Here is a 144,179-nt window from a genome sequence, read left to right as displayed (position 1 = left end):
TAACCCGAACCCGAACCCTAACCCTAACCCTAACCCGAACCCTAACCCTAACCCTAACCCGAACCCTAACCCGAACCCGAACCCTAACCCTAACTCTAACCCTAACCCAAACCTTAACATGAACCCTAACCCGAAACCTAACCCGAACCCGAACCCGTACCCTAACTCGAACCCTAACCCTAACACTAACCCGAACCCTAACCCTAAACCGAACCCTAACCCTAACCCTAACGCTAACCCGAACCCTAACCCGAACCCGAACCCTAATCCTAACCCGAACCCGAACCCGAACCCTAACCCGAACCTGAACCCTAACCCTAACCCGAACCCTAACCCGAAAACGAACCCTAACCCGAACCCTAACCCTAACCCTAACCCTAACCCTAACCCTAAACAGAACCCTAAACCTAACCCTAACCCTAAACCTAAGCTGAACCCGAACCCGAACCCGAACCCTAACCCGAACCCTAACCCTAACCCTAACCCGAACCCTAACCCTAACCCTAACCAAACTCACCCGAACCCTAACCCTAACCCTAACCCTAACCCAAACCCTAAACCTAACACGAAGCCAAACCCGAACACAAACCCAAAATCTAACCCTAACCCGAACCCTAACCCTAACCCTAACACTAACGCAAACCCGAACCCGAATCCAAACCCTAACCCTAACCCTAACCCTAACCTAACCCTAACCCTAACCCGAAACCTAACCCTAACCCGAACACGAACCCTACCCCTAACCCTAACCCGAACCTGAAGCCTAACACTAACGCTAACTCAAAGGTTACCCGAAACCAAATCCTAACCCAAAACCGAACCCTCACTCGAACCCTAACCCGAAACCTAACTCTAACCCTAACCATAACTGGAACCCTAACCCTGACTCGAACCCAAACCCGAACCCTAAACCTAACCCTAACCAACCCGAAAACTAACCCGAACCCTAACGCTAACCGGAACCCTAACCCTAACCCTAACCCGAGCCGGAACACAAACCCTAACCCTAAGCTTAACTTAACCCGAACCGTAACCCGAACCCTAACCCTACCTTTACCCTAACACTTTCCCTAACTTGAACACTAACCCTAACCCTAACCCTAACCCTAACCATAACCGGAACCCTGACTCGAACCCTAACGCTAACTCTATCCCTAACCTGAATCCTAAACCTAACCCTAACCCGAACCCTAACCCTAAACCTAACCGTAACCCTAACCCTAACCCTAACCCTAACCAGAACCCTAACCCTAACCCTAACCCTATTGCGAACCCGAACCCGAATCCAAACCCTAACCCTAACCAGAACCCTAACCCGAACTCTAACCCTAACCCTAACCTTAACCCGAACCCGACCCTAACATTAACCTGAACCCTAACACGAACCCTAACCCTAACCCTAACCCGAACCCTAACCCTAACTCTAACCCTTACCCTAACCCTAACCGGAACCCGAACCCTAACCCTAACCCTAACCCGAACACTAAACCTAACCCGAACCCTAACCCGAACCCGAACCCTAACCCTAACCCGAACCCGAACCCTAACCCTAACCCGAACCCTAACCCGAACCCGAACCCTAACCCTAACTCTAACCCTAACCCAAACCTTAACCCGAACCCTAACCCGAAACCTAAACCGAACCCGAACCCTAACCCGAACCCTAACCCTAACCTGAACCCTAATCCGAACCCTAACCCGAACCCGAACCCTAACCCGAACCCGTACCCTAACTCGAACCCTAACCCTAACACTAACCCGAACCCTAACCCTAAACCGAACCCTAACCCTAACCCTAACGCTAACCCGAACCCTAACCCGAACCCGAACCCTAATCCTAACCCGAACCCGAACCCGAACCCTAACCCGAACCTGAACCCTAACCCTAACCCGAACCCTAACCCGAAAACGAACCCTAACCCGAACCCTAACCCTAACCCTAACCCTAACCCTAACCCTAAACCGAACCCTAACCCTAACCCTAACCCTAACCCTAAGCTGAACCCTAACCCGAACCCGAACCCTAACCCGAACCTGAACCCAAACCCGAACCCTAATCCTAACCCGAACCCGAACCCGGACCCGAATCCATACTCGAAAGCGAAACCAATACCGAAACAGAACCCGAACCCGAACCCTAACCCCTAACCCGAACCCGAACCCGAATCCATAACTGAAAGCGAAACCGATACCGAACTCGAACCGAAACCAAAACCGAACCCTACCCGAACCCGAACCCGAACCCTACCCGAACCCGAACCTGAAACCTACCCGAACCAGAACCAGAACCAGAACCCAAACCCCTAACCCGAACCCGAACCCGAAACCCATAATTGTTTGTGCCAATGTAAAGAAAATGCCATACGCTTATCTGTAAGAAACAACAGTGCCCTGGAACAGTCTGAGCCTTAATATCAGCACTGTGCTTTTGGGAGCGGGAGTTAAAGCGGAGGCAAACAGCACTAAGACACATTTGGCAAAAATCGCGTTCCAATGAATAATATTTTCTTCCCTTTCAAACCCAAACGTAAGTGGTTGTGGCCAGATAAATAAATGCCACACACTTATCTGTAAGAAACAACAGTGCCCAGGAACGGGTTTCTACGTGAAGAAAATATTTCTCATTGGAACTCCGCTTTTTTACTTTACCTTCCACAACCCCTTGTGATAGGGTTTCCACGTTAAGAAAATAGTTTTCATTGGAAGCCGGTTTTTCCCAAATGTGTCTAAGTGCTGTATTCCTCGGGTTTCACTCATGCTACCAAAAGCACAGTGATGATGTTAGGGCTTAGACTGTTCCTGGGTAATGTTGTTTCTTACACATAAGGGTGTGGCATTTTCTTTACATTGCCACAACCACATATGATAGGGTTTCAACATGAACAAAATATTTTTCGTTGGAAGCGGTTTTTTGTCAAATGTGTCTCAATACCGTGTTGTTTGGGATTACTAATGCTACCAAAATCACTATGATGATGTGAGGGCTCAGACCGATCCTGGAAACTTCTGTTTCTTACAGATAAGCGTATGGCATTTTCTTTACATTGGCACAAACAATTATGATAGAGTTTGCAAAAGAGAAAATATATTTCATTGAAAGGCGGTTTTTGCCAAATTTTCTCAGCTGTTTGCCTCGGTTTTAACTCATGATACCAAAAGAACAGTGATGATCTTAGGGCTCAGACCGTCCATGGGACCTGTTATTTCTTACAAATAAGCATATGGCACATCCTTTACCTTGCCACAACAAATTAAGATAGAGTTTGCACATCAAGAAATATTTTTCATTTGAACCCGTTTCTGCCAAATATGTCTCAGTACTATGTCCTCAGCACTTGGGAGCATGTCTGCACGTGGAGAAAGACTTTTTCGTGAGAAGCCGGTTTTTGTCAAACGGGTCCCAGTGCTGTGCTCCTCTCTTTTCACTCCTGCTGCCAGAAGCCCAGGGAGGATGGGAGGGCTTAGAACATGGCTGGGCACTATGATTTCTTCCAGAGTCCTGGATAGCATTTGCTTTACCTTGCCACAACCACTTGTGAGAGGGTCTGCACCTCAGGAAAACTGTTTCCGTGGGAAGCCGGCTTTTGGCCAAACGGGTCTCAGGGCCGTGGGCCTCGGGTGTCCCTCCAGCTCCCCAAAGCAGAGGGAAGAGGTGAGGGGCTTAGACCATGCCTGGGCAATGTTGTTTCTTACACCTGGGTGTGTGGCATTTTGTTTACCTGGCTACCCCCTTGGGATAGGTTTTCCACAGCAAGAGCATAGTGCTCGTCGGAAGCCGTTTTTGCCCCTGGGGGTCTCCGGGCTGTGTTCGTTGGGGTTGAACTCCTGCTAGCAAAACTGCTGGGATGAGGGAAGGGCTCAGACTGTGCCTGGGCCCTGTGGTCTCTTACAGGTCAGTGTATGGCATTTCCTTCACCTTGCTACAGGCACGTGGGATGATTTCTGCACGTGGAGAGAGACTTTTTCGTGGGAAGCCGCTTTTTGTCAAACGGGTCCCAGTGCTGTGCTCCTCTCTATTCACTCCTGCTGCCAGAAGCCCAGTGAGGATGGGAGGGCTTAGAACATGGCTGGGCACTGTGGTTTCTTCCAGAGAAGTGGAGGGCATTTGCTTTACCTTGCCACAACCACTTGGGAGAGGGTCTGCACCTCAGGAAAACTGTTTCCGTGGGAAGCCGGCTTTTGACCAAACGGGTCTCAGGGCCGTGGTCCTCGGGTGTCCCTCCGGCTCCCAAAAGCACAGAGACGAGGTGAGGGTCTTAGACCATGCCTGGGCAATGTTGTTTCTTACACCTGGGTGTGTGGCATTTTGTTTACCTGGCTACCCCCCTTGGGATAGGTTTTCCACAGCAAGAGTATATTGCTCCTCGGAAGCCGTTTTTGCCCCAGGGGTCTCCGGGCTGTGTTCGTTGGGGTGGAATTCCTGCTAGCAAAACTGCCGGGATGAGGGAAGGGCTCAGACTGTGCCTGGGCCCTGTGGTCTCTTACAGGTCAGTGTATGGCATTTTCTTCACCTTGGCACAGGCAGCTGGGAGCATGTTTGCACGTGGAGAAGGACTTTTTCGTGGGAAGCCGGTTTTTGTCAACGGGTCCCAGTGCTGTGCTCCTCCTTTTCACTCCTGCTGCCAGACGCCCAGTGAGGATGGGAGGGCTTAGAACATGGCTGGGCACTGTGGTTTCTTCCAGAGAACTGGAGGGCATTTGCTTTACCTTGCCACAGCCACTTGGGAGAGGGTCTGCACCTCAGGAAAACTGTTTCCATGGGAAGCCGGTTTTGACCAAACGGGTCTCAGGGCCGTGGGCCTCGGGTGTCACTCCGGCTCCCAAAAGCACAGGGACGAGGTGAGGGGCTTAGACCATGCCTGGGCAATGTTGTTTCTTACACCTGGGTGTGTGGCATTTTGTTTACCTGGCTACCCCCACTTGGGATAGGTTTTCCACAGCAAGAGCATATTGCTCCTCTGAAGCCGTTTTTGCCCCAGGGGTCTCCGGTCTGTGTTCGTTGGGGTGGAACTCCTGCTAGCAAAACCGCCGGGATGAGGGAAGGGCTCAGACTGTGCCTGGGCCCTGTGGTGTCTTACAGGTCAGTGTATGGCATTTCCTTCACCTTGCCAAAGACACTTGGGAGCATGTCTGCAGGTGGAAAAAGACTTTCCCGTGTGAAACCGGTTTCTGTCAAACGGGTCCCAGTGCTGTGTTCCTCTCTTTTCACTCCTGCTGCCAGAAGCCCAGTGAGTATGGGAAGGCTTAGAACATGGCTTGGCACTGTGGTTTCTTCCAGAGAAGTGGATGGCATTTGCTTTACCTTGCCACAACCACTTGTGAGAGGGTCTGCACCTCAGGAAAACTGTTTCTGTGGGAAGCCGGCTTTTGGCCAAATGGGTTCCAGTGCTGTGCTCCTCTATTTTCACTCCTACTGCCAGAAGCCCAGTGAGGATGGGAGGGATTAGAACATGGCTGGGCACTGTGGTTTCTTCAGATGTGGATGGCATTTGCTTTACCTTGCCACAACCACTTGTGAGAGGGTCTGCACATTAGGAAAACTGTTTCCGTGGGAAGCCGGGTTTTTGCCAAACGGGTCTCAGGGCCGTGGGGCTCGGGTGTCCCTCGGGCTCCCCAAAGCACAGGGACGAGGTGAGGGTCTTAGACCATGCCTGGGCAATGTTGTTTTTACACCTGGGTGTGTGGCATTTTGTTTACCTGGCTACCCCCATTTGGGATAGGTTTTCCACAGCAAGAGCATAGTGCTCGTCGGAAGCCGTTTTTGCCCCAGGGGTCTCCGGGCTGTGTTCGTTGGGGTTGAACTCCTGCTAGCAAAACTGCCGGGATGAGGAAAGGGCTCAGACTGTGCCTGGGCCCTGTGGTCTCTTACAGGTCAGCATATGGCATTTCCTTCACCTTGCCACAGGTACTTGGGAGCATGTCTACACGTGGAGAAACACTTTTCCGTGGGAAGCCGGTTTTTGTCAAACGGGTCCCAGTACTCTGCTCCTCTCTTTTCACTCCTACTGCCAGAAACCCAGGGAGGATGGGAGGGCTTAGAACATGGCTGGGCACTGTGGTTTCTTCCAGAGAAGTGGATGGCATTTGCTTTACCTTGCCACAACCACTTGTGAGAGGGTCTGCACGTTAGGAAAACTGTTTCCGTGGGAAGCCATTTTTTGCGATACGGGTCTCAGGGCCGTGGCCCTCGGGTGTCACTCCGGCTCCCAAAAGCACAGGGACGAGGTGAGGGGCTTAGACCATGCCTGGGCAATGTTGTTTCTTACACCTGGGTGTGTGGCATTTTGTTTACCTGGCTACCCCCACTTGGGATAGGTTTTCCACAGCAAGAGCATATTGCTCCTCTGAAGCCGTTTTTGCCCCAGGGGTCTCCGGTCTGTGTTCGTTGGGGTGGAACTCCTGCTAGCAAAACCGCCGGGATGAGGGAAGGGCTCAGACTGTGCCTGGGCCCTGTGGTGTCTTACAGGTCAGTGTATGGCATTTCCTTCACCTTGCCAAAGACACTTGGGAGCATGTCTGCAGGTGGAAAAAGACTTTCCCGTGTGAAGCCGGTTTTTGTCAAACGGGTCCCAGTGCTGTGCTCCTCTCTTTTCACTCCTGCTGCCCGAAGCCCAGTGAGTATGGGAAGGCTTAGAACATGGCTTGGCACTGTGGTTTCTTCCAGAGAAGTGGATGGCATTTGCTTTACCTTGCCACAACCACTTGTGAGAGGGTCTGCACCTCAGGAAAACTGTTTCTGTGGGAAGCCGGCTTTTGGCCAAATGGGTCCCAGTGCTGTGCTCCTTTATTTTCACTCCTGCTGCCAGAAGCCCAGTGAGGATGGGAGGGCTTAGAACATGGCTGGGCACTGTGGTTTCTTCAGATGTGGATGGCATTTGCTTTACCTTGCCACAACCACTTGTGAGAGGGTCTGCACATTAGGAAAACTGTTTCCGTGGGAAGCCGGGTTTTTGCCAAACGGGTCTCAGGGCCGTGGGGCTCGGGTGTCCCTCGGACTCCCCAAAGCACAGGGACGAGGTGAGGGTCTTAGACCATGCCTGGGCAATGTTGTTTCTTACACCTGGGTGTGTGGCATTTTTTTTACCTGGCTACCCCCACTTGGGATAGGTTTTCCACAGCAAGAGCATAGTGCTCATCGGAAGCCGTTTTTGCCCCAGGGGTCTCCGGGCTGTGTTCGTTGGGGTGGAACTCCTGCTAGCAAAACTGCTGGGATGAGGGAAGGGCTCAGACTGTGCCTGGGCCCTGTGGTCTCTTACAGGTCAGTGTATGGCATTTCCTTCACCTTGGCACAGGCAGCTGGGAGCATGTTTGCACGTGGAGAAGGACTTTTTCGTGGGAAGCCGGTTTTTGTCAACGGGTCCCAGTGCTGTGCTCCTCCTTTTCACTCCTGCTGCCAGAAGCCCAGTGAGGATGGGAGGGCTTAGAACATGGCTGGGCACTGTGGTTTCTTCCAGAGAACTGGAGGGCATTTGCTTTACCTTGCCACAGCCACTTGGGAGAGGGTCTGCACCTCAGGAAAACTGTTTCCATGGGAAGCCGGTTTTGACCAAACGGGTCTCAGGGCCGTGGGCCTCGGGTGTCACTCCGGCCCCCAAAAGCACAGGGACGAGGTGAGGGGCTTAGACCATGCCTGGGCAATGTTGTTTCTTACACCTGGGTGTTTGGCATTTTGTTTACCTGGCTACCCCCACTTGGGATAGGTTTTCCACAGCAAGAGCATATTGCTCCTCTGAAGCCGTTTTTGCCCCAGGGGTCTCCGGTCTGTGTTCGTTGGGGTGGAACTCCTGCTAGCAAAACCGCCGGGATGAGGGAAGGGCTCAGACTGTGCCTGGGCCCTGTGGTGTCTTACAGGTCAGTGTACGGCATTTCCTTCACCTTGCCAAAGACACTTGGGAGCATGTCTGCAGGTGGAAAAAGACTTTCCCGTGTGAAGCCGGTTTTTGTCAAACGGGTCCCAGTGCTGTGCTCCTCTCTTTTCACTCCTGCTGCCCGAAGCCCAGTGAGTATGGGAAGGCTTAGAACATGGCTTGGCACTGTGGTTTCTTCCAGAGAAGTGGATGGCATTTGCTTTACCTTGCCACAACCACTTGTGAGAGGGTCTGCACCTCAGGAAAACTGTTTCTGTGGGAAGCCGGCTTTTGGCCAAATGGGTCCCAGTGCTGTGCTCCTTTATTTTCACTCCTGCTGCCAGAAGCCCAGTGAGGATGGGAGGGCTTAGAACATGGCTGGGCACTGTGGTTTCTTCAGATGTGGATGGCATTTGCTTTACCTTGCCACAACCACTTGTGAGAGGGTCTGCACATTAGGAAAACTGTTTCCGTGGGAAGCCGGGTTTTTGCCAAACGGGTCTCAGGGCCGTGGGGCTCGGGTGTCCCTCGGACTCCCCAAAGCACAGGGACGAGGTGAGGGTCTTAGACCATGCCTGGGCAATGTTGTTTCTTACACCTGGGTGTGTGGCATTTTGTTTACCTGGCTACCCCCACTTGGGATAGGTTTTCCACAGCAAGAGCATAGTGCTCGTCGGAAGCCGTTTTTGCCCCAGGGGTCTCCGGGCTGTGTTCGTTGGGGTTGAACTCCTGCTAGCAAAACTGCTGGGATGAGGGAAGGGCTCAGACTGTGCCTGGGCCCTGTGGTCTCTTACAGGTCAGTATTTCCTTCACCTTGGCACAGGCAGCTGGGAGCATGTTTGCACGTGGAGAAGGACTTTTTCGTGGGAAGCCGGTTTTTGTCAACGGGTCCCAGTGCTGTGCTCCTCCTTTTCACTCCTGCTGCCAGAAGCCCAGTGAAGATGGGAGGGCTTAGAACATGGCTGGGCACTGTGGTTTCTTCCAGAGAACTGGAGGGCATTTGCTTTACCTTGCCACAGCCACTTGGGAGAGGGTCTGCACCTCAGGAAAACTGTTTCCATGGGAAGCCGGTTTTGACCAAACGGGTCTCAGGGCCGTGGGCCTCGGGTGTCACTCCGACCCCCAAAAGCACAGGGACGAGGTGAGGGGCTTAGACCATGCCTGGGCAATGTTGTTTCTTACACCTGGGTGTTTGGCATTTTGTTTACCTGGCTACCCCCACTTGGGATAGGTTTTCCACAGCAAGAGCATATTGCTCCTCTGAAGCCGTTTTTGCCCCAGGGGTCTCCGGTCTGTGTTCGTTGGGGTGGAACTCCTGCTAGCAAAACCGCCGGGATGAGGGAAGGGCTCAGACTGTGCCTGGGCCCTGTGGTGTCTTACAGGTCAGTGTATGGCATTTCCTTCACCTTGCCAAAGACACTTGGGAGCATGTCTGCAGGTGGAAAAAGACTTTCCCGTGTGAAGCCGGTTTTTGTCAAACGGGTCCCAGTGCTGTGTTCCTCTCTTTTCACTCCTGCTGCCAGAAGCCCAGTGAGTATGGGAAGGCTTAGAACATGGCTTGGCACTGAGGTTTCTTCCAGAGAAGTGGATGGCATTTGCTTTACCTTGCCACAACCACTTGTGAGAGGGTCTGCACCTCAGGAAAACTGTTTCTGTGGGAAGCCGGCTTTTGGCCAAATGGGTCCCAGTGCTGTGCTCCTCTATTTTCACTCCTGCTGCCAGAAGCCCAGTGAGGATGGGAGGGCTTAGAACATGGCTGGGCACTTTGGTTTCTTCCAGATGTGGATGGCATATGCTTTACCTTGCCACAACCACTTGTGAGAGGGTCTGCACCTTAGGAAAACTGTTTCCGTGGGAAGCCGGGTTTTTGCCAAACGGGTCTCAGGGCCGTGGGGCTCGGGTGTCCCTCGGGCTCCCCAAAGCACAGGGACGAGGTGAGGGTCTTAGACCATGCCTGGGCAATGTTGTTTTTACACCTGGGTGTGTGGCATTTTTTTTACCTGGCTACCCCCATTTGGGATAGGTTTTCCACAGCAAGAGCATAGTGCTCGTCGGAAGCCGTTTTTGCCCCAGGGGTCTCCGGGCTGTGTTCGTTGGGGTTGAACTCCTGCTAGCAAAACTGCTGGGATGAGGGAAGGGCTCAGACTGTGCCTGGGCCCTGTGGTCTCTTCCAGGTCAGTGTATGGCATTTCCTTCACCTTGGCACAGGCAGCTGGGAGCATGTTTGCACGTGGAGAAGGACTTTTTCGTGGGAAGCCGGTTTTTGTCAACGGGTCCCAGTGCTGTGCTCCTCCTTTTCACTCCTGCTGCCAGACGCCCAGTGAGGATGGGAGGGCTTAGAACATGGCTGGGCACTGTGGTTTCTTCCAGAGAACTGGAGGGCATTTGCTTTACCTTGCCACAGCCACTTGGGAGAGGGTCTGCACCTCAGGAAAACTGTTTCCATGGGAAGCCGGTTTTGACCAAACGGGTCTCAGGGCCGTGGGCCTCGGGTGTCACTCCGGCTCCCAAAAGCACAGGGACGAGGTGAGGGGCTTAGACCATGCCTGGGCAATGTTGTTTCTTACACCTGGGTGTGTGGCATTTTGTTTACCTGGCTACCCCCACTTGGGATAGGTTTTCCACAGCAAGAGCATATTGCTCCTCTGAAGCCGTTTTTGCCCCAGGGGTCTCCGGTCTGTGTTCGTTGGGGTGGAACTCCTGCTAGCAAAACCGCCGGGATGAGGGAAGGGCTCAGACTGTGCCTGGGCCCTGTGGTGTCTTACAGGTCAGTGTATGGCATTTCCTTCACCTTGCCAAAGACACTTGGGAGCATGTCTGCAGGTGGAAAAAGACTTTCCCGTGTGAAACCGGTTTCTGTCAAACGGGTCCCAGTGCTCTGCTCCTCTCTTTTCACTCCTGCTGCCAGAAGCCCAGTGAGGATGGGAGGGCTTAGAACATGGCTGGGCACTGTGGTTTCTTCCAGATGTGGATGGCATATGCTTTACCTTGCCACAACCACTTGGGAGAGGGTCTGCACCTCAGGAAAACTGTTTCCGTGGGAAGCCGGCTTTTTGCCAGACGGGTCTCAGGGCCGAGGCCTCGTGTCTTCCACCGGATCCCCAAAGCAAGGGACGAGGTGAGGGGCTTAGACCATGCCTGGGCAATGTTGTTTCTTACACCTGGGTGTGTGGCATTTGTTTACCTGGCTACCCCCACTTTGGATAGGTTTTCCAAAGCAGGAGCATATTGCTCCTCAGAAGCCGTTTTTGCCCCAGGGGGTCTCCGGGCTGGGTTCGTTCGGTTTGAAATCCTGCTGCAAAACCGCCGGCATGAGGGAAGTGCTCAGACGGTACCTGGACACCGCGGTCTCTTCCCCGACACGTACCCTAACTGGAACTCAAACCCTATACCCTGACCCAGACCCTGTGCCTGATCCTGACCATTACCCTGACCCTAACCCTAACCCTAACCCTAACCATAAACCTAACCCAAACCCTAACCGTAACCCTAACCCGAACACTAACCCGAACCCTAATCCTAACCCTAACCCTAACCCTAACCCTAACCTGCACCCGAACCGGAATCCAAACCCTATCCCTAACGCAAACCCTAACCGTAACCCTAACCCTAACCCGAAACCTAATACTAACCCTAGCCCTAAACGTCACCCGAACCCTAACCCAAACCCGAACCCGAACTCTAACCCTAAACCGAACCCTAACCTAAACCCGAACCCGAACTCTAACCCTAAACCGAACCCTAACCTGAACCCGAACCCTAACCCGAACCCTAACCATAACATTAACCCGAACCCTAACCCTAACCCTAACCCGAAACCGAATCCAAACCCTAACCCTAACCCAAACCTAACCGTAACCCTAACCCTAAACCGAACCCTAAGAGGAACCCTAACCCAAACCCTAACCCTAACCCGAATCCGAACCGTAACCTAACCCTAACCCGAACCCTAACCCTAACCCTAAACCTAACCCGAACGCAAACCCTAAACCTCACCCTAACCCTAAACCTAACCCTAACCCTAACACTAACCCTAACCCGAACCCAAACCCGAGCCCTAACCCTAACCCTAACCCTAACCCTAACACGAACCCTAACCCAAAACTTTACCCTAACCCTAACCCTACTTCGAAACCGAACCCGAAACCTAACCCTACCCCGAACCCTAACGCGAACCCAAACCCTACCCCTAATCCGACCCCTAACCCTAAACCGAAAGCTAACCCTAACACGAACCCAAAACCGACCCCGAACCCAAAATCTAAGCCTAACCCGAACTCTAACCCTACCCCGAGCCCTAACCCTAGCTGGAAACCTAACCCTAATCCTAACCCTAACCCTAACCCTAACCATAACCCTAACCTGAACCCTAACCCTAACCGGACCCTAACCCTAACCATATCCCTAACCTGAACCCTAACCCTAACCCTAATTCGACCCGAACCCGAATCGTAACCCTAACCCTAACTGTAACCCTAACCCTAACCCTAACCATAATCAGAACCCGAACCCTAACCCTAACCCGAACCCTAACCCTAACCCTAACGCGAACCCGAACCCGAATCCAAACCCTAACCCTAACCCGAACCCTAATCCGAACTCTAACCCTAACCCTAACCCTAACCATAACCCTAACCCTGATCCGAACCCTAACCCTAACACGAACCCTAACTCTAAACCTAACCCGAACCCGAAGCCAAACACTAACCATAACCCAAACGATACCCGAACCCGAACCCTAACCGTAACCCCATCCATAACCCAAACCGGAACCCGACCCGAACCGTCAACCGAACACGAACCCTAACCCTGACACTGACACTGACCCTGATCCTGACCATGACCCTGACCCTAATCCTAACCCTAAACCCTAATACCTGACCCTGACCCCAACCCTAACCCTGACCCTGACCATGACCCTAAACCCTAAACCCTGACCCTGACCCTGACCCTACTTTAACCCGAACCCTGACCGGAACCCAAACCCTAACCCTGACATGAATCTGAACCCGAACCCTAACCCGAACACGAACCCGAATCCCTAACACGAACCCAAACCCGAACCCATAACCCGAACCCTAACCCTAACCCTATCCCAAACCTGAACCCTAACCCTAACCCTAACCCAACTCCGAAACCGAATCGTAACCCTAACCCTAACCGTAACCCTAACCCTAACCATAATCAGAACCCGAACCCTAACCCTAACCCGAACCCTAACCCTAACCCTAACGCGAACCCGAACCCAAATCCAAACCCTAACCCTAACCCGAACCCTAACCCGAACTCTAAATCTAACCCTAACCATAACCCTAACTGGATCCCTAACCCGAACCCGAACCCTACCCTTAACCCGACCCTAATCCTAACCCTATCCCTAACCGGAAACCTAACCCTAACCCTAACCCGAACCGTAACGATAACCCTAACCCTAACCTTAACCCGAAACCGAACACTAACCGAAACCTGACCCGAACCAGAACACTAAACCTGACGCGAATTTGAACCCAAAACCTAACCCGAACCCCGAACCCGAACCCGAACCCCTAACCCTAACTCTAACCCTACAAGAACCCTAACCCTAACCCTAAACCTAACCCGAACCCTAACCCGAACCCTAGCCCTAACTCAAACCCTAACCCGAACGCTAACCCTAACCCTAACTCAAACCCTAACCCGAACCCTACCCTAACCTGAACCCAAACCCTTCCCTAACCCTAACCCATACCCGAACCCTAACACTAACCCTACCCGAACACGAACCCTAACCCTAACACTAACCCTAACCCTATCCCTAAACCGAACCCGAACCTGACCCGAACCCTAACCCGAAACCTAACCCTGACCCTGACCATGACCCTGACCCTAACCCTCACTCTAAACCCTTAAACCTGACCCTGAACCTAACCTTAAACCTGACCCTGACCCTGACCCTAAACCCTAAACCCTGACACTGACCCTGACCCTCACCCTAACCTGAACTCTGACCCGAACCTGAACACTAACGCTGACGCAAACTTCAACCCTATCCCTAACCCGAACCATATCCCTAACCGGAACCCAAGCCCTAACGCGAACCCTAGCCCTAAACCGAACCCTAACCCAAACCCTAACCCTGACCCTAACCCTAACCCTAAACCTAACCCTAACCCGAACCCTAACCCTAACCCTAACCCTAACCCGAACCCTAACCCTAACCCTACCCGAAATATACCCCTAAACCTAACCCTAACCCGAACCCTAACCCTAACCCGTACCCTAACCCGAATCGTAACCCAAAACCTAACCCTAACAGTAACCCTAACCTGAACACTAACCCTAACCCAAACCCTAACCCTAACCCTAACCCTAATGCTCAGCCTAACCCGAACCCGAACCCTAACCCTACCCGAAACCTAACCCTAAACCAAACCCTAACCCTAACCCTAACCCGAAGCCTAACCCTAACCCTAACCCTCACCCGAACCCTAACACGAACACTAACCCTAACCCTGACTCTAACCCTAACATTAAACTTAACCCTAACCCGAATCTGAGCCCTAACTCTAACCCTAACCCTATCCAAACCCTAACCCTAACCAAAACCCTAACCGTAACCCTAACCCGAACACTAACTCGAACCCTAATCCTAACCCTAACCCTAACCATAACCCGAAACCGAACCCTAAACCTAAACCTAACCCGAACCCTTACGCGAACCCTAATCCTAAACCGAACCATTACCCGAACGCTAACCCTAACCATAACCCTAACCCTAACCCTAACCTGAACCCGACCTGAATCCAAACCCTAACCCTAACCCAAACCCTAAACCGAACTCTAACCCTAACCCGAACCCTAAACCGAACCCGAACCCTAACCCTAACCCGAACCCGAATCATAACCCTAACCCTAACTGTAACCCTAACCCTAACCCTAACCCTAACCCGACCCTAAACCTAACCCTATCCCTAACCGGAAACCTAACCCTAACCCTAACCCTAACCCTAACACGAACCCTCAGCCTAACCCGAACCCTAACCCTAACCGTAACCCTAACCCATCCCTAACCGGAAACCTAACCCAAACCCTAACCCTAACCCTAACCCTAACATGAACCCTCAGCCTAACCCGAACCCTAACCCTAACCCTAACCCTAACCCTAACCCTATTCCGAACCCTAACCCTAACCCTAACCCTAACCCAAAATCGAACCCTAACCCGAACCCTAACCCTAACCAAACCCAATCCCAAACCCGAACCCTAACCCGAACTCTAACCCTAACCCTAACCCTAACCTGAACCCGAACCCTAACCCTAACCCGATCCCTAACCCTAACCCTAACCGTAACGCTAACCCTAACCCTAACCATAACCCGAAACCGAACCCTAACCCTACCCCTAACCTGAACCCGAACCCGAATCCAAACCCTAACCCTAACCCAAACCCTAACCCGAACTCTAACCCTAAACCTAACCCTAACCCTATACCTAACCCGAACGCAAACCCTAAAACTCACCCTAACCCTAAACCGAACCCTAACCCTAACAATAACCCTAACCCGAACCCAAACCCGAGCCCTAACCCTAACCCTAACCCTAACCCGAACCCTAACCCGAACCCGAATCGTAACCGGAACGCTACCCTAACCCTAAGCCTACCCGAAATATAACCCTAAACCTAACACTAACCCGAACCCTAACCCTAACCCGTACCCTAACCCGAATCGTAACCCAAAACCTAACCCTAACAGTAACCCTAACCCGAACACTAACCTTAACCCAAACCCTAACCCTAACCCTAACCCTAATCCTCAGCCTAACCCGAACCCGAACCCTAACCCTGACCCTACCCGAAACCTAACCCTAAACCAAACCCTAACCCTAACACGAACCCTCAGCCTAACCCTAACCCGAACCCTAACCCTAACGCTAACCCTAACCTTATCCCTAACCGGAAACCTAACCCTAACCCTAACCCTAACCCTAGCCCGAAACCTAACTCTAACGATAACCCTAACCCTAACCCTAACCCTAACCCTAACCCTATCCAAACCCGAACCCTAACCCTAACCCTAACCCTAACCATAACCCTAAACCAGACAGTAACCCTCACCCTAACCCTAACGCTAACCCTAACCCTAACCCTAACCCTAACCCTAAACGAAACAGTAACCTAACCCTAACCCTAACCCTAACCCGAACGCTAACCATAACCCTAACCCTAACCTGACCCCTAACCCTAACCCGAACCCTAAACCTAACCCGAATCCTAACCCTAACCCTAACCGTAACCCTAACCCTAAACATAACCATAACCAGAACCCGAACTCTAACCCTACCCGAACCCTAACCCTAACCGTAACCTGAACCCGAACCCAAATCCAAACCCTAACCCTAACCTAAACCCTAACCCAAACTCTAACCCTAACCCTAACCCCAACCCGAACCCGAACCTGAACCCGAAACCGAACCCGAACCTGAACCCTAACCATAACCCGAAACCTAATCCTAACCCTAGCCCTAAACGTCACACGAACCCTAACCCAAACCCGAACCCGAACCCTAACCCTAAACCGAAGTCCAACCTGAACACGAACCCTAACCCGAACCCTCACCATAACACTAACCCGAACCGTAACCCTAACCCTAACCCGAACCCGAATCCTAACCCTAACCCTAACCCAAACCTAACCCTAACCCTAACCCTAAACCTAACCCTAACCCTAACCCTGATCCGAAACCTAACCCTAACCCTAACACGAACGCTAACTCTAAACCTAACCCGAACCCGAAGCCAAACACTAACCATAACCCAAACGATACCCGAACCCGAACCCTAAACCAAAACCGATCCCGCACCCTAACCCTAACCCGAAACCTAACCCTAACCCTAACCATAACCGGAACCCTAACCCTGACTCGAACCCTAACGCTAACCCTATCCCTAATCTGAAACCTAACCCTAACCTTATCCCGAACCCTAACCCTACCTAAACCTAACCCTAACCGGAAACCTAACCCTAACCCTAACCGTAACCCAAACCCGAACGCTAACTCTAACTCGACCGTAACCCTAACCCTATCCCTAACCTGAACCCTAAAAATAACCCTAACCCGACCCCGAACCCGAATCGTAACCCTAACCCTAACCCTAACCCTACCCTTAGCCTAACCTAACCCGAACCGTAACCCGAACCCTAACCCGACCCTTCACCAAACCTTATCCCTAACCTGAAACCTAACCCTAACCCTAACCCAAACCTGAACCCTAACACTAACCCTAAACGTATACCTAACCCGAACCCTAACCCTAACCCTAACCCTAACCCGAACCGTAACCCTAACCCTAACCAAACTCACCCGAACCCTAACCCTAACCCTAATCCAAACCCTAACCCTAACCCAAACCCTAACCCTAACACGAACCCAAACCTGAACCCAAACCCAAAATCTAACCATAACCCGAACCCTAACCCAAACCCGAACCCTAACCCAAACCCTAACCCTAAACTTAACCCTAAACTGAACCCGAACCCTAAACCGAACCCTAACCCTAACCCGAACCCTAAACCTAACCCTAACCCTAACCCGAACCCTAACCCTAACACTAACCCTAACCCTATACCTAACCTGAAACCTAACCCTAACCCTAACCCGAAACCGAAGCATAACCCTAACCCTAACCCTAACCCTAACCCTAACCCGAACCCGAACCCTAACCCTAAAACGAACCCGAACCCTAACCTGAACTCTAACCCTAACCGGATCCCTAACCCGAACCCGAACGCTAACCCTAACCCGACCCTAACCCTAACCCTATCCGTAACCGGAAACCTAACCCTAACCCTAACGCTAACCCGAACCCGAACCCTAACCCTAACGCTAACCGTAACCCTACCCCTAACCCGACCCTAACCCAAACCGGAACCCTAACAATAACCCTAACCCTAAACCTAAACCGAACCCAAACCCGAAACCTAAACCTAACCCTAACCCTAACCCGAACCCGAACCCTAACCCTAACCGTAACCTGAACCCTAACCCTAACACTAACCCTAACCCTATACCTAACCTGAAACCTAACCCTAACCCTAACCCTAACCCGAAACGGAAGCCTAACCCTAACCCTAACCGTAACCCTAACCCTAACCCTAACACTGACCCTCAGCCTAACCCGAACCCTACCCCTACCCCTAACCCTAACCCTAACCCTAACCCAAAATCGAACCCTAAACCGAACCCTAACCCAAACCCGAACCCTAACCCTAACCCTAACCCTAACTCTAAACCTAACCCGAACCCGAAGCCAAACACTAACCATAACACAAACGATACCCGAACCCGAACCCTAAACCAAAACCGATCCCGCACCCTAACCCTAACCCGAAACCTAACCCTAAACCTAACCATAACCGGAACCCTAACCCTGACTCGAACCCTAACGCTAACCCTAACCCTAACCTGAAACCTAACCCTAACCCTAACCCGAACCCTAACCCTAGCCCTAACCCTAACCCTAACCCTAACCCTAACCCTAACCCGACCGTAACCCTAACCCTATCCCTAACCTGAACCCTAACCCTAACCCTAAACTGAACCCGAATCCAAATCCAAACCCTAACCCTAACACAAACCCTAACCCTAACCCTAACCCTAATGCGAACCCGAACCTGAATCCAAACCCTAACCATAACCCAAACCCTAACCCGAACTCTAACGCTAACCCTAACCCTAACCCGAACCCGAACCCTAACCCTAACCATAACCCTAACCCGAACACTAAACCTAACCCGACCCTAACCCTAAACCTATCCCTAACCTGAAACCTAACCCTAACCCGAACCCGAACCCTAAACCTAACCCTAAAACATAACCCGAACCCTAACCCTAACCCGAACCCTAACCCTAACCCTAACCAAACTCACCCCAACCCTAACCCTAACCCTAACCCTAACCCTAACCCTAAACCTATCCCTAACCTGAAACCTAACCCTAACACTAACCCGAACCCGAACCCTAAACCTAACCCTAAAACATAACCCGAACCCTAACCCTAACCCGAACCCTAACCCTAACCCTAACCCTAACCCTAACCCGAACCCTAACCCTAACCCGAACCCGAACCCTAACCCGAAAATGAACCCTAACCCGAACCCTAACCCTAACACGAACTCTAACCCTAAACCGAACCCTAACCCTAACCCTAACCCTAACTCTAACCCGAACCCTAACCCGAACCCGAACCCTAACCCGAACCCGAACCCTAACCCTAACCCTAACCCTAACCCTAACCCTAAACCGAACCCTAACCCTAACCCTAACCCTAACCCTAACCCGAAACCTAACCCGAGCCCGAACCCAAACCCGAACCCTAACCCGAACCCGAACCCGAACCCTAACCCGAACCCTAATCCTACCCCGAACCCGAACCCGAACCCGAATCCATACTCGAAAGCGAAACCAATACCGAAACATAACCCGAACCCGAACCCTTACCCCTAACACGAACCCGAACCCGAATCCATAACTGAACGCGAAACCAATACCGAACTCCAACCGAAACCGAACCCGAACCCTACCCGAACCCGAACCAGAACCTGAAACCTACCCGAACCAGAACCAGAACCAGAACCCAAACCCCTAACCCGAACCCGAACCCGAAACCCATAATTGTTTGTGCCAATGTAAAGAAAATGCCGTACGCTTATCTGTAAGAAACAACAGTGCCCTGGATCAGTCTGAGCCTTAATATCAGCACTGTGCTTTTGGGAGCGGGAGTTAAAGCGGAGGCAAACAGCACTAAGACACATTTGGCAAAAATCGCGTTCCAATGAATAATATTTTCTTCCCTTTCAAACCCAAACGTAAGTGGTTGTGGCCAGATAAATAAATGCCACACACTTATCTGTAAGAAACAACAGTGCCCAGGAACGGGTTTCTACGTGAAGAAAATATTTCTCGTTGGAACTCCGCTTTTTTACTTTACCTTCCACAACCCCTTGTGATAGGGTTTCCACGTTAAGAAAATAGTTTTCATTGGAAGCCGGTTTTTCCCAAATGTGTCTAAGTGCTGTATTCCTCGGGTTTCACTCATGCTACCAAAAGCACAGTGATGATGTTAGGGCTTAGACTGTTCCTGGGTAATGTTGTTTCTTACACATAAGGGTGTGGCATTTTCTTTACATTGCCACAACCACATATGATAGGGTTTCAACATGAACAAAATATTTTTCGTTGGAAGCGGTTTTTTGTCAAATGTGTCTCAATACCGTGTTGTTTGGGATTAACTAATGCTACCAAAATCACATTGATGATGTGAGGGCTCAGACCGATCCTGGAAACTTCTGTTTCTTACAGATAAGCGTATGGCATTTTCTTTACATTGGCACAAACAATTATGATAGAGTTTGCAAAAGAGAAAATCTATTTCATTGAAAGGCGGTTTTTGCCAAATTTTCTCAGCTGTTTGCCTCGGTTTTAACTCATGATACCAAAAGAACAGTGATGATCTTAGGGCTCAGACCGTCCATGGGACCTGTTATTTCTTACAAATAAGCATATGGCACATCCTTTACCTTGCCACAACAAATTAAGATAGAGTTTGCACATCAAGAAATATTTTTCATTTGAACCCGTTTCTGCCAAATATGTCTCAGTACTATGTCCTCAGCACATGGGAGCATGTCTGCACGTGGAGAAAGACTTTTTCATGGGAAGCCGGTTTTTGTCAAACGGGTCCCAGTGCTGTGCTCCTCTCTTTTCACTCCTGCTGCCAGAAGCCCAGTGAGGATGGGAGGGCTTAGAACATGGCTGGGCACTATGGTTTCTTCCAGAGTCGTGGATAGCATTTGCTTTACCTTGCCACAACCACTTGTGAGAGGGTCTGCACCTCAGGAAAACTGTTTCCGTGGGAAGCCGGCTTTTGGCCAAACGGGTCTCAGGGCCGTGGGCCTCAGGTGTCCCTCCAGCTCCCCAAAGCACAGGGAAGAGGTGAGGGGCTTAGACGATGCCTGGGCAATGTTGTTTCATACACCTGGGTGTGTGGCATTTTGTTTACCTGGCTACCCCCACTTGGGATAGGTTTTCCACAGCAAGAGCATATTGCTCGTCGGAAGTCGTTTTTGCCCCAGGGGTCTCCGGGCTGGGTTCGTTGGGGTTGAACTCCTGCTATCAAAAACGCCGGGATGAGGGAAGGGCTCAGACTGTGCCTGGGCCCTGTGGTCTCTTACAGGTCAGTGTATGGCATTTCCTTCACCTTGCCACAGGCACATGGGAGCATGTTTGCATGTGGAGAAAGACTTTCCCGTGGGAAGCCAGTTTTTGTCAAACAGGTCCCAGTGCTGTGCTCCTCTCTCTTCACTCCTGCTGCAAGAAGCCCAGTGAGTATCGGAGGGTTTGGAACATGGCTGGGCACTGTGGTTTCTTCCAGAGAAGTGGATGGCATTTGCTTTACCTTGCCACAACCACTTGTGAGAGGGTCTGCACCTCAAGAAAACTGTTTCCATGGAAAGCCGGCTTTTGGCCAAACGGGTCTAGGGCCGTGGGCCTCGGGTGTCCCTCCGGCTCCCCAAAGCACAGGGACGAGGTGAGGGGATTAGACCATGCCTGGGCAATGTTGTTTCTTACACATGGGTGTTGGCATTTTGTTTACCTGGCTACCCCCACTTGGGATAGGTTTTCCACAGCAAGAGCATATTGCTTCTCGGAAGCCGTTTTTGCCCCAGGGGTCTCCAGGGTGTGTTCGTTGGGGTTGAACTCCTTCTAGCAAAACCGCCGGGATGAGGGAAGGGCTCAGACTGTGCCTGGGCCCTGTGGTCTCTTACAGGTCAGTGTATGGCATTTCCTTCACATTCTGACAGGAACTGGGGAGCATGTTTGCACGTGGAGAAAGACTTTCCCGTGGGAAGCCGCTTTTTGTCTAACGGGTTCCATGCTGTGCTCCTCTCTTTTCACTCCTGCTGCCAGAAGCCCAGTGAGGATGGGAGGGCTTAGAATATGGCTGGGTACTGTGGTTCCTTCCAGAGAAGTGGATGGCATTTGCTTTACCTTGCCACAACCACTTGTGAGAGGGTCTGCACATCAGGAAAACTATTTCCGTGGGAAGCCGCCTTTTTGCCAAACGGGTCTCAGGGCCGTGGGCCTCGGGTGTCCCTCCGGCTCCCAAAAGCAAAGAGATGAGGTGAGGGGCTTAGACCATGCCTGGGCAATGTTCTTTCTTACACTTGGGTGTGTTCCATTTTGTTTATCTGGCTACCCCCACTTGGGTAGGTATTCCACAGCAAGAGCATATTGCTCGTCGGAAGCCGTATTTGCCCCACGGGTCTCCGGGCTGGGTTCGTTGGGGTTGAACTCCTGCTAGCAAAACCACCGGGATGAGGGATAGGCTCAGACTGTGCCTGGGCCCTGTGGTCTCTTACAGGTTAGTGTATGGCATTTCCTTCACCTTGCCACAGGCACTTGGGTGCATGTCCGCATGTGGAGAAACACTTTCCTGTGGGAAGCCAGTTTTTGTCAAACGGGTCCCATTGCTGTGCTTTCTTTTCACTCCTGCTGCCAGAAGCCCAGTGAGTATGGGAGGGTTTAGAACATGGCTGGGCACTGTGGTTTCTTCCAGAGAAGCGGATGGCATTTGCTTTACCCTGCCACAACCACTTGTGAGAGGGTCTGCATCTCAGGAAAACTGTTTTCCTGGGAAGCCGGCTTTTGGCCAAACGGGTCTCAGGGCCATGGGCCTCGGGTGTCCCTCGGGCTCCCCACAGCACAGGGACAAGGAGAGGGCCTTAGACCATGCCTGGGCAATGTTGTTTCTTACACCTGGGTGTGTGGCATTTTGTTTACCTGGCTACCCCCACTTGGGATAGGTTTTCCACAGCAAGAGCATATTGCTCGTCAGAAGCCGTTTTGGCCCCAGGGGTCTAAGGGCTGGGTTCGTTCGGGTACAACTCCTGCTAGCAAAACCGCCGGGATGATGGAAGGGCTCAGACTCTGCCTGGGCCCTGTGGTCTCCTACAGGTCAGTGTATGGCATTTTCTTCACCTTGCTACAGGCACTTGGGATCATTTCTGCACGTGGAGAGAGACTTTTTCGTGGGAAGCCGCTTTTTGTCAAACGGGTCCCAGTGCTGTGCTCCTCTCTATTCACTCCTGCAGCCACAAGCCCAGGGAGGATGGGAGGGCTTAGAACATGGCTGGGCACAGTGGTTTCTTCTAGAGAAGTGGATGGCATTTGCTTTAACCTGCCACAACCACTTGTGAGAGGGTCTGCACCTCAGGAAAACTGTTTCCGTGGGAAGCCGGCTTTTGACCAAACGGGTCTCAGGGCCGTGGGCCTCGGGTGTCACTCCGGCTCCCAAAAGCACAGGGAGGAGGTGAGGGGCTTAGACCATGCCTGGGCAATGTTGTTTCTTACACCTGGGTGTTTGGCATTTTGTTTACCTGGCTACCCCCACTTGGGATAGGTTTTCCACAGCAAGAGCATATTGCTCGTCGGAAGCCGTTTTTGCCCCAGGGGTCTCCGGGCTGTGTTCGTTGGGGTGCAACTCCTGCTAGCAAAACCGCCGGGATGAGGGAAGGGCTCAGACTGTGCCTGGGCCCTGTGGTGTCTTACAGGTCATTGTATGGCATTTCCTTCACCTTGCCAAAGACACTTGGGAGCATGTCTGCATGTGGAGAAAGACTTTCCCGTGAGAAGCCGGTTTTTGTCAATGGGTCCCAGTGCTGTGCTCCTCTCTTTTCACTCCTGCGGCGAGAAGCCCAGTGAGTATGGGAGGGCTTAGAACATGGCTGGGCACTGTGGTTTCTTCCAGAGAAGTGGATGGCATTTGCTTTAACCTGCCACAACCACTTGTGAGAGGGTCTGCACCTCAGGAAAACTGTTTCCGTGGGAAGCCGACTTTTGGCCAAATGGGTCCCAGTGCTGTGCTCCTCTCTTTTCACTCCTGCTGCCAGAAGCCCAGGGAGGATGGGAGGGCTTAGAACATGGCTGGGCACTGTGGTTTCTTACAGAGAAGTGGATGGCATTTGCTTTACCTTGCCACAACCACTTGTAAGAGGGTCTGCACCTCAGGAAAACTGTTTCCGTGGGAAGCCGACTTTTGGCCAAATGGGTCCCAGTGCTGTGCTCCTCTCTTTTCACTCCTGCTGCCAGAAGCCCAGGGAGGATGGGAGGGCTTAGAACATGGCTGGGCACTGTGGTTTCTTACAGAGAAGTGGATGGCATTTGCTTTACCTTGCCACAACCACTTGTAAGAGGGTCTGCACCTCAGGAAAACTGTTTCCGTGGGAAGCCATTTTTTGCAATACGTGTCTCAGGGCCGTGGGCCTCGGGCGTCCCTCCGGCTCCCCAAAGCAAGGGACTAGGTGAGAGGCTTAGACCATGCATGGGCAATGTTGTTTCTTACACTTGGGGGTGTGGCATTTTGTTTACCTGGCTACCCCCACTTGGGATAGGTTTTCCACAGCAAGAGCATATTGCTCGTCAGAAGCCGTTTTGGCCCCAGGGGTCTAAGGGCTGGGTTCGTTCGGGTACAACTCCTGCTAGCAAAACCGCCGGGATGATGGAAGGGCTCAGACTCTGCCTGGGCCCTGTGGTCTCCTACAGGTCAGTGTATGGCATTTTCTTCACCTTGCTACAGGCACTTGGGATCATTTCTGCACGTGGAGAGAGACTTTTTCGTGGGAAGCCGCTTTTTGTCAAACGGGTCCCAGTGCTGTGCTCCTCTCTATTCACTCCTGCAGCCACAAGCCCAGGGAGGATGGGAGGGCTTAGAACATGGCTGGGCACAGTGGTTTCTTCTAGAGAAGTGGATGGCATTTGCTTTAACCTGCCACAACCACTTGTGAGAGGGTCTGCACCTCAGGAAAACTGTTTCCGTGGGAAGCCGGCTTTTGACCAAACGGGTCTCAGGGCCGTGGGCCTCGGGTGTCACTCCGGCTCCCAAAAGCACAGGGAGGAGGTGAGGGGCTTAGACCATGCCTGGGCAATGTTGTTTCTTACACCTGGGTGTTTGGCATTTTGTTTACCTGGCTACCCCCACTTGGGATAGGTTTTCCACAGCAAGAGCATATTGCTCGTCGGAAGCCGTTTTTGCCCCAGGGGTCTCCGGGCTGTGTTCGTTGGGGTGCAACTCCTGCTAGCAAAACCGCCGGGATGAGGGAAGGGCTCAGACTGTGCCTGGGCCCTGTGGTGTCTTACAGGTCATTGTATGGCATTTCCTTCACCTTGCCAAAGACACTTGGGAGCATGTCTGCATGTGGAGAAAGACTTTCCCGTGAGAAGCCGGTTTTTGTCAATGGGTCCCAGTGCTGTGCTCCTCTCTTTTCACTCCTGCGGCGAGAAGCCCAGTGAGTATGGGAGGGCTTAGAACATGGCTGGGCACTGTGGTTTCTTCCAGAGAAGTGGATGGCATTTGCTTTAACCTGCCACAACCACTTGTGAGAGGGTCTGCACCTCAGGAAAACTGTTTCCGTGGGAAGCCGACTTTTGGCCAAATGGGTCCCAGTGCTGTGCTCCTCTCTTTTCACTCCTGCTGCCAGAAGCCCAGGGAGGATGGGAGGGCTTAGAACATGGCTGGGCACTGTGGTTTCTTACAGAGAAGTGGATGGCATTTGCTTTACCTTGCCACAACCACTTGTAAGAGGGTCTGCACCTCAGGAAAACTGTTTCCGTGGGAAGCCGACTTTTGGCCAAATGGGTCCCAGTGCTGTGCTCCTCTCTTTTCACTCCTGCTGCCAGAAGCCCAGGGAGGATGGGAGGGCTTAGAACATGGCTGGGCACTGTGGTTTCTTACAGAGAAGTGGATGGCATTTGCTTTACCTTGCCACAACCACTTGTAAGAGGGTCTGCACCTCAGGAAAACTGTTTCCGTGGGAAGCCATTTTTTGCAATACGTGTCTCAGGGCCGTGGGCCTCGGGCGTCCCTCCGGCTCCCCAAAGCAAGGGACTAGGTGAGAGGCTTAGACCATGCATGGGCAATGTTGTTTCTTACACTTGGGGGTGTGGCATTTTGTTTACCTGGCTACCCCCACTTGGGATAGGTTTTCCACAGCAAGAGCATATTGCTCGTCGGAAGCCGTTTTTGCCCCAGGGGTCTCCGGGCTGGGTTCGTTGGGGTTGAACTCCTGCTAGCAAAACCGCTAGGTTTAGGGAAGGCCTCACACTATGCCTGGGCCCTGTGGTCTCTTACAGGTCAGTGTATGGCATTTCCTTCACCTTCCCACAGGAACTGGGGAGCATGTTTGCACGTGGAGAAAGACTTTCCCGTGGGAAGCCGGTTTTTGTCAAACGGGTCCCATGCTGTGCTCCTCTCTTTTCACTCCCGCTGCCAGAAGGCCAGTGAGGATGGGAGGGCTTAGAACATGGCTGGGTACTGTGGTTCCTTCCAGAGAAGTGGATGGCATTTGCTTTACCTTGCCACAACCACTTGTGAAAGGGTCTGCACCTCAGGAAAACTATTTCCGTAGGAAGCCGGCTTTTTGCCAAACGGGTCTCAGGGCCGTGAGCCTCGGGTGACCCTCCAGCTCCCAAAAGCACAGGGATGAGGTGAGGGGCTTAGACCATGCCTGGGCAATGTTCTTTCTTACACTTGGGTGTGTGGCATTTTGTTTACCTGGCTACCCCCACTTTTGATAGGTTTTCCACAGCAAGAGCATATTGCTCGTCCGAAGCCGTATTTGCCCTAGGGGTCTCCGGGCTGGGTTCGTTGGGGTTGAACTCCTGCTAGCAAAACCGCCGGGATGAAGGAAGGGCTCAGACTGTGCCTGGGCCCTGTGGTCTCTTACAGGTCAGTGTATGGCATTTCCTTCACCTTGCCACAGGCACTGGGGCGCTTGTCTGCACGTGGAGACTTTCCCATGCAAAGCCGGTTTTGTCCTACTGTTCCCAGTGCTGTGCTCCTCTCTTTTCACTCCTGCTGCCAGAAGCCCAGTGAGGATGGGAGGGCTTTGAACATGGCTGGGCACTGTGGTTCTTCCACAGACGTGGGTGGCATTTGCTTTACCTTGCCACAACCACTTGTGAGAGGGTCTGCACCTCAGGAAAACTGTTTCCATGTGAAGCCGGCTTTTGGCCAAACTTGTCTCAGAGCCGTGGAACTCGGGTGTCGCTCCGGCTCCCCAAAGCACAGGGACGCGTTGAGATGCTTAGACAACGCCTGGGCAATGTTTTTTCTTACACTTAGGTGTGTTCCATTTTGTTTACCTGGCTACCCCCACTTGGGTAGGTTTTCCACAGCAAGAGCATATTGCTCGTCGGAAGCCGTATTTCCCCCACGGGTCTCCAGGCTGGGTTCGTTGGGGTTGAACTCCTGCTAGCAAAACCGCCGGGATGAGGGAAGGGCTCAGACTGTGCTTCGGCCCTGTGGTCTCTTACAAGTCAGTGTAAGGCATTTCCTTCACCTTGCCACAGGCACTTGGGAGCATGTCTGCACGTGGAGAAAAACTTTCCCGTGGGAAGCCGGTTTTTGTCAAACGGGTCCCAGTGCTGTGCTCCTCTCTTTTCACTCCTGCTGCCAGAAGCCCAGTGAGTATGGGAGGGCTTAGATCATGGCTGGGTACTGTGGTTTGTTCCAGAGAAGTGGATGGCATTTGCTTTATCTTGCAATAACCACTTGTGAGAGGGTCTGCACCTCAGGAAAACTGTTTCTGTCGGAAGCCGGCTTTTTGCCAAACGGGTCTCGGGGCTGTGGGCCTCGGGTGTCCCTCCGGCTCCCAAAAGCACAGGGACAAGGTGAGGGGCTTAGACTATGCCTGGGCAATGTTGTTTCTTACACCTCGGTGTGTGGCATTTTGTTTACCTGGCTACCCCCACTTTGGATAGTTTTTCCACAGCAAGAGCATATTGCTTGTCGGAAGCCTTTATTGCCCAGGGGTTTCCGGGCTGTGTTCTTTGGGGTTGAACTCCTGCTAGCAAAACCGCCGGGATGAGGGAAGGGCTCAGACTGTGCCTTGGCCCTGTGGTCTCTTACAGGTCAGTGTATGGCATTTCCTTCACCTTGCCACAGGCACTTGGGAGCATGTCTGCACGTGGAGAAAGACTTTCCCGTGGGAAGCCGGTTTTTGTCAAACAGGTCCCAGTGCTGTGCTCCTCTCTTTTCACTCCTGCTGCCAGAAGCCCAGTGAGTATGGGAGGGCTTAGAACATGGCTGGGTACTGTGGTTTGTTCAAGAGATGTGGATGGCATTTGCTTTACCTTGCCACAACCACTTGTGAGAGGGTCTGCACCTCAGGAAAACTGTTTCCGTGGGAAGCCGGCTTATTGCAAAACGGGTCTCATGGCGTGGGCCTCGGGTTTCCCTCTGACTCCCAAAAGCACAGGGATGAGGTGAGGGGCTTAGACCATGCCTGGGCAGTGTTGTTTCTTACACTTGGGTGTGTGGCATTTTGTTTACCTGACTACCCCCACTTGGGATAGGTTTTCCACAGCAAGAGCATATGATCGTCGGAAGCCGAATTTGCCCGAGGGGTCTCCGGGCTGTGTTCCTTGGGGTTTAACTCCTGGTAGCAAAACCTCTGGGATGAGGGAACGGCTCAGAGTGTGCCTGGGCCCTGTGGTCTCTTACAGGTCAGTGTATGGCATTTCCTTCACCTTGCCACAGGCACTTGGGGGCATGTCTGCACGTGGAGAAAGACTTTTTCGTGGGAAGCCGGTTTTTGTCAAAGGGTCCCAGTACTTTGATCCTCTATTTTCACTCCTGCTGCCAGAAGCCCAGTGAGGATGGGAGGGCTTAGAACATGGCTGGGCACTGCGGTTTCTTCCAGAATCGTGGATGGCATTTGCTTTACCTTGCCACAACCACTTGTGAGAGGGTCTGCACCTCAGGAAAGCTGTTTCCGTGGGAAGCCGGCTTATTGCCAAATGGGTCTCAGGGCCGTGGGCCTCGGGTGTCCCTCAATCTCCCAAAAGCACAGGGACGAGGTGAGGGGCTTAGACCATGCCTGGGCAATGTTGTTTCTTTCACTTGGGTGTGTGGCATTTTGTTTACCTGGCTACCCCCACTTGGGAGAGGTTGTCCACAGCAAGAGCATATTGCTTGTCGGAAGCCGTTTCTGCCCCAGGTATCTCCGTGCTGGGTTCGTTGGGGTTGACCTCCTGCTGGCAAAACCGCCGGGATGAGGGAAGGGCTCAGACTGTGCCTGGGCCCTGTGGTCTCTTACAGGTCAGTGTATGGCATTTCCTTCACCTTGCCACAGGCACTGGGGAGCATGTCTGCACGTGGAGAAAGACTTTCCCGTGGGAAGCCGATTTTGTTACCAGGTCCCAGTGCTGTGCTCCTCTCTTTCACTCCTGCTGCCAGAAGGCCAGTGAGGATGGGAGGGCTTAGAACATGGCTGGGCACTGTGGTTTCTTCCAGAGAAGTGGAGGGCATTTGCTTTACCTTGCCACAACCACTTGTGAGAGGGTCTGCACCTCAGGAAAACTGTTTCCGTGGGAAGCCGGCTTTATGCCAAACGGGTCTAAGATCCGTGGGTCTCGGGTGTCCCTCGGGCTACCAAAAGCACAGGGACGAGGTGAGGGGCTTAGACCATGCTTGGGCAATGTTGTCTCTTACACCTGGGTGTGTGGCATTTTAATTACCTGTCTACCCCCAATTGGGATAGGTTTTCCACAGCAAGAGCATATTGCTCGTCGGAAGCCGTTTTTGCCCCAGGGGGTCTCCGGGCTGGGTTCGTTCGGGTTGAAGTCCTGCTGCAAAACCCCCGGGATGAGTGAAGGGCTCAGACGGTGCCTGGGCACTGTGGTCTCTTACCCGACCCGTACCCTAACTGGAACCCAAACCCTATACGCTGACCCAGACCCTGAGCCTGATCCTGACCATTACCCTGACCCTAACCAGAACCCTAACCCTAACCCTAACCCGAACCCAAAACCTAACCCGAAACCAAACCCTTAACCTCACTCTAACTCAAACCGTAACCCTAACACTAACCCTAACCCTAACCCGAAACCTAACCCTATCCTGAACTCTAACCCTAACCCTAACCCGACCCTAACCCTAACCCTATCCCTAACCTGAACCCTAACCCTAACCCTAACCCGACCCGAACCCGAATCGCAACCCTAACCCTTACCGTAACTCTAACCGTAACCCTAACCCAAAACCTAACCCGAACCCAAACCCTAAACCTCACTCTAACCCTAACCTGAACCCTAACCCTAACACTAACCCGAACCCGAACCCGAACCCTAACCCTAACCCGAAAACTAACCCTAACCCTAACCCTAACCCGAACCCGAACCCTAGCCCTAACGCGAATCCCTAACCCGAAGCCAAACCCGAACACCTAACCCGAACCCTAACCCTAACCCGAACCCTAGCCCTAACCGAACCCTAACCCGAACCCAAATCCTAATCGGAACTCTAACCCTAACCCTAACCATACCCGAAATATAATCGTAAACATAACCCTAACCCAAAACCTAACCCTAACAGTAACCTTAACCCTAACCCGAACCCGAACCCTAACCCTACCCGAACCCTAACCCTAACCCTAACCTAAACCCGAACCTGAATCCAAACCCTAACCCTAACCCAAACTCTAACCCGAACTCTAACCGTAACCCTAACCCTAACCCAAACCCGAACACGAACCCTAACCCTAACCCGAACCCGAACCCTAACCCTAAACTGAACCCTAACCCTAACCCTAACCCTAAACGAAACAGTAACACTAACCCTAACGCTAACGCTAACCCGAACCCTAACCATAACCCTAACCCTAACCCTAACCGGAAACTGAACCCAATCCCAAACCCGAACCCTAACCCGAACCCGAACCTTAACCTGAACCCTAAACCTAACCCGAACCCTAACCCTAACCCTAACCGTAACCCTAACACTAACCCTAACCATAACCCGAACCCGAAACCTAACCCTACCTGAACCCTAACCCTAACCCTAAACTGAACCCGAATCCAAATCCAAACCCTAACCCTAACACAAACCCTAACCCGAACCCTAACCCTAACCCTAACCCGAACCCGAAACCGAACCCGAACCCCATCCCTAACCCTAACCCTAACCCTAACCCTAACCCTAAACGTAACACTAACCCTAACCCGAACCCGAACCCTAACCCGAACCGTAACCCTAACCCTAACCTGAACCCTAACCCGAACCCTAACCCGAACCCTAACCCTAACCCGAACCCGAACCCTAACCCGAAAACGAACCCTAACCCAAAAACGAACCCTAACCGAACCCTAACCCTAACCCGAACCCTAACCCGAACCCTAACCCGAACCCGAACCCTAACCCGAACCCTAACCCTCACCCGAACCCGAACCCTAACACGAAAACGAACCCTAACCCAAAAACGAACCCTAACCGAACCCTAACCCTAACCCGAACCCTAACCCTAAACCGAACCCTAACCCTAACCCTAACCCGAACCCGAACCCGAACCCGAACCCGAACCCTAACCCGAACCCGAACCCTAACCCGAAAACGAACCCTAACCCGAACCCTAACCCTAACCCGAACCCTAACCCTAACCCTAACCTGAAACCGAACCGTATCCCGAATCCAAACCCTAACCCTAACCCAAACCTAACCCTAAACCTAACCCTAAACCGAACCCTAAGAGGAACCCTAACACAAACCCTAACCCTAACCCGAACCTGAACCGTAACCCTAACCCTAACCCGAACCCAAACCCTACCCCTAATCCGACCCCTAACCCTAAACCGAACCCTAACCCTAACACAAACCCAAAACCGAACCCGAACCCAAAATCTAACCCTAACCCAAACTCTAACCCTACCCCGAACCCTAACCCTAGCCCGAAACCTAACCCTAATCCTAACGCTAACCCGAACCCTAACCGTAACCCCATCCATAACCCGAACCGGAACCCGACCCGAACCGTCAACCGAACACGAACCCTAACCCTGACACTGACCCTGACCCTGATCCTGACCATGACCCTGACCCTAATCCTAATCCTAAACCCTAATACCTGACCCTGACCCCAACCCTAACCCTGACCCTAAACCCTAAACCCTGACCCTGACCCTGACCCTACCATAACCCAAACCCTGACCAGAACCCGAACCCTAACCCTGACATGAATCTGAACCCGAACCCTAACCCGAACGCGAACCCGAATCCCTAACACGAACCCAAACCCGAACCCATAACCCGAACCCTAACCCTAACCCGAACCCTAGCCCTAACGCGAATCCCTAACCCGAAGCCAAACCCAAACCCCTAACCCGAACCCTAACCCTAACCCGAACCCTAGCCCTAACCCGAACCCTAACCCGAACCCGAATCCTAACCGGAACTCTAACCCTACCCTAACCATACCCGAAATATAACCGTAAACCTAACACTAACCCAAACCCTAAACCTAACCCTAACCCTAACCCGAACCCTAACCCTAACCCTAACCCGATCCCTAACCCTAAACCTAACCGTAACCCTAACCCTAACCATAACCCGAACCCAAACCCTAACCCTACCCGAATCCTAACCCTAACCCTAACCTGAACCCGAACCTGAATCCAAACCCTAACCCTAACCCAAACCCTAACCTGAACTCTAACCCTAAACCTAACCCTAACCCTAAACCTAACCCGAACGCAAACCCTAAACCTCACCCTAAATATAAACCGAGCCCTAACCCTAACACTAACCCTAACCGGAACCCAAACCCGAGCCCTAACCCTAACCCTAACCCTAACCCTAACACGAACCTTAACCCAAAATTTTACCCTAACCATAACCCTACTCCGAAACCGAACCCGAACCCTAACCCTACCCCGAACCCTAACCCGAACCCAAACCCTACCCCTAATCTGACCCCTAACACTAAACCGAAACCTAACCCTAACACAAACCCAAAACCGAACCCGAACCCAAAATCTACCCTAACCCGAACTCTAACCCTACCCAAACCCTAACCCTAGCCCAAAAACTAACCCTAATCCTAACCCTAAACCTAACCCTAACCATAACCCTAACCTGAACCCTAACCCTAACCCGACCCTAACCCTAACCCTATCCCTAACCTGAACCCTAACCCTAACCCTAACCCGACCCGAACCCGAATCGTAACCCTAACCCTACCCGTAACCCTAACCCTAACTCTAACCCAAAACCTAACCCGAAACCAAACCCTAAACCTCACTCTAACCCTAACCCGAACCCTAACCCTAACACTAACCCTAACCCTAACCCGAACCCTAACCCTAACCCTAACCCTAACCCTAACCCTAACCCTAACCCGAACCCTGACCATAACCCTAACCCTAACCCTAAACTGAAATCGAACCCAATCCCGAACCCTAACCCGAACCCGAACCCTAACCTGAACCCTAACCCTAAACCGAACACTAACCCTAACCCTAACCGTAACCCTAACCCTAACCCTAACCATAACCCGAACCCGAACCCTAACCCTACCCAAACCCTAACCCTAACCCTAACCTGAACCCGAACCCGAAACCAAACCCTAACCCTAACCCAAACCCTAACCCGAACTCTAACCGTAACCCTAACCCTAACCCTAACCCGAACCCGAACCCTAACCCTAACCAGAACCCGAACCCTAACACTAACGTGAACCCTAACCCTAACCCTAACCCTAAACCAAACAGTAACACTAACCCTAACCCTAACGCTACCCCGAACCCTAACCATAACCCTAACCCTAACCCTAACCGGAAACCGAACCCAATCCCAAACCCGAGCCCTAACCCGAACCCGAACCCGAACCTTAACCTGAACCCTAAACGTAACCCGAACCCTAACCCTAACCCTAACCGTAACCTAACCCTAACCCTAACCCGAACCCGAACCCTAACCCTAACCAGAACCCGAACCCTAACCCAAAAACGAACCCTAACCCGAACCCTAACCCTAACCCGAACCCTAACCCTAAACCGAACCCGAACCCGAAACCTAACCCGAACCCGAACCCGAACCCGAAACCGAACCCTAACCCGAACCCGAACCCGAACCCGAACCCAAACCCTAACCCGAAAACGAACCCTAACCCGAACCCTAACCCTAACCCTAACCCTAACCCTAACCCTAAACCGAACCCTAACCCTAACCCTAACCCGAACCCTAACCTTAAACCGAACCCTAACCCGAACCCGAACCCGAACCCGAACCCGAACCCTTACCCTAACCCTAACCCGAACCCTAACCCGAACCTGAACCCAAACCCGAACCCTAATCCTAACCCGAACCCGAATCCATACTCGAAAGCGAAACCAATACCGAAACAGAACCCGAACCCGAACCCTAACCCCTAACCCGAACCCGAACCCGAATCCATAACTGAAAGCGAAACCGATACCGAACCCGAACCGAAACCGAAACCGAACCCTACCCGAACCCGAACCAGAACCCTACCCGAACCCGAACCTGAAACCTACCCGAACCAGAACCAGAACCAGAACCCAAACCCCGAACCCGAACCCGAACCCGAAACCCATAATTGTTTGTGCCAATGTAAAGAAAATGCCATACGCTTATCTGTAAGAAACAACAGTGCCCTGGAACAGTCTGAGCCTTAATATCAGCACTGTGCTTTTGGGAGCGGGAGTTAAAGCGGAGGCAAACAGCACTAAGACACATTTGGCAAAAATCGCGTTCCAATGAATAATATTTTCTTCCCTTTCAAACCCAAACGTAAGTGGTTGTGGCCAGATAAATAAATGCCACACACTTATCTGTAAGAAACAACAGTGCCCAGGAACGGGTTTCTACGTGAAGAAAATATTTCTCGTTGGAACTCCGCTTTTTTACTTTACCTTCCACAACCCCTTGTGATAGGGTTTCCACGTTAAGAAAATAGTTTTCATTGGAAGCCGGTTTTTCCCAAATGTGTCTAAGTGCTGTATTCCTCGGGTTTCACTCATGCTACCAAAAGCACAGTGATGATGTTAGGGCTTAGACTGTTCCTGGGTAATGTTGTTTCTTACACATAAGGGTGTGGCATTTTCTTTACATTGCCACAACCACATATGATAGGGTTTCAACATGAACAAAATATTTTTCGTTGGAAGCGGTTTTTTGTCAAATGTGTCTCAATACCGTGTTGTTTGGGATTAACTAATGCTACCAAAATCACATTGATGATGTGAGGGCTCAGACCGATCCTGGAAACTTCTGTTTCTTACAGATAAGCGTATGGCATTTTCTTTACATTGGCACAAACAATTATGATAGAGTTTGCAAAAGAGAAAATCTATTTCATTGAAAGGCGGTTTTTGCCAAATTTTCTCAGCTGTTTGCCTCGGTTTTAACTCATGATACCAAAAGAACAGTGATGATCTTAGGGCTCAGACCGTCCATGGGACCTGTTATTTCTTACAAATAAGCATATGGCACATCCTTTACCTTGCCACAACAAATTAAGATAGAGTTTGCACATCAAGAAATATTTTTCATTTGAACCCGTTTCTGCCAAATATGTCTCAGTACTATGTCCTCAGCACTTGGGAGCATGTCTGCACGTGGAGAAAGACTTTTTCGTGGGAAGCCGGTTTTTGTCAAACGGGTCCCAGTGCTGTGCTCCTCTCTTTTCACTCCTGCTGCCAGAAGCCCAGTGAGGATGGGAGGGCTTAGAACATGGCTGGGCACTGTGGTTCCTTCCAGAGTCGTGGATGGCATTTGCTTTACCTTGCAACAACCACTTGTGAGAGGGTCTGCACCTCAGGAAAACTGTTTCCATGGGAAGCCGGGTTTTGGCCAAAGGGGTCTCAGGCCCGTGGGCCTCGGGTGTCCCTCCGGCTCCCCAAAGCACAGGGACGAGGTGAGGGGCTTAGACCATGCCTGGGCAATGTTGTTTCTTACACCTGGGTGTGTGGCATTTTGTTTACCTGGCTACCCCCACTTGCGATAGGTTTTCCACAGCAAGAGCATATTGCTCCTCGGAAGCCGTTTTTGCCCGAGGGGTCTCCGGGCTGTGTTCGTTGGGGTTGAACTCCTGCTACCAAAACCGCCGGGATGAGGGAAGGGCTCAGACTGTGCCTGGGGCCTGTGGTCTCTTACAGGTCAGTGTATGGCATTTCCTTCACCTTGCCACAGGCACTTGGGAGCATGTCTGCACGTGGAGAAAGACTTTCCCGTGGGAAGCCGGTTTTTGTCAAACGGGTCCTATTGCTGTGCTCCTCTCTTTTCACTCCTGCTGTCAGAAGCCCACTGAGGATGGGAGGGCTTAAAATATGGCTGGGCAGTGTGTTTTCTTCCAGGGACGTGGATGGCATTTGCTTTACCTTGCCACAACCACTTGGGAGAGGATCTGCACATCAGGAAAACTGTTTCCGTGGGAAGCAGGCTTATGGCCAAACGGGTCTCAGGCCCATGGGCCTCGGGTGTCCCTCCGGCTCCCCAAAGCACAGGGACGAGGTGAGGGGCTTAGACCATGCCTGGGCAATGTTGTTTCTTACACCTGGGTGTGTGGCATTTTGTTTACCTGGCTACCCCCACTGGGATAGGTTTTTACAGCAAGAGCATATTGCTCGTCGGAAGCCGTTTTTGCCCCAGGGGTCTCTGGGCTGTGTTCGTTGGGGTTGAACTCCTGCTAGCAAAACCGCCGTGATGAGGGAAGGGCTCAGACTGTGCCTGGGCCCTGTGGTCCCTTACAGGTCAGTGTATGGCATTTCCTTCACCTTGCCACAGGCACTTGGGAGCATGTCTGCATGTGGACAAAGACTTTTCCGTGGGAAGCCGGTTTTTGTCAAACGGGTCCCAGTGCTGTGCTCCTCTCTTTTCACTCCTGCTGCCAGAAGCCCAGGGAGGATGGGAGGGCTTAGAACATGGCTGGGCACTGTGGTTTCTTCCAGAGAAGTGGATGGCATTTGCTTTACCTTGCCACAACCACTTGTGAGAGGGTCTGCACCTCAGGAAAACTGTTTCCGTGGGAAGCCGGCTTTTGGCCAAACGGGTCTCAGGCCCGTGGGCCTCGGGTGTCCCTCTGGCTCCCCAAAGCACAGGGACGAGGTGAGGGGCTTAGACCATGCCTGGGCATTGTTGTTTCTTACACCTGGGTGTGGCGTTTTGTTTACCTGGCTACCCCCACTTGGGATAGGTTTTACACAGCAAGAGCATATTGCTCGTCGGAAGCCGTTTTTGCCCCAGGGGTCTCCGGGCAGTGTTCGTTGGGGTGGAACTCCTGCTAGCAATACCGCCGGGATGAGGGAAGGGCTCAGACTGTGCCTGGGCCCTGTGGTCTCTTACAGGTCAGTGTATGGCATTTCCTTCACCTTGCCACAGGCACTTGGGAGCATGTCTGCACGTGGAGAAAGACTTTTCCGTGGGAAGCCGTTTTTTGTCAAACGGGTCCCAGTGCTGTGCTCCTCTCTTTTCACTCCTGGTGTCAGAAGCCCAGTGAGGATGGGAGGGCTTAAAATATGTCTGGGCACTGTGGTTTCTTCCAGAGACGTGGATGGCATTTGCTTTACCTTGCCACAACCACTTCTGAGAGGGTCTGCACCTCAGGAACACTGTTTCCGTGGGAAGCCGGCTTTTGGCCAAACGGGTCTCAGGCCCCTGGGCCTCGGGTGTCCCTCTGGCTCCCCAAAGCACAGGGATGAGGTGAGGGGCTTAGACCATGCCTGGGCAATGTTGTTTCTTACACCTGGGTGTGTGGCATTTTGTTTACCTGGCTACCCCCACTTGCGATAGGTTTTCCACAGCAAGAGCATATTGTTTGTCGCAAGCCGTTTTGGCCCCAGCGGGTCTCCGGGCTGTGTTCCTTGGGGTTGAACTCCTGCTAGCAAAACCGCCGGGATGAGGGAAGGGCTCAGAGTGTGCCTGGGCCCTGTGGTCTCTTACAGGTCAGTGTATGGCATTTCCTTCACCTTGCCACAGGCACTTGGGAGCATGCTTGCACGTGAGGGAAGACTTTTTCGTTGGAAGCCGGTTTTTGCCAACGGGTCTCAATGCTGTGCTCCTCTCTTTTCACTTCTGCTGCCAGAAACCCAGTGAATGGGAGGGCTTAGAACATGGCTGGGCACTGTGGTTTCTTCTAGAGAAGTGGATGGCATTTGCTTTACCTTGCCACAACCACTTGTTTTTTTTTTTTAGGTTTTTTATTTTTAAAGATTTTATTTTTTTAGTTATTCGACAGAGATAGAGACAGCCAGCGAGAGAGGGAACACAAGGAGGTGGAGTGGGAGAGGAAGAAGCAGGCTCATAGTGGAGTAGCCTGCCCCAGGGCTCAATCCCGTAACGCTGGGATCACGCCCTGAGCCGAAGGCAGACGCTTAACCGCTGTGCCACTCAGGCGCCCCAGCCACAACCAGTTGTGATAGGGTCTGCACCTCAGGAAAACTGTTTCCGTTGGAGGCCGGCTTTTTGCCAAACGGGTCTCAGGGCCGTGGGCCTCAGGGGTCCCTCCGGCTACCAAAAGCACAGTGACGAGGTTAGGGGCTTAGACCATGCCTGGGCAACGTTGTTTCTTACACAGAGGTGTGTGGCATTTTGTTTACCTGGCTACCCCCACTTTGGATAGGTTTTCCACAGCAAGCACCTATTGTTCGTCGGAACCCGTTTTTGTCCCAGGGGTATCCGGGCTGTGTTCGTTCGGGTTGAACTCATGCTAGCAAAACCGCCGGGATGAGGTAAGGGCTCAGACTGTTCCTAGGCACTGTGGTCTCTTACAGATCAGTGTATGGCATTTACTTCACCTTGCCACAGGCACTTGTGAGCATGTTTGCACGTTATGAAAGATTTTTCCGTTGGAAGCTGGTTTTTCTCAAATGGGTCTCCGTGCTGTGCTCCTCTGTTTTCACTAATGCTGCCAGAAGCCCAGTGATGATGTTAGGGCTTAGAACATGGCTGGGCACTGTGGTTTCTTCCAGAGAAGTGGATGGCATTTGCTTTACCTTGCCACAACCACTTGTGATAGGGTCTGCACCTCAGGAAAACTGTTTCGTGGGAAGCCGGGTTTTGGCCAAAGGGGTCTCAGGCCCGTGGGCCTCGGGTGTCCCTCTGGCTCCCCAAAGCACAGGGACGAGGTGAGGGGCTTAGACCATGCCTGGGCAATGTTGTTTCTTACACCTGGGTGTGTGGCATTTTGTTTACCTGGCTACCCCCACTTGCGATAGGTTTTCCACAGCAAGAGCATATTGCTCCTCGGAAGCCGTTTTTGCCCGAGGGGTCTCCGGGCTGTGTTCGTTGGGGTTGAACTCCTGCTAGCAAAACCGCCGGGATGAGGGAAGGGCTCAGACTGTGCCTGGGCACTGTGGTCTCTTACAGGTCAGTGTATGGCATTTACTTCACCTTGGCACAGGCACTTGTGAGCATGTTTGCACGTTACGAAAGATTTTTCCGTTGGAAGCCGGTTTTTGTCAATCTCATAGGGAAGAAACAGAAACTCTTTGGCATAACCTGACTCACCCAGCATCAGGAAAGCAGTTCCAGAACTCAGCCCAGGGCCCTTGTCGCCTACCCAATTGAAGCCACCACCATGCCTCTATCGAAAGGAATTCCCAAAGACTCTCCTCTGACTCCACCACCAAAGAAACAGCAGATTGAATATGGCACTTCAAAATATCGAGATGATACATCTAGTATAGTTAGATACACAAGGTTTACCTTTATTTTTTTATTGTTTTTTATTACATAATGTTATAGTCTCCATACAGTAAATTTCGATGATACATTAGTTGCATATAACACCCAGTGCACCATGCAATATGTGCCCTCCTTACTACCCATCACCAGCCTATATTTTAAACAGGAAAATGCTGCTCTGAATAATTTTGAATTTTCCCTCGACCCCCATTGTAACTCTTGGGATGAAAAGACTAATCAGTGATGAAACATCACCTTTGACAATTGGAAAGACATCATCCATATTTGTATCTGACGACAAAAGGCCATCTAACACTAAATGGTGGCCACTCACCCATATCTTAGGCCCAACTGTATAAACACTGTCAAACGTATATCTTAAAAATAGACACATAGTAAACCTCACCTTCCCTTTCTAATGAAAGAGTGTTTCTAGGAAACAGCTGTTCAAAATACATTCATAAGCAGTCAATGAACAGAGAAAATGGGATCCCCTGCAAAGTGCTCCAAGCTCAGAAACTAAGTACCTCCTTCACCAAATTCAGAACGCTGACAACTATTACTTAAGTTTTACTTCATGGCTCAACTAGAGAAAAGAGAAAAACCCAGGAGATGGTGGGTTAATGAGAGGTTTTACTTCCAGTCCTGATGTGGATATGACATTTCTCCAAATGGACCTGCCGCTTTCTCTGAATGCTGGATCCCGTGTCAAGCTGCCTCACTGACTCAGATGCAGACGTTCAGAACGTCGGGTCTCGCGGAGCCAGAGCAGAGAAGTGTTGTCAGATGGGGAGAAGCAGCTCCTCGGACCTAAAGCCTGCACACCTGCTGTGGTTTCTGGGAGAAGGGGAAACATAGACTTGTCTTTTAGTAGTAATTATCTTCCAGCCCATTGCCACCATTCCCAGGAAACAGCTAGCACAATGCTGAAGTTGGGTAATGGCTCTGGGCCTTCCTAGCACCACACCTGTGCCTGAGGGAACAGGGAATACCCTGCTGAACTCGGGGAACTGCTCAAGGTCCATTACCTGCACTGTGTCGGGGGACAGGGGCACCGCACTGAAGTTGGGGACTGTGCGGTCCTTTCTCTTGCTCTTCCTGGGGAACACGGGAAACCCTGGAATGTCTGCGAACCATCCCACAAAAGCTTTGCTGAGCGGGTGGCCTGAAGTTCCTGGGTCTGGGGTGTATGGCCAGTTGACGGAGACTAGGCAGAAGAGACTTTCAAGGGAAAAAGGAAAGAAACCTGAGTCTCCATGATGAACTCTCTCAACATGCTCTTCCAGAACCCCGCCTCTTACCCGGGGTGCCCCTACTCCCAGAAAGCCCACCTATGGCCACACAGCATGCACTCACCCAGCCAGGAACTCCACAGGTCCACTCTCTCAAAACTCCACTTCCTTGGCTCCTGGTCTGCGTCCTTGGGCTGCTCCGGATCTGCACACAGAGACATAGCTCCACCCCCATGGGGTGATTGCTTGGGGAGTATGATGCTTCCAACTCCTTGAATGCCAGGCAACCAGCCCCATGACTCACAACTCTGGGAGTGCAGAGGTCCAGGAGGCACCTCCTTGGCTAAACGCCCTTAGCAGGCATGACGGGGATCATGGGCAGGGCTGCAATCACACACACACACACACACACACACACACACACACGGCCCCTTTCGCGGACCCCTCTAGCTGCAGACCACCCTCAGAGCCCTGCCCCTTCCCTTCTGCACCAACCCTTCCTGCAAGGGTGTGCCTGGTTCCTGGCAAGGTCAGCTGCTCTCAGACTGTTCCAGCCTTGGGCTTTAGGAAATGCAATGCTTTTATGCATATCCAAGGCAATTTTAAGCGCCAAAAGGAATGCTCCAAGCGGGAATAGCTTTGCCTTCTTGTCTCACCCATGGAGTGGATAGTGCTTCTCAGACCTTCAAAACATCCTTCTAGGGTGAGCCCATTTGTGCTGCAATCTATATACACATGCTTAGTTCTACAGGGAAGGAAGGAAAAGCCGGCCTTCTGTTCTGTCGCGGTTGTGAACCAGGAACATTTATTTTTCACTTGAAAACAGAGTGTTATTGTCGACACTAAATGAAGGACCCTTTTAAAACATTTTAGAGAGGAAGGAAGAGAGTTTTATTCAAACCCAAGTCAAGGACAGCTGCCTGGGAGACACAATCTTCACAAAGAAGGGAGTGCTCCAGGGAAGGAACATTTAGGGCAGGGTCATATATTTGTTCTGAGTTGTGCTACGTACAGTTATACATCATGATGAGGAAGAAGGTTCCAGAAAGTGACAGACTTTTTCTTATGTTTTCAGTATGTACAAATCAGTATGACTTTAATCTTATGGAAGCAAGAAAGGTTCTTTTGTGTTCTCACCTTGATGTTGGCAAAGGCATTTTTGGTTCTCTTTTTCTTTTTGATGCATATGGACAATAAGTGCTGGGGGCAGAAATAGGGCCCATGCTTTGAGGGTTTGCCCAGTCATTTTGAGCTGGGTAAAATGTTAAAGGAGAGCTTTCCTGGGAGGCCAAGATCAGGCCTCACAGATGGTATGACATAAAAATTACTCTTATCCTTATCATCACTACCAAATGGTGGAACGTGAGATGAAAGCACCTTTCCAATAGTAAAGAGACATCAAAGGACCCCTACAGAAGGTTACCTGCTCCATGGTCAACACAGGTAACAGAGGCGTTCATGGTCTCTGGACTCCTCCCCTTGTCCTGTCCAAATCTCTGAAACATAGAGATCATTTACAGTCAGAATTTTACACATCTTAGAGATGTCTGGCACCATTCCCTTGGACTACAGAATACAACAGAATAGCTCACTGTCACAACATGAAAGTGCCCCTGGATACACTAAGTTCTTTCTCCGCAACGTTGGCCTTAATGAAATCATAATCGTAACATAGAAACACTACGATGGTTGGGAATAAATAATCACAGGTAAGGGAATATTTAGGAAATCTTTAGAAGCATTGTCTCACTCTATAGAAGAGGCTAACTGCTTTAAATACTATTTCCGACCTTACAGGACACTCTACAGACCAGAGCCTCCATCAATTAAAAAAGCATAGTTCTTTCAGTCACTTTAATATCAGAAAAATAGTATAGTATCTCTATTCCTAGGGATCTTTAAGTCTCCGACTCAAAGGTCCTCCACTGAGAGAATTATCTTCATGATCATGATGGGCAGAGGTGAAAAGGCAGCCAAATTCATTCCATTTGGCCACACAACAAGAAAATCCTAATACTTCCTAGATTTCCAGATTGAGAAGACCAGGGGTAGAGCGAAATGGTACCTTGTATGGAAGAACAAGGGATTTGGAGTCAGTTTGGAGATCACACTTAGGTTTCTGACACTAAAATCCTCTGTAATTCATATCATTTCTGAGCCTTTGTCTATCCATCTAAAAATGGGACTCATTCTATCTACACCCCAGTTGAGAAGTTTACGAGGGAGAATGCTACTCAGAGCCAGTATGGATTCTCCCAAGAGCAGGTGCTCAGGAGCCATAATTACCATTGGGTCTATATCTTTTCCAAAGAAAAGAACACATGGTGAAACCGTGTTTCGAAAAGATGACTCACAAGATGATTTTCACACTTTCATGAAGGTCAAGAAACTGCTATTTTGTTGTAATTCTCTCAGAAATCATGTTATTAGCTTGGTGGGGACAATAGCAACATCATCACTAGGAGTGGGGAGCTTCTCATCTCCATATGGCTATGTTGACTACCTTAACACAATGCCACCAGAAAGGAAAGCTGGAGGGAGGTGTGTGTGGGCACAGGCCAAGGCTGCCAGGTGTGCCTGGGACATGCAGAACTCTGATAGGAGGCTTAAGTCCTGTCTATGTTAGGATAGTCAGTGCTCTTCAGAGACAAAGGGCCATTGTGTGTGAGCCCTGATGTAGAAAAGGTGGAAAATGTCCATTGCGATTCCCTCTCTGACCCTTAGGATATGCAGCAAAGTTACATTGAATTTTTAAACATGGAGGGATTTCCTGGTCTTCTTTTCATGAGGACTCGGGCTCTATTCCTTGGTGGCCTACGAATAGAATCTAGTTAGTTTCAGGATGTTAAAATGTAGACATGATTCATGGAACAACATATCATCTGTTTGGGTAAATAGTCTATGACCACTGGAAATTGCACGTATTATGCAATATTACATAGACGTCAATTAGGTCACATTTGTTACCAATGTTTTGTCTGCTTTTTCCATCAGATATTGAGAAAGGCATATTAAAATTTCCAAACAAAATTTCCAAAAAAAGAGGATGCCGATCAAAAATGTTGTGTGAAAACGAAAAGAAAGTGCCATCACTCCATTCAGTGAATCAGGTTTGTGCAGAGAGACGGTAACGTTGATCACTGAAGACACCAGGGTTTTCCAATATGTGTGTTGAACCTTAAGGAAACTGCCATAGACGTAACTCTCAGTAAGAATAGCATGGTAAGGGTCTTCCAACTCCCATCCTCTGTCATGATGATGGAAGCATGTTGCAGAGTGGGAATGAAAGCATAAGGGCCACTAACCAATCTTCAAGGAAGAACATTGTATCAAAGCCATCATTCACCTGACATCTTCGGTCGTGAAGATGAAACTATTGGCACAGGTGTCTAAGAAAACATAGGGAAAATGCCATATACTGAAGTCCACGAAAGAACACCATAGAGAAAGCATCTTGCATCTCACAGTCTTCTGTCATAAAAACGGAAGTATGTGCAAAACTGTCTGTGAAAACAGACGCATAAAGCGCGTTGTTTCACTCTATACAGGAACACTGTATTGACACCATGTCTCAACTCACAACTTCTGTAGTGAAGACGGAAGCCTTGGTAAGAATGTGTGCGAGCTCATAAAGAAGTGCCGTCTACTTAATTCTAAGAACCAAATCTGTGTAGATAGAAAACAATATCAAACCAACCTCCTGACAAATGGATCAACCGGGGTTTCCTTCCTGTGTGTTGAACCTTAACGAAAGTGCCATAAACTTAATAGTAGGTGAGAGCACTGGGTAGATAGCATCTTTCAACCAACAAATTCTGTCATGAAGATGGAAACGTTTGCATCATTGCCCTGAAAGCATAAGGAAAGTGGCAGAGACTTAGCTTCAAGAAAGGACCGTACCGAATCCATCCTTCAAGGCACGTCTTCTTTTACGAAGTTGGAAGCATTCTCAGAAGTGTTTCTCAGCATAAGGGAATTATCGTACGCTTAACTTTATGAGGGAAATCTGTAGGACACTGTCTGAAACTCAGATCTTTTCTCATGAGGCTGAAAGCATTGGCTCAAGGGTAAAGGAACTTGTAAAGAAATGACGTTTACTCCACTCTGAGCACCAAGGTTCTGTATAGAGAATGAAACTTCAAACATCCTGATGCATGAAGAGAGAAGCTTTTTCAAATATCTGTGTTGAACGGTAAAAGAAGTGCCATACGCTTAGCACTATTAAAGAGCACCATCTGGAGACAACTTTCCAAATCAAGTTCATGAGGGTGGATGTATGTTCCAAAATCTGCATGAAACCTAAGGAACATTCTGTATGCTCAGGTAAGAACACCCTTGGAAAAAATCTTTCAACTCACATCTTCTGTAATGAAGATGGGAGTACTTGCAGAAGTGCAAGTGAAAGCATAAGGAGAGGTCCTATCTAAGTAGTTGTGAGAAACAACTCCGTGTTGATAGAAGGCAACATCGAAGTAACATGGTGACCCATGAATATACACCCGTTGTCCAGCACGTGCCTTGAACCTTAAGGAAAAGGGCACTATATACAAATCTCAGTCAGAACACCGAATGGACACCATCTTCCAAGTCACAGCTTCTGTGAGGATGATCGCAAGTTTTTCAAGTGTCTACGAATGCATAAGGAAGGTGTCACCTACTTTACACTAGGAGAGAATACTCTATCTAAAAGCATCTTGCACCTCACATCTTTTCTCATGAAGTGGGAGCATTGTGCAAAACAGTGCCTGCGAGCATCAAGATAATGCACTTCGTTTAAAACTGTAATAATACTACACAGAAAGCATCACTCAACTCACTTCTTTCATGAGGATGAAAGCCGTTCGAAAAGGTTGTGTGAAAACAAAAAGAAAGTGCAATCAATTAGCTAAAGAGTTTGTGTAGAGAGATGGCAACTTTGATCAGTGAAGACACTAGGGCTTCCCTATATGTGTTTCCTTAAGGTTCACTTAAGGAAACAGCCCCAGATGTAACTCTCAGTAATAGGAGTGCATGGAAACAGTCTTCCAACTCCCGTCGTCTGTCATGATGATGGAAGAATGTTTCAGAGTGGGAAGGAAAGCATAGGAAAAGGGCCAATAACGAATATTTTAAGGCAGAATATTGTATCGAAGCCATCTTTCACCTCACGTATTCGATCATGAAGATGAAAGCATTTCAACAGGCGTCTAAGAAAACATAAGGAAAGTGCCATATACTGAAGTCTCTGAAAGAACACCATAGAGAAAGCATCTTGCATCTCACAGTTTTTCTTTTCTTTCTTTAATGTTTTATTATGTTTGTCAACATACAGTGCATCCCCGGTTTCCGATGTAAGGCTCGATGATTCATTAGTTGCGTATAACACCTAGTGCACCATGCAATACGTGCCCTCCTTACCTCCCATCACCGGTCTATCCCATTCCCCCACCCCCCTCCCTTCTGAGGCCCTCAGTTTGTTTCTCATAGTCCATAGTCTCTCATGTTTCATTCCCCCTTCTGATTACCCCCCCTTTCTTTATCCCTTTCTTCTCCTACCGATCTTCCTAGTTCTTTTGTTCCATAGATGAGAGAAATCATATGATAGTTGTCTTTCTCTGCTTGACTTATTTCACTTAGCATTAGCTCCTCCAGTGCCATCCATGTTGTAGCAAATGTTGAGAACTCGTTCTTTCTGATAGCTGAGTAATATTCCATTGTATGTATGGACCACAACTTCTTACTCCAGTCATCTGTTGAAGGGCATCTCAGCTCCCTCCACGATTTAGCTATTGTGGACATTGCTGCTGTGAACATTGGGGTGCATATGGCCCTTCTCTTCACTACGTCTGTATCTTTGGGGTAAACACCCAGTAGTGCAATGGCTGGATCATAAGGTAGCTCAATTTTTAACTTTTTAAAGGACCTCCACACTGTTTTCCAGAGTGGCTGTACCAACTTGCATTCCCACCAACAATGTAGGAGGGATCCCCTTTCTCCACATCCTCTCCAACAATTGTTGTCTCTTGCCTTGTCTATTTTTGCCATTCTAACTGGCGTAAGGTGGTATCTCAGTGTGGTTTTGATTTGAATTTCCTTGATGGCTAATGATTTTGAACATTTTTTCATGTGTCTGTTAGCCATTTGTATGTCTTCATTGGAAAAGTGTCTGTTCATATCTTCTGCCCATTTTTTGATTTGATTATTTGTTTCTCGTGTATTGAGTTTGAGAAGTTCTTTGTAGATCTTGGATACCAGTCCTTTATCTGTAGTATCATTTGCAAATATATTCGCCCATTCCGTGGGCTGCCTCTTTGATTTTCTGCGTCCTTGACTGTGCCGAAACTTTTAATCTTGATGAAGTCCCATAAATTCATTGTATCTTTTGTTTCTCTTGCCTTTGGGGATGTATCATGAAAAAGGTTGTTTTGGCCGATGTCGTGGAGGTTGCTGCCTATGTTCTCCTCTAGAATTTTGATGGATTCCCATCGAGGTCTTTCATCCATTTGGAGTTTATTTTTGTGTATGGTGTGAGATAGTGGTCAAGTTTCATTCTTTTGCATGTGGCTGTCCAATTTTCCCAGCACCATTTATTGAAGAGACTTTTTTCCCACCGGATGTTTTTTCCTCCTTGCTCAAATATTAGCTGCACAAAGAGCCGAGGGTCCATTTCTCTGTTCTCTATTCTGTTCCATTGGTCTATGTGTCTGCTTTTGTGCCAGTAGCATGCTGTCTTTGTGATCACAGCTTTGTAGTACAGCTCGAAATCTGGCATTGTGATGCCCCCAGCTTTATTTTTCCTTTTCAACAGTTCCTTGGAGATTCATGGCTTTTTCTGTTTCCATGCAAATTTAAAGACTATTTGTTCCAGTTCTTTGAAAAATGTCCTCAGTATTTTGATCGGGATAGCATTGAAAGTGTAGATGGCTCTGGGTAGCATGGACATTTTAACTATGTTAATTCTTCTGATCCTTGAGCATGGAATACCTTTCCATCTTTTTATGTCTTCCTTAATGGCTTTCAAGAGTGATTTATAGTTTCTAGAATATAGGTCCTTTACGTCTCTGGTTAATTCTAAGGTAACGTACGGTTTTTAGTGCTATTGTAAATGGGATGGATTCCCTAATTTCTCTTTCTTTGGTCTCATTATTCGTGTACACAAATGCAACTGATTTCTGAGCATTAATTTTGTATCCCACCACATTACTGAATTGCCCTATAACTTCTAATAGTTTGGGAGTGGCTTCTTTTGGGTTTTCCATATAGAGTATCATGTCATCTGCGAAAAGAGACATTTTGACTTCTTCTTTGCCGATTTGAATACCTTTGATCCCTTTTTGTCGTCTGATTGCTGTTGCAAAGACTTCCAGTACGATGTTGAATAATAGTGGCGAGAGTGGGCATCCTTGTCGAGTTCCTGATCTTAAGGGAAAGGCTTCCAGCTTTTCCCCATTGAGAATAATATTTGCAGTAGGCTTTTCATAGATGGCTTTTATGAGATTGAGAAATGTACCCTCTATTCCTACACTCTGAAGGGTTTTAATCAGGAAAGGATGCTGTATTTTGTCAAATGCTTTTTCGGCATCGAGAGGATCATATGATTCCTGAGTCTTTTCTTGTTGATATGATATATCACGCTGATGGATTTGCGAATATTGAACCACGCTTGCATCCCAGGTATGAATCCCACTTGATCGTGATGGGTAATTCTTTTAATGTACTGTTGGATTTTATTAGCAAGTATCTTGTTGAGGATTTTGGCGTCCATATTCATTAGGGAAATCGATCTGTAATTCTCCTTTTTGAGGGGGTCTTTGCCTGGTTTGGGGATCAAGGTAATATTGGTCTCATAGAATGAGTTTGGTAGCTTTCCTTCTGTTTCTATTTTTTGAAATAGCTTTAGGAGAATAGGTATTATTTCTTCTTTGAATGTTTGGTAGAATTCCCCAGGAAAACCGTCCAGGCCTGGAGTTTTGTTATTTGGAAGGTTGTTTATCACTGACTCAATTTCTTCATCATTAATTGGCCTGTTTAAGAAACCAATTTCTTCCTGTTTCAATCTTGGTAGTTTATAGGTTTCCAGGAAGGATTCCATCTCTTCCGGATTGCTTAGTTTATTGGCATATAGCTGTTGATAAAAATTTCTAATAATCCTTCCAATTTCAATGGTGTTCATCGTGACCTCTCCTTTTTCATTCATAATATTAATATTCGGGTCCTTTCTCTTTTCTTTTGGATGAGCGTTGCCAGTGGTCTGTCAGTTTTATTGATTCTCTCAAAGAACCAGCTTCTAGTCCTGTTGATCTGCTCTACTGTACTTCTGGTTTCTGCTTGATTGATTTCAGCTCTAATTTTGGTCAACTGCTTCCTCGTGTGTGGATTAGGCCTGTCCCTCTGTTGCTGTTCCAGCTTCTTGAGGTGAGAACATAAAAACCGCACTTTAGATTTTTCTATTCTTTTGAGTGAGGCTTGGATGGCTATGTATTTCCCCCTTAGGACTGCCTTTGCAGTATCCCATAGGTTTTTGGACTGTTGTATTTTCATTCCCATTGGTCTCCATAAATTGTTTAATTTGATTTTTGATTTCCTGGTTTATCAAGTCATTCCTGAGCAGGATGGTTCTTAGTCTCCAGGTGTCTGAGTTTCTTCCAAATTTGTCCTTGTGGTTGAGTTTCGATTTCAGAGCGTTGTGGTCTGAGAATATGCACGGGATAATTTCAATCTTTTGGTATCGGTTGAGACCTGTTTTGTGTCCAGAACATGGTCTATTCTTGAGAATGTTCCATGGGCATTAGAATAGAATGAGTATTCTTTGGTTCTGGGGTGTAGTGTTCTATATATATCTATGAGGTCCAACTTGTCGAGTATGGCATTCAAAGCCTTTGATTCTTTGCTTAGTTTTTGCCAGGGTGTTCTGTCTATTTCTGAGAGTGGAGTGTTGAGGTCCCCTACTATTAATGTATTTTTATTTATATGTCTCTTTATTCTGGTTAAGAGTTGGCTTGTGTATCTTGCTGCTCCCCTGTTGGGGGCATATATATTTATAATTGTCATATCCATTTGTTGAATACTTCCTTTAAGAATAATATAGTGTCCTTCTGCGTCTCTAACAATAGTCTGTAGTTTAAAATCCAATTTATCTGATATGAGAATTGCTACCCCAGCTTGCTTTTGAAGTCCATTTGCGTGAAAGATGGTACTCCATCCCCTTACTCTCAGTCTGAATGCATCTTTGGGTTCGAAATGAGTCTCTTGTAGACAGCAAATGGATGGGTCATTTCTTTTTATCCAATCTGCAACCCTTCTTTTTCTTTTGTTTTAAGATTTCATTTATTAATTTGACAGCAAAACAGCCAGTGAGAGAGGGAACACAAGCAGGGGGAGTAGGAGAGGAAGAAGCAGGCTCACAGCGGAGGAGCCTGATGTGGGGCTCGATCCCACAATGCCGGGATCACGCCCTGGCTGAAGGCAGACGCTTAACTGCTGTTCCACCCAGGCGCCCTGCATCTCACAGTCTTCTGGCATGAAAAAGGAATCATGTGAAAAAGTGTGTACAAAAAGAGATGCATAAAGCGCGTTGCCTCACTCTATAGAAGAACACTGTATAGACATCATGTCTCAACTCACAACTTCTGTTGTGAAGATGGAAGCCTTGGCAAGAGTGTGTGCAAGCATGTAGAGAAAGGGCTGTCTACTTAATTCTGAGAACCAAATCTGTCTAGATAGAAAACGATATCGAACCCACCTCCTGACAAATGGATCAACCAGGGTTTTCTTACCTATGTGTTGAAACTTAAGGAAAGTGCCATAAACTTAGTAGGTGAGAGCACTGGGTAGATAGCATCTTACAAACCACGACTTCTATCATGAAGACGAAAATGTTTGCAACGTTGTGGTGAAAACATAAGAAAAGTGGCAGAGACATGGCTCCAAAAAAGGACAGTACCTAATCCATCTTTAAAGGCACGTGTTCTTTCATGAAGCTGGAAGCATATACAAGAGAGTGTTTCTCAGCTTAAGGGAATTATCGTATGCTTAACTTTACAAGAGAACTCCATAGAATACCCTCTGAAACATCTTTTCACATGACCCTGGAAGCATTGGCTAAAGGGTGAGGGAATGTGTAAAGAAATGCCATTTACTCAACTCTGAGCACCAATGTTCTGTATAGAGGAAGAGATTTCAAACATCCTGATGTATGAAGAGAGATTTTCAAATATCTCTGTTGAACCATAAGAGAAGTGCCATATGCTTAACACTAAGAAAGAGCACCATCTAGAGACAACCTTCCAAATCACAACTACCTTCATGAAGATGGATGTATGTTCCAAAACTGTATGAAAACCTAAGGAACATGCTGTATGCTCAGGTAAGAACACCCTTGGAAAAGATCTCCCAACTCACATCTTCTGTAATGAAGATGGAAGTACATGCAGAAGTGTGAGTGAAAGCATAAGGAGAGGTCCTAAGTAGTTGTGAGTACCAGGTCAGTGTTGATAGGCAACATCGAAGTAACATGGTGACCCAGGAATATATATGCATTGTCCAATACGTGCGTTGAACCTTAAGGAAAGAACAATATACCCAAATCTCAGTCAGAACACCGAATGGACACCCTCATCCAAGTCACATCTTCTGTTAGGAAGATGTCAAGATTTTCGAAAGTGTCTACAAATGCATAGGGAAAGGGACACCTACTTTACTCAAGGAGAGAACACTCTATATAAAAGCGTCTTGCACCTCACATCTGGTGTCATGAATTGGGAGCATTGTACAAAACTGTGCCTGCAAGCATCAAGATAATGCCTTTTGTTGAACCATGTAAGAACACTACAAGGAAAGCATCTCTCAACTCACATCAGTCATGAGGAGGAAAGCCCTTCAAAAGTTGTGTGAAAACGAAAGGAAAGTGCCATCAGTCAATTCAGCGAACCATGTTTTTGTAGAGACAAGGCAACATTGATCAGTGAAAACAGCAGGGTTTACCAATACGTGTGTTGAACCTTAAGGAAACAGCCATAGACGTAATCTCAGGAAGAAGAGGGTATGGAAAGGGTTTTCCAAGTCCCATAATCTGTCATGATGATGGAAGCATGTGTCTGATTGGGAATAAAAGCATAAGGAAAGGGAGGTGAACCAACTTTAGGAAAGAACATTGTACCGAAGCCATCTTTGAAGTCACGTCTTCAGTCTTGAAGATGAAACCGTTTGTACAAGTGCCTAAGAAAACATAAGGAAAGTGCCATATACTGAATCTACGAAGGAACACCGTAGAGAAACCATCTGGCATCTCACAGTCCTCTGTCATGAAAACGGAAGCTTGTGCAAATGTGTGTAAGAAAGAGACACATAAACTCCTGGAGCATGCAGGGGCGGCTGGCGGTGTTAGAAACACAGACAGAGAGACACTGGCCCTGTACGTGAGAGCTCGGAAGCCAGGTGTGGGGCTCACATCCTGGACAGTGCAGGGTTGAGCAGCACCAACAGAAACAGAGTTAAAGTGGCCAGAACATCAGTGGAGAATGGTCCGCAATCCATCTGTTCTGAGACAGAGGCTGAGATTCGGCCACTGCTGCTCTGACTCTCAGAAGAAGCACAGCAAACCACCAGGGAAAGCCGCCAGAGAAAAGAAGCCTGGAAAGACCGGCTCACAGTGTGCCCACCCCCATCCCCCTTCACAGGGTACACAGAGACTCTACGCAAACAGGGTTGCCCAAGTATCGGCACGGCAGGCCCCTACCTCAGAAGGCAGGCTGAAAAATCAAGAAGCCCCCATACCTAAGATCCCTATAAAACAAGGGCGCACGGCCTGGGTCGTGGTCAATAATTTGGGCTCTGGACAACACCACAACCTCTCCTCATCTGAATGAGGAGAAGTCCCCCCCCCCCCCAGCAAAGAAAAGACAATAAGTTTGTGGCCTCTGCCACAGAACTTATGGATATGGATATAACCAAATTATCAGAAATGGAATTCAGAGTAACAATGGTCAAGATGATTTGTAGACTTGAAAAAAATATTGACAAAATTGTTAATGAGAACATAGAATCTCTAAGGGCAGAAATGTGAGCGAATCTGGCAGAAATTAAAAATTCTAGGAGCCAAATGCAGTCAAAACTAGAGGCTCTGTTGGCCAGGGTGAATGAGGCAGAAGGACGTATCAGCGAATTGGAAGATGGGTTAGTAGAGGAAAAAGCTAAAAGAGAATCTGGACTCAAAAAAAATCCACACACAGGAATGTAGGTTACGGGAAATGACTGACTCAATAAAACGTTCCAGTGTCAGAATCATCGGCATTCCTGAGGACGTAGAGAAAAACAGAGGTCTAGAAGAGATATTTGAACAAATTATAGCTGAAAACTTCCCTAATCTAGCAAGGGAAACAAACATTCATGTCCAAGAGGCAGAGAGGACCCCTTCCAAGCTCAACCACGACAAACCCACGCCACTTCACGTCATAGTGCATTCGCAAATATTAGATGCAAGGATACAGTATTGAAAGCGGCCAGGGCAAAGAAATTTCTCACGTACCAAGGCAAAGATATCAGAATTACGTCTGACCTCTCTACACAGACCTGGAATGAGATAAAGGGTTGGGGGGGCATTTTTATTTTTATTTTTTTATTTTTATTTTTTTTTTATTTTTTATTTTTTTAAAGATTTTATTTATTTATTCGACTGAGATAGAGACAGCCAGCGAGAGAGGGAACACAAGCAGGGGGAGTGGGAGAGGAAGAAGCAGGCTCATTGCAGAGGAGCCTGATGTGGGGCTCGATCCCATAACGCCGGGATCACGCCCTGAGCCGAAGGCAGACGCTTAACCGCTGTGCCACCCAGGCGCCCCATGGGGGGCATTTTTAAATCTCTTTCAGAGAAAAACATGCAGCCAAGGATCCTTTATCCAGCAAGGCTGTCATTCAGAATTCATGGAGAAATAAAGACCTTCCAGAATCGTGGTCATTGACCAATTTTTTTAACCACAAAACCAGCCCTACAGGAGATATTAGGGGGGGGGGGTTCTATAAAAGTAAAAAGGCCCCAAGAGTGATAGAGAACATAAAGTCACAATCTATGGAAACAAAGACTTTACTGGCAATATGGCATCATTAAAATCACATCTCTCAATAATCCGTCTCAATGTAAATGGCCTAAATGCTCCCATAAAACACCACAGGGTTTCTGATTGGATAAAAAGACATGACCCATCCATTTGCTGTCTACAAACACTCATTTTGAACTTAAAGATACATTCAGACTAAAAGGATGGAATACCATCTTTCACGCCAATGGACCTGAAAAGAAAGCTGGGGTAGCAATTCTCATGTCAGACAGATTGGATTTGAAACTAAAGACTATAGTTAGAGACACATAAGGGCACTATATTATTCTTAAAGGATGTATCCAACAAGTGGATATGACAATTATAAATATATATGCCCCCAACAGGGGAGCAGCAAGATACACAAGCCAACTCTTAACCGGAATAAAGAGATATATAGATAAAAATACATTAATAGTAGGAACCTCAACACTCCACTATCAGCAACAGACAGAGCACCGGAGCAGAAAACCAACATAGAAACAAGAGCTTTGAATGCCATGCTAGACGAGTTAGACCTCATAGATATATATAGAACACTGTACCACAGAACCAAAGAATACTCATTCTATTCTAATGCCCATGGAACATTCTCAAGATTAGACCATGTTCTGGGACACAAATCAGGTCTCAACTGATACGAAAAACTGAAATTATCCCCTCATATTCTCAGAGCACAACACTCTGAAATTGGAACTCAAAAACAAGGAAGATTTTGGAAAAAAACTCAAACACTTGGAAACTAAGAACCATCCTGCTCAGGAATGACCCAATGAACCAGGAAATCAAAAATATATTTAAACAATTTATGGAGACCAACGGGAATGAAAACACAACGGTCCAAAACCTATGGGATACTGCAAAGGCACTCCTAAGGGGGAAATACATAGCCATCCAAGCCTCACTCAAAAGAATAGAAAAATCTAAAATGCAGTTTTTATATTCTCACCTCAAGAAGCTGGAACAGCAACAGAGGGACATGCCTAATCCACTCACGAGAAAGCAGTTGACCAAAACTAGAGCAGAAATCAATGAACTAGAAACCAGAAGTACAGTAAAGCAGATCAACAGGACTAGAAGCTGGTTCTTTGAGAGAATCAATAAAATTTACAAAACACTGGCAAGACTTATACAAATGAATAGAGAAAGGACCTAAATTAATAAAATTATGAATGAAAAAGGAGAGGTCATGACCAACACCAATGAAATTGGAATGATTATTAGAAACTTTTACAAACAGCTATATGCCAATAAATTAAGCAATCTGGAAGAGATGGAGGCCTTCCTAGAAACCTATATACTACCAAGACTGAAACAGGAAGAAATTGACTTTTTAAACAGGCCAATTAATTATGAATAGATTGAGCCAGTGGTAAAAAACCTTCCAAATAACAAAACTCCAGGCCCGGACGGTTTTCCTGGGGAATTCTACCAATCATTCAAAGAAGAAATAATACCTATTCTCCTAAAGCTATTTCAAATAATAGAAACAGAAGGAAAGCTACCAAACTCATTCTATGAGGCCAATATTACCTTGATCCGCAAAACAGGCAAAGACCCCCTCAAAAAGAAGAATTACAGACCAATTTCCCTAATGAATATAGATGCCAAAATCCTCAACCAGATTCTGGCCAATAGAATCCAACAGTACATTAAAACGATTATCCATCATGAACAAGTGGGATTCATCCCTGGGATGAAAGCGTGGTTCAATATTCGCAAATCGATCAGCGTGATACATCATATCAACAAGAAAAGACTCAGGAACCATATGATCCCCTCAACTGATCCAGAAAAAACATTTGACAAAATACAGCATCCTTTCCTGATTAAAACCCTTCAGAGTGTAGGAATAGAGGGTTCATTTCTCAATCTCATAAAAGCCATCTATGGAAAGGCTACAGAAAATATTCTCAATGGGGAAAAGCTGGAAGCCTTTCCCTTAAGATCAGGAACTCGACAAGGATGCCCACTCTCGCCACTATTATTCAACATAGTACTAGAAGTCCTTGCAACAGCAGACAACAAAAAGGGATAAAAGGTATCCAAATCAGCAAAGAAGTCAAAATGTCTCTCTTGACAGATGACATGATACTCTATATGGAAAACCCAATAGAATACACGCGCAAAATATGAGAAGTTATAGAGCAATTCAGTAATGGGGTGGGATAGAAAATCAATGCTCAGAAATCAGTTGCATTTCTATACACGAATAATGAGACTGAAGAAAGAGAAATTAGGGAATCCAGCCCATTTACAATAGCACCAAAAACCATATGTTACCTAGGAATTAACCAGAGACGTAAAGGACCTATATTCTAGAAACTATAAATCACTTTTGAAAGACATAGAGGAAGACACAAAGAGATGGAAAAATACTCCATGCTCATGGATCGGAAGAATTAACATAGTTAAAATGTCCATGCTACCCAGAGCAATCTACACTTTCAATGCTATCCCGATCAAAATAACGATTAGATTTTACAAAGAACTCGAAAAAACAGCCCTTAAATTTGTATGGAACCAGAAAAGGCCCCGAATCGCCAAGGAATTGTTGAAAAGGAAAAACAAAGCTGGGGGCATCACAATACCAGATTTCAAGCTGTACTACAAAGCTGTGATCACAAAGACAGCATGGTACTGGCACAAAAGCAGACACATAGACCAATGGAACAGAATAGAGAACCCAGAAATGGGCCCTCGACTCTGGGCAACTGATTTTTGACAAAGCAGGAAACAACATCCAGTGGAAAAAAGACAGTCTCTTCAATACATGGTGCTGGGGAAATTGGACAGCTACATGCAAAAGAATGAAACGTGACCACTCCCTAACACCATACACAAAGATAAACTCTAAATGGATGAAAGACCTCAATGTGAGACAGAAATCCATCAAAATCCGAGAGAAGAGCATAGGCAGCAACCTCTATGACATCAGCCACAGCAACCTTTTTTATGACACATCTCCAAAGGCAAGAGAGACAAAAGATAAAATGAACTTGTGGGATTTCATCAATATAAAAACTGTTGCAAAGCCAAGGAAACAGAAAAACAAAGAGGCAGCCCACGGAATGGGAGAATACATTTGCAAATGATACTACAGAGAAAAGACAGGTATCCAAGATCTACAAAGAAGTTCTCAAACTCAATACGTGAGAAACAAATAAACATCATAAAATGGGCAGAAGATATGAAATGACACTTTTCCAGTGAAGACACAGAAATGGCTAACAGACACTTTAAAAAATGTTCAAAATCATTAGCCATCAGGGAAATTCATATCAAAATCACACGGAGATACCAACTTAAGCCAGTTAGAATGGCAAAAATTGACAAGGCAAGAAACAATTGTTAGAGAGGATGTGGAGAAAGGGGATCCCTCCTACATTGTTGGTGGGAATGCAAGTTGGTACAGCCACTTTGAAAAAGTTTGGAGGTCCCTTAAAAGATTAAAAATAGAGCTACTGTGTGTCCAGCCATTGCACTACTGGGTATTTAAACCAAAGATACAGACGTAGTGAGAAGGGCCATATGCACCCCAATGTTCATAGCAGGGCTGTTCACAACAGCTATATCGTGGAAGGAGCCAAGATGCCCTTCAACAGATGACTGGATTAAGAAGTTGTGGTCCAGGCAGGAGGGGTTAAGATGGCGGAGGAGTAGGGGACCCCTTTTTCAGCCGGTCCCCTGAGTCGAGCTGGATAGGTAACAGACCAGCCTAAATAACCACAGAATCAGCCTGAGACGCAGGAAGATACATCTGATCTCTACAAATGAACATCTCCAGCGCTGAGTATTGAGGTACGAAGAGGGGAGCTGTAAGCCGTGCACAGATATCGGAAGATAAACGGAAGGGGGAGGGAGCCGCCGCATTTGGGCGCCGGGAAGCGGCAGCCACCTGCACGGGGGAGCAGGCGGACTCACGGAGGGCACCCGCGAGAGAGTGGACTGAGACCGGTGAACCGTGAACGCGCTCCACCAGGCATCTCCCGGAACACCGGAATCCCGGTGTGCTCACGGGATCCAGACTGAGACCGGGAGCTCCCGGAGCGCGCGCGGGGCGGCTGGCGGCTGGCGGGCCACCTGCACGGGGGAGCGGGCGGACTCGTGGTCGGACTCGCAGTCGGCACCCGCGAAACAGCAGACTGAGACCCTGAACCGGGTGCGCGCGCCACCAGGCTTCTCACGAAACTCCGGAATCCTGGTGTGCTCACCGGGCATAGACTGAGACCAGGAGACCCGGGAGCACCAGGGGCGGCCGGTGGCTGGCGGCATTAGAAACACAAAGGACAGAGACGCGCCGGCCCTGGAAGTGAGGGCAGGGACGCCGGGTTGGTGCGCACATCCCGGGACGCTGCAGGGTTGAGCAGCACCAACAGTAACAGAGTTAAAGTGGCCAGAACATCAGTGGAGAACGGGCCGCAATCCCTCTGTTCTGTGACAATTCAGCCTCTGCTGCTCTGACTCTCAGAAGAGGCATAGGTGACCACCAGGGAAAGCTGCCAGAGAACAAAAGCCTGGAAATACCAGCTCAGAGAGTGCCCATCCCCATCCCCCCTCGCGGGGGACACGGAGACTCTAACCAAACAGGGTTGCCTGAGTATGGGCATGGCAGGCCCCTCCCCCAGAACACAGAAGGCAGGCTGAAAAATCAAGAAGCCCACAACCCCAGGCGCATGGGTGGTGCAGTCATTGAGCGCCTGTCTCCGGCTTAGGGCGTGATCCCAGCGTTCCGGAAAGGAGTCCCTCATCGGGCTCTTCTGCTGGGAGCCTGCTTCTTCCTCTCTCACTCCCCTGCTTCTGTTCCATTCTTGCTGACTGTCTGTCTCCCTCTCTCAGATAAGTAAATAAATAAAATCTTTAAAGAAGAAGCCCACATCTCTAAGATCCCTATAAAACAAGGGGCACGGCCTGGGACCCAGTCAATAATTTGGGCTCTGGACAACCCCGCAACCTCCCCTCATCAGAATGACAAGAAGGAGAAGCCCCCCCCAGCAAAGAAAAGACAGTGAGTCTGTGGCCTCTGCCACAGAAGTAACGGATATGGATGTAACCAAAGTATCAGAAATGGAATTCAGAGTAACAATGGTCAAGATGATGAGTAGACTTGAAAAAAGTATTCAGGAAAATGTTACTGAGAATATAGAATCCCTAAGGGCGGAAATGAGAGCGAATTTGACAGAAATTAAAAATTCTATGAGCCAAATGCAGGCAAAACTAGAGGCTCTGACGGCCAGGGTCACCAAAGCAGAGGAAAGGGTTAGTGAATTGGAGGATGGGTTAATAGAAGAAAAAATGAAAATAGAAGATGGTCTTAAAAAAATCCACGCCCACGAATGTTGGCTACGGGAGATTACTGACTCAACGAAACGATCCAATGTTAGAATCATCGGCATCCCCGAGGGGGTGGAGAAAAACAGAGGTCTAGAAGAGATATTTGAACAAATCGTAGCTGAAAACTTCCCTAATCTAGCAAGGGAAACAAACATTCGTGTCCAAGAGGCAGAGAGGACACCTCCCAAGCTCAACCACGACAAACCTACGCCACGTCACGTCACAGTGCATTTCGCAAATATTAGATCCAAGGATACAGTATTGAAAGCGGCCAGGGCAAAGAAATTTCTCACATACCAAGGCAAAGGCATCAGAATTACGTCAGACCTGTCTACACAGACCTGGAATGAGAGAAAGGGTTGGGGGAGCATTTTTAAAGCTCTTTCAGAGAAAAATATGCAGCCAAGGATCCTTTATCCAGCAAGGCTGTCATTCAGAATTGATGGAGAAATAAAGACATTTCAGAATTGACAGTCACTAACCAATTTCGTGACCACGAAACCAGCCCTACAGGAGATATTACGGGGGGTTCTATAAAAGTAAAAAGGCCCCAAGAGTGATACAAAACAGAAAGTCACAGCCAATACAAACAAAGACTTTACTGACAACATGGCAGCATTAAAAGCATATCTCTCAGTACTCAGTCTTAATATTAATGGTTTAAATTCTTCCTTAACAGGCCACAGGGTTGCAGATTGGATAAAAAGAAATGACCCATCCATTTTCTGTCTACAAGAGACTCATTTCGAACCCAAAGATGCATTCAGACTGAGAGTAAGGGGATGGCGTACCATCTTTCTCGCAAATGGACCTCAAAAGAAAGCTGGGGTAGCAATTCTCATATCAGATAAATTGGATTTTAAACTACAGACTATAGTTAGAGACGCAGAAGGGCACTATATTATTCTTAAAGGAAGTATTCAACAAGTGGATATGACAATTATAAATATATATGCCCCCAACAGGGGAGCAGCAAGATACACAAGCCAACTCTTAACCAGAATAAAGAGACATATAAATAAAATACATTAATAGTAGAGGACCTCAACACTCCACTCTCAGAAATAGACAGAACACCCTGGCAAAAACTAAGCAAAGAATCAAAGGCTTTGAATGCCATACTCGACGAGTTGGACCTCTTAGATATATAGAGAACACTACACCCCAGAACCAAAGAATACTCATTCTATTCTAATGCCCATGGAACATTCTCAAGAATAGACCATGTTCTGGGACACAAAACAGGTCTCAGCCGATACCAAAAGATTGAAATTATCCCCTGCATATTCTCAGACCACAACGCTCTGAAATTGGAACTCAACCACAAGGACAAATTTGGGAGAAACTCAAACACTTGGAGACTAAGAACCATCCTGCTCAGGAATGACTCGATAAACCAGGAAATCAAAAATCAAATTAAACAATTTATGGAGACCAATGAGAATGAAAATACAACAGTCCAAAACCTATGGGATACTACAAAGGCAGTCCTAAGGGGGAAATACATAGCCATCCAAGCCTCACTCAAAAGAATAGAAAAATCTAAAATGCAGTTTTTATATTCTCACCTCAAGAAGCTGGAACAGCAACAGAGGGACAGGCCTAATCCACGCACGAGGAAGCAGTTGACCAAAATTAGAGCTGAAATCAATCAAGCAGAAACCAGAAGTACAGTAGAGCAGATCAACAGGACTAGAAGCTTTGAGAGAATCAATAAAATTGACAGACCACTGGCAACGCTCATCCAAAAGAAAAGAGAAAGGACCCAGATTATTAAAATTATGAATGAAAAAGGAGAGGTCACGATGAACACCATTGAAATTGGAAGGATTATTAGAAATTTTTATCAACAGCTATATGCCAATAAACTAAGCAATCCGGAAGAGATGGAATCCTTCCTGGAAACCTATAAACTATCAAGATTGAAACAGGAAGAAACTGATTTCTTAAACAGGCCAATTAATGATGAAGAAATTGAGTCAGTGATAAACAACCTTCCAAATAACAAAACTCCAGGCCCGGACGGTTTTCCTGGGGAATTCTACCAAACTTTCAAAGAAGAAATAATACCTACTCTCCTAAAGCTATTTCAAAAATAGAAACAGAAGGAAAGCTACCAAACTCATTCTATGAGGCCAATATTACCTTGATCCCCAAACCAGGCAAAGACCCCCTCAAAAAGGAGAATTACAGACCGATTTCCCTAATGAATATGGACGCCAAAATCCTCAACAAGATACTTGCTAATAGAATCCAACAGTTCATTAAAAGGATTATCCACCACGATCAGGTGGGATTCATACCTGGGATGCAAGCGTGGTTCAATATTCGCAAATCAATCAGCGCGTGATTGATCGATATGGTGTATCAGCATGATACATCATATCAACAAGAAAAGACTCAGGAACCATATGATCCTCTCAATCGATGCAGAAAAAGCATTTGACAAAATACAGCATCCTTTCCTGATTAAAACCCTTCAGAGTGTAGGAATAGAAGGTACATTTCTCAATCTCATAAAAGCCATCTATGAAAAGCCTACTGCAAATATTATTCTCAATGGGGAAAAGCTGGAAGCCTTTCCCTTAAGATCAGGAACACGACAAGGATGCCCACTCTCGCCAATATTATTCAACATAGTACTAGAAGTCCTTGCAACAGCAATCAGACGACAAAAAGGGATCAAAGGTATTCAAATCGGCAAAGAAGAAGTCAAAATGTCTCTCTTCGCAGATGACATGATACTCTATATGGAAAACCCAAAAGAAGCCACTCCCAAACTATTAGAAGTTATAGAGCAATTCAGTAACGTGGCGGGATACAAAATCAATGCTCAGAAATCAGTTGCATTTCTGTACACGAATAACGAGAACGAAGAAAGAGAAATTAGGGAATCCATCCCATTTACAATAGCACCAAAAACCATATGTTACCTTGGAATTAACTTAACCAGAGACATAAAGGACCTTTATTCTAGAAACTATAAATCATTCTTAAAAGACATTGAGGAAGACATAAAAAGATGGAAAGATATTCCATGCTCATGGATCAGAAGAATTAACATAGTTAAAATGTCCATGCTACCCAGAGCAATCTACACTTTCAATGCTATCCCGATCAAAATACCGAGGACATTTTTCAAAGAACTGGAACAAATAGTCCTTAAATTTGTATGGAACCAGAAAAGACTCCGAATCTCCAAGTAACTGTTGAAAAGGAAAAACAAAGCTGGGGGCATCACAATGCTGGATTTCGAGCTGTACTACAAAGCTGTGATCACAAAGACAGCATGGTACTGGCACAAAAACAGACACATAGACCAATGGAACAGAATAGAGAGCCCAGAAATGGACCCTCAGCTCTTTGGGCAACTAATATTTGATAAAGCAGGAAAAAACATCCGGTGGGAAAAAGACAGTCTCTTCAATAAATGGTGCTGGGAAAATTGGACAGCCACATGCAAAAGAATGAAACTTGACCACTCTCTCACACCATACACAAAAATAAACTCCAAATGGATGAAAGACCTCGATGTGAGACAGGAATCCATCAAAATCCTAGAGGAGAACATAGGCAGCAACCTCTACGACATCGTCCAAAGCAACCTTTTTCATGATACATCCCCAAAGGCAAGAGAAACAAAAGATAAAATGAATTCATGGGACTTCATCAAGATTAAAAGTTTCGGCACAGCCAAGGAAGCAGTCAGAAAAACTAAGAGGCAGCCCACAGAATGGGAGAATATATTTGCAAATGACACTACAGATAAAGGACTGGTATCCAAGATCTACAAAGAACTTCTCAAACTCAATACACGAGAAACAAATAAATCAAAAAATGGGCAGAAGATATGAACAGACACTTTTCCAATGAAGACATACAAATGGCTAACAGACACATGAAAAAATGTTCAAAATCATTAGCCATCAAGGAAATTCAAATCAAAACTTCACTGAGATACCACCTTACGCCAGTTAGAATGGCAAAAATAGACAAGGCAAGAAACAACAATTGTTGGAGAGGATGTGGAGAAAGGGGATCCCTCCTACATTGTTGGTGGGAATGCAAGTTGGTACAGCCACTCTGGAAAACAGTGTGGAGGTCCCTTAAAAAGTTAAAAATTGAGCTTCCCTATGATCCAGCCATTGCACTACTGGGTGTTTACCCCAAAGATACAGACGTAGTGAAGAGAAGGGCCATATGCACCCCAATGTTCATAGCAGCAATGTCCACAATAGCTAAATCGTGGAAGGAGCTGAGATGCCCTTCAACAGATGACTGGATTAAGAAGTTGTGGTCCATATATACAATGGAATATTACTCAGCAATCAGAAAGAACGAGTTCTCAACATTTGCTACAACATGGACGGCACTGGAGGAGATAATGCTAAGTGAAATAAGTCAAGCAGAGAAAGACAACTATCATATGATTTCTCTCATCTATGGAACATAAGAACTAGAATGATCAGTAGGGGAAGAAAGGGATAAAGAAAGGGGGGGTAATCAGAAGGGGGAATGAAACATGAGAGACTATGGACTATGAGAAACAAACTGAGGACTTCAGAGGGGAGGGTGTGGGGGAATGGGATAGGCCAGTGATGGGTAGTAAGGAGGGCACATATTGCATGGTGCACTGGGTGTTATACACAACTAATGAATCATCGAGCCTTACATCGAAAAGCGGGGATGTACTGTATGGTGACTAACATAATAAAAAATCATTATAAAAAAAAAGTGTCTACGAATGCATAGGGAAAGGGTCACCTACTTTACTCAAGGAGAGATCACTCTATGTGAAAGCATCTTGCACCTCACATCTGGTGTCATGAAGTGGGAGGATTGTGCCAAACGGTGTCTGCAAGCATCAAGATAATGCCCTTCATTTAATGACGTAAGAACGCTACACAGAAAGCATCTCTCAACTCACATCAGTCATGAGGAGGAAAGCCCTTCAAAAAGGTTGTGTGAAAACGAAAGGAAAGTGCCATCAGTCAATTCAGCGAACCATGTTTTTGTAGAGACAAGGCAACGTTGATCAGTGAAAACACCAGGGTTTACCAATACGTGTGTTGAACCTTAAGGAAACAGCCATAGACGTAATCTCAGGAAGAAGAGGGTATGGAAAGGGTTTTCCAAGTCCCATAAACTGTCATGATGATGGAAGCATGTGTCTGATTGGGAATAAAAGCATAAGGAAAGGGACGTGAACCAATCTTAGGAAAGAACATTGTACCAAAGCCATCTTTGAAGTCACGTCTTCGGTGGTGAAGATGAAACCATTTGTACAGGTGCCTTAGAAAACATAAGGAAAGTGCCATATACTGAATCAATGAAGGAACACCGTAGAGAAACCATCTGGCATCTCACAGTCCTCTGTCATGAAAACGGAAGCATGTGCAAAAGTGTGTAAGAAAGAGACACATAATGCTCCTGGAGCATTCAGGGGCCGCTGGTGGCTGGCGGTGTTAGAAACACAAAGGACAGAGACACACTGGCCCTGTAGGTGAGAGCTGGGATGCCAGGTGTGGGGCTCACATCCCGGACAGTGCAGGGTTGAGCAGAACCAACAGAAACAGAGTTAAAGTGGCCAGAACATCAGTGGAGAACTGTCCGCAATCCCTCTGAGACAGAGGATGAAATTTGGCCACTGCTGCTCTGGCTCTCAGAAGAGGCACAGCAAAACACCAGGGAAAGCCGCCAGACAACAAAAGCCTGGAAATACTGAATCACTCTGTGCCCATCCCCATCCCCCCTTGCAGGGGACACGGAGACTATACCCAAACAGGGTTAACCTTAATATCGGCTTGGCAGGCCCCTCCCCCAGAAGGCAGGCTGAAAAATCAAGAAGCCCACATCCCTAAGATCCCCATAAAACAAGGGCTCATGGCCTGGGTCCCAGTCAATAATTTGGGCTCTGGACAAACCCACAACTTCTCATTAGAATGTCTAGAAGGAGAAATCCGCCCCAGCAAAGAAAAGAAAATGAGTCTGTGGCTTCTGCCACAGAACTAATGGATATGGACATAACCAAATTATCAGAAATGGAATTCAGAGTAACAAAGGTGAAGATGGTGTGTAGACTTGAAAAAGTATTAACGAAAATATTGATGAGAATATAGAATCTCTAAGGGCAGAAATGAGACCAAATCTGGCAGAAATTAAAGTAAAAAAAATAACAAATAACGTACAGTATCTTTGCTCAGTGTAGAATCCCTATCGTAAGTGGTTGTGGCAACGTAAAGAACATGCCATAAACTAATCTGTAAGAAACAACAGTGTACAAGAACAAATTAGCCCTAACACCATCATTCGTGAACATGGAAGCATTAACGAAAATGGTCGTGGAAGCCTACGAAAGTGCAAAACACGTATCTCTGAGAGACAACACTATACAAGGAAAGACCAATGAACACCATCTTTCATGATTATGGAAGCATGAATGAAAAGGTTCTGGAATTACCAAGACTTTGCCCCATCCTTTAGGTAATAAACCACCATGTACAGGAAAACACCTTCAACTCATATCAACCTCCTCAATAGTGATCCCAACTCAACACTGGGTGTGTTGGCCTAGGGAAATGTCCACATACTTAGAGATAAGAAACAACGGTGTCAGGATAATTCCCTTCAAGTCACATCAGACTTCCTGAAGATGGAAGGAGGAATCAAAGTGGTTATGGTACCGTTAGGAAAGGCCTACGAACATAAAGCTGAGAAAAAACAGTGTACAGGAACCCTCTTACAACATACAGTATCTTTGGTTAATGTGGAATCTCTATCGTAAGTGGTTGTGGCATCGTAAAGAAAATCCTTAAGCTTTTTTATATGAAACAACAGTGTACAGGAACCCGCTTAGCCCTAACATCATCCTTCGTGAATATGGAAGCAGTAACCAAATTGGACGTGGAAGCCTGACTAAAGTGCCAAACACTTATCTCTGAGACACAACACTATACAAGGAAAGACCAATGAACATAATCCTTCACAAGTAAGGAAGAATTAATGAAAAGGTTCTGGAATCTCGGGGACTCTGCCCAATCCTTATTGCTAATGAACCACTGTGTACAGGAAGACACCTTCAACTCACATCAGCCTCCTCAACACTGATCCCGATTCAATTTTGGCTCTGTAGGCCTAGGTAAAGGTCCACATACTTATAGCTAAGAAACAACGGTGTCAGGATAATGCCCTTCAAGTTACATCAGCCTTCCTGAAGATGGAAGCAGGAATCTAGGTGGTTATAGTACCATTAGGAAAAGCCTACTGAAATATACCTGAGAAACCACAGTGTACAGGAAATATATTACAACGTACAATTTTTTGTAAGTGGTTCTGGCAACATAACTACAATGCCAAAAATTTATCTGTAAGAAACAACAGTGTACGGGAACCCACTTAGCCCTGACATCATTAATAATGAGTATGGAAGCATTCACCAACGTGGTCGTGGAGCCTTACGAAAGTGCCAAAAACTTATCTCTGAGACACAACAGTATACAAGGAAAGACCAATGATTTCTCAACATTTGCTGCAACATGGACGGTACTGGAGGAGGTAATGCTAAGTGAAATAAGTCAAGCAGAGAAAGACAATTATCATATTTTTTCTCTCAATTATGGAACATAAGAACTAGGAAGATCGGTAAGAGAAGAAAGGGATAAAAAGGGGGGGTAATGAGAAGGGGGAATAAAGCATGGCAGATAATGGACTCTGAGATAGAAACTGATTGTTTCAGAGGGGTGAGGGGTGAGGGGATGGGAGAGGCTGGTGATGGGCATTAAGGAGGGTACGTATTCTATGGTGCACTGGGTGTTATACGCAACTAATGAATCATTGAAATTTACATCAAAAACAAGGGATATACTGTATGGTGACTAACATAAAATAATTAAAAAAACACTAAAAAAAAGAAAATAGGGGGTTATGAATCACCAAAGGCACGCATACATATATCTAAGAAACAACAGTGTACAGGAAAGAACCCCTTACAATGGATATCAGCATTCACGCATATGGAAATATGATCCAAGGTGGAGGTGGAATTAGAGGGAAAGGACCACATACATATCCCAAGACAATACCACTTTAGAGAATAGCATTAACAATTAACATCATCTTTCATGAATATGGAAACATTAATGAAAAGTTTTTATTTTTTATTTTTTAAAGATTTTATTTATTTATTTGACAGAGATAGAGACAACCAGCGAGAGAGGGAACACAAGTAGGGGGAGTGGGAGAGGAAGAAGCAGGCTCATAGCAGAGGAGCCTGATGTGGGGCTCGATCCCATAACGCCAGGATCACGCCCAGAGCCGAAGGCAGACGCTTAACCGCTGTGCTACCCAGGCGCCCCTAATGAAAAGTTTGTAAATCTTGAGGACCGTGCCCCAACCTTATTGGTAATATACCACCGTATACAGGAAAACACCTTCAACTAATATCAGCCTCCTCAACACTGATTCCTATTCAAGATTGGGTGTGTACGCCTAGGGAAAGGTCCACATAATTATAGCTAAGAAACAACAGTGTCAGGATAATGCCTTTCAAGTCACATCAGCCTTCCTGAAGACGGAAGCATCGGTCAAGGTCACTAGGGTACCCTCTGGTAAGGCCTACGAACATAAAGCTGAGAAACAACAGTGTACAGGAGCCATCTTACAACGTACAATATCTTTGGTTAATGTGGCATCCTTATCGTAAATGGTTGTGACAATGTATTGAAAAGGCCATAAACTTATCTGTAAGAAACAACAGTGTACGGGAACCCACTTAGCCCTAATATCAAAATTCATGAATATGGAAGCATTAACCAAAATGGTTGTGGAAGCCTGACAAGAGTGCCAAAAACTTATCTCTGAGACGCAACACTATACAAGGAAAGACCAATGAATATCATCTTTCAAGAGTAAGGAAGATTTTACCATAGTGGTCTTGAAACATGAAATTTGTGCCCCATTCTTGTACGTAATAGACAGCAGTGTCTTTGAACCGTCCTCCAATTAAAGCAACCTCCTGCATAGGGATCCCTTCGCAAAATTGTGTTGCAGTCCTAGGGAAATTACCACACCCTTCTCTCTAGGAAACAACAGTGTCAGGATAACGTCTACCAATAATATCACTGATTAGAAATAGGGAAGCATGACTCAAAGTGGTTGTCGAAGCTTTAGGAAAGGTCTAAGTACATATCTGTAAGAAACAACAGTGTATAGGGACTGCCCTCAGCTAAAATCACCCTCATGATTATACAATCCTTCAGAAAATAGGGGGTGTATGAATCACCAAACCGCATACATATATCTAAGAAAAAACCATGTAGAGGATAGAACCCCTTACAATGAACATCACCATTCATGAATATGGAAACATGAACCAAGGAGGAGGTAGAATCAGAAGAAAAGGACCACATACCTATCCCTTGACAATACCACTTTACAGAATAACATTAACAATTAACAGCATCTTTCATGAATATGGAAGCATTAATGAATAGTTTCTTGAATCTTGAGGACTATTCCCCATCCTTATTGGTAATGAACCAGCGTGTACAGGAAAACACCTTCAACTAACATCAGCCTAATCAATACTGATGCCTATTCAACATTGTGTGTGTGGGCCTAGGGAAATTTTCCCATACTTATAGCTAAGAAACAATGGTGTGAGGATAATGCCCTTCAAATCACATCAGCCTTCTGAAGATGGAAGCATGAATCAAGGTGGTTATGGTTCCATTGGGTAAGCCCTCCGAACATATAACTGAGAAACAACTGTGTACAGAAACCATCTTACAACATACAATATCTTTGGTTTATGTGGACTCCCTATCATAAGTGATTGCAGCAACCTAACCAAAGTGCCATAAACTTATAGGTAAGAAAGAACATTGTACAGGAACCCACTTACCCATAATATCATCATTCATGAATATGGAAGCATTCATCAAATTGGTCACGGACGCCTGATGAAAATGAAAAACACTTATCTCTGAGACACAACACTATACAAGGAAAGACACAACACTATACATGGCTGCCATTTGGGACTCCAGAAAGCACTCCGAGACGGAGAAACCTCAGGGAACACCTGACCCAAGCCCAGACGAAACCAATTCCAGCAGATTCCTGGCCCCTAAAACACTGTGCCGACAGTCTCCCCAACCCACTCTCCTCAGCCCCGATAGGGTCGCAGAGCCAGCCGATTGAGATTTCCATCCTCCTAGGGCCTGACATTAACATTAGGTTGGGTTCTCAGGGTTTCACTCCTAGAGACACAGCACAAAGATATAGGTATTGGGGAAGCCTGAGCCCGATTGGGGCCAAAGCATGCCACACAGAAAGAAAGAGTGCCATCTGGGACTCTAGAGGCTATTAGGAGCAGGAGAAATCTGCATATCCCACACAGTCAATCCCGTCCAGCTCCCGCATTCAGGAGACCCTTGGATGAAAACCCTGAGCCTTCCTTTCTCCACAACCCACCTACTCAAATCAGGACACGGCAATGCTGAGTTCAAAACCAAGATATGGTCTTTCCCATGCTCCTGAGCCCTAAGCCAAATGCTCCGTTGGGTTCCCAGAGACCATTCCAGGAGCCAAGCACCAAACACACAGGGACTGGGGAAACCTGAGCCACATTGGTGAATCAGCATGCCACAGAGAGGGAAACCGTACCATTTGGACCTGCAGAGGAAGAGAAATAAGAATGCCTACCTGATCCAATCCCAGCGAGACACCACTTCCACAGACCCCCTGTGGGCAACTCCTGTGTCTGACATTCAACCCAAAGCACACCCTCCTCTTAGGCCCCTGGAATCTCACATCGGATGGCTCATCTGAACAGCCATACACCTAGACTCATGCCCTTACTACACGTTGAGTAGTGTGAGGTCCATTCCGAGACATCTAGCTCCAAGGACCAGGGAATGGGGACTGCTGAGCAATGTCAGGACACAAAGCCTGCCACACAGAAGGAAAGGTTGTCATCTGGGACTCCAGAAAGCACTCTGACAAGGAGAAACCTCAGGGAACACCTGACCAAAGCAAAGAGAAAATCACTTCCAGTGGATTCCTGACCCCTAAACACTGTGCCGACAGTCTCTCCAGCCCACTCTCCTGAGCCTCAACAGGGTGGCAGAGCCAGTCGATTGGGCTTTGCAGCCTCCTAGGGCGTGACACTCACCATAGCTTGGGTACTCAGGGGTCCACTCCTAGAGAGATGGCACAAAGATATAGGGATTTGGGAAACCTGAGCCCTATCTGAGGCCTCAGCATGCCAGAAAGAAAACGTACCATCTGGGATGCAGAGGTATTCGGGGGCTGAAAAATCTGCATATCCCACTGAATCAATTCTAGCTGGCTCCCGCATTCAGGGTCCCCTTGGACCAAAACCCTGAGCCTTCCCTTCTCCACAACCCACCTACTCAAATCAGGACACAGCAATGGTGAGCTCAAAACCAGGAGATGGTCCCTCCCAGGCTCCTGAGCCCTAAGCCAAATGTTCCGTTGGCTTCCAAGAGGTCTTTCCAGGAGGCAAACACACAGCGACTGGGGAAACCTGAGTCATACCTGCAAATCAGCATGCCATGCAGATGGAAACTGTGCCATTTGGACCCGCAGAAGGAATGCAGAGCAGAAGTTATGAATTCCCAGCTGTTCCAAACCCAACGAACCCCACATTCAAAGCCCCCCTGCCTGCAACTGCTGTGTTTCAGATGCAACCCAAATCACGCCCTACTCTTGGCCCCTGGAAGGTCACATCTGCTGGCTGATCTTTAGGGCCATGCCCCTAGATCCACGCCTTAATTCCAGTTTGGGGTCTGTTAGGTTTATTCCCATACACCTGACTCCAAAGCACAGGGATCAGGTACCACTGAGCAATGTTAGGCAGTAGCCTGCCACACAGAACTAAAATATGCCATTTGGGACTCCAGAAAGTTTTGCGAGAAGAAACCCAAGTGAACACCTGACCTAAGCCCAGCGAATCTCCACTTTCAGCAGAACTCTAGGCCCTCATCTGTGACACTGGCACTCTCCTCAGCCCCCAGGTCAGTTTGTTTAGAGCCGGTCAATCGGGCTTTCCATACTCCCCTCCATGACAGTAATCATAGGTTGGATTCTGAGTAGTCCACTTCCAGAGGTCTGCCTCCAAAGATACGGAGATGAAGAAGCCTGAGTCATACCTAAGGCCTCAGTATGCCACCCAAAGCGAAACCGTTTTATTTGGGACTCCAGAAAGGAGGTCAAGGGGGAGAAATCCTAATTACTTCTGTACTTGATTCCCTCGATCCCCTGCATTCACTGGCTCATGGGCACAAACCCACTGCTTCACACTCACCCCAACCCATGCCATCAATCCCCGCCCCCACCGTGGAAATTCTGGACACATCCACCCTATTGGAACTCTCATTCTCCTATGCCTTACCCCTAACCCTAGATTTGGTGTGAGAGGTCCATTCTGAAAAGGCTGGAGTGGGAGACATGGATCCTGAGGGCGGACCTGTGGCCCCCCTCCAAGGCCGGGCATCATCCTTGCCTCACAGGGGATCCATGAAAGTGTTCTATCAGATGACTGATGGGGCTCCCTCCTGAAGAACTCAGACACAGAAAGGCAATTACAGATGCTCACATGTACATACAACATGGGGAAAGAAATTACTGAACGCATAGATTTGGAGAATAGATTTGTAGGTGCCTGATTCAGAGGAGGATGGGAAGGGTGAAGGTGGTCAAAGATACAGGTTTGTGTGTTAAAATCCGACAGCCATGGAATGTTCTGTGCAGCATGGAGACTAAAGTGAACCCCGCAGGATGGGGTACAGGTTCCCCAGCTCTTTGAAAGTACAGTACTCCTAGGAAACCTTTCAGAGCAGAAAGGGTGTAAAGAAGGAATGACCATTAATTAATATGGAAAAATTAGTGACCATGCTCAGACTCCTAAATTTACTTATTGTTGGCATTTCTCAGGACCCAGGACACAATTCCTAATGGATGCCGAAAATAAATGGAGAGAAAGCACAGCAGATGCTCACAAACAGAATTCAAAGCGCTGGTGGCTGGACACGGAGAGTGGTTTACAGGAAGGAGCTGGTTACGGTGCACGCTGCATCTGTCGTGCTTCTCCCCAAACAGATGCTGAATGCAAAGCTCACCGTTCAACTCTTTTCATAAGGAACATCCTCTTCAGGTTTCTTCCCATTAGTGAAACCAGGTGATAACGGAGATCTTTCCAAAAAGCCAAGTGTCTTCCCATGAACTTTTAAAAAATGGGGAATACTTATACTTCACCGTTGCTGAGGGAGGAGATGTGAAAGCTTCTCCTGGAAACAAACCTCAGCAGATCCACCCAGAAAGGCACCTTCCTCAGCATGCCGAACGCGAACTACCTCCTACCCCCAGATACCTTCTCCTTCCCCTCGCTCAGGACAACCCACAACAGCTGGGAGTTACCCCAGTTCCTCCTTTCTCCCATCCTCAATATCTAAGCTGTCAGCAAATTCTGTGAGCTCCATCTTCAAGACGTACCCACCGTAGGACTCACCACTCCTTTCAAGGCCGCCTGTCTGGACCACACTGGAGCCCATCTCTTGCCTGAGTTCCTGGAAAAGAGTCATCATTGACCTCCCTTGCCCAACCTCAACCCTCTGTCATCTGTTCTCAACCCTGCAGCCAGGATGACCCAGTGAAACAGGGTCCCATGGGGTCACAGCCCTGCTATGGCTTTCTGTCACACTCTGTCACCTTGATGATGCAAGTCCTAAGCTGTCGCCCGTGGTCACAGGGCCATCTTGTAGCTCATGGATGCACCTGGTATGCTCCTTCCCTGGGGCCTTTGCACATGCTTTCCATTCTGTTTAGAATGCTCTTCATGTGATATCACTGACCTTCCCTAGATCTTGACTCAAGCATCACCCTCCTAGTGAAGTACCACCTGACCCCTATGTGAATACCAAACACCACCCCCACCTTCCCTTCAGCACCCCCAGTCCTGTCTCCTCCTTTATATTTCCATAGCACTTATTATAATCTCCAGTTCATCTTGGCAGGGAAGAAACTGAGGCATCAACTGATGGCTTCATCACCTACTCCTCCCAATTTCCTGGTCCAAAGTCCAGGGGAAAAGGTGCCCCAGGACTCTTACACAGCCAGGATGCCTGGGACGAGGGGGTCCATCCACCTCCTGCACCCTGAACACCATCAGGTAAGGGAGCCATATGAGGAATTCACTAGTACACGAAACCTGAAACCAGAAACCTTCCTCGATGACAGGTGAGCACACACATTTACTCCTCTTCCCTGAGGTGCTCATCCAAGAAACCTGAGCAGAGATGCTGCCCAGAGCCCAAATATCCCTCTGGCCAAAATCCTGGGAAACAGACATCTGATCTCAGCACCCTGCCAGGCTTGGATCGGCTCAGTGAGTCCTAAGACCCAGAGACTTCTTTCCACTCCAGCTCAATCCTTCTCACAGAGAAGCAAACTCCAGCCTCACAAACATGCTCATCATTAGCTCTGGAATTCCCTGTGTTGTGTCTACACTGGCCCACACAGTGGTCCCATGCAGAACACTCCACAAATGTCCTAGGTTTACAAGCCACTTTCAAGCTGCCCTTAGAAAGGCAGAAACTGGCCCAATAGGCAGACCAGCCAAGTGATTTGATGTGCTGCAAACTCGGACAACATCCTCCCTGAACACCAATGCTTCCGAGTCCAAGTGTCCAAACTTCGCTCACTGGGCACTGAGAACCATGTAAGCATGAACACTGCTCTTTCGATTCACTGACCTCCCAGGCCTTCCAATCAGAACCAAGCTCCAGTCACCACTCTATTTTCCCTTCAGAGAGAGAGGTCAAATGATGGAATAAAACACTCCCTGTGTACAGCACACTTTTATCCACATAGAATTCCTTGGTCTTTCTCATTCGGGCAGCCCTACAAGACCCACACCAATGAGAGATACCACAAGTTCAATCATCACGTATATATTTGACCTTGTGTTCTTTCTTTTGATAATTTTATTTCAAAGTCAATGTCTCTCTTGCTTCTTAAAATAATAATAATTAATAATTAATAATCATGATAATGATGATGATGATATGGTCACCTAAGGATTTGGATCTCCATTGCCAGATGGCATGACTCTTGTCCAGATAAGGATGAAGACAAAACCTCAGCCCATAAAGCAAAGCCCACAACCTCAGGGATCCCGACACGCCTCATGGGTGAAGAGTTCCGATGCTACATGGACTTGTCTGAGTCCAAACGATACAGGCAAACTCCAGCATTCATTCTGTTTTCTTCATTAATTCCCCAGCTCAAGTCGCAAGTGACTCACCGGGTCAAGCTTCCAGAGCCCTGGATGGGTCTCCAGGTAAGCACCCCCACCCCGGGGGGGGGGGGGGGGAGGGACATGAACACCAACAAAGGATTCTTTTAATACTTCACAAGACTGTTTTCCCATTCTTTAATTAAACTGGGAAATAAAAACGCACAGATAGCCCCTTCTACTAGCCGGTCCGATTCACTTCACTGGTCGATATAAGAGCAGGAAATAAAAGAGTTACGGATTTTCTGAGGACCCATCATATCCATCACTTCAGGTTTGAAACTTCACACACATGCAAGGAAAGAAGCTCCAGCAAACATCTCGGCCTGGCAACTCTGACTGCCTGAATTGGAGTGACAGGGACAAACGATGATTCTGTGTGTGCTGGCTGAGGCTGGTGGCCCTGAAGAAGGGACTCGGCCAGCTCTCCACCTGTGCCTCAACAGTCCTCAGCCAGGAACCAGCTCACAGCCCTCACCTGTCACAACGTTCACATGGGAGACCACAGCCACCCCAGGAGCGCGCCCTGCCCATACCCTGCTGCAGAATGCACTCAGCTCTCCTCTGGGACCCGTCACCTCTACCCAGACCTGGAACCCCCATCTGCTGCAAAGCTCCAGGATTCCCCCTCCTTTCCCAAAATTACACTGGCCCAAGGCTTTCCTGAGAAAGGGAGAAGGCTACCTAATGAATGGTTCACACCTTCTTTCCCTTTCTTTCATATTTATCTCCACTTACCTTCCTACCTGTGCAAACTGTTAAGTGATGTATGCATGGAACATGAACGTGTTCTGAGATCGCAATCTTTCATTGCAGCCTTCTCAGGCCTCCTTATGCAATAAAATACCATATCCCTAGGACGGGGAGTTTTAAAATTATTATTTACAGAATAATAGAGCCCAAATCACCTCATTTTTAGTTGCTCTTCAATAGGCAGAACAGTTTCTGTGTAAAGACTTTCCACAGATATGACCTTCCATCAATTTCTTTATTTTCTTTTTTAAATTTTTTTTTATTATGTTATGTTAGTCACCATACACTACATCCTTAGTTTTTGATGTAGTGTTCCATGATTCATTGTTTGCGTACAACACCCAGGGCTCCATGCAATACGTGCCCTCCTTAATACCCATCACCGGCCTATCCCAACCCTCCACCAAACCCCTCTGAAGCCCTCAGTTTGTTTCCCAGAGTCCATAGTCTGTCGTGGTTCATTCCCCCTTCTGTTTACCCCACCCTTCATTCTTCCCTTCCTTCTCCTACTGAGCTCCCTGCTATTTCTCCTGTTCCATAAATGAGTGAATCCGTATCAAAATTGCCTTTCTCTGCTTGACTTATTTCACCTTCCAGCAATCTCATAAGGAGGAAACAGAAACTCTGTGGGATAACCTGACTCACCCAGCGTCAAGCAAGTAGTTCCAGAACTCAGTCCAGGGCTCCCGTCACCAGGCCCCTTGAAGCCACCAGCATGACTCTATCCAAAGGAATTCCCAAAGACTCTCCTTCTGACTGCACCACCAAAGAAATGACAGAGAGAATATGGCACCTCAAAATATTGAGTTGATACATCTAGTAAAGCTAGATAGTCAAGCTTAACTTTTAAACAGGAAAAGGCTGCTTTGAATAATTTTGAATTTTCCCTCAACCCTCATTGTAATTCTTGGGATGAAAAGACTAATCAGTAATGAAACATCACCTTTGACAAATGACAAGACATCATCCATATCTGTATCTGACGACAAAAAGCCATCTAACCCTAAATGGTGGCCACTCACCCATATCGTAGGCCCAACTGAATAAACACTGTTAGATGTATATCTTAAAAATACACAAAGAGTAAATCTAACCTTCCCTTTCTAATGAAAGAGTGTTTCTAGGAAACAGCTGTTCAAAATACACTCATAAGCAGTCAATGAACAGAGAAAATGGGATCCCCTGCAAAGTGCTCTAAGCTCAGAAACTAAGTACCTCTTTCACCAAATTCAGAACACTGACAACTATTACTTAAGTTTTACTTCATGGCTCAACTAGAGAAAAGAGAAAAGCCCAGGAGATAGTGGGTTAATGAGAGGTGTTACCTCCAGTCCTGACGTGGATATGACATTTCTCCAAATGGACCTGCCGCTTTCTCTGAATGCTGGTGTCCTGTGTCAAGCTGCCTCACTGACTCAGATGCAGACATTCAAAACCTCGGGACTCATGGAGCCAGAGAAGAGAAGTGTTGTTAGGTGGGGAGAAGGCGGCTCCTCGGACCTAAAACCAGCATGCCTGCTGCAGTTTCTGGGAGAAGGGGAAACACAGACTTGTCTTTTAGTAGTAATTATCTTCCAGCCCATTGCCACCATTCCCAGGGAACAGGCAGCACAATGCTGAAGTTGGGTAACGGCTCTGGGGTTTCCTAGTGCCACACATGTGCCTGAAGGAACAGGGAACACCCTGCTGAACTTGGGGAACTGCTCAAGGTCCATTACCTGCACTGTGTCGGGGGACAGGGGCACCGCACTGAAGTTGGGGACCGTGCGGTCCTTACTCTCGCTCTTGCTGGGGAACAAGTGAAACCCTGGAATGTCTGCGACCAATACCACAAAAGCTCTGCTGAGCAGGTGCCCTGGAGTCCATGGGTTTGCTATGTAAGGCCAGTTGACAGAGAGTAGGCAGAAGAGACTATCAAGGGAAAAAGAAAACTCAACTGAGTCTCCAAATGAACTCCCTCCACATGCCCTTCCAGAACCCCACCTCTCACCCGGGGTGCCCCTACTCCCAGACCATGCCCCACACAGGCACACAGCATGCATTCACTCAGCCAGGAACTCCACACGTTGAATCTCTCAGAGCTCCCCTTCCCTGGTTCCCAGTCTGCATCCTAGGTCTGCTCTGGGTTTGCCCACAGAGACGTAGCTCCACCCCCATGGGGTGATTGGTTTGGGAGTGTGCGGTTTCCAGCCCCTTGAATGCGGGGCAACCGGCCCCATGACTTACAACTCTGGGAGTGCAAGGGGTCCAAGACCTGCCTCCTTGGCTCAATGCCCAGCGCAGGCATGACTGTGATCACGGGCAGGGCCCCAAGCATGCATGCATACACACACACACACACACACACACACACACACACGCACGCACGCACACACACACACTGCCCCTTCCGCGGACCCCTCTAGCTGCAGAACACCCTCAGAGCCCTGCCCCTTCCCTTCTGCACCAACCCTTCCTACAGGTGTGTGCCTGGATTCTGGCTAGGTCAGCTGCTCTCAGACTGTTCCAGCTTTGGGCTTTAGGAAATGGCAATGCTTTCATGCATGTCCAAGGCAATTTTAAGCCCCAAAAGGAATGCTCCAAGCGGGAATAGCTTTGCCTTCTTGTCTCACCATGGAGTGGATAGTGCTTCTCAGACCTTCAAAGCATCCTTCTAGGATGAGCCCATTTGTGCTGGAATCTATATACACATGCTTGGTTCTGCAGGGTAGGGGCCAGGAGGAACAGCCGGCCTTCTGTGCTGTCACGGTTGTGAACCAGGAACATTTATTTTTCACTTGAAAAGAAAACATAGTGTTATTGTCAACACTAAAGGAAGGAACATTTTAAAACATTTTAGAGAGAAATGAAGAGAGTTTTATTCAAACCCAAGTCAGGTCAGATGCCTGGGAGACACAGTCTTCACAAAGAAGGGAGTGCTCCAGGGAAGGAACATTTAGGGCAGGGTTATATATTTGTTCTGTTTTGTGTTAGGTACAGTTACCCATCACGATGAGGCAGAAGATTCCAGAAAGTGACAGACTTTTCTTATCTTTTCAGTATGTACAAGTCGGTATGACTTTAATCTTACGGGGGACAGAGAGGTTCTTTTGTGTTCTCACCTTGATGTTGGCAAGGGCATTTTTTTGTTCTCTTTTTTCTTTTTGAAACAGATGGACAATATGTGCTGGGGGCAGAAATAGGGCCCATGCTTTGAGGGTTTGCCCGGTCATTTTGAGCTGGGTGAAATGATAAAGGAGGGTTTCCCTAGGAGGTCAAGATCAGGGTCCACAGATGGTATGAGATAAAAATTACTCTTATCCTTATCACCACTACCAAATGGAGGAGCTTGAGATGAAAGCACCTTTCCCATAGCTCAGAGACATCAAAAGGACCCCTACAGAAGGTTACCTGCTCCATGGTCAACACAGGTAACAGAGGCGTTCACGGTCTCTGGACTCCTCCCTTGTCCTGCCCAAATCTCTGAAGCATAGAGATCATTTACAGTCAGAATTTTAGACATCTTAGAGATGTCTGGCACCATTCCCTTGGACTACAGAATACAACAGAATAGCTCACTGTCACAATACGAAAGTGCCCCTGGATACACTAAGTTCTTTCTCCGCAACTTTTGCCTCATGGAAATCATAATCCTAACATAGAAACACTGCGATAGTTGGGAAGTAAATAATCAGAGGTAAGGGAATATTTTAGCAATCTTTAGAGGCATTGTCTCACTCTGTAGAAGAGGCTGAGTGTTTTCAAATAGTCTTTCCGACCTTTCCACCAAGAGCTTCCATCAATTAAAAAAGGATAGTTCTTTCAGGCACTTTAATATCAGAAAAATAGTATAGTATCTCTATTCTAAGGGATCTTTAAGTCTCTTACTCAAAGGTCCTCCACTGAGATAATTATCTTCATGGTCATGATGGGCAGAGGTGAAAAGGCAGCCAAATTCGTTCCATTTGGCCACACAACAAGAAAATCCTAATACTTCCTAGGTTTCCAGATCAACAAGACCAGAGGTAAGAGCGAAATGGTACCCTGTATGGAAGAACAAGGGTTTTGGAGTCAGTTTGGAGATCCCACTTAGGTTTCTGACACTAAAATCCTCTGTAATTCATATAATCTCTGAGCCCTTGTCTATCCATCTAGGAAATGGGACTCATTCTATATACACCCTAGTTGAGAAGTTTAAGAGGGAGAATGCTACACAGAGCCACTATGCAATCTCCCAAGAGCAGGTGCTCAGGAGCCATAATTACCATTGGGTCTATTTCTTTTCCAGAGAAAAGAACACATGGTGAAACCGTTTTTTGAAAAGATGACTCACAAGATGATTTTTAAACCTTAAGGAAGGTCAAGAAGCTGCTATTGTGTCGTAATTCTCTCAGAAATCATGTTGATAGACTGGTGGGGACAATAGCACCATCATCACTAGGAGAGGGGAGCTCCCATCTCCATATGGCTATGTTGACTCCCTTAACTCAATGCCACCAAGAAGGAAAGCTGGAGGGAGGTGGTGGTGGGCCCAGGCCAAGGCTGCCAGGTGTGGCTGGCACATGCAGAACTCTGATAGGAGGCTTAACTCCTGTCTACGTTAGGATAGTCAGTGTTCTTCAGAGACAAAGGGCCATTGTGTGTGAGCCCTGATGTAGAAAAGGTGGCAAATATCCACTGCGATCCCCTCTCTGACCCTTAAGATATGCAGCAAAGTTACATTGAATTTTTAAACATAGAGGGACTGCCTGGTCTTCTTTTGATGAGGACTAGGGCTCTATTCCTTGGAGGCCTAAGAATAGAATCTAGTTATTTTCAGTATTTTAAAATGTAGACATGATTCATGGTCCAACATATCATCTGTTTGGGTAAATAGTCTATGACCGCTGGAAAATAATGTATTCTGCACTTATTATCGAATGTTCCATAGACGTCAATTAGGTCACATTTGTGACCGAGTTTTGTCTGCTCTATCAAATATTAAGAAAGGCATATTAAAATTTCCAAACAAAATTTCCAAAGAAAAGGAGGAAAGCCATTAGAAAAGGTTGTGTGAACACGAAAAGAAAGTGCCATCAGTCAGTTCAGAGAACCAAGTTTGGGTAGGCAACATTGATCAGTGAAGAGAGCAGGGTTTCCCATTACATGTGTTGAACCTTAAGGGAACTGCCATAGATGTGAAAGAGCACCATCTAGAGACAACATTCCAAATCATATCTACGTTCATGAGGATGGATGTATGTTCCAAAAGTGTGTATGAAAACGTAAGGAACATGCTGTATGCTCAGGTAAGGACACCCTTGGGAAAAGATCTTCCAATTCACATCTGTAATGAAGAAGAAGTACTTGCAGAAGTGCAAGTGAAAGCAGAAGGAGAGGTCCTATCTAAGTAGTTGTGAGAACCAACTCAGTGTTGATAGAAGGCAACATCAAACCAACATTAGGACCGATGAACACACCCAAGTTTTCCAAAAAGTGTGATGAACCTTAAGGAAAGGGCAATTTTCACAAATCTCAGTCAGAACACCGAATAGACACCATTGTCCAAGTCAAGTCTTCTCTTAGGAAGGTGGCAAGTTTTTCAAAAGTGTCCATGAATGCATAAGTAAGGTGTCACCTGCTTTACGCTAGGAGAGAACACTCTATATAAAAGCATCTTTCACCTCACATCTGGTGTCATGGATTGGGAGCATTGTGCAAAATGGGGTCTGCAAGCATCAAGATAATGCCCTTCGTTTAACTACTTAAGAACACTACACAGAAAGCATCTCTCAACTCACATCTGTCATGAGGAGGAAAGCCGTTTGAAAAGGTTTTGTGAAAAGGAAAAGAAAGTGCCATTATTTAATTCAGCGAACCAAGTTTGTGCAGAGAGACAGCAACATTGATTAGTGAAGGCACCAGTGTTTCCCGGTATGTGTGTTGAACATTAATTAAACTGCCATAGACGTAACTCTCAGTAAGAAGAGGGTATGGAAAGGGTCCTCTGAATCCTAACATCTGTCACGATGATGGATGCATGTTTCCGAGTGGGAATGAAAGCATAAGGAAAGGGCCATTAACCAGTCTTTAAGAAAGAACAATGTGGCAGGATACAAAATCAATGCTCAGAAATCAGTTGCATTTCTATAAACAAATAATGCGACTGAAGAAAGAGAAATTAGGGAATCCATCCCATTTGCAAGAGCACCAAAAACCATACGTTACCTTTGCATTAAGTTAACCGAGACTTAAAGGATCTGCATTCTAAAACTACAAGTCACTCTTGAAAGACATTGAGGAAGACAAGAAAATATGGAATAATATTCCATGCTCATGGATCAGAAGAACTAACATAGTTAAAATGTCCATGCTATCCAGAGCAATCTACACATTCAATGGTATCCTGATCAAAATACCGATGACATTTTTCAAAGAACTGGAACAAATAGTCCTTAAATTTGTATGGAACCAGAAAAGACCCCTAATCTCCAAGGAACTGTTGATAAGGAAAAACAAAGCTGAGGGCATCATAATGCCGGATTTCGAGCTGTACTACAAAGCTGTGATCACAAAGACAGCATGTACAAGAACAGACACATAGACCAATGGAACAGAATAGAGAACCCAGAAATGGACCTTCAGCTCTTTGGGCAACTAATCTTTGATAAAGCAGGAAAAAACATCCGGTGGGAAAAAGACAGTCTCTTCAATAAATGGTGCTGGGAAAATTGGACAGCTACATGCAAAAGAATGAAACATGACCACTCACTCACACCATACACAAAAATAAACTCCAAATGGATGAAAGACCTCGAAGTGAGACAGGAATCCATCAAAATCCTAGAGGAGAACATAGGCAGCAACCTATACGAGATCGGCCAAAGTAAACTTTTTCATGACACATATCCAAAGGCAAGAGAGACAGAAGATAAAACGAATTTGTGGGGCTTCATCAAGACAAAAAGCTTCTGCACTGCCAAGGAAACAGTAAAAAAAAACTAAGCACCAGCCCACGGAATGGGAGAATTTATTTGCAAATGACACTATAGATAAAAGACTGGTATTCAAGATCTACAAAGAACTCCTCAAACTCAATACACAAGAAAAAAATAAGCAAATTATAATATGGGCAGAAGATGTGAACAGACACTTTTCCAATGAAGATGTACAAATGGCTAACAGACACATGAAAAAATGTTCAAAATCATTAGCCATCAGGGAAATTCAAATCAAAACCACACTGAGATAATACCTTATGCCAGTTAGAATGGCAAAAATTGACAAGGCAAGAAACAACAATTGTTGGAGAGGATGTAGAGAAAGGGGATCCCTCCCACACTGTTGGTGGGAATGCAAGTTGGTATAGCCACTCTGGAAAACAGTGTGGAGGTCCCTTATAAAGTTAAAAAGTGAGCTACCCTATGATCCAGCCATTGCACTACTGGGTATTTACCTCAAAGATACAGACGTGGTGAAGAGAAGGGCCATATGCACCCCAATGTTCATAGCAGCAATGTCCACAATAGCTAAATCGTGGAAGGAACCGACATGCCCTTCAAGAGATGACTGGAGTAAGAAGTTGTGGTCCATATATACAATGGCATATTACTCAGGTAACAGAAAGAACGAGTTCTCAACATTTGCTGCAACATGGACGGCACTGGAGGAGATAATGCTAAGTGAAATAAGTCAAGCAGAGAAAGACAATTATCATATGATTTCTCTCATCTATGGAACATAAGACCTCGGAAGATCGGTAGGGGAAGAAAGGGATAAAGAAAGGGGGGTAATCAGAAGGGGGAATGAAGCATGAGAGACCATGGACTCTGAGAAACAAACTGAGGCCTTCAGAGAGGATTGCGGTGGGGGATTGGGATAGACTGGTGATGGGTAGTAAGGAGGGCACGTATTGCATGGTGCCTTGGGTGTCATACGCAACTAATGAATCATCGAACTTTACATTGGAAACCCGGGATGTACTGTATGGTGACTAACATAATATTAAAAAAAAACTTAAAAAAAATTGTATCAAAGCCATCTTTCAACTCACGTCTACGTGAGTGCCGGACTCACCCTGCCTCCCCACCGACATCGGGCCCGCTGGTGCGTCGCTGGTCATTCAGGGTGGGAGAACGGGCAGAGCCCTCAAGACTCCGGTGAATTTTGAAGGCCATCTGCGCCAAAACACTGGGGCCCACGCTGGAGCTTGCCAGCACCCTCACCTCGGCCCGCCCCTCCGCTCTGCGCTCTCCGCACAGCTGGCGGATGGGGCCTGCCAGCCTCCTGGGGGCTAACTCTAACCCTAGGTCGGCCCCAGAGGGGCCCCTCCGAAGGGGCCTGCTGCCACAATGCAGGGATTGGGGACCCCCAAGCCACAGCACCGGACTCACCCTGCCGCACCGCTGGCACACGAGCCGCTAGGGGTACCGCCGTTCATTCAGGGCGGGAGAACGGGCAAGGCTCACCATGCCCACGGCGACTTTCAAAGGCCCCCGGCACCAAAACGCTGGGGCCCACGCTCCGGTTTGCCAGCGCGTTCACCTGGGCCTGTGCTCCACTCGGCGCACAGCCGGCGGTTTGGGCCTGCCAGCCTCCTGGGGGCTAACCCTGACCCTAGGTTGGCCCCCGAGAGGCCCCTCCCAAGGGGCCTGGCACCACAATGCCAGGGATTGGGGACCCCAGAGCCCCAGCGCGGGACTCACCCTGCTGCCCCTCCGCCACCCAAGCCACTAGGGGCGCCGCCGGTCATTCAGGGTGGGAGAAAGGGCAGGGCCCTCCGAGCCGCCCCCCGACCTTCGAAGGCACCCGCACAAACAAGCTTGGGCTATTGCTCAGGCTCGCCAGCGCCCCCTCACCTCGGCCCAATACTCCGGGAGCCGCACAGCCGCGGATCGGGCCTGCTGGCCTCCTGAAGGCTAACCCTAACCCTAGGCCGGCCCCAGAGGGACCCATCTCAAGGAGCCTGGCGCTGCAACGCTGGGGATTGGGGACCCTCGAGCCTCACACCGGACTAACCCTGCCGCCGTGCCACCACCCGGGCCGCTAGGTGTGCCGCCGGTCATTCAGGGCGGGAGAAGGGGCAGGGCCCTCTGAGCCCCCAGTTAACTTTGAAGGCCCCCCGCGCCAAATCGCGGGGGCCCACGCTCCCGCTCACCAGTGCCTTTACTTCAGCCCATCCCTCCGCTCGCCATCTAGCCGGCCTATCAGGCCTGCCGGCCTCCTGGGAGCTATCCCTAACCCAAGATCGGCCCAAGAGGGGTCACTCCCAAGGGGTCTGGTGCGGGAATGCTGGGGATTGTGGACCTCTGAGCCACAGCGCCGGACTCACCCTGCCGCACTGCCGCCACCCGGGCCGCTAGGAGCACTGCTGGTCATTCAGGGCGGGAGAACGGGCAGGGCCCTAGGAGCCCCCAGCGACCTTCGGAGGACCCCCGCGCCAAAACGATGGGGCCCATGCTCCCGCTAACCTGCGCCCTCACTTCGGCCCGCCCTCCGCTCGCTGCACAGATGGCAAATCGGGGCTGCCGGCCTCCTGGGGGCTAACCCTAACCCTAGGTCGGCCCCCGAGGGGCCCCTCCCAAAGAGACTGCCGCCGAACGCCGGGGATTGGGGACCCCCGAGTCGCAATGCTGGACTCACCCTTGTGCCCCGCCGACACCCGGGCCACTAGGGCACCGACGATCATTCAGGGCGGGAGAACAGGCAGGGCCCTCCCTGCCCCGGTAACCTTCGAAGGCCCCCAGCGCCAAAAAGCTGGGGCCCACTCTCCCGCTCGCCAGAGCCGTGATCTTCGACCGCGCCTCCGCTCGCCCCAGACGGCGGATCGTGCCTGCCGGCCTCCAGGGGCTAACCTTTACCCTAGGTCGGCCCCTGAGGGGCCCCTCCCAAGGGGCCTGGCACTGCAACGCTGGGGACTGGGGACCCCCGAGCCCCAGCGCCGGACTCATCCTGCCGCCCCGCCGTCACCCGGGCCTCTAGGGGCGCTGCTGATCATTCATGGCGGGAGAACTGGCAGGGCCCTCCGAGGCCCGGCGACCTTCTAAGGCCCCCGCCAAACGCTTGGGCCTACGCTTCCCTCGCCAGTGCCCTCACATCGGCTTGCCCCTCCGCTCGTGGAACAGCAGAGGGATCAGGCCTGCCGGCCTCCTGGGGGCTAAGCCTGACCCTAGGTCGTCCCCCAAGGGGCCCTTCCCAAGTGGCTTGGCGCCAAACGCAGGGGATTGGGGACCCCTGAGCTGCAGCGCCGGACTCACCCTGCCGCCAAGCCGACACCGGGCCCGCTGGGGCGTCGCCGGTCATTCACGGTGGGAGATCCGGCAGGGCCCTCAAGACTCCGGCGTCTTTCGAATGCCATCCGCGCCAAAACGCTGGGGCCGATGCTCACGCTTGACAGCGACCTCAACTCGGCCCGCCTCTCCGCTCACCGCACAGCCGGCGGATCGGGACTTCCGGCCTCCTGGGGGCTAACTCTAACCCTAGGTTGGCCCCAGAGGGTTCCCTCCAAGGGGCCTGGCGCCGCAACGCTGGGGATTGGGGATCCCCGAACCATAACGCCGGACTCACCCTGCTGTCCTGCTGCCCCCCGGGCCGCTAGGGGCGCCGTCAGTCATTCAGGTCAGGAGAATGGGCAGGGCTCTCCGAGCCCCCAGTGACTTTCGAAGGCCCCTGGAGCCAAAACGCTGGGGCCCACGCTCCTGCTCTCCAGCGACCTCACCTCGGCCCACCCCTCCACTCGCCGCACAGCCGGCGGATTGAGCCTGCCGCCTCCTGGAGGGTAACTCTAACCCTAGGTTTTCCCCCCGAGGGGCCCATCCTAGGGGCCTGGCGCCACAACGCCTGGGATTGGGGATTCCGAAGCCACAGCGCCGGACTCACCATGCCGCCCCACCGCCACCTGGGCCCCTAGGGGCGCCGCCGGTCATTCAGGGCAGGAGAACGGGTAAGGCCCAACTAGGCCCTGGAGACCTTCCAAGGCCCCCCGTGCCAAAATGCTGGGTACTACGCTCCTGCTCGCCAGCGCTCTCACCTCAGCCCACCCCTCCACTCGCCGCACAGTGGCAGATCGGGCCTGCTGACTTCCTGGGTGCTAACACATACCCTAGGTCAGTCCCTGAGGGTCCACTCCCAAGGGGCGTGGCCCCGCAAGGCCCGGGATGGGGACCCCTGAGCCCCAGCAATGTACTCAACCTGCCGCTCCGCCACCACCCAGGCCACTTGGGGCGCCGCCGGTCATTTAGGGTGGGGGAACGGGCAGGGCCCTCCGAGCCCCCGGCGACGTTCGTAGGTCCCCCGCGCCAAAACGCTGAGGCCCACGCTCCTGCTCTCCAGCGCCCTCACCTCGGCCCGCCCCCCCCCCCCCCCAGCCGCACAGCCGGCGGATCCAGCCTGCCAGGCTCCTCGGGGATAACCCTAACCCTAGGTGGGCCCCAGAGTGGCCTCTCCCAAGAGGCCTGGTGCCGCAACGCCAGGGATTGGGGACCCGCAAGCCGCAGCGCCGGGCTCACCCTGCCGCCCTGCCGCCACGCGGGCCGCTAGGGGCGCCGCCGGTCATTCAGGGCGGGATAACCGGTAGGGCCCTCCGAGCCCCTGGTGAAATACGAAGGCCCCCCACGCCAAAATGCTGGATACCACGCTACCGTTCGACTGCGCCCTACCACGGTCCATCCCTCCGCTCACCGCACAGCCGGCGGATCGGGTCTGCCGGCCTCCTGGGGGCTAACCTAACCTTAGGACAGTCCCCGAGGGGCCCCTCCCAAAGGGCCTGGCACTGCAATGCTGGGGATTGGGGACGCCCGAGCCCCAGCGCCGGACTGACCCTGCCACCCCGCCGCCACCCGGGGCACTAGGGGCGTCACCGGTCCTTCATGGCGGGAGAACGGGCAGGGCCCTCCGAGCCCCCTGTGACCTTCGAAGGCCCCCCAAGCCAAAATGTTGGGGCCCACGCTCCCACTTGCCAGCGACCTCATCTTGGCTCACCCCTCCATTTGCCGCAGAGCCGGTGGATTGAGCCTGCCGGCCTCCTGGGGGCTAACCCTAACCCTAGGTTGGCCCCCGAGGGGCCCCTCCCAAAGGGACTGCCACGGAACGCCAGGGATTGGGGACCCCCGAGTCGCAACGCTGGACTCACCCTTCCACCCCGCCAACACCGGGCCGCTAGGGCACCACTGATCATTCAGGGTGGGAGAACAGGCAGGGCCCTCCCTGCCCCGGTGACCTTCGAAGGCCCCCAGCGCCAAAACGCTGGGGCCCACTCTCCCGCTCGTCAGCTCCCTGATCTTCGACCGCGCCTCCACTCGCCACAGACGGCAGATCGTGCCTGCCAGTCTCCAGGGGCTAACTTTTACCTTAGGTCGGCCCCGGAAGGGCCCGTCCCAAGGGGCCTGGAGCCGCAACGCCTGGCATTGGGGACCCCTGAGCCTCAGCGCCAGATTCACCCTGCTGCCCCGCCGCCACTCAGGCCGCTAGGGGCGCCTCCAGTCATTCAGGGCGGGAGGAGGGGCAGGGCCCTCCGAGCCCCCAGCAATGTTTGAAGGCCTCCCACGCCAAAACGCTTGGGCCCACACTCCCTCTCGCCAGCGCCCTCACCTTGGCCCGCCCCTCCGCTTGCTGCACAGCCGGCAGATCAGGCCTGCCGACCTCCTGGGGGCTAACCCTAACCCTAGGTCGGCCCCCGAGGCGTCCCTCCCAAGGGACCTGGCGCCACAACGCCGGGGATTGGGGACGACCGAGCCCCAGCGTCGGACTCACCCTGCAGCCCTGCCGCCACTCAGGCCGCTAGGGGTGCTGCCTTTCATTCAGGGCGGAAGAACAGGCAGGGCCCTCCGAGGCCCCGGTGATCTTCAAAGGCCCGTTGTGCCAAAACGCCAGGGCCCACGCTTTCGCTCGCCAGCGCCTTAACCTCGGCCCGCCCCTCCGCTCGCGGCCTAGCTGGAGTATTGGGCCTGAAGGCCTCCTGGGAGCTAACTCTAACCCTTGGTCAGCCCCCGAGGGGCCCCTCCCAAGGGGCCTGGCACCGAACTCAGGGGATTGGGGACCCCCGAGCTGCAGCGCCAGAATCACCCTGCCGCCAAGCCCACACCGGGCCCGCTGGGGCATCGCCGGTCATTCAGGGTTGGTAAACGGGCAGGGCCCTCGAGACTCTGGCGACTTTCGAAGGTCATCCGCACCAAAACGCTGGGTCCCAAGCTCGCGCTCACCAGCGCCCTCAACTCGGCCCGCCCCTCCGCTCACCACAGAGTCGGTGGATCCGGCCTACCGGCCTCCTGGGGGTAACTCTAACCCTACGTTGGCCCCAGAGGGGCCCATCTGAAGGGGCCTGCTGCCGCAACGCCAGGGATTGGGGACCCCCAAGCCTCAGCACCGGAATTACCCTGCCGCCCCGCCACCACCCAGGCTGCTAGGGCTGCCGTCGTTCATTCAGGGTGGGAAAATGGGCAGGGCCCTCCGAGCCCTGGGTGACCTTCGATAGCAGCCGCGCTAAAACGCTGGGGCCCACGCTCCTGCTCGCCAGCGCCCTCACCTCGGCCCGCCCCTCCGCTCCCCGCAAGGCAGAGGATCAGGCCTGCCAGCCTCCTGGGGGCTAGCCCTAACCCTAGATTGGCCCACGAGGGGCCCCTCCCAAGGGGCCTGGCGCCGCAACGCCGGGGATTGGGGACCACCGAGTCGCAACGCTGGACTCACTCTTATGCCCCGCCGACACCCGGGCCCCTAGGGTGCCGCTGATCGTTCAGGGCGGGAGAATGGGCAGGGCCCTCTGAGCCCTTGGCGACTTTCGATAGCAGCCTGTGCCAAAACGCTGGGGCCCACGCTCCCGCTCGCCAGCGCCCTCACCTCGGCCCGCCCATCCGCTCGCCGCACAGCAGCGGATCAGGCCTGCTGGCCTTCTGGGGGCTAACCCTAACCCGAGGTCGGCCCCCAAGTGGCCCCTTCCAAGGGGCCTGGCGCCACAACGCTGGGGATTTGCGACCCCCAAGCCCCAGTGCCGGACTTACCCTGCCGCCCCGCAACCACCCGGGCCGCCAGTGGCGCCAGTGGTCATTCAGGGTGGAGGACCATGCAGGGCGATCCAAGCCCCCAGCGTCCTTCAAAGGGCCCCCGCGCCAAAACGCTTGGGCCCAGGCTCCCGCTCACCAGCGCCCTCACCAGGGCCCGCCCCTCCGCTCGACGCACAGTGGGCAGATAGGGCCTGCCGGCCTTCTGGGGGCTAACCCTAACCCTAGGTCAGCCCCCGAGGGGCCCCTCCCAAAGGGCCTGCGCCACAAAGCCGGGGATTGGTGACCCCCGCGCCCCAGCACCAGACTCACCCTGCCGCCCTGCTGCCACCTGGGCCACTAGGGGCGCCGCCAGTCATTCAGGGCGGAGGAACAGGCAGGGCCCTCCGAGACCCTGGCAAACTCTGAATGCCCCTGAGTCAAAATGCTTTGGCCCATGCTCCCACTTGCCAGCGCCCTCACCTTGGCCCGCCCCTCCGCTCACTGCACAGCTGGCGGATCGGGCCTGTCAGCCTCCTGGGGGCAATCCCTAACCCTAGTTCGGCCCCCGAGGGGCCCCTCTCAAGGGGACTGGCGCTGAACGCTGGGGATTGGGAACCCCCGAGCCTCAGCACCGAACTCACCCTGCTGCCCCGCTGGCACCCGAGCCGCTAGGGGTACCGCCATTCATTCAGGGTGGGAGAACGGGCAGGGCCCTCCGAGCCACCGACGACCTTCGAAGGCCCCCCACGCCAAAACGCTGAGACCCACGCTCCCATCGCCAGCGCCCTCACCTCAGCCCTTCCCATCGCTCACCGCAGAGCCAGATCAGGCCTGCTGGCCTCCTGGGGTCTAACCCTAACCCTAACTCTAAACCTAAATGCTAAACCCTAACCTTAACCCTAACCCTAACCCCTAAACCTAACCCTACCCTCAACCCTACACCTTCCCCTAAACCTACCCATAACCTGTACCCTAACCCTAACCCGTACCCTAACCCTTACCCTAACCCTAAACCGTACCCTAACCTGTACCTTAACCAGTATTCTAACCCTAACACATACCCTATCCTGTACCCTAATCCTAATACGTACCCTAATCCGTACCCTAACCCTAACCCAAACCCATACCCTAACACTATCCCTAAACCGTACCCTAACTCGTACCCTAACCCTAAACCCTAAGCCCTGAACCTAACCCGTACCCTAACCCTAACCAGTACACTAACCTGTAGCCTAACACTACCCGTATACTAACCCTAACCCTAAACCCTAACCCTAACCAGTACCCTGCCTTAACACTAACCCGCAGCCTGTCCCGTACCTTAACCCTTACCCTAACCCGTACCCTATCCCTAACCCGGACCCTAACCCATACCCTAACCCGAACCCTAACTAGTAACTTAACCTGTACCCTAACCCATACCCTAACCCTAAACCGTACCCTAAACCTAACCTGTTCCCTAAACCGTACCCTAACCCTAACCCTAACCTAAACCTAACCCGTATCCTAACCCATACCCTAAACCACACCCAAACCCAAACCCGTACCCTATCCCTAACACAAAACGTAACCCTAACGATAACCCATACCCTAACCCTAACCCATACCCTAATCCATACCCTAACCCTAACCCATACCCTAACCCTAATCCTAAACCGTAACCTAACCCGTACCGTAACCCTAACCCATACCCTAACCTTAACCCATATCCTAACCCTAACCTGCACCCTAAACCGTACCCTAACCCGTCCCTAAACTGTACCCTAACGCGTACCCTAACCTGTACGCTAACCCTAACCCGTACACTAAACCCAAACCCTAAACCCTAACCCGTACCCTAAACCCTAATCCGTACCCTAACCCATAACCCCTAACCTGTAACCCCTAAAGCCAACCCTAACCCATAACCTCACCTTACCCTAACCCTAACCCCTACCCTCACCTGAACACTAACCGTAACCCGTACACTAACCCTAACCCGTACCCTAATCCGTACCCTAACCCCGGGGATTGGGTACACCTGAGCCCCACCACGGGACTCAGCCTGCCACCCCTCAGGAAACCATGCCCCTTGGGGCGCCGCAGAGCATCCCGTGCAGGAGAACTAGTAGGGCCCCCCTGAGCCCCCAGTGATCCTCGGCGGCCCCCTACACCCCAACTCTGAGGCCCACGCTCATCCCACCCCGCGCCTTCCCTTCAGCCTGCCACCAAGCTCGTCGCAGAGCCGGCAGATCAGTCCTGCCCGGTTCCTGGGGCCTAGTCCTGACCCTAGGTCGGCTAGGGAGGGCCCCTCCCCCGGGGCCCGGTGCCACAGCCCTGGGGACTGGGGACACCTGAGCCCCACTGCAGGACAAAGCCTGCCACCCCGCAGGAAACCGTGCCCCTTGGGAGGCTGTAGAGCATTCAGGGTGGGAGAACCGGGAGGGCGCCCAGAGCCCCCGGAGAACTTCAGCGATCCCTAAGCCCCAACCTTGATGCCCATGCTCACCCCACCCCGTACCCTCACCTCAACCCGTGGCAGAGCTCGCCACATAGCGGGCAGATCTGGCCTGCGGGGTTCCTGGGCCCCAACCCTAACCCTAGTTCATCTGTGGAGGGGTCCCTCCCCAGGAGCCTGGAGCCGCAGCCGCGGGGATTCGGGACACCTGAGCCCCACCGCAGGACTCAGTCTGCCACCGTGCAGGAAACCGTGCCCCTTGGGAGGCCATAGAGCATTCAGGGCGGGAGAACCAGGAGGGCCCCCCTGAGCCCCCAGCGAACTTTGGCGGCCTCCCGAACCCCAACCCTGAGGCCCACGCTCACCCTCTCCACACCCTCACCTCAGCCTGTGTAGCTCACCATACAGCCAGCAGATCGGGCCTGCGGGGCTCCTGGGGCCTAACCCTAACCCTAGGTCAGCCGCGGGTTTGGCGGCCTCCCCAGGAGCCTTACACCGCAGCCCCGGGGAATTGGGATACCTGTGCCCCGCCTCAGGACTCAGCTTGCCAGTCCACAGGAAACCGTGCCCCTTGGGGCACTACAGAGCATACAGGGCATGAGAACTTGGGGAGGCCCCCAGAGCCCGTCCCCACCTTTGGCAACCCCCGTGCCCCAACCCTGAGGCCCATGCTCACCCTCCCCCATGGCCTCATCTCAGCCCTCCACAGAGCTCGCCACACAGCTTGCTAGATTGGCCCTGCCGGGCCCCTGGACCCTAACCCTTACCCTAGTTTGGCCACAGAGGGGCCCCTCCGCACGATCCTGGCGCCAACTCTGGGGGATTGGGGACACCCAAGCCCCACCGTAGGACTCAGCCTGCAGCCCACAGGAAACTGTACCGTTATGGGGCACAATAGAGCATTCAGGGCAAGAGAACTGGGACACCCCCTCAGAGCCCCTGCTGGTGAACCCCGACCTTTGTGAGCCCTTCCGGATCAAACCCCAAGGCTCACACTCACCCGCCCTTGTGCCCTCATCTCAGGCGGCCTGGGAGTTCTCTGAGCACTGGGCAGTTCGCACCTGCTGTCTCTTGAGGCCTAACCTAACCCTGGGTCTTCTGCTGAGGGTCCCCTCCCCGTTTGCCTGCCTCCAAGGTACCAGGCATTGGGCTCACCTCTGCACGACTAGAGGACTCAGCCTGCCCCACTGCAGGAAACTGTCCGTTTGGGGCTGCAGAAAGGATTCATAGCAGGAAAATCGGAGGGCCCCCCTCAGCCCATCCCAGGGAACCCCCACTTTCAGAGATCTCCCCGGATCCAATTAGTAGCTTCACACTGACCTTTAAACTTGCTCTCCATGGAGATCTTTGAAATTCTCCACACTTCCAACCGATGGCATCATCCAGCTTCAGTGCCTTACCCAGCTTTAGGTCTTGAGATGGATTAAAATGGGAAGTCATTTCACTGATGACGACGTACTGGTGACCAAAAGATACATGCATAAATGCTTCATATCACTTGGCTTCAGGGAAATGCAAATCTAAACCCCTATAGATGCCATATCACACGAGGCCGAATATCTAAAAATAAGAAGACATGAAACTATACATGTTGGAGAGGATGTGGAGAAACGGGAACCCTCTTACACCCCTGTGCGAATGCAGTCCGGTACAGCCACTCTGGAAAATGGTACGGAGTTTCCTCAAGACGTTATAAATAAAGCTACCCTATGGCCCAGCAATTGCACTACTGGGGATTTACCCCAAAGAGACAGAGGTAGTGAAGACGGGACACATGCACCCCAGTGTTCATAGCAGCAATATCCATAATAGACAAACTGTGGAAAGAGTGCAGATGACCATGGACAGATGAATGGATAAAGAAGATGTGGATCATATATATAATGGAATATTACTCAGCCATCACAAAGGATGAATACTTACCATCACACTGACCTGGGTGGAGCTGGAGGGTATTATGCTGAGTGGAATAAGCCAATGAAAGAAAGACAATGATCATATGCTTTCACTCCTATGTGGAATATCAGAAACAGGGAAGAAGACCATAGGGAGGGAAAATAGAAAGGGAAGTCATCAGAGGGAGAAAACCCATGATAGACTCTTAACTATCGCAACAAACTGATGATTGCTGGAGGAGAAGTTGGGGGAGGGTAAACTGGGTGAGTGGCATTAAGGAGGTCACACATACAATGAGCACTGGGTGTTCCACACGACTGGTAATTTATTGAAGACTACATCTGAAACTAATGATGTACTGTAAGTTGGCTAATGGAATTTAAATTAAAGAATAAAAGACCTCGAATAAACAATCCTAAACATTTGTATGGAACCACTAAAGATACTGAACAGCCAGTGCAATGTGGAAAAGAAAAACAAAGCTGGAGGACTCACAATTTCAGATTTCAGGTTATACTACAAAGCTGCAGTCATCCTAACAAGAGAGTACGGCACAAAAATAGACACAGCGACCAAAGGAACAGGATACAAGTTCAGACAGAAACCCACAATTATGTGGTCCATGAATCTTCCACAAGGCAAGCAATGATATCAAAAGGGAAAAGGACAGTCTCTACAACAAATGGTGTTGGGAAAACTAGACAGCTGCGCACAAAAGAATGAAATTAGACTGCTTTCTTACACAATACACACAAACACAAAACAGTTTCAAGACCTCAATATGAGACCTAAATCCACAAAAATTCTACAGGAGGGAAGACAGTAACTTCTTGACATGGACCATACCAACGTTTTTCTAGACTGTCTCCTGAGGCAAAGGAAATGAAAGCAAAAATAAACTATTGGGAATAGAGCAAAATAAAAAGTTTCCACACGGCAGAAGAACAATGAAAACATAAAAATAATAAGACAACCTACTCAAGGGAGAAGATGTTTGCAAAGATCATATGCAATAAAAGGATAGTGTCCAAAACATATAGAACTGATACTACTCCACCCCCAAAAAACAAATAATTCAGTTAAAAAATAGGCAGAAGACATGAACAGACATTTCTCCAAAGAAGAAATACAAATGGCCAACAGTCCAGTGAAAAGATGTTCACCATCACCCATCATCAGGAAAATGTAAATCCAAAGGACAATGAGGTATTACCTCACACCTGTCAGAATGGCTAACATCAAAAGCACAAGAAAGAGCAGGCGTTGGGAGGATGTGGATAAAGGGGAATCCTCTCGAACTGTGGGTGGGAATGCAAACTGTGGTGGCCACCGTGGAAAACAGTATGAAGGTTCCTCAAAAAATTAAATATAGAACTACCCTACGATCCAACAATCACACTACTGGTATTTGCCCAAAGACTATGAAAACAGCAACCTAAAAGGATACGTGCACCCCTATGTTTCTTGCACCATTATTTACAATATCACAATATGGAAGCAACCCAAGTGTCTGTAGAAAAATTGACAAATGAGATGATAGATGTGTGTATTCACACACACACACACACACACACACAATGGAGTATTACTAGGCTTGAAAACGAATGAAACCTTGCCATTTGCAGCCACATGGATGGAGCTAGAGTATTCTCCTAACTGAAATCAGTCAGTCAGAAAAAGACAAATCCCATATGATGTCACTCTTATAGGGAACTTAAAAAACAAAAAAAACTAAATAAATAAAAGAGAAAAAGGAGACACACCAAAATACAAACTCTTAACAAGAGAGAACAAACGGATGGTTACCAGAGAGGAGGAGGTGGATAGAGGGATGAGTGAAATAGATGAAGCGGATTAAGAGGACACTTTTCTGGATGACCACTGAGTAATATATAGAATTACTGAATCACTCTCTTGTACACCTGAAACGAATGTAACACTGTATGTTAGCTCTACTGGAATTAAAAGAAATTTTTTAAAAAGATTTTTCTTTCAGGAACCTCTTTGAAAAAGCTTTTCCTCTGCAATGTGCATAAGCCCTACTTGGGAGGATTCACTCTACAATAATTATTCATTCTATGCCTCGAATTCAGATTTCACTGAGTTCTTACTGTGGATCCCAGCCCACGGGAGCCATGGTCCTTTTCTGTCCAGGCTCAGCACCTATGCATTCGAGATTGGAAGTAGAGACACATGTCACTTCACAGTCCAGAAAGCTATTATTGTTTCTGTTTCAGTGTGAGAGAGTCACAGACTTTGGGACAGGTTTCAGAGCAGGTTTATTATGGATCCTGGATCTCTACTTCAATGTTCATTACCTGGATCCATTTGGCTAATAGGTTCCCTGTGGATGGGCTTGCTTCCAAGCACATACATGGAAGATGCAAAGGTGGGTGGGCTTGGTGCGGGACAGGAAGAAGACCAAAATCAGACAAGGGTCCGATCCCTCCCCTGATCCAGGAACTGCTACAGGAGAGGGTATGGGAGGTAGAATCCATGCGAAACTCCAAGGTCACCAGCTGAACACAGGAGGCATAGGTCGAGGGATCTGGAGATGCAGGGGTTGAAGGCTGCTCTGAGCTACCTCTGGGAGGAAGGGAGGGAAGGAATGGGGAGACACTGCCTGCCCCTGGCCTATGCCAGCTGCCCACCGCTCCGACACGCATCCGTCTACACAGCTGACACACAGCCTGGGCTCAGGATGGGCTGGCTCGGGTCCCTCAATCCTCAGTGGGACAGCTGGCCCCAGGGCTCAGAGACAGGCTGAGGGAGATGAGAGGGAAAGCTGCCCCACCCAGGTCATCCCCTCCTTGAGCAGACAGCCCTTCAGAACTGCTAAAAAAAAAAAAAAAAAAAAAAAAAACCCACTAACGGCGTTGAAAGACATGCCATGGATGAACTAAGGCATAGAGATATGTAAAATAACATTCACTTTTAAGTTCAGAGCTGTCATCTCAGGAAGTGGGGAGAGCTTCCCTGAAGAAGACTGAGGGGAGGGCAGGCCATGCTGAAAAGGGAGACATGGCTCTCCTGATTGGGGACCTGCAGCCCCCTTCCAGGGCAGGACATCATCCTCGCATCACACGAGATCCATGGAAGTGTTCCATCAAGGCCAGATGTTTGCCTCGAGAAGGCTACCCTGGCATCGGACTGCACAGGGCACCAGGGACGAGGGCCAGATGGAGGACGGACAATACCCCGGAGGCCATGGGGCAAGAGCAGAGGCACACGACCTTGAAGATGATGATGAAAAGCAGGAGGTGGCAGCATGGAGCCGGCCCGAAAGTGCCATGGGAGCACCGCCCACAGCTACACTGACTGGGGGCCTTCTGTGCCAGGTGTGGCTGACTTCAGTGGGCTCCAGACTAGTCCTGACCACAAGTCTAGGAAGTGTGCACCACCCCCGGCCTCCTCTCCCCTTGCAGCTGCTAGGAATCACGGTCACAGACCCTGGTCAGCTTTCGTGGAAACCAAGCAGTGGCTCCCCCGCATGCTGCACCTCTGGTGGTGGTCCAGTGCGACCCTCGTGCCTGGCCAGACACTGATGTCTACCTGTCTCCACACAAATCCACAGACAGGAGGGTGTCCCTGAATTCCACAGCACCTGATGAAACAGATCCACGGAACCCAACACCCAGTGGGTCACTCGGGACCTCACCTATGAGGTCATGGAGCTCACCATACCCTATTTCCGTCACTTCCCACAGAAAGCCTGGTTCTGATCCCCCACAATACCATACATCCTGGTTGCTGACCTGGGGTCATGCCATGAACCCACATGGCACCTTTCTTTTAGAGAAGCCTATGCCTACACCTCCTAGAAAATATTTCTAATGAAGTACAAGCCCATCAGGACTACGGTGTGAACGGTAGCACACAGCCTGCATGGTAGTAGTCAGTAATTCTAACAAGGGCTAACCCCACCCCCCGTCTCACAAAACCTTCCTCCGTCCCCACGGAACTCATGGTCTGCCCTCAGAAAACCCTCCAGGAAACAAACCTTTCATCTGAATGCTCTCTTCACCTTCTGCTACAAATCTTGTCCAACCACAATGATATGAAACTAGAAATCAGTCTCAAGAAAAAAATGGGACAGTCAAAAACAGGTGGAGATTGGGGGGCCTGGGTGGCTCAGTCATTAAGCATCTGCCTTCAGCTCAGGTCGTGATCCCAGGAGCCTGGGATCTAGCCCCGAATCAGGCTCCTTGCTCAGTGGGAAGCCCGCTTCTCCCTCTCCCACCCCCCTGCTTGCGTTCCCTCTCTCGCTGTCTCACTCTCTGCCAGATACTTAAATAATCTTAAAAAAATATGTGGAGATTTAACAACATGCTACTGAACAACCAACAGTCAAAGAAGAAATCAAAAAAAAATTAGAAGTACCTTGACACTGATGAAAAAGACAACCTACAAAAACTTATGGGATGCAGCAAAAGTAGCTCTACGGGGGGGACGTTCATAGAAATTCAAGTCTTCATCAATCCATGAGAATGCTCTCCAATAAACAACCTGATTTCTGTGGTAAAGAAGTAGAAAAAAAAAAACAGCAAACAAAGCCCCAAATTAGTAGAAATAAGGAAATAACAAAAAGGAACGCATAAATAAATCCAACAGAGACTAAAAAGACCAAAAAAAAAAAAACACACACAATGAAAATGAGAGCTGCCTTTTTTGGAAAGATAAACAAAACTGACAAGCTTAGCTAGACTCACCAAGAAAGACAGAGGACTCGAATGCAATCAGGAAAGAAAGATAATGGATTCCTGTCTCATATCAAAATCAAAAGAACTCTTCAACCTTGGACACAACAACTTCTTGCAAGCCACGTCTCTAAAGGCAAAGGAAATAAAAGCAAAAATGAACTATTGGCACTTCCTCAAGATAAAAAGTTTCTGCACGGCAAAGCAAACGATCAACAAAACAAAAAGGCAACCTATGGAATCGAAGAAGATATCTGCAAATGATATTACAGATAAAGGGCTGGTATCCAAGATCTATAAAGAACTCCTCAAACTCGACACCCAAAAAATGGGCAGAAGACACAAAGAGATACTTGTGCAGAGAAGACATACAAATGGCCAACAGACACATGAAAAAATGCTCCACATCACTTGCCATCAGGCAAATACAAATCCAAACTACAATGAGATACCACCTTACACCAGTTAGAATGGTTAAAATTAACAAGGCAGGGGGCACAGCGGTTAAGCGTCTGCCTTCGGCTCAGGGCGTGATCCCGGCATTATGGGATGGAGCCCCACATCAGGCTCCTCCGCTATGAGCCTGCTTCTTCCTCTCCCACTCCCCCTGCTTGTGTTCCCTCTCTCGCTGGCTGTCTCTATCTCTGTGGAATAAATAAATAAAATCTTGAGAAGAAATTAACAAGACAGGAAATAAAAAAAAGTCAGAGAGGATGTGGAGAAAGGGGAGCCCTCTAACACTACTCGTGAGAATTCAAGCTGGTACAGCCACTTTTGAAAACAATATGGAGATTCCTCAAGACGTTGAACACAGAGCTATCCTACGACCCACCAATTGCCCTACTGGGTATTTACCCCATAGACACAGAGTAATGAAAAGAAGGGGCACCTGCATCCCAATGTTCATAGCAGCAATGTCCCTAATAGCCAAACTGTGGAAGGAGCCAAGATGTCCTTCAGCAGATGAATGGACAAAGAAGATGTGGTTCATCTATACAATGGAATATTACTCAGTCATCAGAAAGGATGAATACCCACCATTTGCACCAACGTGGATGGACCAGGAGGGGATTATGCTAAGTGAAATTAAGTCAAGCAGAGAAAGACAATTATCATATCGTTTCACTCCTATGTGGAATGGAAGGAATAGCATGGAGGACATTAGGAGAAGGAAGGGAAAAGTGAAGGTGGGGAATGAGAGGGGGAGATGAACCATGAGAGACCATTGACACTGGGAAACAAACTGAAGGTTGCAGAAAGGGAGGGGTAGGGGAATGGGTTATCCTGGTGATGGGTATTAAGGAGGGCACGTGCCATAATGAGCACTAGGTGTTATATGCAAACAATGAATCCTGGAACACTACATCAAAAACAAATGAAGTACTGTAGGGTGACTAACATCATTTTAAAAAAAGAGAAAGATATGAAATCCATACAGGAAAACGGTCACTATTTGCAAATGACATGAAATCCCAAAAGATTCCACAAAAAAAAAAAAAAAACTGTTAGAATAAGCAAATTCAAGAAAGCTGCAGGATATAAAGTCAATATACAGAGACCTGTTGTCTTTATTTTTTTTCAGATTTTATTTATTTATTTGACAGGAAGAGAAAAAGCACGAGCCGGGGGAGTGTCAGAAAGACGGAGAAGCAGACCCTCGCTAAGCGGGGAGCCCAACACGGGGCTCGATCCCAGAACTCTGGGATCATGACCTGAGCAGAAGGCAGACGCTTCACCTATGGAGCCACCCAGATGACCCAACTTCTTGCATTTCTGTATACTGATGACACACTTTCGCAAAGAGAAATTAAAAAAGCAATGCCATTTACAATTGCATCAAAAAAAAAAATCTAGGAATAAAAGTAACCAACAATGAGAAAGACATAGTACACTCAACACATGGCAGAAAAGAAATGAAAAACATGTGTGTCGAGGGGGGCAGAATGTATGGGTCAAAGATTTGGAAGGCAACACAAACAAATGGAGGCATACGCCATGCTCCTTAACTGGAAGAGTTAATTATGTGAACATGTCCATCGTACCCAAAGCAATCGACAGATGTGATGAAATCCCCATCTGAATTCCAGTGGCATTATTCGAGGAAATAGAAAACAGTCCTCAAACTTGTATGGAATCACAAAAGACCCCAAATACCCAAAGCAACCTGGAGAAAGAAAGGTGCAGTCAACACACTCCTGGATTTCAAGCTAGATTACAAAGCTGTTGTCATCAAAACAGGATGGTACTGGCAGAAACGCAGACACCAGGTCAGTGGAACAGAACAGAAAGCTCAGAAACTTACCCACACGTAGATGACCCTAACTTACGACACAGCAGCAGAAGATATGCCATGAGGGAAGGACTGTCTCTTCAGTGAGCGGTAACAGGCAAACTGGACACTAAATGCAGAAGAATATAACTGGGTCACTTTCTTACACCACACACAAAATTTTTAATGGATGAATGATTTGAACATAAGACCCGAATCCATAAACCTCCAAGAAGACACAGGTACTAAGTCTCTCGACATTGGTTTTGGCAAAGAGTCTTCAGATCGGACACCAAATGCAAAGGCAACAAAAGCAAAAATAAACAAGTGGAACAACATCAAACTGAAATCTTCCACACGGCAAAAGAAACCATCAAAAACTTAAAAGGCCACTGACCCAATAAGAAAAAAATATCTGCGAATCATATGTGTGAGAAGAGGCTAATATCCAAAATGCACACAACACTCATACAAATCAAAACAAAACAAACTGTATAAAAAATGGGGTGAATATGTGAATAGATACTGTCCAAAGATGGCACACAGGTGCCAACAGACAGAAAAAGTTGTTCGACATCACTAATCATCGTCAGGGAAGCATCAGTCAAACCCACAATCGGCTATCCCCTCACAACTGTTGGAACAGCAATTGTCCCAGAGACAGACACCAGGTGGGGTCAAGGGTGTGCAGACGAGGAGACACTGTGCGCTGTTGGTGGGAATGGAAATTGGTGCAGCCACTGTGACAAACGGTATGGAGGTTCCTGAAAAAATAAATACAACTACCACATGACCCAGTAATGGCTCTACTGAGTATTGATTTGGAGAACACAAAAATACTGCCTCAAAAAGACAGATGCACTCCCGCGTTCACTGCAGCATTATTCACAATAACCAGACATGGAAACACAGACCTTGGGGGCCTTATGCCAAGTAACTCAGACACAGAAAGACAAATACCAGATGCTCTCATGTACATTCCACGTGGAATAAACAAATACTGAACGCACAGATACTGAGAGCAGATTGGTAGGTGCCAGATTCGGGGATGGGGTGGTAGAAACGGGTGAAGGTGGTCCAAGTCTCAATGTTTGAGTGAGAAAATCCGACAGTCATGAAATGTTCTGTCCAGCATGGAGACTAAAACTAACCCCGCAGCATGGGGTATAGGTTTCCCTGCTCTTTGAAAGTACAGGGCTTCTGAGAAACCTTGCACAGCAGAAATGGTGTGAAGAAGGAATGACCATTCATTTACACGGAAAAATTGGACAGTGTGCTCAGACTCCAAGATTCCTTCTCTTTGGCTTTTCTTAGGCCTCAGGACACAAGTTTCTAACGGAGGCCCAGCATAAATGAAGATAAAGCACAGCAGAGGCTCACAGACACAATTCAAAGTGCTGGTGGCTGGATGCGGAGAGCGGTTCCCAGCGGAAGGAGCTGGTTGGGGTGCACGCCGCCTCTGTCGTGCTTCTCCCCAAAACAGATGCTGAACGCGATTCTCACTGTTCACCTTTTTTCATAAGAGGGAAATCCTCTTTAGGTCTCTTCCTCTCACTGAAGCTGGGTAATAACGTAGTTCTTTCAAGAAAGCCAAGTGTCTTACTGTGAACGTTTAAAAGCTGGGGGATACTTGTACTTGAGCATTGCTGAGGGAGGAGATGTGAAAGGTTCTCCCAGACACAAACCTCAGCAGATCCACCGGGAAAGGCACCTTCCTCAGCATGCGGAACACGGACTACCTCCTTACCCCAGAAACCCTCTCCTTCCCCTCGATCAGGACAACCCACAACAGCTGGGAGTTACCCCAATTCCTCCGTTCTCCTGCTCCTAATATCTAACTCATCAGCAAATCCTGTGAGCTCCATCTTCAAAATGGACCCAGAATAGGTCTAACCACTCCATCCAAGGCCACCTGTCTGGTCCACAGTGCCTGAGTTCCTGGAAAAGCTTCGTCATTGACCTGCCTTGCCATCTTCAACCCTCTGTCATCTGCTCTCAACGCTGTAGCCACGATGGCCTAGTGAAACAGGGTCTCATGGGGTTATAGCCCTGGAATGGCTTTCTGTCGCCCTCTGTCACCTCCCTGAGGTCATGTCCTAAGCTGTCCCCTGTGGCCACAGGGCCTTCTTGCTGCTCCTGGACATATCTGGAATTCTCCTGCCCCAGAGCCTTTGCACATGCTTTCCCTTCTGTTTAGAATGCTCTTGATGTGTTCTCACTCGCCTTCTGAGAAGTCTGAATTGGAGTGACAGGGACAGAAGGTGAGGCTGTGTGTGTTGGGTGAGGCTGGTGGCCCAGAAAAAGGTTTTCTGCCAGCTCTCCACCTGTGCCTCACTTGTCCTCAGCCAGGAACTTGCACACAGCCCTCACCTGTCACAACGCTCACACAGGAGACCCACAGCCACCCCTGGAGCCCACCCTGCCCACACCCTGCCGCAGAATGCATTCAGCTCTCCTCTGGGACCCCTGTCAGCTTTACCCAGACCTGGAACTCCCCCGTCTCCTGCAAAGCTCCCGGATTCCCCCTCTTCTTGCAAAATCACACTGGCGCAAGGCTTTCATGAGAAAGCTATAATGCTAACTAATGAAAGGTTCACACCTACTTTCCCCTTCTGTTGCCTTTCTCTCCTTCTGTCCTACCTGTGCAAACTGTAACATATCAGTGGAACATGAACATGCTCTGAGATCTGAATCTTTCATTGCAGCTTTCTGAGGACTCCTTATGTGATAAGAAACTAGTGTATCTTACAACAGGGTGTTTTACAACTATCATCTATAGAACAGTACAGCCCAAATCACTACAATTTTACCTCACTCGTCATGAAGCAGAACACTTTTTCCTTTCTTCTTTTACTTAAATTCCAGTTAGTTCACATGCCATGGAATATTCGCTTCAGGGGTAGGATTTAGTGATTCCTCACCTGCATACAGTACCCAGTGCTCATCACAAGCGCCCTCCTTAATACCCCTCACCCATTTAACTCTTCCCCCCACGCCCCTGTCCTGCAGCAGCACTCAGTTTGTTCTCCAAGGTTGAGTCTATTTCCTTGTTTGCCTTTCTCATCACCCCTCAACTCTGTTCATCTGTTTTCTTTCTGAAATTCCACAAGCGTGAGAGCATAGGATATTTGTCTTTCCTCACTAATTTTGCTTAGCTTAATACACTCTAGATCCATCCACATCCTTGCAAATGGTAAGATTTCATTCTTTTTGAAGCTGGGTCATATTCCCATATATATATATATATATACACACACATATATATATATACACATATATATATATATATATACATATACACATATATATATATATATATATACATATATATACATATACATATATATATATACACATATACATATATACATATACATACGTATCCCACATCTGCTTTATCCATTCATCAGTGCATGGACTTTGGGATTCTCTCCATAGTTTGGCTACTGTGGACATTGTTGCTATAAACATCATGGTGCATGTACCCCCTTCGAATGTGCATTTTTGTATCTTTTGGGTAAGCACCTAGGAGAGCAATTGCTGGATCATGTGGTTGTTCAATGTTTAACTTTTTGAGGAACCCCCACACTGTTTCCCAGACTGTCTGCACCACTCTGCATTCCCACCAACAGGATGGGAGGGTTCCCCTTTAAGCAGAACATTATCTGCTGGCAATTTCATAAGAGGAAACAAAACCTCTGCGAGATGCACCCAGGGTCAGGCAAGCAGTTGCAGAATTCACCCCAAGGCTCCTGACGCCAAGCCCCTTGAAGCCACCAGCATGCCACTATCCAAAAGAATTCCCAGACTCTCCTTCTGACTCCACCACCAAAGAAACTACAGACAGAATATGGCACCTCAAAATATCGAGATAATAGTAAAACTAGAAAGTCAAGCTCAACTTTTAAACAGGAACAGGCCCATTTGGATAATTTTGAATTTTCCCTCCACCCTAATTTTAACTCTTCTGATGAATAAACTAATCAATGATGAAACATCACCTTTGTCAAATGACATCATCCAAGTCTGTATCAGATGAAAAAAAGCCATCTAACTCTAGATGCTGGCCACTCAACCATATCTTAGGCCCAACTGAATAAACATTGTTAGATGAAGGAACAAATTAGATGTTACAAACAGGCACAGAGTGAATCTCACCTTCCCTTTCTAATAAAAGAGGGTTCCTAGGAAACAGATAGTCAAAATACATTTGTAAGCAATAAATGGACAGAGAAATTGTGATCCCCTGCAAAGTTCTACCTGCAGGGAAACTAAGTAATTCTTGCACCAAACCCAGAATGCTGACAGCTACTTCAATTTTACTTTGTGGCTCAACTAGAGAAAAGAGAAAAGCCCAGGAGGTTTTGGGATAATGAGAGGTTTTACCTCCAGTCCTGACATAGATAGGACATTATGCCAAAATAGCTGTGTTTTCTCTGAACACTGGCGTCCTGTGACAAGCTGCCTCCCTGACTCAGATGCTGACGTTCAAAACCTCGGGTCTCATGGAGCCAGAGCAGAGAAGTGCTGTCAGCTGGGGAGAAGAAGGCACCTCTGACCTAAAGCCTGCACACCTGCTTCGGTTTCTGGACGAAGGGGCAACACATACTTGTTGTTTAGCAGTAATTATCTTCATTCTCAATAGACCAATGACCTTGCCTTTTCTGGAAAGCAGACTTACTCTTCTAAAGAAACCCTCAATTCGTCTATTCCCAATGCAACTAGAGTGGGGTCTGGTTTACGCCCGCCTCCAGGCCCCCACCTGGAGGATTTTCCTGCATGATTCTAACAGCCAATTACCACTAACTCGGGGGCACACGGGGCATAATGCTGAAGTTGGGGGATGGCTCTGGGGCTTGCTACTGCCACACCTGTGCCTGGGGGACCAGGGCACACCCTGCTGAACTCGGGGTACTGCTCAAGATGCATCACCTGCACTGTGTCAGAGAACCGGGGGACACCCCACTGAAGGTGGGGATTCTGTGAGGTCCTTACCCGCACTCTTCCCGGGGAACAGGGGAAACCCTGAAATTCTGCAACCCATCCCACAAAAGCTCAGGTGAGTGGGCGCCCTGGAGTTCACGGGTATGGGGAATAAGGCCAGTTGAGGACATGGGGTGGAAGAGACTTTAAAGGGAAAAAGAAAACTCACCTGAGTCCCCACAATGAACCCTCTCCACGTGCCCTTCCAGAACCCTGCCTCCCACCTGGGGCGCACCCTACCCCCCCCCCCCGACCCCCACCCCGGGGCATGCTGCTCACTCACCAGCCCGGACCTCCGCAGGGCAACTCTCTCTCCCCCAGTGCCCCTTCTTCTGCCCCAGGTCTGCAACCCGCTGCAACTCTGGGACCGCCCACAGAGACGTAGCTCCACCCCCAAGCGGTGATTGGCCGGGGAGGGTGGTGCCCTAGCCCCTTGGATGCCGGGCAACCCGCCCTCAAGCCCCTGGAACCCTGAAAGTGCAGGGGGTCCAAGAGGCGCCTCCTCTACTCAACACCCAGCACAGGCATGGGTGGGGGTCGTGGGCCGGGCTCCCCACACACACCTGGCCCCTTCCAGGGACCCCTCTAGCTGCAGACCACCCTCAGCGTCCTGCCCCTTCCCTTTCTGCACCAGCCCTCTCTGCTGGGGTGTGCCTGGTTCTGGGCAAGGTCAGTGGCTCTCAGACCCTCCAAGGCTTGGGCTTTAGGACATGCAACGATTTCATGCATTTTCAGTATGTACATGTCAGTATGACTTTAATCTTATGGGAGCCAAAGAGGTTCTTTATTTTTTCTTATCTTCATGTTGGCATTTTTGGTTATTGTTTTCTTCTCGAAACAGATGTACAACATGTGCTTGGGGCAGAAATAGGGCCCATGCTTTGAGGTTTTGCCCAGTCATTTTGAGCCGGGTAAAATGTTAAAGGATAGCTTCCCTGGGAGCCCAGGATCAGGGCCCACAGATGATATAAGATAAACATTACTTTTATCATGATAATTGCTCCTAAATGGAGGAATTTGAGACAAAAGCACCTTTCACAAGAGTACCAAGAAATCAAAATGATGCCCACAGAAGGCTACCTGCTCCATGGTCAGCACAGGTAACAGAAGTGTTCACAGTCTCTGGACTCCTGCCCTTCTCCTGCCCAAATCTCTGAAGCACACGGACCACTTAAAATCAGAATTGTAGAACTGCTAGACACCTTAGAGATGTCTGGCACCATTCCCTTGGACTACAGTATAAAACACAGTAGCTCATTGTCACAAACTAATTTCAACATGAAGTGCCCCCTGGATGCACTAAGTTCTTTCTCTGCAAATGTTGACTAATGTAAGTCACAGTCATACCAGTTAAACACTACGATGGCTGGGAAGTCATCGTCGGTAAGGGAATATTTTAGCCATGTTTATAAGCATTGGCTCACTTTGTAGAAGAGGCTGAGCTGAGTGTTTTTAAATACTATTTCAGGTACAAGAGAGGAGTTAAGATGGCGGAGGAGTAGGGGACCCCTTTTTCACAGGTCCCCTGAGTCGAGCTGGATAGGTACCAGACCAGCCTAAACAACCACGGAATCAGCCTGAGACGCAGGAAGATACATCTGGATCTCTACAAATGAACATCTCCAGCGCTGAGTATTGAGGTACGAAGCGGGGAGCCGTGAAACCGGGCACAGATATCGGAAGATAAACGGAAGGGGGAGGGAGCCGCCGCGTTCGGGCGCCGGCAAGCGGCAGCCACCTGCACGGGGGGGGGGGGGGGGGGGGGGGAGCGGGCGGACTCACAGAGGGCACCCGCGAGAGAGCGGACTGAGACCGGTGAGCCGGGAGCGCGCGCCACCAGGCATCTCGCGGAACCCGGGAATCCCGTGTGCTCACGGGATCCCGACTGAGACCGGGAGCTCCCGGAGCGCATGCGGGGCAGCTGGCAGCTGGCAGGCCACCTGCACGGGGGAGCGGGCGGACTCACGGTCGGCACCCGCGAAACAGCAGACTGAGACCCTGAACCGGGTGCGCGCGCCACCAGGCTTCTCACGGAATTCCGGAATCCCGGTGTGCTCACGGGATCCAGACTGAGACCAGGAGCTTCTGGAGCGCGCGCAGGGCGGCTGGCGGTTGGCGGGCCACCTGCACGGCGGAGCGGGCGGACTCGCGGTCGGCACCCACGAAACAGCAGACTGAGACCCTGAACCGGGTGCGCGCGCCACCAGGCTTCTCACAGAACTCCGGAATCCTGGTGTGCTCACGGGATCCAGACTGAGACCGGGAGATCCGGGAGCGCGCGGGGGCGGCTGGCGGCTGGCGGCATTAGAAACACAAAGGACAGAGACGCGCCTGCCCTGGAAGTGAGGGCAGGGACGCCAGGTGTGGGGCGCACATCCCGGGACGCTACAGGGTTGAGCAGCACCAACAGTAACAGAGTTAAAGCGGCCAGAACATCGGTGGAGAATGGGCCGCAATCCCTCTGTTCTGTGACAATTCAGCCTCTGCTGCTCTGACTCTCAGAAGAGGCACAGCAGACCGCCAGAGAAAGCCGCCAGGGAACAAAAGCCTGGAAATACCGGCTCACAGCGTGCCCACCCCCATCGCCCCTCGCAGGGGACACGGAAACTCTACCCAAACAGGGTTGCCTGAGTATGGGCCTGGCAAAATACAAACTCTTAACAATAGAGAACAAACGGATGGTTACCAGAGAGGAGGAGGTGGATAGAGGGATGAGTGAAATAGATGAAGCCGATTAAGAGGACACTTTTCTGGATGACCACTGAGTAATATATAGAATTACTGAATCACTCTCTTGTACACCTGAAACGAATGTAACACTGTATGTTAGCTCTACTGGAATTAAAAGAAATTTTTTAAAAAGATTTTTCTTTCAGGAACCTCTTTGAAAAAGCTTTTCCTCTGCAATGTGCATAAGCCCTACTTGGGAGGATTCACTCTACAATAATTATTCATTCTATGCCTCGAATTCAGATTTCACTGAGTTCTTACTGTGGATCCCAGCCCACGGGAGCCATGGTCCTTTTCTGTCCAGGCTCAGCACCTATGCCTTCAAGATTGGAAGTAGAGACACATGTCACTTCACAGTCCAGAAAGCTATTATTGTTTCTGTTTCAGTGTGAGAGAGTCACAGACTTTGGGACAGGTTTCAGAGCAGGTTTATTATGGATCCTGGATCTCTACTTCAATGTTCATTACCTGGATCCATTTGGCTAATAGGTTCCCTGTGGATGGACTTGCTTCCAAGCACATACATGGAAGATGCAAAGGTGGGTGGGCTTGGTGCGGGACAGGAAGAAGACCAAAATCAGACAAGGGTCCGACCCCTCCCCTGATCCAGGAACTGCTACAGGAGAGGGTATGGGAGGTAGAATCCATGCGAAACTCCAAGGTCACCGGCTGAACACAGGAGGCATAGGTCAAGGGATCTGGAGATGCAGGGGTTGAAGGCTGCTCTGAGCTACCTCTGGGAGGAAGGGAGGGAAGGAATGGGGAGACACTGCCTGCCCCTGGCCTATGCCAGCTGCCCACCGCTCCGACACGCATCAGTCTACACAGCTGACACACAGCCTGGGCTCAGGATGGGCTGGCTCGGGTCCCTCAATCCTCGGTGGGACAGCTGGCCCCAGGGCTCAGAGACAGGCTGAGGGAGATGAGAGGGAAAGCTGCCCCACCCAGGTCATCCCCTCCTTGAGCAGACAGCCCTTCAGAACTGCTAAAAAAAAAAAAAAAAAAAACAAACCCACTAACGGCGTTGAAAGACATGCCATGGATGAACTAAGGCATAGAGATATGTAAAATAACATTCACTTTTAAGTTCAGAGCTGTCATCTCAGGAAGTGGGGAGAGCTTCCCTGAAGAAGACTGAGGGGAGGGCAGGCCATGCTGAAAAGGGAGACATGGCTCTCCTGATTGGGGACCTGCAGCCCCCTTCCAGGGCAGGACATCATCCTCGCATCACACGAGATCCATGGAAGTGTTCCATCAGGGCCAGATGTTTGTCTCGAGAAGGCTACCCTGGCATCGGACTGCACAGGGCACCAGGGACGAGGGCCAGATGGAGGACGGACAATACCCCGGAGGCCATGGGGCAAGAGCAGAGGCACACGACCTTGAAGATGATGATGAAAAGCAGGAGGTGGCAGCATGGAGCCGGCCCAAAAGTGCCATGGGAGCAGTGCCCACAGCTACACTGACTGGGGGCCTTCTGTGCCAGGTGTGGCTGACTTCAGTGGGCTCCAGACTAGTCCTGACCACAAGTCTAGGAAGTGTGCACCACCCCCGGCCTCCTCTCCCCTTGCAGCTGCTAGGAATCACGGTCACAGACCCTGGTCAGCTTTCGTGGAAACCAAGCAGTGGCTCTCCCGCATCCTGCACCTCTGGTGGTGGTCCAGTGCGACCCTCGTGCCCGGCCAGACACTGATGTCTACCTGTCTCCACACAAATCCACAGACAGGAGGGTGTCCCTGAATTCCACAGCACCTGATGAAACAGATCCACGGAACCCAACACCCAGTGGGTCACTCGGGACCTCACCTATGAGGTCATGGAGCTCACCATACCCTATTTCCGTCACTTCCCACAGAAAGCCTGGTTCTGATCCCCCACAATACCATACATCCTGGTTGCTGACCTGGGGTCATGCCATGAACCCACATGGCACCTTTCTTTTAGAGAAGCCTATGCCTACACCTCCTAGAAAATATTTCTAATGAAGTACAAGCCCATCAGGACTACGGTGTGAACGGTAGCACACAGCCTGCATGGTAGTAGTCAGTAATTCTAACAAGGGCTAACCCCACCCCCCGTCTCACAAAACCTTCCTCCGTCCCCACGGAACTCATGGTCTGCCCTCAGAAAACCCTCCAGGAAACAAACCTTTCATCTGAATGCTCTCTTCACCTTCTGCTACAAATCTTGTCCAACCACAATGATATGAAACTAGAAATCAGTCTCAAGAAAAAAATGGGACAGTCAAAAACAGGTGGAGATTGGGGGGCCTGGGTGGCTCAGTCATTAAGCATCTGCCTTCAGCTCAGGTCGTGATCCCAGGAGCCTGGGATCTAGCCCCGAATCAGGCTCCTTGCTCAGTGGGAAGCCCGCTTCTCCCTCTCCCACCCCCCTGCTTGCGTTCCCTCTCTCGCTGTCTCACTCTCTGCCAGATACTTAAATAATCTTAAAAAAATATGTGGAGATTTAACAACATGCTACTGAACAACCAACAGTCAAAGAAGAAATCAAAAAAATTTTTAGAAGTACCTTGACACTGATGAAAAAGACAACCTACAAAAACTTACGGGATGCAGCAAAAGTAGCTCTACGGGGGGGACGTTCATAGAAATTCAAGTCTTCATCAATCCATGAGAATGCTCTCCAATAAACAACCTGATTTCTGTGGTAAAGAAGTAGAAAAAAAAAACAGCAAACAAAGCCCCAAATTAGTAGAAATAAGGAAATAACAAAAAGGAACGCATAAATAAATCCAACAGAGACTAAAAAGACAAAAAAAAAAAAAAAAAACAAACACACACACAATGAAAATGAGAGCTGCCTTTTTTGGAAAGATAAACAAAACTGACAAACTTAGCTAGACTCACCAAGAAAGACAGAGGACTCGAATGCAATCAGGAAAGAAAGATAATGGATTCCTGTCTCATATCAAAATCAAAAGAACTCTTCAACCTTGGACACAACAACTTCTTGCAAGCCACGTCTCTAAAGGCAAAGGAAATAAAAGCAAAAATGAACTATTGGCACTTCCTCAAGATAAAAAGTTTCTGCACGGCAAAGCAAACGATCAACAAAACAAAAAGGCAACCTATGGAATCGAAGAAGATATCTGCAAATGATATTACAGATAAAGGGCTGGTATCCAAGATCTATAAAGAACTCCTCAAACTCGACACCCAAAAAATGGGCAGAAGACACAAAGAGATACTTGTGCAGAGAAGACATACAAATGGCCAACAGACACATGAAAAAATGCTCCACATCACTTGCCATCAGGCAAATACAAATCAAAACTACAATGAGATACCACCTTACACCAGTTAGAATGGTTAAAATTAACAAGGCAGGGGGCACCTGGGTGGCACAGCGGTTAAGCGTCTGCCTTCGGCTCAGGGCGTGATCCCGGCATTATGGGATGGAGCCCCACATCAGGCTCCTCCGCTATGAGCCTGCTTCTTCCTCTCCCACTCCCCCTGCTTGTGTTCCCTCTCTCGCTGGCTGTCTCTATCTCTGTGGAATAAATAAATAAAATCTTGAGAAGAAATTAACAAGACAGGAAATAAAAAAAAGTCAGAGAGGATGTGGAGAAAGGGGAGCCCTCTAACACTACTCGTGAGAATTCAAGCTGGTACAGCCACTTTTGAAAACAATATGGAGATTCCTCAAGACGTTGAACACAGAGCTATCCTACGACCCACCAATTGCACTACTGGGTATTTACCCCATAGACACAGAGTAATGAAAAGAAGGGGCACCTGCATCCCAATGTTCATAGCAGCAATGTCCCTAATAGCCAAACTGTGGAAGGAGCCAAGATGTCCTTCAGCAGATGAATGGACAAAGAAGATGTGGTTCATCTATACAATGGAATATTACTCAGTCATCAGAAAGGATGAATACCCACCATTTGCACCAACGTGGATGGACCAGGAGGGGATTATGCTAAGTGAAATTAAGTCAAGCAGAGAAAGACAATTATCATATCGTTTCACTCCTATGTGGAATGGAAGGAATAGCATGGAGGACATTAGGAGAAGGAAGGGAAAAGTGAAGGTGGGGAATGAGAGGGGGAGATGAACCATGAGAGACCATTGACACTGGGAAACAAACTGAAGGTTGCAGAAAGGGAGGGGTAGGGGAATGGGTTATCCTGGTGATGGGTATTAAGGAGGGCACGTGCCATAATGAGCACTAGGTGTTATATGCAAACAATGAATCCTGGAACACTACATCAAAAACAAATGAAGTACTGTAGGGTGACTAACATCATTTTAAAAAAAGAGAAAGATATGAAATCCATACAGGAAAACGGTCACTATTTGCAAATGACATGAAATCCCAAAAGATTCCACAAAAAAAAAAAAAAAAAACTGTTAGAATAAGCAAATTCAAGAAAGCTGCAGGATATAAAGTCAATATACAGAGACCTGTTGTCTTTATTTTTTTTCAGATTTTATTTATTTATTTGACAGGAAGAGAAAAAGCACGAGCCGGGGGAGTGTCAGAAAGACGGAGAAGCAGACCCTCGCTAAGCGGGGAGCCCAACACGGGGCTCGATCCCAGAACTCTGGGATCATGACCTGAGCAGAAGGCAGACGCTTCACCTATGGAGCCACCCAGATGACCCAACTTCTTGCATTTCTGTATACTGATGACACACTTTCGCAAAGAGAAATTAAAAAAGCAATGCCATTTACAATTGCATCAAAAAAAAATCTAGGAATAAAAGTAACCAACAATGAGAAAGACATAGTACACTCAACACATGGCAGAAAAGAAATGAAAAACATGTGTGTCGAGGGGGGCAGAATGTATGGGTCAAAGATTTGGAAGGCAACACAAACAAATGGAGGCATACGCCATGCTCCTTAACTGGAAGAGTTAATTATGTGAACATGTCCATCGTACCCAAAGCAATCGACAGATGTGATGAAATCCCCATCTGAATTCCAGTGGCATTATTCGAGGAAATAGAAAACAGTCCTCAAACTTGTATGGAATCACAAAAGACCCCAAATACCCAAAGCAACCTGGAGAAAGAAAGGTGCAGTCAACACACTCCTGGATTTCAAGCTAGATTACAAAGCTGTTGTCATCAAAACAGGATGGTACTGGCAGAAACGCAGACACCAGGTCAGTGGAACAGAACAGAAAGCTCAGAAACTTACCCACACGTAGATGACCCTAACTTACGACACAGCAGCAGAAGATATGCCATGAGGGAAGGACTGTCTCTTCAGTGAGCGGTAACAGGCAAACTGGACACTAAATGCAGAAGAATATAACTGGGTCACTTTCTTACACCACACACAAAATTTTTAATGGATGAATGATTTGAACATAAGACCCGAATCCATAAACCTCCAAGAAGACACAGGTACTAAGTCTCTCGACATTGGTTTTGGCAAAGAGTCTTCAGATCGGACACCAAATGCAAAGGCAACAAAAGCAAAAATAAACAAGTGGAACAACATCAAACTGAAATCTTCCACACGGCAAAAGAAACCATCAAAAACTTAAAAGGCCAGTGACCCAATAAGAAAAAAATATCTGCGAATCATATGTGTGAGAAGAGGCTAATATCCAAAATGCACACAACACTCATACAAATCAAAACAAAACAAACTGTATAAAAAATGGGGTGAATATGTGAATAGATACTGTCCAAAGATGGCACACAGGTGCCAACAGACAGAAAAAGTTGTTCGACATCACTAATCATCGTCAGGGAAGCATCAGTCAAACCCACAATCGGCTATCCCCTCACAACTGTTGGAACAGCAATTGTCCCAGAGACAGACACCAGGTGGGGTCAAGGGTGTGCAGACGAGGAGACACTGTGCGCTGTTGGTGGGAATGGAAATTGGTGCAGCCACTGTGACAAACGGTATGGAGGTTCCTGAAAAAATAAATACAACTACCACATGACCCAGTAATGGCTCTACTGAGTATTGATTTGGAGAACACAAAAATACTGCCTCAAAAAGACAGATGCACTCCCGCGTTCACTGCAGCATTATTCACAATAACCAGACATGGAAACACAGACCTTGGGGGCCTTATGCCAAGTAACTCAGACACAGAAAGACAAATACCAGATGCTCTCATGTACATTCCACGTGGAATAAACAAATACTGAGCGCATAGATACTGAGAGCAGATTGGTAGGTGCCAGATTCGGGGATGGGGTGGTAGAAACGGGTGAAGGTGGTCCAAGTCTCAATGTTTGAGTGAGAAAATCCGACAGTCATGAAATGTTCTGTCCAGCATGGAGACTAAAACTAACCCCGCAGCATGGGGTATAGGTTTCCCTGCTCTTTGAAAGTACAGGGCTTCTGAGAAACCTTGCACAGCAGAAATGGTGTGAAGAAGGAATGACCATTCATTTACACGGAAAAATTGGACAGTGTGCTCAGACTCCAAGATTCCTTCTCTTTGGCTTTTCTTAGGCCTCAGGACACAAGTTTCTAACGGAGGCCCAGCATAAATGAAGATAAAGCACAGCAGAGGCTCACAGACACAATTCAAAGTGCTGGTGGCTGGATGCGGAGAGCGGTTCCCAGCGGAAGGAGCTGGTTGGGGTGCACGCCGCCTCTGTCGTGCTTCTCCCCAAAACAGATGCTGAACGCGATTCTCACTGTTCACCTTTTTTCATAAGAGGGAAATCCTCTTTAGGTCTCTTCCTCTCACTGAAGCTGGGTAATAACGTAGTTCTTTCAAGAAAGCCAAGTGTCTTACTGTGAACGTTTAAAAGCTGGGGGATACTTGTACTTGAGCATTGCTGAGGGAGGAGATGAGAAAGGTTCTCCCAGACACAAACCTCAGCAGATCCACCGGGAAAGGCACCTTCCTCAGCATGCGGAACACGGACTACCTCCTTACCCCAGAAACCCTCTCCTTCCCCTCGATCAGGACAACCCACAACAGCTGGGAGTTACCCCAATTCCTCCGTTCTCCTGCTCCTAATATCTAACTCATCAGCAAATCCTGTGAGCTCCATCTTCAAAATGGACCCAGAATAGGTCTAACCACTCCATCCAAGGCCACCTGTCTGGTCCACAGTGCCTGAGTTCCTGGAAAAGCTTCGTCATTGACCTGCCTTGCCATCTTCAACCCTCTGTCATCTGCTCTCAACGCTGTAGCCACGATGGCCTAGTGAAACAGGGTCTCATGGGGTTATAGCCCTGGAATGGCTTTCTGTCGCCCTCTGTCACCTCCCTGAGGTCATGTCCTAAGCTGTCCCCTGTGGCCACAGGGCCTTCTTGCTGCTCCTGGACATATCTGGAATTCTCCTGCCCCAGAGCCTTTGCACATGCTTTCCCTTCTGTTTAGAATGCTCTTGATGTGTTCTCACTCGCCTTCTGAGAAGTCTGAATTGGAGTGACAGGGACAGAAGGTGAGGCTGTGTGTGTTGGGTGAGGCTGGTGGCCCAGAAAAAGGTTTTCTGCCAGCTCTCCACCTGTGCCTCACTTGTCCTCAGCCAGGAACTTGCACACAGCCCTCACCTGTCACAACGCTCACACAGGAGACCCACAGCCACCCCTGGAGCCCACCCTGCCCACACCCTGCCGCAGAATGCATTCAGCTCTCCTCTGGGACCCCTGTCAGCTTTACCCAGACCTGGAACTCCCCCGTCTCCTGCAAAGCTCCCGGATTCCCCCTCTTCTTGCAAAATCACACTGGCGCAAGGCTTTCATGAGAAAGCTATAATGCTAACTAATGAAAGGTTCACACCTACTTTCCCCTTCTGTTGCCTTTCTCTCCTTCTGTCCTACCTGTGCAAACTGTAACATATCAGTGGAACATGAACATGCTCTGAGATCTGAATCTTTCATTGCAGCTTTCTGAGGACTCCTTATGTGATAAGAAACTAGTGTATCTTACAACAGGGTGTTTTACAACTATCATCTATAGAACAGTACAGCCCAAATCACTACAATTTTACCTCACTCTTCATGAAGCAGAACACTTTTTCCTTTCTTCTTTTACTTAAATTCCAGTTAGTTCACATGCCATGGAATATTCGCTTCAGGGGTAGGATTTAGTGATTCCTCACCTGCATACAGTACCCAGTGCTCATCACAAGCGCCCTCCTTAATACCCCTCACCCATTTAACTCTTCCCCCCACGCCCCTGTCCTGCAGCAGCACTCAGTTTGTTCTCCAAGGTTGAGTCTATTTCCTTGTTTGCCTTTCTCATCACCCCTCAACTCTGTTCATCTGTTTTCTTTCTGAAATTCCACAAGCGTGAGAGCATAGGATATTTGTCTTTCCTCACTAATTTTGCTTAGCTTAATACACTCTAGATCCATCCACATCCTTGCAAATGGTAAGATTTCATTCTTTTTGAAGGTGGGTCATATTCCCATATATATATATATATATATATACACACACATATATATATATACACATATATATATATATATATATATATACATATATATACATATACATATATATATATACACATATACATATATACATATACATACGTATCCCACATCTGCTTTATCCATTCATCAGTGCATGGACTTTGGGATTCTCTCCATAGTTTGGCTACTGTGGACATTGTTGCTATAAACATCATGGTGCATGTACCCCCTTCGAATGTGCATTTTTGTATCTTTTGGATAAGCACCTAGGAGAGCAATTGCTGGATCATGTGGTTGTTCAATGTTTAACTTTTTGAGGAACCCCCACACTGTTTCCCAGACTGTCTGCACCACTCTGCATTCCCACCAACAGGATGGGAGGGTTCCCCTTTAAGCAGAACATTATCTGCTGGCAATTTCATAAGAGGAAACAAAACCTCTGCGAGATGCACCCAGGGTCAGGCAAGCAGTTGCAGAATTCACCCCAAGGCTCCTGACGCCAAGCCCCTTGAAGCCACCAGCATGCCACTATCCAAAAGAATTCCCAGACTCTCCTTCTGACTCCACCACCAAAGAAACTACAGACAGAATATGGCACCTCAAAATATCGAGATAATAGTAAAACTAGAAAGTCAAGCTCAACTTTTAAACAGGAACAGGCCCATTTGGATAATTTTGAATTTTCCCTCCACCCTAATTTTAACTCTTCTGATGAATAAACTAATCAATGATGAAACATCACCTTTGTCAAATGACATCATCCAAGTCTGTATCAGATGAAAAAAAGCCATCTAACTCTAGATGCTGGCCACTCAACCATATCTTAGGCCCAACTGAATAAACATTGTTAGATGAAGGAACAAATTAGATGTTACAAACAGGCACAGAGTGAATCTCACCTTCCCTTTCTAATAAAAGAGGGTTCCTAGGAAACAGATAGTCAAAATACATTTGTAAGCAATAAATGGACAGAGAAATTGTGATCCCCTGCAAAGTTCTACCTGCAGGGAAACTAAGTAATTCTTGCACCAAACCCAGAATGCTGACAGCTACTTCAATTTTACTTTGTGGCTCAACTAGAGAAAAGAGAAAAGCCCAGGAGGTTTTGGGATAATGAGAGGTTTTACCTCCAGTCCTGACATAGATAGGACATTATGCCAAAATAGCTGTGTTTTCTCTGAACACTGGCGTCCTGTGACAAGCTGCCTCCCTGACTCAGATGCTGACGTTCAAAACCTCGGGTCTCATGGAGCCAGAGCAGAGAAGTGCTGTCAGCTGGGGAGAAGAAGGCACCTCTGACCTAAAGCCTGCACACCTGCTTCGGTTTCTGGACGAAGGGGCAACACATACTTGTTGTTTAGCAGTAATTATCTTCATTCTCAATAGACCAATGACCTTGCCTTTTCTGGAAAGCAGACTTACTCTTCTAAAGAAACCCTCAATTCGTCTATTCCCAATGCAACTAGAGTGGGGTCTGGTTTACGCCCGCCTCCAGGCCCCCACCTGGAGGATTTTCCTGCATGATTCTAACAGCCAATTACCACTAACTCGGGGGCACACGGGGCATAATGCTGAAGTTGGGGGATGGCTCTGGGGCTTGCTACTGCCACACCTGTGCCTGGGGGACCAGGGCACACCCTGCTGAACTCGGGGTACTGCTCAAGATGCATCACCTGCACTGTGTCAGAGAACCGGGGGACACCCCACTGAAGGTGGGGATTCTGTGAGGTCCTTACCCGCACTCTTCCCGGGGAACAGGGGAAACCCTGAAATTCTGCAACCCATCCCACAAAAGCTCAGGTGAGTGGGCGCCCTGGAGTTCACGGGTATGGGGAATAAGGCCAGTTGAGGACATGGGGTGGAAGAGACTTTAAAGGGAAAAAGAAAACTCACCTGAGTCCCCACAATGAACCCTCTCCACGTGCCCTTCCAGAACCCTGCCTCCCACCTGGGGCGCACCCTACCCCCCCCCCCCCGACCCCCACCCCGGGGCATGCTGCTCACTCACCAGCCCGGACCTCCGCAGGGCAACTCTCTCTCCCCCAGTGCCCCTTCTTCTGCCCCAGGTCTGCAACCCGCTGCAACTCTGGGACCGCCCACAGAGACGTAGCTCCACCCCCAAGCGGTGATTGGCCGGGGAGGGTGGTGCCCTAGCCCCTTGGATGCCGGGCAACCCGCCCTCAAGCCCCTGGAACCCTGAAAGTGCAGGGGGTCCAAGAGGCGCCTCCTCTACTCAACACCCAGCACAGGCATGGGTGGGGGTCGTGGGCCGGGCTCCCCACACACACCTGGCCCCTTCCAGGGACCCCTCTAGCTGCAGACCACCCTCAGCGTCCTGCCCCTTCCCTTTCTGCACCAGCCCTCTCTGCTGGGGTGTGCCTGGTTCTGGGCAAGGTCAGTGGCTCTCAGACCCTCCAAGGCTTGGGCTTTAGGACATGCAACGATTTCATGCATTTTCAGTATGTACATGTCAGTATGACTTTAATCTTATGGGAGCCAAAGAGGTTCTTTATTTTTTCTTATCTTCATGTTGGCATTTTTGGTTATTGTTTTCTTCTCGAAACAGATGTACAACATGTGCTTGGGGCAGAAATAGGGCCCATGCTTTGAGGTTTTGCCCAGTCATTTTGAGCCGGGTAAAATGTTAAAGGATAGCTTCCCTGGGAGCCCAGGATCAGGGCCCACAGATGATATAAGATAAACATTACTTTTATCATGATAATTGCTCCTAAATGGAGGAATTTGAGACAAAAGCACCTTTCACAAGAGTACCAAGAAATCAAAATGATGCCCACAGAAGGCTACCTGCTCCATGGTCAGCACAGGTAACAGAAGTGTTCACAGTCTCTGGACTCCTGCCCTTCTCCTGCCCAAATCTCTGAAGCACACGGACCACTTAAAATCAGAATTGTAGAACTGCTAGACACCTTAGAGATGTCTGGCACCATTCCCTTGGACTACAGTATAAAACACAGTAGCTCATTGTCACAAACTAATTTCAACATGAAGTGCCCCCTGGATGCACTAAGTTCTTTCTCTGCAAATGTTGACTAATGTAAGTCACAGTCATACCAGTTAAACACTACGATGGCTGGGAAGTCATCGTCGGTAAGGGAATATTTTAGCCATGTTTATAAGCATTGGCTCACTTTGTAGAAGAGGCTGAGCTGAGTGTTTTTAAATACTATTTCAGGTACAAGAGAGGAGTTAAGATGGCGGAGGAGTAGGGGACCCCTTTTTCACAGGTCCCCTGAGTCGAGCTGGATAGGTACCAGACCAGCCTAAACAACCACGGAATCAGCCTGAGACGCAGGAAGATACATCTGGATCTCTACAAATGAACATCTCCAGCGCTGAGTATTGAGGTACGAAGCGGGGAGCCGTGAAACCGGGCACAGATATCGGAAGATAAACGGAAGGGGGAGGGAGCCGCCGCGTTCGGGCGCCGGCAAGCGGCAGCCACCTGCAGGGGGGGGGGGGGGGAGCGGGCGGACTCACAGAGGGCACCCGCGAGAGAGCGGACTGAGACCGGTGAGCCGGGAGCGCGCGCCACCAGGCATCTCGCGGAACCCGGGAATCCCGTGTGCTCACGGGATCCCGACTGAGACCGGGAGCTCCCGGAGCGCATGCGGGGCAGCTGGCAGGCCACCTGCACGGGGGAGCGGGCGGACTCACGGTCGGCACCCGCGAAACAGCAGACTGAGACCCTGAACCGGGTGCGCGCGCCACCAGGCTTCTCACGGAATTCCGGAATCCCGGTGTGCTCACGGGATCCAGACTGAGACCAGGAGCTTCTGGAGCGCGCGCAGGGCGGCTGGCGGTTGGCGGGCCACCTGCACGGCGGAGCGGGCGGACTCGCGGTCGGCACCCACGAAACAGCAGACTGAGACCCTGAACCGGGTGCGCGCGCCACCAGGCTTCTCACAGAACTCCGGAATCCTGGTGTGCTCACGGGATCCAGACTGAGACCGGGAGATCCGGGAGCGCGCGGGGGCGGCTGGCGGCATTAGAAACACAAAGGACAGAGACGCGCCTGCCCTGGAAGTGAGGGCAGGGACGCCAGGTGTGGGGCGCACATCCGGGGACGCTACAGGGTTGAGCAGCACCAACAGTAACGGAGTTAAAGCGGCCAGAACATCGGTGGAGAATGGGCCGCAATCCCTCTGTTCTGTGACAATTCAGCCTCTGCTGCTCTGACTCTCAGAAGAGGCACAGCAGACCGCCAGAGAAAGCCGCCAGGGAACAAAAGCCTGGAAATACCGGCTCACAGCGTGCCCACCCCCATCGCCCCTCGCAGGGGACACGGAAACTCTACCCAAACAGGGTTGCCTGAGTATGGGCCTGGCAAAATACAAACTCTTAACAATAGAGAACAAACGGATGGTTACCAGAGAGGAGGAGGTGGATAGAGGGATGAGTGAAATAGATGAAGCCGATTAAGAGGACACTTTTCTGGATGACCACTGAGTAATATATAGAATTACTGAATCACTCTCTTGTACACCTGAAACGAATGTAACACTGTATGTTAGCTCTACTGGAATTAAAAGAAATTTTTTAAAAAGATTTTTCTTTCAGGAACCTCTTTGAAAAAGCTTTTCCTCTGCAATGTGCATAAGCCCTACTTGGGAGGATTCACTCTACAATAATTATTCATTCTATGCCTCGAATTCAGATTTCACTGAGTTCTTACTGTGGATCCCAGCCCACGGGAGCCATGGTCCTTTTCTGTCCAGGCTCAGCACCTATGCCTTCAAGATTGGAAGTAGAGACACATGTCACTTCACAGTCCAGAAAGCTATTATTGTTTCTGTTTCAGTGTGAGAGAGTCACAGACTTTGGGACAGGTTTCAGAGCAGGTTTATTATGGATCCTGGATCTCTACTTCAATGTTCATTACCTGGATCCATTTGGCTAATAGGTTCCCTGTGGATGGACTTGCTTCCAAGCACATACATGGAAGATGCAAAGGTGAGTGGGCTTGGTGCGGGACAGGAAGAAGACCAAAATCAGACAAGGGTCCGACCCCTCCCCTGATCCAGGAACTGCTACAGGAGAGGGTATGGGAGGTAGAATCCATGCGAAACTCCAAGGTCACCAGCTGAACACAGGAGGCATAGGTCAAGGGATCTGGAGATGCAGGGGTTGAAGGCTGCTCTGAGCTACCTCTGGGAGGAAGGGAGGGAAGGAATGGGGAGACACTGCCTGCCCCTGGCCTATGCCAGCTGCCCACCGCTCCGACACGCATCAGTCTACACAGCTGACACACAGCCTGGGCTCAGGATGGGCTGGCTCGGGTCCCTCAATCCTCGGTGGGACAGCTGGGCCCAGGGCTCAGAGACAGGCTGAGGGAGATGAGAGGGAAAGCTGCCCCACCCAGGTCATCCCCTCCTTGAGCAGACAGCCCTTCAGAACTGCTAAAAAAAAAAAAAAAAAAAAAAAAAAAAAAAAACCCACTAACGGCGTTGAAAGACATGCCATGGATGAACTAAGGCATAGAGATATGTAAAATAACATTCACTTTTAAGTTCAGAGCTGTCATCTCAGGAAGTGGGGAGAGCTTCCCTGAAGAAGACTGAGGGGAGGGCAGGCCATGCTGAAAAGGGAGACATGGCTCTCCTGATTGGGGACCTGCAGCCCCCTTCCAGGGCAGGACATCATCCTCGCATCACACGAGATCCATGGAAGTGTTCCATCAGGGCCAGATGTTTGTCTCGAGAAGGCTACCCTGGCATCGGACTGCACAGGGCACCAGGGACGAGGGCCAGATGGAGAAAAGCAGGAGGTGGCAGCATGGAGCCGGCCCAAAAGTGCCATGGGAGCAGTGCCCACAGCTACACTGACTGGGGGCCTTCTGTGCCAGGTGTGGCTGACTTCAGTGGGCTCCAGACTAGTCCTGACCACAAGTCTAGGAAGTGTGCACCACCCCCGGCCTCCTCTCCCCTTGCAGCTGCTAGGAATCACGGTCACAGACCCTGGTCAGCTTTCGTGGAAACCAAGCAGTGGCTCTCCCGCATCCTGCACCTCTGGTGGTGGTCCAGTGCGACCCTCGTGCCCGGCCAGACACTGATGTCTACCTGTCTCCACACAAATCCACAGACAGGAGGGTGTCCCTGAATTCCACAGCACCTGATGAAACAGATCCACGGAACCCAACACCCAGTGGGTCACTCGGGACCTCACCTATGAGGTCATGGAGCTCACCATACCCTATTTCCGTCACTTCCCACAGAAAGCCTGGTTCTGATCCCCCACAATACCATACATCCTGGTTGCTGACCTGGGGTCATGCCATGAACCCACATGGCACCTTTCTTTTAGAGAAGCCTATGCCTACACCTCCTAGAAAATATTTCTAATGAAGTACAAGCCCATCAGGACTACGGTGTGAACGGTAGCACACAGCCTGCATGGTAGTAGTCAGTAATTCTAACAAGGGCTAACCCCACCCCCCGTCTCACAAAACCTTCCTCCGTCCCCACGGAACTCATGGTCTGCCCTCAGAAAACCCTCCAGGAAACAAACCTTTCATCTGAATGCTCTCTTCACCTTCTGCTACAAATCTTGTCCAACCACAATGATATGAAACTAGAAATCAGTCTCAAGAAAAAAATGGGACAGTCAAAAACAGGTGGAGATTGGGGGGCCTGGGTGGCTCAGTCATTAAGCATCTGCCTTCAGCTCAGGTCGTGATCCCAGGAGCCTGGGATCTAGCCCCGAATCAGGCTCCTTGCTCAGTGGGAAGCCCGCTTCTCCCTCTCCCACCCCCCTGCTTGCGTTCCCTCTCTCGCTGTCTCACTCTCTGCCAGATACTTAAATAATCTTAAAAAAATATGTGGAGATTTAACAACATGCTACTGAACAACCAACAGTCAAAGAAGAAATCAAAAAAATTTTTAGAAATACCTTGACACTGATGAAAAAGACAACCTACAAAAACTTACGGGATGCAGCAAAAGTAGCTCTATGGGGGGGACGTTCATAGAAATTCAAGTCTTCATCAATCCATGAGAATGCTCTCCAATAAACAACCTGATTTCTGTGGTAAAGAAGTAGAAAAAAAAAAACAGCAAACAAAGCCCCAAATTAGTAGAAATAAGGAAATAACAAAAAGGAACGCATAAATAAATCCAACAGAGACTAAAAAGACAAAAAACACACACACACACACACACACACACACAATGAAAATGAGAGCTGCCTTTTTTGGAAAGATAAACAAAACTGACAAACTTAGCTAGACTCACCAAGAAAGACAGAGGACTCGAATGCAATCAGGAAAGAAAGATAATGGATTCCTGTCTCATATCAAAATCAAAAGAACTCTTCAACCTTGGACACAACAACTTCTTGCAAGCCACGTCTCTAAAGGCAAAGGAAATAAAAGCAAAAATGAACTATTGGCACTTCCTCAAGATAAAAAGTTTCTGCACGGCAAAGCAAACGATCAACAAAACAAAAAGGCAACCTATGGAATCGAAGAAGATATCTGCAAATGATATTACAGATAAAGGGCTGGTATCCAAGATCTATAAAGAACTCCTCAAACTCGACACCCAAAAAATGGGCAGAAGACACAAAGAGATACTTGTGCAGAGAAGACATACAAATGGCCAACAGACACATGAAAAAATGCTCCACATCACTTGCCATCAGGCAAATACAAATCAAAACTACAATGAGATACCACCTTACACCAGTTAGAATGGTTAAAATTAACAAGGCAGGGGGCACCTGGGTGGCACAGCGGTTAAGCGTCTGCCTTCGGCTCAGGGCGTGATCCCGGCATTATGGGATGGAGCCCCACATCAGGCTCCTCCGCTATGAGCCTGCTTCTTCCTCTCCCACTCCCCCTGCTTGTGTTCCCTCTCTCGCTGGCTGTCTCTATCTCTGTGGAATAAATAAATAAAATCTTGAGAAGAAATTAACAAGACAGGAAATAAAAAAAAGTCAGAGAGGATGTGGAGAAAGGGGAGCCCTCTAACACTACTCGTGAGAATTCAAGCTGGTACAGCCACTTTTGAAAACAATATGGAGATTCCTCAAGACGTTGAACACAGAGCTATCCTACGACCCACCAATTGCACTACTGGGTATTTACCCCATAGACACAGAGTAATGAAAAGAAGGGGCACCTGCATCCCAATGTTCATAGCAGCAATGTCCCTAATAGCCAAACTGTGGAAGGAGCCAAGATGTCCTTCAGCAGATGAATGGACAAAGAAGATGTGGTTCATCTATACAATGGAATATTACTCAGTCATCAGAAAGGATGAATACCCACCATTTGCACCAACGTGGATGGACCAGGAGGGGATTATGCTAAGTGAAATTAAGTCAAGCAGAGAAAGACAATTATCATATCGTTTCACTCCTATGTGGAATGGAAGGAATAGCATGGAGGACATTAGGAGAAGGAAGGGAAAAGTGAAGGTGGGGAATGAGAGGGGGAGATGAACCATGAGAGACCATTGACACTGGGAAACAAACTGAAGGTTGCAGAAAGGGAGGGGTAGGGGAATGGGTTATCCTGGTGATGGGTATTAAGGAGGGCACGTGCCATAATGAGCACTAGGTGTTATATGCAAACAATGAATCCTGGAACACTACATCAAAAACAAATGAAGTACTGTAGGGTGACTAACATCATTTTAAAAAAAGAGAAAGATATGAAATCCATACAGGAAAACGGTCACTATTTGCAAATGACATGAAATCCCAAAAGATTCCACAAAAAAAAAAAAAAAAAACTGTTAGAATAAGCAAATTCAAGAAAGCTGCAGGATATAAAGTCAATATACAGAGACCTGTTGTCTTTATTTTTTTTCAGATTTTATTTATTTATTTGACAGGAAGAGAAAAAGCACGAGCCGGGGGAGTGTCAGAAAGACGGAGAAGCAGACCCTCGCTAAGCGGGGAGCCCAACACGGGGCTCGATCCCAGAACTCTGGGATCATGACCTGAGCAGAAGGCAGACGCTTCACCTATGGAGCCACCCAGATGACCCAACTTCTTGCATTTCTGTATACTGATGACACACTTTCGCAAAGAGAAATTAAAAAAGCAATGCCATTTACAATTGCATCAAAAAAAAATCTAGGAATAAAAGTAACCAACAATGAGAAAGACATAGTACACTCAACACATGGCAGAAAAGAAATGAAAAACATGTGTGTCGAGGGGGGCAGAATGTATGGGTCAAAGATTTGGAAGGCAACACAAACAAATGGAGGCATACGCCATGCTCCTTAACTGGAAGAGTTAATTATGTGAACATGTCCATCGTACCCAAAGCAATCGACAGATGTGATGAAATCCCCATCTGAATTCCAGTGGCATTATTCGAGGAAATAGAAAACAGTCCTCAAACTTGTATGGAATCACAAAAGACCCCAAATACCCAAAGCAACCTGGAGAAAGAAAGGTGCAGTCAACACACTCCTGGATTTCAAGCTAGATTACAAAGCTGTTGTCATCAAAACAGGATGGTACTGGCAGAAACGCAGACACCAGGTCAGTGGAACAGAACAGAAAGCTCAGAAACTTACCCACACGTAGATGACCCTAACTTACGACACAGCAGCAGAAGATATGCCATGAGGGAAGGACTGTCTCTTCAGTGAGCGGTAACAGGCAAACTGGACACTAAATGCAGAAGAATATAACTGGGTCACTTTCTTACACCACACACAAAATTTTTAATGGATGAATGATTTGAACATAAGACCCGAATCCATAAACCTCCAAGAAGACACAGGTACTAAGTCTCTCGACATTGGTTTTGGCAAAGAGTCTTCAGATCGGACACCAAATGCAAAGGCAACAAAAGCAAAAATAAACAAGTGGAACAACATCAAACTGAAATCTTCCACACGGCAAAAGAAACCATCAAAAACTTAAAAGGCCACTGACCCAATAAGAAAAAAATATCTGCGAATCATATGTGTGAGAAGAGGCTAATATCCAAAATGCACACAACACTCATACAAATCAAAACAAAACAAACTGTATAAAAAATGGGGTGAATATGTGAATAGATACTGTCCAAAGATGGCACACAGGTGCCAACAGACAGAAAAAGTTGTTCGACATCACTAATCATCGTCAGGGAAGCATCAGTCAAACCCACAATCGGCTATCCCCTCACAACTGTTGGAACAGCAATTGTCCCAGAGACAGACACCAGGTGGGGTCAAGGGTGTGCAGACGAGGAGACACTGTGCGCTGTTGGTGGGAATGGAAATTGGTGCAGCCACTGTGACAAACGGTATGGAGGTTCCTGAAAAAATAAATACAACTACCACATGACCCAGTAATGGCTCTACTGAGTATTGATTTGGAGAACACAAAAATACTGCCTCAAAAAGACAGATGCACTCCCGCGTTCACTGCAGCATTATTCACAATAACCAGACATGGAAACACAGACCTTGGGGGCCTTATGCCAAGTAACTCAGACACAGAAAGACAAATACCAGATGCTCTCATGTACATTCCACGTGGAATAAACAAATACTGAGCGCATAGATACTGAGAGCAGATTGGTAGGTGCCAGATTCGGGGATGGGGTGGTAGAAACGGGTGAAGGTGGTCCAAGTCTCAATGTTTGAGTGAGAAAATCCGACAGTCATGAAATGTTCTGTCCAGCATGGAGACTAAAACTAACCCCGCAGCATGGGGTATAGGTTTCCCTGCTCTTTGAAAGTACAGGGCTTCTGAGAAACCTTGCACAGCAGAAATGGTGTGAAGAAGGAATGACCATTCATTTACACGGAAAAATTGGACAGTGTGCTCAGACTCCAAGATTCCTTCTCTTTGGCTTTTCTTAGGCCTCAGGACACAAGTTTCTAACGGAGGCCCAGCATAAATGAAGATAAAGCACAGCAGAGGCTCACAGACACAATTCAAAGTGCTGGTGGCTGGATGCGGAGAGCGGTTCCCAGCGGAAGGAGCTGGTTGGGGTGCACGCCGCCTCTGTCGTGCTTCTCCCCAAAACAGATGCTGAACGCGATTCTCACTGTTCACCTTTTTTCATAAGAGGGAAATCCTCTTTAGGTCTCTTCCTCTCACTGAAGCTGGGTAATAACGTAGTTCTTTCAAGAAAGCCAAGTGTCTTACTGTGAACGTTTAAAAGCTGGGGGATACTTGTACTTGAGCATTGCTGAGGGAGGAGATGAGAAAGGTTCTCCCAGACACAAACCTCAGCAGATCCACCGGGAAAGGCACCTTCCTCAGCATGCGGAACACGGACTACCTCCTTACCCCAGAAACCCTCTCCTTCCCCTCGATCAGGACAACCCACAACAGCTGGGAGTTACCCCAATTCCTCCGTTCTCCTGCTCCTAATATCTAACTCATCAGCAAATCCTGTGAGCTCCATCTTCAAAATGGACCCAGAATAGGTCTAACCACTCCATCCAAGGCCACCTGTCTGGTCCACAGTGCCTGAGTTCCTGGAAAAGCTTCGTCATTGACCTGCCTTGCCATCTTCAACCCTCTGTCATCTGCTCTCAACGCTGTAGCCACGATGGCCTAGTGAAACAGGGTCTCATGGGGTTATAGCCCTGGAATGGCTTTCTGTCGCCCTCTGTCACCTCCCTGAGGTCATGTCCTAAGCTGTCCCCTGTGGCCACAGGGCCTTCTTGCTGCTCCTGGACATATCTGGAATTCTCCTGCCCCAGAGCCTTTGCACATGCTTTCCCTTCTGTTTAGAATGCTCTTGATGTGTTCTCACTCGCCTTCTGAGAAGTCTGAATTGGAGTGACAGGGACAGAAGGTGAGGCTGTGTGTGTTGGGTGAGGCTGGTGGCCCAGAAAAAGGTTTTCTGCCAGCTCTCCACCTGTGCCTCACTTGTCCTCAGCCAGGAACTTGCACACAGCCCTCACCTGTCACAACGCTCACACAGGAGACCCACAGCCACCCCTGGAGCCCACCCTGCCCACACCCTGCCGCAGAATGCATTCAGCTCTCCTCTGGGACCCCTGTCAGCTTTACCCAGACCTGGAACTCCCCCGTCTCCTGCAAAGCTCCCGGATTCCCCCTCTTCTTGCAAAATCACACTGGCGCAAGGCTTTCATGAGAAAGCTATAATGCTAACTAATGAAAGGTTCACACCTACTTTCCCCTTCTGTTGCCTTTCTCTCCTTCTGTCCTACCTGTGCAAACTGTAACATATCAGTGGAACATGAACATGCTCTGAGATCTGAATCTTTCATTGCAGCTTTCTGAGGACTCCTTATGTGATAAGAAACTAGTGTATCTTACAACAGGGTGTTTTACAACTATCATCTATAGAACAGTACAGCCCAAATCACTACAATTTTACCTCACTCTTCATGAAGCAGAACACTTTTTCCTTTCTTCTTTTACTTAAATTCCAGTTAGTTCACATGCCATGGAATATTCGCTTCAGGGGTAGGATTTAGTGATTCCTCACCTGCATACAGTACCCAGTGCTCATCACAAGCGCCCTCCTTAATACCCCTCACCCATTTAACTCTTCCCCCCACGCCCCTGTCCTGCAGCAGCACTCAGTTTGTTCTCCAAGGTTGAGTCTATTTCCTTGTTTGCCTTTCTCATCACCCCTCAACTCTGTTCATCTGTTTTCTTTCTGAAATTCCACAAGCGTGAGAGCATAGGATATTTGTCTTTCCTCACTAATTTTGCTTAGCTTAATACACTCTAGATCCATCCACATCCTTGCAAATGGTAAGATTTCATTCTTTTTGAAGGTGGGTCATATTCCCATATATATATATATATATATATACACACACATATATATATATACACATATATATATATATATATATATATACATATATATACATATACATATATATATATACACATATACATATATACATATACATACGTATCCCACATCTGCTTTATCCATTCATCAGTGCATGGACTTTGGGATTCTCTCCATAGTTTGGCTACTGTGGACATTGTTGCTATAAACATCATGGTGCATGTACCCCCTTCGAATGTGCATTTTTGTATCTTTTGGATAAGCACCTAGGAGAGCAATTGCTGGATCATGTGGTTGTTCAATGTTTAACTTTTTGAGGAACCCCCACACTGTTTCCCAGACTGTCTGCACCACTCTGCATTCCCACCAACAGGATGGGAGGGTTCCCCTTTAAGCAGAACATTATCTGCTGGCAATTTCATAAGAGGAAACAAAACCTCTGCGAGATGCACCCAGGGTCAGGCAAGCAGTTGCAGAATTCACCCCAAGGCTCCTGACGCCAAGCCCCTTGAAGCCACCAGCATGCCACTATCCAAAAGAATTCCCAGACTCTCCTTCTGACTCCACCACCAAAGAAACTACAGACAGAATATGGCACCTCAAAATATCGAGATAATAGTAAAACTAGAAAGTCAAGCTCAACTTTTAAACAGGAACAGGCCCATTTGGATAATTTTGAATTTTCCCTCCACCCTAATTTTAACTCTTCTGATGAATAAACTAATCAATGATGAAACATCACCTTTGTCAAATGACATCATCCAAGTCTGTATCAGATGAAAAAAAGCCATCTAACTCTAGATGCTGGCCACTCAACCATATCTTAGGCCCAACTGAATAAACATTGTTAGATGAAGGAACAAATTAGATGTTACAAACAGGCACAGAGTGAATCTCACCTTCCCTTTCTAATAAAAGAGGGTTCCTAGGAAACAGATAGTCAAAATACATTTGTAAGCAATAAATGGACAGAGAAATTGTGATCCCCTGCAAAGTTCTACCTGCAGGGAAACTAAGTAATTCTTGCACCAAACCCAGAATGCTGACAGCTACTTCAATTTTACTTTGTGGCTCAACTAGAGAAAAGAGAAAAGCCCAGGAGGTTTTGGGATAATGAGAGGTTTTACCTCCAGTCCTGACATAGATAGGACATTATGCCAAAATAGCTGTGTTTTCTCTGAACACTGGCGTCCTGTGACAAGCTGCCTCCCTGACTCAGATGCTGACGTTCAAAACCTCGGGTCTCATGGAGCCAGAGCAGAGAAGTGCTGTCAGCTGGGGAGAAGAAGGCACCTCTGACCTAAAGCCTGCACACCTGCTTCGGTTTCTGGACGAAGGGGCAACACATACTTGTTGTTTAGCAGTAATTATCTTCATTCTCAATAGACCAATGACCTTGCCTTTTCTGGAAAGCAGACTTACTCTTCTAAAGAAACCCTCAATTCGTCTATTCCCAATGCAACTAGAGTGGGGTCTGGTTTACGCCCGCCTCCAGGCCCCCACCTGGAGGATTTTCCTGCATGATTCTAACAGCCAATTACCACTAACTCGGGGGCACACGGGGCATAATGCTGAAGTTGGGGGATGGCTCTGGGGCTTGCTACTGCCACACCTGTGCCTGGGGGACCAGGGCACACCCTGCTGAACTCGGGGTACTGCTCAAGATGCATCACCTGCACTGTGTCAGAGAACCGGGGGACACCCCACTGAAGGTGGGGATTCTGTGAGGTCCTTACCCGCACTCTTCCCGGGGAACAGGGGAAACCCTGAAATTCTGCAACCCATCCCACAAAAGCTCAGGTGAGTGGGCGCCCTGGAGTTCACGGGTATGGGGAATAAGGCCAGTTGAGGACATGGGGTGGAAGAGACTTTAAAGGGAAAAAGAAAACTCACCTGAGTCCCCACAATGAACCCTCTCCACGTGCCCTTCCAGAACCCTGCCTCCCACCTGGGGCGCACCCTACCCCCCCCCCCCCGACCCCCACCCCGGGGCATGCTGCTCACTCACCAGCCCGGACCTCCGCAGGGCAACTCTCTCTCCCCCAGTGCCCCTTCTTCTGCCCCAGGTCTGCAACCCGCTGCAACTCTGGGACCGCCCACAGAGACGTAGCTCCACCCCCAAGCGGTGATTGGCCGGGGAGGGTGGTGCCCTAGCCCCTTGGATGCCGGGCAACCCGCCCTCAAGCCCCTGGAACCCTGAAAGTGCAGGGGGTCCAAGAGGCGCCTCCTCTACTCAACACCCAGCACAGGCATGGGTGGGGGTCGTGGGCCGGGCTCCCCACACACACCTGGCCCCTTCCAGGGACCCCTCTAGCTGCAGACCACCCTCAGCGTCCTGCCCCTTCCCTTTCTGCACCAGCCCTCTCTGCTGGGGTGTGCCTGGTTCTGGGCAAGGTCAGTGGCTCTCAGACCCTCCAAGGCTTGGGCTTTAGGACATGCAACGATTTCATGCATTTTCAGTATGTACATGTCAGTATGACTTTAATCTTATGGGAGCCAAAGAGGTTCTTTATTTTTTCTTATCTTCATGTTGGCATTTTTGGTTATTGTTTTCTTCTCGAAACAGATGTACAACATGTGCTTGGGGCAGAAATAGGGCCCATGCTTTGAGGTTTTGCCCAGTCATTTTGAGCCGGGTAAAATGTTAAAGGATAGCTTCCCTGGGAGCCCAGGATCAGGGCCCACAGATGATATAAGATAAACATTACTTTTATCATGATAATTGCTCCTAAATGGAGGAATTTGAGACAAAAGCACCTTTCACAAGAGTACCAAGAAATCAAAATGATGCCCACAGAAGGCTACCTGCTCCATGGTCAGCACAGGTAACAGAAGTGTTCACAGTCTCTGGACTCCTGCCCTTCTCCTGCCCAAATCTCTGAAGCACACGGACCACTTAAAATCAGAATTGTAGAACTGCTAGACACCTTAGAGATGTCTGGCACCATTCCCTTGGACTACAGTATAAAACACAGTAGCTCATTGTCACAAACTAATTTCAACATGAAGTGCCCCCTGGATGCACTAAGTTCTTTCTCTGCAAATGTTGACTAATGTAAGTCACAGTCATACCAGTTAAACACTACGATGGCTGGGAAGTCATCGTCGGTAAGGGAATATTTTAGCCATGTTTATAAGCATTGGCTCACTTTGTAGAAGAGGCTGAGCTGAGTGTTTTTAAATCCTATTTCAGGTACAAGAGAGGAGTTAAGATGGCGGAGGAGTAGGGGACCCCTTTTTCACAGGTCCCCTGAGTCGAGCTGGATAGGTACCAGACCAGCCTAAACAACCACGGAATCAGCCTGAGACGCAGGAAGATACATCTGGATCTCTACAAATGAACATCTCCAGCGCTGAGTATTGAGGTACGAAGCGGGGAGCCGTGAAACCGGGCACAGATATCGGAAGATAAACGGAAGGGGGAGGGAGCCGCCGCGTTCGGGCGCCGGCAAGCGGCAGCCACCTGCACGGGGGGGGGGGGGGGGGGGGAGCGGGCGGACTCACAGAGGGCACCCGCGAGAGAGCGGACTGAGACCGGTGAGCCGGGAGCGCGCGCCACCAGGCATCTCGCGGAACCCGGGAATCCCGTGTGCTCACGGGATCCCGACTGAGACCGGGAGCTCCCGGAGCGCATGCGGGGCAGCTGGCAGGCCACCTGCACGGGGGAGCGGGCGGACTCACGGTCGGCACCCGCGAAACAGCAGACTGAGACCCTGAACCGGGTGCGCGCGCCACCAGGCTTCTCACGGAATTCCGGAATCCCGGTGTGCTCACGGGATCCAGACTGAGACCAGGAGCTTCTGGAGCGCGCGCAGGGCGGCTGGCGGTTGGCGGGCCACCTGCACGGCGGAGCGGGCGGACTCGCGGTCGGCACCCACGAAACAGCAGACTGAGACCCTGAACCGGGTGCGCGCGCCACCAGGCTTCTCACAGAACTCCGGAATCCTGGTGTGCTCACGGGATCCAGACTGAGACCGGGAGATCCGGGAGCGCGCGGGGGCGGCTGGCGGCATTAGAAACACAAAGGACAGAGACGCGCCTGCCCTGGAAGTGAGGGCAGGGACGCCAGGTGTGGGGCGCACATCCGGGGACGCTACAGGGTTGAGCAGCACCAACAGTAACGGAGTTAAAGCGGCCAGAACATCGGTGGAGAATGGGCCGCAATCCCTCTGTTCTGTGACAATTCAGCCTCTGCTGCTCTGACTCTCAGAAGAGGCACAGCAGACCGCCAGAGAAAGCCGCCAGGGAACAAAAGCCTGGAAATACCGGCTCACAGCGTGCCCACCCCCATCGCCCCTCGCAGGGGACACGGAAACTCTACCCAAACAGGGTTGCCTGAGTATGGGCCTGGCAAAATACAAACTCTTAACAATAGAGAACAAACGGATGGTTACCAGAGAGGAGGAGGTGGATAGAGGGATGAGTGAAATAGATGAAGCCGATTAAGAGGACACTTTTCTGGATGACCACTGAGTAATATATAGAATTACTGAATCACTCTCTTGTACACCTGAAACGAATGTAACACTGTATGTTAGCTCTACTGGAATTAAAAGAAATTTTTTAAAAAGATTTTTCTTTCAGGAACCTCTTTGAAAAAGCTTTTCCTCTGCAATGTGCATAAGCCCTACTTGGGAGGATTCACTCTACAATAATTATTCATTCTATGCCTCGAATTCAGATTTCACTGAGTTCTTACTGTGGATCCCAGCCCACGGGAGCCATGGTCCTTTTCTGTCCAGGCTCAGCACCTATGCCTTCAAGATTGGAAGTAGAGACACATGTCACTTCACAGTCCAGAAAGCTATTATTGTTTCTGTTTCAGTGTGAGAGAGTCACAGACTTTGGGACAGGTTTCAGAGCAGGTTTATTATGGATCCTGGATCTCTACTTCAATGTTCATTACCTGGATCCATTTGGCTAATAGGTTCCCTGTGGATGGACTTGCTTCCAAGCACATACATGGAAGATGCAAAGGTGAGTGGGCTTGGTGCGGGACAGGAAGAAGACCAAAATCAGACAAGGGTCCGACCCCTCCCCTGATCCAGGAACTGCTACAGGAGAGGGTATGGGAGGTAGAATCCATGCGAAACTCCAAGGTCACCAGCTGAACACAGGAGGCATAGGTCAAGGGATCTGGAGATGCAGGGGTTGAAGGCTGCTCTGAGCTACCTCTGGGAGGAAGGGAGGGAAGGAATGGGGAGACACTGCCTGCCCCTGGCCTATGCCAGCTGCCCACCGCTCCGACACGCATCAGTCTACACAGCTGACACACAGCCTGGGCTCAGGATGGGCTGGCTCGGGTCCCTCAATCCTCGGTGGGACAGCTGGGCCCAGGGCTCAGAGACAGGCTGAGGGAGATGAGAGGGAAAGCTGCCCCACCCAGGTCATCCCCTCCTTGAGCAGACAGCCCTTCAGAACTGCTAAAAAAAAAAAAAAAAACAAAAAAAAAAACCCACTAACGGCGTTGAAAGACATGCCATGGATGAACTAAGGCATAGAGATATGTAAAATAACATTCACTTTTAAGTTCAGAGCTGTCATCTCAGGAAGTGGGGAGAGCTTCCCTGAAGAAGACTGAGGGGAGGGCAGGCCATGCTGAAAAGGGAGACATGGCTCTCCTGATTGGGGACCTGCAGCCCCCTTCCAGGGCAGGACATCATCCTCGCATCACACGAGATCCATGGAAGTGTTCCATCAGGGCCAGATGTTTGTCTCGAGAAGGCTACCCTGGCATCGGACTGCACAGGGCACCAGGGACGAGGGCCAGATGGAGAAAAGCAGGAGGTGGCAGCATGGAGCCGGCCCAAAAGTGCCATGGGAGCAGTGCCCACAGCTACACTGACTGGGGGCCTTCTGTGCCAGGTGTGGCTGACTTCAGTGGGCTCCAGACTAGTCCTGACCACAAGTCTAGGAAGTGTGCACCACCCCCGGCCTCCTCTCCCCTTGCAGCTGCTAGGAATCACGGTCACAGACCCTGGTCAGCTTTCGTGGAAACCAAGCAGTGGCTCTCCCGCATCCTGCACCTCTGGTGGTGGTCCAGTGCGACCCTCGTGCCCGGCCAGACACTGATGTCTACCTGTCTCCACACAAATCCACAGACAGGAGGGTGTCCCTGAATTCCACAGCACCTGATGAAACAGATCCACGGAACCCAACACCCAGTGGGTCACTCGGGACCTCACCTATGAGGTCATGGAGCTCACCATACCCTATTTCCGTCACTTCCCACAGAAAGCCTGGTTCTGATCCCCCACAATACCATACATCCTGGTTGCTGACCTGGGGTCATGCCATGAACCCACATGGCACCTTTCTTTTAGAGAAGCCTATGCCTACACCTCCTAGAAAATATTTCTAATGAAGTACAAGCCCATCAGGACTACGGTGTGAACGGTAGCACACAGCCTGCATGGTAGTAGTCAGTAATTCTAACAAGGGCTAACCCCACCCCCCGTCTCACAAAACCTTCCTCCGTCCCCACGGAACTCATGGTCTGCCCTCAGAAAACCCTCCAGGAAACAAACCTTTCATCTGAATGCTCTCTTCACCTTCTGCTACAAATCTTGTCCAACCACAATGATATGAAACTAGAAATCAGTCTCAAGAAAAAAATGGGACAGTCAAAAACAGGTGGAGATTGGGGGGCCTGGGTGGCTCAGTCATTAAGCATCTGCCTTCAGCTCAGGTCGTGATCCCAGGAGCCTGGGATCTAGCCCCGAATCAGGCTCCTTGCTCAGTGGGAAGCCCGCTTCTCCCTCTCCCACCCCCCTGCTTGCGTTCCCTCTCTCGCTGTCTCACTCTCTGCCAGATACTTAAATAATCTTAAAAAAATATGTGGAGATTTAACAACATGCTACTGAACAACCAACAGTCAAAGAAGAAATCAAAAAAATTTTTAGAAATACCTTGACACTGATGAAAAAGACAACCTACAAAAACTTACGGGATGCAGCAAAAGTAGCTCTATGGGGGGGACGTTCATAGAAATTCAAGTCTTCATCAATCCATGAGAATGCTCTCCAATAAACAACCTGATTTCTGTGGTAAAGAAGTAGAAAAAAAAAAACAGCAAACAAAGCCCCAAATTAGTAGAAATAAGGAAATAACAAAAAGGAACGCATAAATAAATCCAACAGAGACTAAAAAGACCAAAAAAAAAAAAACACACACAATGAAAATGAGAGCTGCCTTTTTTGGAAAGATAAACAAAACTGACAAGCTTAGCTAGACTCACCAAGAAAGACAGAGGACTCGAATGCAATCAGGAAAGAAAGATAATGGATTCCTGTCTCATATCAAAATCAAAAGAACTCTTCAACCTTGGACACAACAACTTCTTGCAAGCCACGTCTCTAAAGGCAAAGGAAATAAAAGCAAAAATGAACTATTGGCACTTCCTCAAGATAAAAAGTTTCTGCACGGCAAAGCAAACGATCAACAAAACAAAAAGGCAACCTATGGAATCGAAGAAGATATCTGCAAATGATATTACAGATAAAGGGCTGGTATCCAAGATCTATAAAGAACTCCTCAAACTCGACACCCAAAAAATGGGCAGAAGACACAAAGAGATACTTGTGCAGAGAAGACATACAAATGGCCAACAGACACATGAAAAAATGCTCCACATCACTTGCCATCAGGCAAATACAAATCCAAACTACAATGAGATACCACCTTACACCAGTTAGAATGGTTAAAATTAACAAGGCAGGGGGCACAGCGGTTAAGCGTCTGCCTTCGGCTCAGGGCGTGATCCCGGCATTATGGGATGGAGCCCCACATCAGGCTCCTCCGCTATGAGCCTGCTTCTTCCTCTCCCACTCCCCCTGCTTGTGTTCCCTCTCTCGCTGGCTGTCTCTATCTCTGTGGAATAAATAAATAAAATCTTGAGAAGAAATTAACAAGACAGGAAATAAAAAAAAGTCAGAGAGGATGTGGAGAAAGGGGAGCCCTCTAACACTACTCGTGAGAATTCAAGCTGGTACAGCCACTTTTGAAAACAATATGGAGATTCCTCAAGACGTTGAACACAGAGCTATCCTACGACCCACCAATTGCCCTACTGGGTATTTACCCCATAGACACGGAGTAATGAAAAGAAGGGGCACCTGCATCCCAATGTTCATAGCAGCAATGTCCCTAATAGCCAAACTGTGGAAGGAGCCAAGATGTCCTTCAGCAGATGAATGGACAAAGAAGATGTGGTTCATCTATACAATGGAATATTACTCAGTCATCAGAAAGGATGAATACCCACCATTTGCACCAACGTGGATGGACCAGGAGGGGATTATGCTAAGTGAAATTAAGTCAAGCAGAGAAAGACAATTATCATATCGTTTCACTCCTATGTGGAATGGAAGGAATAGCATGGAGGACATTAGGAGAAGGAAGGGAAAAGTGAAGGTGGGGAATGAGAGGGGGAGATGAACCATGAGAGACCATTGACACTGGGAAACAAACTGAAGGTTGCAGAAAGGGAGGGGTAGGGGAATGGGTTATCCTGGTGATGGGTATTAAGGAGGGCACGTGCCATAATGAGCACTAGGTGTTATATGCAAACAATGAATCCTGGAACACTACATCAAAAACAAATGAAGTACTGTAGGGTGACTAACATCATTTTAAAAAAAGAGAAAGATATGAAATCCATACAGGAAAACGGTCACTATTTGCAAATGACATGAAATCCCAAAAGATTCCACAAAAAAAAAAAAAAAACTGTTAGAATAAGCAAATTCAAGAAAGCTGCAGGATATAAAGTCAATATACAGAGACCTGTTGTCTTTATTTTTTTTTCAGATTTTATTTATTTATTTGACAGGAAGAGAAAAAGCACGAGCCGGGGGAGTGTCAGAAAGACGGAGAAGCAGACCCTCGCTAAGCGGGGAGCCCAACACGGGGCTCGATCCCAGAACTCTGGGATCATGACCTGAGCAGAAGGCAGACGCTTCACCTATGGAGCCACCCAGATGACCCAACTTCTTGCATTTCTGTATACTGATGACACACTTTCGCAAAGAGAAATTAAAAAAGCAATGCCATTTACAATTGCATCAAAAAAAAAATCTAGGAATAAAAGTAACCAACAATGAGAAAGACATAGTACACTCAACACATGGCAGAAAAGAAATGAAAAACATGTGTGTCGAGGGGGGCAGAATGTATGGGTCAAAGATTTGGAAGGCAACACAAACAAATGGAGGCATACGCCATGCTCCTTAACTGGAAGAGTTAATTATGTGAACATGTCCATCGTACCCAAAGCAATCGACAGATGTGATGAAATCCCCATCTGAATTCCAGTGGCATTATTCGAGGAAATAGAAAACAGTCCTCAAACTTGTATGGAATCACAAAAGACCCCAAATACCCAAAGCAACCTGGAGAAAGAAAGGTGCAGTCAACACACTCCTGGATTTCAAGCTAGATTACAAAGCTGTTGTCATCAAAACAGGATGGTACTGGCAGAAACGCAGACACCAGGTCAGTGGAACAGAACAGAAAGCTCAGAAACTTACCCACACGTAGATGACCCTAACTTACGACACAGCAGCAGAAGATATGCCATGAGGGAAGGACTGTCTCTTCAGTGAGCGGTAACAGGCAAACTGGACACTAAATGCAGAAGAATATAACTGGGTCACTTTCTTACACCACACACAAAATTTTTAATGGATGAATGATTTGAACATAAGACCCGAATCCATAAACCTCCAAGAAGACACAGGTACTAAGTCTCTCGACATTGGTTTTGGCAAAGAGTCTTCAGATCGGACACCAAATGCAAAGGCAACAAAAGCAAAAATAAACAAGTGGAACAACATCAAACTGAAATCTTCCACACGGCAAAAGAAACCATCAAAAACTTAAAAGGCCACTGACCCAATAAGAAAAAAATATCTGCGAATCATATGTGTGAGAAGAGGCTAATATCCAAAATGCACACAACACTCATACAAATCAAAACAAAACAAACTGTATAAAAAATGGGGTGAATATGTGAATAGATACTGTCCAAAGATGGCACACAGGTGCCAACAGACAGAAAAAGTTGTTCGACATCACTAATCATCGTCAGGGAAGCATCAGTCAAACCCACAATCGGCTATCCCCTCACAACTGTTGGAACAGCAATTGTCCCAGAGACAGACACCAGGTGGGGTCAAGGGTGTGCAGACGAGGAGACACTGTGCGCTGTTGGTGGGAATGGAAATTGGTGCAGCCACTGTGACAAACGGTATGGAGGTTCCTGAAAAAATAAATACAACTACCACATGACCCAGTAATGGCTCTACTGAGTATTGATTTGGAGAACACAAAAATACTGCCTCAAAAAGACAGATGCACTCCCGCGTTCACTGCAGCATTATTCACAATAACCAGACATGGAAACACAGACCTTGGGGGCCTTATGCCAAGTAACTCAGACACAGAAAGACAAATACCAGATGCTCTCATGTACATTCCACGTGGAATAAACAAATACTGAACGCACAGATACTGAGAGCAGATTGGTAGGTGCCAGATTCGGGGATGGGGTGGTAGAAACGGGTGAAGGTGGTCCAAGTCTCAATGTTTGAGTGAGAAAATCCGACAGTCATGAAATGTTCTGTCCAGCATGGAGACTAAAACTAACCCCGCAGCATGGGGTATAGGTTTCCCTGCTCTTTGAAAGTACAGGGCTTCTGAGAAACCTTGCACAGCAGAAATGGTGTGAAGAAGGAATGACCATTCATTTACACGGAAAAATTGGACAGTGTGCTCAGACTCCAAGATTCCTTCTCTTTGGCTTTTCTTAGGCCTCAGGACACAAGTTTCTAACGGAGGCCCAGCATAAATGAAGATAAAGCACAGCAGAGGCTCACAGACACAATTCAAAGTGCTGGTGGCTGGATGCGGAGAGCGGTTCCCAGCGGAAGGAGCTGGTTGGGGTGCACGCCGCCTCTGTCGTGCTTCTCCCCAAAACAGATGCTGAACGCGATTCTCACTGTTCACCTTTTTTCATAAGAGGGAAATCCTCTTTAGGTCTCTTCCTCTCACTGAAGCTGGGTAATAACGTAGTTCTTTCAAGAAAGCCAAGTGTCTTACTGTGAACGTTTAAAAGCTGGGGGATACTTGTACTTGAGCATTGCTGAGGGAGGAGATGTGAAAGGTTCTCCCAGACACAAACCTCAGCAGATCCACCGGGAAAGGCACCTTCCTCAGCATGCGGAACACGGACTACCTCCTTACCCCAGAAACCCTCTCCTTCCCCTCGATCAGGACAACCCACAACAGCTGGGAGTTACCCCAATTCCTCCGTTCTCCTGCTCCTAATATCTAACTCATCAGCAAATCCTGTGAGCTCCATCTTCAAAATGGACCCAGAATAGGTCTAACCACTCCATCCAAGGCCACCTGTCTGGTCCACAGTGCCTGAGTTCCTGGAAAAGCTTCGTCATTGACCTGCCTTGCCATCTTCAACCCTCTGTCATCTGCTCTCAACGCTGTAGCCACGATGGCCTAGTGAAACAGGGTCTCATGGGGTTATAGCCCTGGAATGGCTTTCTGTCGCCCTCTGTCACCTCCCTGAGGTCATGTCCTAAGCTGTCCCCTGTGGCCACAGGGCCTTCTTGCTGCTCCTGGACATATCTGGAATTCTCCTGCCCCAGAGCCTTTGCACATGCTTTCCCTTCTGTTTAGAATGCTCTTGATGTGTTCTCACTCGCCTTCTGAGAAGTCTGAATTGGAGTGACAGGGACAGAAGGTGAGGCTGTGTGTGTTGGGTGAGGCTGGTGGCCCAGAAAAAGGTTTTCTGCCAGCTCTCCACCTGTGCCTCACTTGTCCTCAGCCAGGAACTTGCACACAGCCCTCACCTGTCACAACGCTCACACAGGAGACCCACAGCCACCCCTGGAGCCCACCCTGCCCACACCCTGCCGCAGAATGCATTCAGCTCTCCTCTGGGACCCCTGTCAGCTTTACCCAGACCTGGAACTCCCCCGTCTCCTGCAAAGCTCCCGGATTCCCCCTCTTCTTGCAAAATCACACTGGCGCAAGGCTTTCATGAGAAAGCTATAATGCTAACTAATGAAAGGTTCACACCTACTTTCCCCTTCTGTTGCCTTTCTCTCCTTCTGTCCTACCTGTGCAAACTGTAACATATCAGTGGAACATGAACATGCTCTGAGATCTGAATCTTTCATTGCAGCTTTCTGAGGACTCCTTATGTGATAAGAAACTAGTGTATCTTACAACAGGGTGTTTTACAACTATCATCTATAGAACAGTACAGCCCAAATCACTACAATTTTACCTCACTCGTCATGAAGCAGAACACTTTTTCCTTTCTTCTTTTACTTAAATTCCAGTTAGTTCACATGCCATGGAATATTCGCTTCAGGGGTAGGATTTAGTGATTCCTCACCTGCATACAGTACCCAGTGCTCATCACAAGCGCCCTCCTTAATACCCCTCACCCATTTAACTCTTCCCCCCACGCCCCTGTCCTGCAGCAGCACTCAGTTTGTTCTCCAAGGTTGAGTCTATTTCCTTGTTTGCCTTTCTCATCACCCCTCAACTCTGTTCATCTGTTTTCTTTCTGAAATTCCACAAGCGTGAGAGCATAGGATATTTGTCTTTCCTCACTAATTTTGCTTAGCTTAATACACTCTAGATCCATCCACATCCTTGCAAATGGTAAGATTTCATTCTTTTTGAAGCTGGGTCATATTCCCATATATATATATATATATACACACACATATATATATATACACATATATATATATATATATATACATATACACATATATATATATATATATATACATATATATACATATACATATATATATATACACATATACATATATACATATACATACGTATCCCACATCTGCTTTATCCATTCATCAGTGCATGGACTTTGGGATTCTCTCCATAGTTTGGCTACTGTGGACATTGTTGCTATAAACATCATGGTGCATGTACCCCCTTCGAATGTGCATTTTTGTATCTTTTGGGTAAGCACCTAGGAGAGCAATTGCTGGATCATGTGGTTGTTCAATGTTTAACTTTTTGAGGAACCCCCACACTGTTTCCCAGACTGTCTGCACCACTCTGCATTCCCACCAACAGGATGGGAGGGTTCCCCTTTAAGCAGAACATTATCTGCTGGCAATTTCATAAGAGGAAACAAAACCTCTGCGAGATGCACCCAGGGTCAGGCAAGCAGTTGCAGAATTCACCCCAAGGCTCCTGACGCCAAGCCCCTTGAAGCCACCAGCATGCCACTATCCAAAAGAATTCCCAGACTCTCCTTCTGACTCCACCACCAAAGAAACTACAGACAGAATATGGCACCTCAAAATATCGAGATAATAGTAAAACTAGAAAGTCAAGCTCAACTTTTAAACAGGAACAGGCCCATTTGGATAATTTTGAATTTTCCCTCCACCCTAATTTTAACTCTTCTGATGAATAAACTAATCAATGATGAAACATCACCTTTGTCAAATGACATCATCCAAGTCTGTATCAGATGAAAAAAAGCCATCTAACTCTAGATGCTGGCCACTCAACCATATCTTAGGCCCAACTGAATAAACATTGTTAGATGAAGGAACAAATTAGATGTTACAAACAGGCACAGAGTGAATCTCACCTTCCCTTTCTAATAAAAGAGGGTTCCTAGGAAACAGATAGTCAAAATACATTTGTAAGCAATAAATGGACAGAGAAATTGTGATCCCCTGCAAAGTTCTACCTGCAGGGAAACTAAGTAATTCTTGCACCAAACCCAGAATGCTGACAGCTACTTCAATTTTACTTTGTGGCTCAACTAGAGAAAAGAGAAAAGCCCAGGAGGTTTTGGGATAATGAGAGGTTTTACCTCCAGTCCTGACATAGATAGGACATTATGCCAAAATAGCTGTGTTTTCTCTGAACACTGGCGTCCTGTGACAAGCTGCCTCCCTGACTCAGATGCTGACGTTCAAAACCTCGGGTCTCATGGAGCCAGAGCAGAGAAGTGCTGTCAGCTGGGGAGAAGAAGGCACCTCTGACCTAAAGCCTGCACACCTGCTTCGGTTTCTGGACGAAGGGGCAACACATACTTGTTGTTTAGCAGTAATTATCTTCATTCTCAATAGACCAATGACCTTGCCTTTTCTGGAAAGCAGACTTACTCTTCTAAAGAAACCCTCAATTCGTCTATTCCCAATGCAACTAGAGTGGGGTCTGGTTTACGCCCGCCTCCAGGCCCCCACCTGGAGGATTTTCCTGCATGATTCTAACAGCCAATTACCACTAACTCGGGGGCACACGGGGCATAATGCTGAAGTTGGGGGATGGCTCTGGGGCTTGCTACTGCCACACCTGTGCCTGGGGGACCAGGGCACACCCTGCTGAACTCGGGGTACTGCTCAAGATGCATCACCTGCACTGTGTCAGAGAACCGGGGGACACCCCACTGAAGGTGGGGATTCTGTGAGGTCCTTACCCGCACTCTTCCCGGGGAACAGGGGAAACCCTGAAATTCTGCAACCCATCCCACAAAAGCTCAGGTGAGTGGGCGCCCTGGAGTTCACGGGTATGGGGAATAAGGCCAGTTGAGGACATGGGGTGGAAGAGACTTTAAAGGGAAAAAGAAAACTCACCTGAGTCCCCACAATGAACCCTCTCCACGTGCCCTTCCAGAACCCTGCCTCCCACCTGGGGCGCACCCTACCCCCCCCCCCCCGACCCCCACCCCGGGGCATGCTGCTCACTCACCAGCCCGGACCTCCGCAGGGCAACTCTCTCTCCCCCAGTGCCCCTTCTTCTGCCCCAGGTCTGCAACCCGCTGCAACTCTGGGACCGCCCACAGAGACGTAGCTCCACCCCCAAGCGGTGATTGGCCGGGGAGGGTGGTGCCCTAGCCCCTTGGATGCCGGGCAACCCGCCCTCAAGCCCCTGGAACCCTGAAAGTGCAGGGGGTCCAAGAGGCGCCTCCTCTACTCAACACCCAGCACAGGCATGGGTGGGGGTCGTGGGCCGGGCTCCCCAC

At 48.8% G+C, this 144,179-nt stretch overlaps 1 long non-coding RNA gene across 2 annotated transcripts; it reads right to left on the bottom strand.

Annotated features, from left to right (window-relative positions):
• Positions 1-39,382: 39,382 nt before the first annotated feature.
• LOC130543249 (uncharacterized) lies at positions 39,383-98,549 on the bottom strand. 2 transcript variants are annotated; one of them, XR_008958453.1, is made up of 11 exons: positions 98,045-98,548; positions 97,716-97,848; positions 92,760-92,897; positions 77,681-77,844; positions 76,787-76,979; positions 76,394-76,595; positions 75,714-75,824; positions 72,519-72,588; positions 40,717-42,088; positions 40,389-40,581; positions 39,383-40,197 (listed from the first exon to the last, which is right to left on the bottom strand). It is a non-coding gene; the product is annotated as an uncharacterized LOC130543249 (long non-coding RNA). The 2 variants fall into 2 exon arrangements; XR_008958454.1 differs by having other exon boundaries at positions 76,394-76,979; positions 98,045-98,549.
• Between the last annotated feature and the right edge of the window lie 45,630 nt (positions 98,550-144,179).

Source organism: Ursus arctos, unplaced genomic scaffold (genome assembly GCF_023065955.2).
Source record: "Ursus arctos isolate Adak ecotype North America unplaced genomic scaffold, UrsArc2.0 scaffold_9, whole genome shotgun sequence".
In the NCBI taxonomy this organism is placed as follows: Eukaryota; Metazoa; Chordata; class Mammalia; order Carnivora; family Ursidae; genus Ursus; species Ursus arctos.
Note: the sequence above shows the minus strand (reverse complement) of the source record. Positions and strands in the feature narration are given on the sequence as shown.